This window comes from Tasmannia lanceolata, unplaced genomic scaffold (genome assembly GCF_043159265.1).
Source record: "Tasmannia lanceolata isolate RefF3 unplaced genomic scaffold, GAP_Taslan_0.1 ptg000037l, whole genome shotgun sequence".
NCBI lineage: Eukaryota > Viridiplantae > Streptophyta > Magnoliopsida > Canellales > Winteraceae > Tasmannia > Tasmannia lanceolata.
Window position 1 is genome coordinate 25,721,208 of NW_027518714.1, and position 114,508 is coordinate 25,835,715.

At 38.3% G+C, this 114,508-nt stretch overlaps 2 protein-coding genes across 5 annotated transcripts; one reads left to right on the forward strand and one right to left on the reverse strand.

The window, feature by feature from the left end:
• The first annotated feature begins 25,348 nt into the window (after nucleotides 1–25,348).
• Nucleotides 25,349–80,305, forward strand: LOC143862217 (uncharacterized). Of its 4 annotated transcripts, XR_013240219.1 has the most exons (10): nucleotides 25,350–25,559; nucleotides 37,973–38,109; nucleotides 38,921–39,083; nucleotides 60,187–60,319; nucleotides 60,406–60,563; nucleotides 61,224–62,426; nucleotides 63,539–63,576; nucleotides 63,664–63,874; nucleotides 79,916–80,027; nucleotides 80,135–80,305. XR_013240219.1 is itself a non-coding variant. In XM_077373224.1 (9 exons), exons 3-9 carry the CDS (start codon nucleotides 38,952–38,954, stop codon nucleotides 64,278–64,280), a joined length of 1,953 nt encoding a protein of 650 aa, XP_077229339.1. In that variant the 5' UTR covers nucleotides 25,349–25,559; nucleotides 37,973–38,068; nucleotides 38,921–38,951; the 3' UTR covers nucleotides 64,281–64,360. The 4 variants fall into 4 exon arrangements, 3 of the variants coding, with proteins under 3 accessions (XP_077229339.1, XP_077229337.1, XP_077229338.1); XM_077373224.1 differs by lacking the exons at nucleotides 79,916–80,027; nucleotides 80,135–80,305 and adding an exon at nucleotides 64,203–64,360 and having other exon boundaries at nucleotides 25,349–25,559; nucleotides 37,973–38,068; XM_077373222.1 differs by lacking the exons at nucleotides 79,916–80,027; nucleotides 80,135–80,305 and adding an exon at nucleotides 64,203–64,359 and having other exon boundaries at nucleotides 25,349–25,559.
• LOC143861993 (uncharacterized) lies at nucleotides 67,462–69,066 on the reverse strand. Its single transcript, XM_077372978.1, has 4 exons — nucleotides 68,876–69,066; nucleotides 68,659–68,789; nucleotides 68,475–68,550; nucleotides 67,462–68,371 (listed from the first exon to the last, which is right to left on the reverse strand). Exons 1-4 carry the CDS (start codon nucleotides 69,036–69,038, stop codon nucleotides 67,581–67,583), a joined length of 1,161 nt encoding a protein of 386 aa, XP_077229093.1. The 5' UTR covers nucleotides 69,039–69,066; the 3' UTR covers nucleotides 67,462–67,580.
• Nucleotides 80,306–114,508: the final 34,203 nt, after the last annotated feature.

The following is a 114,508-nucleotide window of genomic DNA, read 5'->3' on the forward strand; positions in this document are numbered from 1 at the left end:
TACTCTCCAGTTATTAAAATCACATCTATCAGAGTCTTAATTGCAGTAGCTGCCATTCATAACCTTGTTATCCATCAAATGGATGTAAAGACTGCATTTCTGAATGGTAGTTTAGAAGAGGAGATCTATATGGATCAACCTGATGGTTTTATTGCCTTTGGTTAAGAAAACAAAGTGTGTAAATTGTTAAAATCACTTTATGGTCTTAAACAAGCACCTAAACAATGGCATGAAAAATTTGATAATGTTAATATATCAAATGGGTTTAAGATTAATGAAAATGATAATGCATTTACTTTAAGTATTTTGATTCATGTTGTATTATCATTTGCTTGTATGTTGATGTTCTTTTGATTTTTGGTTCTAACTTAGAAGTAGTTAATAAAACTAAAAGATTGTTTATGCAAAACTTTAATATGAAAGATTTTGGTGAAGCAAATGTAATTTTGGGAATAAAAATAACTAGAACTGAAAATGGAATACCTCTTAATCAATCCCATTATATTGAGAAAATACTTTAAAAGTGTAAGTATTTTTACTGTAAACCTATTTGTACTCTTTTTTATCAAAGCATTAGATTGTATGCTAATGATGGTGATAGCGTAAATAAAAAAGAGTACGCTAGTATCATTGGTAGTTTAAGATATGCTACAGATTGCACTAGACCTGGTATTGCATATGCTGTTGGTTTATTATATAGATATACTAGTTGTCCTAGTATAGAATATTGGAATGATATATCACGTGTAATGAGATATCTTAAACGTACTATTACTAATGTGATTCATTTTCAGAGATTTCCTGCTGTCTTAGAAGGATTCAGCGATGCAGATTGGAATACTTTGTCAGAAGATTCCAAGGCTACCACAGGTTATGTATTTACCATTGGTGGTGGTACGGTCTCTTGGAGATCCAAGAAACAAACTATAATCGCTTAATCTACTATGGAATCAGAACTAATTGCACTAACCTCTGCTTGTGAAGAAGCTACTTGGTTAAAGAATTTTTTATCTGACATACCTGTTTGGGATAGACCTATGTCTGTAGTTTTGATTCATTGTGACAGCATGACAACCATTGGAAGAGTACATAACAAGTACTATAATGGAAAGTCGTGACAGATACAAAGAAAGTATAGTACTGTGAGAGAGTTGATATCCAACGGCGCAGTCACTGTTGATTTTGTGAGATCAGGTGATAACTTAGCGGATCCCTTAACTAAGACCTATCAAAGGAGAAAATCTGCAATACACCGAGGGGGATGGGGCTTAAACCCATTAATGAGTAATTACCTATGATGGATACCCAATCTAGGGACTCGAGATCCCAAGAACTAGATTTTCAATGGAAAAAATGAGTCATATAGTGTAATTGGTGGACAATCATGCTAAATATGAGTTTATCTCGAAGTCCATCCCTATGGTGTAATCCAGCATGATATCCTGAAGCTTTGTGAGGTTGAGTATTTTACTCTTAATGAGATCTATAACTCATATGAGTAGGATGTCTAGGCTACATGAGCATCCTTGATAGACTCATCTACATGTTTGCTAGGAAGTGGGTCGCTTCCAAAGAGAATGTGGGCTTAATTCTCTTTTGCTTACATGGACATTGGGATTGGCACATGACCGTAATATGCAAGCTTGGAAGAACCAATAGAACACTTTAGCTTCATGTGTGTGGTGTATTTCTTTCTGTCCCCAAGGGTTGTAGTTCAAGACATAATCATAATCACTTCAATTCCTGGCAGTTAGAATACACTTACACTAAGTAAAGGTTCAAGACATAGTCACCTTTATTAGGCTTGTTGCTTCGCCGGTTGCCCAACATAAGTTATATTTTATTTTTAAACATTTTCTATTAAAATAAGTGGGGGATTGTTGGTATTTTAATACAAAAGTGGCCCTTGTTAGTATTTTACAAAGTTGATTTGTTTACAAAAAGAAGCCACTTTGGTTTTGGAAAATGAGTTTGCTGACTTCCTTCACAAAAGCGAATAGTCTCGTATTGAAAAGTGAAGAAAAGCTTCATGGGTTTGTATAGCTTTTCACTTCTTTAGCTTTGTAAATGAGAAGAGGAGAAAGGGGGCCTAGGTGCATGACCCACCAAGTGGACCTGTTGGGCTTTGGGCTATACCACACACGCGCCGCCCAGCCCTGCCCTGCCCAGCCTAGCCTGCCGCGCGTGTGAGTCAAGGTTTTTCCCTTCCCCCTAAATTTTAATTTTTGTCTGTCAAAACGTTGCCTTTACCTTCGCCGTTCTTCAAAAAGAACGCCGATGTTATTAGGTAAGCCGGCTTACTGGAATGTCAAATAACTGGGCTGTTATTTTACGAGTAACTGCACCGTTCCTGAACGTTGTGGTTGTTGGGATGTAACCTTTCGCATCTGTAACGTCTTTTGAACGGCTCTTTTCTTAAAGGGAGTCTTTACTACATTAATGGGTGTGTTGAACGGACACATTTTGGTTTAGAAAAGAGAAGGTTCTCTGTGTTTTCTAAATCAACAAAACAACGAAAACCATTGCAGAAGTTTACTGTTTTTCTTCTAGTTTCTCTTTCTTCCCTCTTTTATTTTACGTATTTTGTTGGGCGATCGGAGTGTTCGGGTGGTTCGAATCTCTTTGATCATGCAGTTCTTGGAGATCGACGGTGCGTCGGGCTGTTGTATCCTAGGAGTGATTGTGGCTAGTAATCTGCTACATCGGAATTAGTTTCTGCAGAGGCGCAAATTCACCTTAAAGAGAGCGACATAGTTTGTGCCTCATCTCACCGCATAGGAAAATGTTTCACTAACATTATTTGTCTGTTTTTTCTGTTCATCAACAGAAATCTGGTAAGCCGTAATATTCCCTAAATCCACAACACACCTTCAGATTAAATTCCCTCCTAGACACCAAGGTAAACGCCAAATATCTTTGCATCAAGTTTACCCCAAAGCCTCCCTGATATGAGGATCATTCACCATTCACAAACATGAGGACCCATTGGAAGTTTACTATGCAGATATGATTCTTAATGAAACAATATAATTCTTAATGAAATAATAATGTTAACAAAACTCCCATGATTAGAAATGGAAGGCAAGGTCAGAAATGACAGAAAATGGAACGGTGGAAGGTTATAGAAATAGTTGATATAGGATAATAAAAAGAGAGCTGTGACAAGAGAAGAAAGAGAACGGGGGTACAGGAGGAGAGTAGGCGGGGGCAATACATCAAGGCGAGAAATATGACAAGAAATGAGATGAAAGAAAAGATATTGAAAGAGGAGGGTAGAGGGTGAAGATGTGTTAAAACAGTGCAGCCCAGGTGGCAACCCAATAAGAGGGAGGGTGTGTTAAAAACTTTTGCCTTTGCAAAATTAATAAACAAATTAACACCAAAAATAACCAAATTAAAAACTAATGAAGATAAAAATAAACATGCACAATAAAGATAGAGAGAGGGAAAGAAATGTGCACCTAGTATTTTTATAGTGGTTTGGTCCAAACCCGAACCTACATCCACTCCACCAAAATGCCTTAGTGGCTTCACTATCTGGACACCTTACAGGCGTAGTCCAAGCCGTTAACAATTCCCCCGAGGTGGCTATGCACATCGTAAACTTGCCAAACTTCACCCGAGGTGGCTAAGCGCCTCGTACACTAGCCATGTTTCTCCCCGAGTTAGCTCCAAGCCTCGTACACTTGCCAATCTTCCTTCCCGAGGTGCCTCTGCGCCTCATACATTTGCCAAACTTTCAAGGGTCTTGTGGGCTTTGTTGTTAAAATCGTATGATTAACGATTACGATTCAAATTGCTATTTCAAAAAAAAAAACGATTATGATTCAAATTGAATCATGGGTTGAATGATTCAAATCAGAAGCAAGAATTGTTTTTCATAAAAATCGTACGATTCGACTTTGAATTGTAGGATTTTTACGATTCTTTTTATAATTTTTACAATTCTGTCAGTTTTGAATTTTGAGAACTGATTGTGATTTCAATATGGAAATCATTTCAATATGCTTTATTTATTGCTGACATTTCTTTGTCTGATGATTGATTGTACGATATTATTATTATAGAATTGAGTATGTGCTTTGTTTACTGATTGTGATTTCAATATGATGAATATAGTTTGTGCTTTGTTTAGTGATTTATTGTATGATGAATATAGTTTGGCTTTGGATTACTAATCACTGAATTTTTTATTTAATTTAATAATTTTGAATAAAAATAGATAACTACTCATTTTATTTTTATTTTTGAATTTTTTATATATTTTCTAATATTTTCTCATTTTTATATATAAATCTGAAAAATCTTTCGATTTACGATCCAATTTATGATTCGAACCCTGTTATGATTTACGATTCGATTCCGATTTTTAGAACCTTGCATGGGAGCGCTCTCTGCCGTTTACAAAGATGAACAACAAAGCCTTCTACAAAGGCAAATTATAACAACAAGCTCAATACAATCACTCGATAAGGTTTACAAATGAAAACATGTTCTATTCCCTTCAAAGATCACCAACCGGAAGCACAAGGGGGTTTAATCACTCAATACTATGCTCAATTAGTGTTTAGGATGGAACCCATTTATATAGAAAACCAAGGCTAAAACTTTGGTTCTCTAACTGCTATTTTTTTAACTAGTCGTTGTGAATATAAAAAAAAAAACAGAAAATGGATCTGCAGTCGAACACACCGACCTTAGGTCGACTGTTGCGGTCGACCGTGCAAGGCTAGGTCGACCAAGCACCCTTGTTTTTTTGCCCTTTTTCATTTTTAACTTTGCTCTTACATTTGGATTTTGGTCCACTTAATTTCATTAATACATTAAACTTATTTTAGCTTCTTTTAGGGTCTTTTGAGTGCCTCTAATTGATCCTAACTTCCTAAGAGAGTGATTAGATTTTACAATCTATTTCACAAAAGACTAGACTCTTTGGTCTTCAACTTGATCCTCCTCTACAAGTCTTCCTATTTCTTCTTCATGGATCTTCTCCTCTAGACTTCCTTGATTCTTCAAGATTGCTTTAGTGCCTTAATTTATGCTTCCTTGACTTCGAACCTTTAGAAGGAATCTTCAACTTAAAACACAAAATTCATTAGTTTAACATAATGAATCAACTTGTGTTTGGAATCATCAAAACAAGATTAGAAGATTGCCAAGGGTAATGGCTTACAATATGAAAGAGTAACAAGAGATGAGAGAAATAAGGAGATCAAGAAGTATCTTCAGCATAAAACAACCATTGTGGGGTGGGGTGGGGGTAGAAAGAGAGAGAGAGAGAGAGAGAGAGAGAGAGAGAGAGAGAGAGAGAGAGAGAGAGAGACCATACATTAAGCTGAGAAATATGACAAGAATGAGATAACAGAAAAGATGTTGAAAGAGGAGGCTGAAGATAAGAAAGAATGACAAGAGACGAGAGATATAAGAAGATCAAGAAGTATCTTTAGCAGAAAACAACTGTGTGGGTGTGGGTGTGGTTTTTTTTTTTAATTTGGGGGGGGGGAGATTCACCTTTGTATTGGTGTTGTGAAAAGATGAAGGATCTTACATCAATAATACAAGAGATCTAGTATCTAGATATATAGAATTGAATGTAAATATATAAAAATGACCTTGACTAAGCTCATTCAAGAGTATATATTATGAAATCCAGAGCTTTAAAGAAATTTAAAGGTTGCAAACTTCCAACACAATTGCAAGTAGCTAAGTGTCATTTATTCATCATCAAATTTCTGAAACGAGAAAAGGGCAGTCGATGGCTCTTCTCGAACACACGATGGGCAGAATGTAAAGCTCCTAGGCGATCCTTGTAGAGGAAGGTTGCAACGAGACAAGAGCGATTGTAGTGTAGGAAGTGAAGGATGTCCCAGTCGCACGTGCCAAATGGAGGCAGAAGCACGAACACCAAGGAGAGCGGTTGGTCGAGCCTTATTAATGTGGGCAGAAGACGCAATAAATGGATAGAGACCATTCTCAAGCAGCCCGTGGAAGAGGATCTTTCCTGAAGTTTTGTCCTGCACATATAAACCAGATGCATCAAATACAAAGTGACAATCATTGTGTTTAGAGAATTGGATGACGGAAAGAAGGTTTGTGGCGATATTAGGGACATGTAAGAGGTTATGTAGTTGAAAGGAATGAGAAGGAGTATGAAGTGAGGTGGAACCAATATGATGAAATTTTAAACCTTGATCGTTACCAACGGCTAAATGATCATTGTCGTTATATCCAGTATGAAGAGAAAGGTTGGCTAGATCAGATGTCACATGATTGGAGGTGCCAATACCTGTGAACTAATGTTGGTCTGTTGGTGGTGGTGCAGCGGCAACCATGGCCTGGAGACGTTGTGGAGGGATACGACCTTGGTATGTGTGATCCATGCGGCGATAGCAATCGAGTGCTTCATGGCCGAGATGACTACAAATTTGACAAATAGGACGACCTTGAGAGCTGGAGTTGTTACGCCATTGACTTGAGTTGTTATCTGTTGTTGGACAATTAAAGGAGATATGGCCTCGGCCACGCCCACGAGAATGATTTGGACCATTTCGGCTAGTTCCACGTCCACGTTGTTGGATATATAATATAACCCATGTATGTTCTAATAGAAGCCCAATAAGATAATGGACCGGTGTAGTGGGCCTATTTGGGCTAGAGCCCACTAACCTATTAAAACCCTAGTGTATCTAATATATATAGGGGCTGGAGGCAATAAACTTGGTATTCCAAATTAGATACCTTGGGTGTAATGCTTCAAGCAACCTCTTACTTGACCTAATTACTCTAACAATCTTGAAGCATGTAAAAAATAAAGCCCTAATTTTTTATCTTTTTTGGACTTGAGACGAGGGTTTCATCTCTAACTCAGACGTGGGTTTCTTCTCTAATCGTGAGACATGGGTTCCTGTGTGGGTTTTCTGCAAATACTCTCTTGTTTGGGCGTTGGAGGAAACGATGGATTCTGCTGCTTATTGTTTGAAAATCAATTTTCTAATTTGGACAACCGTTCCAACAAGAGGAACCTGCTCCAAACACCCAAATCGTTGGAAGAGAAACTGAAACGAGGGCTTGAAGGAGATCTAAAAAAAATCCCAATCAAAAAACAGAATAGAGTGCCAAACTCAAAATGCTGCTCCACTCCATATGAGTTATGGCATAAGCATTCTTGTAGATATGACACTTTTAAGATTTGGGGTTGTATTGCTTCTGTAAAGATACCAGACCCTAGGAGACCTCAAATGGGAACTAGAACAAACACTTGTGTTTATTTTGGAGGTGCAGAAGATAGTGCTGCTGCTCGGTTTTTGGATCTATCAACCAATATGGTTATAGAATCTCGAGATACAGTTTTCTTTGAGAATAAATTTCTCAGAGATCAAGGTTTGACATTACCAGGCGATACAGAGATGGTTACAGAATTGCCGGTTGAGTCTGAACTAGTTACTTCTGACACTTGTCCCAATCTGATTTCTAATTCAGTTCCTGTAAGAGTTTCTACAAGAGATAGAGTACCCAAAATTTTTGGTGAGGACTTTGTGACCTACCATTTAGAGAATGATCCATCATCCTATAAGGAAGCGATGAGATCTATGGCCTCTTTGTTGTGGGCAAAAGCCATTGATGATGAAATGAGCTCTCTGTTGCAAAATCTAACTTCGCGGCTGTAGACACCCAATTGGGGTCCACAGCGGCTAGTCGATTTGCCAAAAGGGGCTAAGACTGTGGGCTGTAGGTGGATATTGAAGAAGAAACTTAATCCTGACTAATCCATAGCTCGATATAAAGCACGTTTAGTAGCTAAGGGCTATACTCAAGTGAGTGGGATAGACTACTTTGATGTCTTTTCACCGGTCTGTCATTTGGCCACGATAAGAATTCTTCTTGCTTTGGCATCTATTGAGCATTTTATTGTGCATCAAATGGATGTAAAGACAGCTTTTCTCAATGGAGAACTGTCAGAAGAAATCTACATGAACCAACCTGAAGGGTTTGTCATTGAAGGTTTCGAGAACAAAGTTTGTAAGTTACACAAATCTTTGTATGGTCTTAAACAAGCACCTAAATTGTGGCATCAAAAATTTGACAAGGTAGTAAAGAGCTTGGGTTTTCTAATCAATTACTCGGATAAATGCCTTTACTATCGTTTTGTGTCGAATAAGGTCATGATTATTTGCTTGTATATAGATGTTTATTCTTGTTTCCAATCTCTCTCTCTGGTGAGTAATGTGAAACTAACCTTGGGTAAAGAATTCAACATGAAAGACCTGGGTGTTGTTGACATCATTCTTGGTATGAGAGTAAGTTTTGACAGGCAAGGGATTTCCTTTAGCCAAGCCTATTATCTTAAAAACTACTTTCTTTATGGAGATGCAGTGAGTGCAAACCGATTGAGACACCATTTGATTATACCAAGAAGCTGATCTCTAATGAAGGAGACAGTGTGAATCAGTTAGCTTATTCTCAACTGATTGGTAGTCTCATGTATGTTATGAGTTGCACTAGGCCAGACATAGCCTTTATAGTTGGCATGCTGAGTCGTTTTACTAGCAATCCTGGCCATGAGCATAGAGATGCCCTTATGAGGCTGATGAGATACCTATCGTGTACTCAAGAGTATGCTCCAAACTATGGTGGCCATCCACTTCTCGTGGAAGAATATTCTGATAAATCATGGGGATCAGAATCAGGGGACAGCAATTCTACTGCTGTTGTGTGGAAGTCGAATTAGAACTTTATGCTCTAGCTTCAATTGCAAATGAAAGCAGAGGAGATAAAGCTTTTGATTATGGTTATGGACATTCCACTGACCGAGTTAAGGATTAGTTCCTTATGTGTGTTGTGTGATAATCAAGCTACAATTACGATTGTGAAGAACTCACTCTTTAATGGTAAGATGAGACATCTTAGGCTGAAACATGCCATGCTGAATTATCTCATTGAACACGGGATTATCACTTTGATTGATGTGAGATCAAAGGGTAATATGGTCGATGCTCTCGCCAAGGGACTGAACAAAGATCGAATATTCAAAACTGTGGGGGAGATGGGGTTAAAGTCTGTATAGACAAGACTTAACCTACATTCATGTTATTTTGAATTTTTGAATCTCCCTCTTGGCCAAGATAGGCACTTGATATGTTTTGATGATGGTTATAGTTGTTGTGTGTCATTCCACATTTGATGACATGTCCTTTTTGGGAAAGGTTGTACATTCCAAACTTGATGATACAGCTTAACTCAAATATGGATAAGATGACTGTAACATTCTAAAAAGAAACATGAACTGGTTCTTTGCAAAAGAAACTATTAGGTCTTGTTCTTTATTGAAACTTGACAATGATGAATGGTTCTTTGCAAAAGAAGCTGTTTAGGTCTTGTTCTTTATTGAAACTTGACAATGATGCTTATGGAGAGAGTGATACTGATACTTTTTCAGCCATTTTGAAATTGTACTAAGTTCTTCTTCAGGTAGAACTAGATACTTTCGTGAATTATGGAATTGCACTAAGTTCTTCTTCAGGTAGAACTAGATACTTTCATGTTTACACTATTGGTTGGATTCATTTTCATGCAATCCATATTTGGTAATTCACAGGGATTGGCGAAAAAGGAGGAGCTTGTCTTGATTTGGACTTTGATGAAGATGACTTACTTAAATCTTCTAAAGTCATAAAGACTATGCTTTTATTTCAGTATGTATAGAGTTCACTTTTTTGTGGAATTTTATTTTGGATCTCGATGAGAATCATACCCCATGAATGAATTCCTCTAAGATTAGTGTGGTTCACTTATATGTGAAACTATCTTTTGGTTGAGTTTAGCTTGTTGTATATCTAGAACTCTTGGTTTGTCATAAAAGGATTCGTGTTTTTAGTTGGATTACAGATCTTTTATGATATAGACCATATGGTGATGTGGATGTTTCAATATTTTGTTTTGAACATTACACTATCTATCTATTGGATTGTGCTATATGTAGAACATAGGAGGAGATTGTTGGGTATATAATATAACCCATGTATGTTCTAATATAAGCTCAATAAGATAATGGACCGGTGTAGTGGGCCTATTTGGGCTAGAGCCCACTAACCTATTAAAACCCTAGTGTATCTAATATATATAGGGGCTGGAGGCAACAAACTTGGTATTCCAAATTAGATACCTTGGGTGTAATGCTTCAAGCAACCTCTTGCTTGACCTAATTAATCTAACACACGTGAGAGAGTAGATGATGAATATGTAGCAGCAAGAGCCTGTAGGTGTTGTTCGGTTGGGAGATTAGTTTGGCTCCTCTCTTCCAAAATTAATTCTTCACATATCAACAGTTATTAGACTTTTTCAAAGGTGGAGGTCGATATTCGAATCGATGCACGGATGGGATCATATTTTGTTGGGAGTCCACATGTGGTGTGATGAATAAGATCTTCATCGTTCACAGCGTGCCTGGCAACGGCAAGGCTATCGGATATTCTTTTGATTTTATCAAGATAGTCTTGCATTGAGAGCCCTCCCTTACGAATGGTCTGCAACTGTGTCTTGAGTTGAGAGATGTAATGAGGCACACCGACGTTCAAGGGAGGACCATATTGCTTGTGATGTGGTTAATCCAATGACTTGAGAAAGTACACCCTCACTAAGTGTGGAAGTGAGCCAGCAGACTAGGCTTTGGTCTTATCGTTGCCATTGCAAATACTTGGGGTCGACAGTAGCGGTCACTGCTCTAGTGCTATCCTTAAGGAACTTATCTGGACAGGGATGTGTGTCGTCTATATAGCTGTATAGATAGTGGCTGGGTAGAAGCGAAACAAACTGGTGTCGCTATAAGAGATAACTTTTTCCATCTAGTTTTACTGAAAATAGCTTAGTGACGTTGGATAGGATGAATGTGGAGTTGCCATTGACAAGGGAGGAGTGTTGGACAGAACTCTTGGATGATAGGTTTGAACCAGCCATGTGATGCAGAATGACGAGGATTAGAGAAAAAAAATGTCATGAGACGAGATGGCTCTGATACTATGAAACAGATGAAAGCTCTCCGGAGTTTTATATGACTTTCTCATGCTGAACATATTACAAGTGTATTGGAATTTAAGCAAGTGAAGTTTCACCATTACAGTGGGTGTAGATAAGGATACACTTGTACAAAGGTAACAAATAAGATAAAGATCAAATTAAACTTGGGTGAGCTAGTTCCTATTAGTTAGGGCTGAGCTTTATCTTTATCCGGTGGAAGATTTGAACTCTTCTCAATAATTTCTACTCAAATCAATCAACTGTAGTCTCTTCCCTTCCAATTCATTAATTCCATTCACCAATTGTAGCCTTCCTGAGTTTGCTTATATGATTCAGTTTCAGTTTGGACAAAAAACTTGAGCTTTGCGCCAGCCCTGTAATTTGTTTCAGCAAATAACAAAGAACTCATACTCCAATGGCAATTCGGAGAAAAAAACTGGTAAATAAGCTTTCAAACAAAGTTAACACACCCTAATGGATGAAAATTCTGCATTCTACAATCAAAATAAACATCAATAACGGCAGTGGAAATAAGAATAAAAATCCCATTTCTAGCAAAATCAATTCATCCTCCAACAACAATATAAGAGACTATCCACAAGCCAAAAAAGCGCCTTTATTAAGAAAATCAACATAAGGGAAATAGAATGTTACAAAAAAAACCCTAAAGTCGGAATTCTCTCCCTAACCCTAGGAATCCTCACAGAGTATCCCAGGGTTTTGTCTCGGGAACATGATAATGTGCCATATGTGCAGTAAAAAATTCCTTTCTTGTTGAATTTCCTAAACTTAAGGCATGCTCACATCACTTGAAATTTTTTGGCGAGAACCCATTTGTTTGGTCCCCTACTTGGTGGTACTCCGTAGCATTACTCATTTATTTAACCAGCCGTTTTTTCCCTAACCAAGAGGTTAGAGGTTCAATCCCAGCTTACCTACCAAATAAAATATCTAGAAGCTGTCGGACGACAATTAGAGGAATGCTAAAGCCAAGGCCACTCTTGCATAAAGAAGATGAAAGGGCCCCTCAATTGGTTGAAAATCATCAGAGTGCACTTATAATATAGGGAATGCTAGATTCACATGTGCTCTTGCAAAAAAGAGAGTAAAGGGCACTCACATTGATCAATTTGCATTTATGACAATTGTGAATGTAATTTTTTGTGCCATCTTAAAAGCAAATTGATCAACGGGGATGCCCTTTACTCCCATTTTCGCAAGAGCGCCAGTGAATCTAGCATTTCTTTTATAATATCAGTAAAAACTATAAAAGTCAGACGGCTATTTGGATATGCCGATTTTAGAATCTCGGATTTCCTCAAAATCGTAGATGGGAGAGGAGAGAAGAAGGAGACCGGCGTCGTTTTCTGATTTCTCACCCTTCTTTCTGTCAGCAAGAGAGTAGATCATCCTATGTTTCCAGGTTTTAGAAATCTCATCATGGGGGTGAGGTTTTTAAAACATGGATTTCTTACTTAAAATCCAAGATTCTAAAGAGAAGCAAAACAGACAGTTTAATTTTTCTCTCGTCTCCCATCCAGGATTTTGAGGAAATCCAATATTCTAAAATCCGCGTATCCAAACAGTCCCTAAATGCACTCCGGTACTTTTAACCAATTCCCTTTCATCTTATTTATCTAAAAGCATATATATATAATACAATAAGCTGGGATGAAAAGAAGAGAGTTTTTTTAATTTTTTTGAAAATTACATGAGAATTACACATCACATTTTTTGACTTTTTTGAACAAATGCACCCATTCAACTCATATAATTTCAATCATGCCCCCTCCTTTATACTTTTAACAAAGGCACCCATTAAATCATATAATTTCAATCCTACCCCCTCCTTTATGCTTTTAACAAAGGCACCCATTAAATCATATAATTTCAATCTTACCCCCCTCCTTTATGGTTTTTTAATAAAAAATCTATAGGGTGATCTTAACCATCCGATTTAAGAGGAATTATGGAAACATCTATAGATTGGAGGGCTAGGATCAGCCTATGGAAATGATTTTTGGGGCACAACCTATTTATGTTGTGTTCCATCACATGGACGGTTTGGATCAACCTATGACGTGGTCCGTACAGTTCTTTGTCGACCCGTGCATCGCACGAGTTTTTTACTAGTATATATATAAAGCGGAATCCTGTAAGCTGGGGTGTTGCCACATGTCAGCCCCTCCTCTATCCCACAATTCATTAAATATCGAGATTTTTTCCTTAACGTTTGGTACTCAACACCTATTTTCGTTTTCCCACCGGTTACATTTAGTAAGTTAATGCGAGCAACATGCCTTACGCATGAAATTATTCATATTGTAATGTCGGCGGTTCCATTCCATTGCCAGCAGCTCTACAAAAAATATTTATAGCAAGCTTAAAGGATTTTACGTTTTGCTCTTACCCATCATAAATAACGCAAGATGTGGGAATTCACCGTTTCCAATCCCATGTAACTGCATACAACCCTTTTGTATTCCATGTGCATCTCTCTCTCTCTCTCTCTCTCTCTCTCTCTCTCTCTCTCAAAGATTTACTCCAATTTATTAAAACCTTTCACAGCGTTCCATACAAAATCATATGATTTGTCTCCATAAAATTTTGGGTGTGTAATCCAATTGTTCTTAGTTTGGGTGTTTTATGATATCGTGGGAATGTATTTTTAGAATTCAGATTTACTGGTTTGGTGAGAAATTCAATTAGTGATTTGAGTTTTTGTTTGCGATTCATCTATGTTCACATTTTTTTCTCACCCCTTTCTCATTCCCGACCTGGTTTCCCTCAAACGGCACCTCCTTCTTCATGCTAAACGAAATCCTGTGATCTCAATAATCCTCTTTTCCTTTTTTTCCTATCTCAATTAATATTTTGCTTTGCAAGAAAATAGATAAAATGTTTTTGATGTTTGTCTTTTTTACCCAGGAATAATTCTCCCCAGGGCATCATCCTCACTCTGATTGCACAAGTAACTTTTTTACCCATTTGCTTAATTGCATTTCTCGTAAAATAGTCCTTAACTTTTTATTTATTCTGTTTAAGAGTACATTTCTCATGAACTATGTTCATTTTCTTACCCATTTGAATGTCATGTACTTTTGAATGTCTTCTACTTCTCATCCTGGTAACCAAATGCAGGGTTTTTTTCTTTTTATGCTCTTTTTTTTTTGTTATGTTCTTGGGCTTGGATTTTTTGAAATTTTGGAGCTCTGATTTAGTCTTTTTGGGTTTTAGATTTGTAGGCATGTCTTTACGCAGTTTTGTTACTGTTATAGTTGTATTAAATTTTGCAATAGTTCTCTTGATGCAGATTTTCATCCATTGTCAACCTTTCATCAGCTTTTACTTGGTTCTAAGATTTTTTTTATATTCTTTTTACACCCCACTTACATTTATATCTCCTACATAATTCTGTCATATGCAGAAGTACAGAATTTTGTATGTGTTTAAAATATTTCTATATAAGATATATACATTGGACCATGACAACTGTTTCCCCATATTCTACAAATTAGAACTCTTGAAGTGCTCTTTTGATAGAAAAAATTCAAATGATCATCCTTCATTAAGGTTCCATCTTTTTATATATATATGTGTGTGTGTGTGTGATAATTTCTCTAGATCTCAATCATGGCGGAGAAAGTTCCGTCTTTTAAAGGAGGTGGAGCATTTTGGTTTGGTCTTCTGCAAATGATCTTAGATAACACTCTCACATCCAGGTTCATTTCTCCTTTTCTTTTTTGGTTTTATTTTTTTACTTTTAGCATTTTAGAAAAGTAAATACATATTTTAATTTTTTATCTGGGTAATCTCACAGACAGTTGTATGCATTCTGCTAATGGATGGCATCCTTTGGTTAACATCACAGAAAGACTCAATTCATTTCCTCTACATATCCCTGTAATTTTTCTTCTCCCACAGCTAATGAAGTCAAGACTGTCAAGCAACTTGGGTCACCTAGCATCTAAAACTAAATCCTCTTGTACATGTTTTACAGTTACATTTTTTTTTTCTTAATGTTATTAATCTGCTGTAATGAGCTGGGTGTGCATATATGGAGAATCCATTTGGAAATAAATCAATAAGGTAAAATCATAAACTAACGAAATAAATTCTAATTACAGTATTTCTTTATTCAATATGTGCTTATTATTTGTTTCTCTAAGATTCTTCATTTTGCAGGAAGTGAAAGTAGAATTGAAGTAGTAGTTCTGAAATGTTTTATAAATCCTTACACTAAAGCCCTTTTTGTATTGCAGGATAAACATTTCAGGTAGAAATTTTTTTCATTTGATTTGTTTTTTCTTCTCATAATGGTTATGGCTTATTTAGATGGATATCGTCATCCATTGAAGGTTCATCTGATTCAAATTGAACAGGGCTGAAGGTCAGGATATGTATGGATGGATTTCATCATACTAAAGGGTTGGTTCATGCTTCGAAGGCTCAACTCTCCCTTGGCCTTATTTTGATGATTCACTTTATTTTTCATCATTCTATTTCCTTTCAATCTATAGTAGATATATCAAATTATTATTTCTTCTAGATTTTGTTGATTGCAGGTTCAAGATGTATCCTTTTTCTTCATAATCTTGATAGATTGTTATAATATAATATTTAGATGGTAGAAAATTGTTTCTTACATTATCCTACCCAAATATATGACTCACACAATTACTCTACCCATTTATTTGTTCTTTAATCAACTTCCCAAAAAAACCATTGATTTCCACCAAAAAAACAGTTTTAAATCCTATGTTTTCACCACAAAAACAGTTTTAAAACCATTTCTCCTAATCCCTCTCTCTCTCTATTACGTGAATAATGAATATAGAGTGTACCCCTACAAAATGAGAATTCCGAGATCTCTTACCAATCTAATTTATTAATCGCCCCGTGCATCGCACGGGTCTGCAACTAGTCTATATATATAAGTAAAGTTGGATGTGGGAAGCTGAGGCTGAGCCACGTGTCACCCCACTGCATTCCGAAATTTAATAACGCATTAAGGGGATGCGGCACACCGTTTCACACGTATTCCTCTATCACACGTAACCTTAATAACGAAATTTAAAAACGTGTTAAGGGGATGTGGCACCCGGAATTTAAAATGCCTAAAATCAAGGAATGGAAAAATCGCCAAAAATCAAGGATTGATTAAAATAACATCTCTCCACAGATTAAATCTCCTAAAATAGTAAAATACGCTTCTTATTTTGGATTTGAAAAAAAGGCTAAAATCAAGGAATGGAAATATCGCCTAAAATTAAGGGTCTATACACAGAACTGGCATGTATATTTTTCCTTCTCTTAAAAGAGATGATACATAGAAGTTGCGTGTATAGATTAGATACACGCTATATTTATGGAGAGTAATGCCTATTGGACTTCTATGAATAGATACACACGAAATTTAAAAAAAATTGCAATTCCGTAGATAGAGAGAGGGTTATAGATAGTTTTTTAGAATACTAGTTTTTCTTCGCACGGGCCTGCAACTAGTTAAATAAGAAAACACAAGTTGAGTTTGTGTAGATATCGAAACATAGTAGTGCCACTACAGTAGACCTAAACAAACAAATTTATGACTTTGGCATGTTAGGAAACCGTTTAAAAAATCCATGGAATATTTATTTACCATGGTATACTAAACTCAAGGGCACCCTGCAGAAATGACCAGGTGAAAGGGTGCCCACATTGGTTCACATCACCAAAGTGCATTTATAAAGGTTGTAAGTCAAAGAGCATTAAATGCACTTTTGTAATGTGCAGCCAATGGGGGCGGGCGCCCTTTCACTTGGTTTTTGCAAGAGTGCCCCTGAGTTTAGCATTCCTCTTGTTTACCGAAAGTGAGAAAAAAGGTAGAGAAGTCTAGTGAGAGGGATTTGAGAACGTCATGAGGGAAGAGAGCATCTGATGGGGTCTGTAAACAAAGAAAAGAAGTTTCGTAGGATTTTTGTTTTCCCTAATCCCATTCACTCCTCCCTCAATACCCCCTCAAATCTCTCTCTCTCTCTCTCTCTCTCTCTCTCTCTCTCTCTCTCTCATGCGCCTCTTTGCCCTCTCTATCACTGGTAACAACAAAAATGCCATTTGGTCATAAGCACTTTCTTACGGTTAGATATGTTAAACCAAATTCTCAACACCAATTAGTAAATTGGGTTAGAGAAAGAAATTGTGGGTTATTTTCTGGAAAAGTTTGGAAAAGAAAAACTTTCCAAAATTTATTGCTTTTCTATTGTTTAATTACAGCTTAAAAACTATTGTAGTTCAATTTTTATCTAAAGAGACCTTCAATTTATTATAAATGACATCTCTCTAAAAAGACAAAACCATATAATTTCCCTCTCAAATGTGGAAACAACAAATTTTCCCAAGAAAATAATTTCCGCAAGAAATGTTTTTTTTCTGTTTTTTCAATCCAAATAGGGCCTTGGTGCATATGATGGTTATCATGTCAAGCTATATTGGAATTTTTTTTTTTATTAGCAAAATTCATGACACTTTAAGACATATAAAAGGGGCTATTTGAGATACCTAAGAAACTCCTGAATTATTGGTCATCAGTTGTTTGGTTGGGTTCATTTCTTTCGACGTAGAATGGGGATAAAACAAATTTTAAATCCATTTTTGCACTTAAAAAATGGGCATAAATTTTGTCTTATGCCCATATTACAACGAAAGAAATTGAGTCGGTTACGAACCTGAATGGGTTCGTAATGCGATTGATCTTCTTAGAGGGAAGATATGCCTCTTGACCCACTTCGAGGGAAGAGTCGGTCCTCCTTTGTGCTCAAAACACAATTCCTAGAATATAATTCTTCATTAATTTTTTTTTAAAAAGCCACTTATATGTGTCAGGGGTGAAATCCGCAGTCACTGTGACAGCACGACATGTGGCACCTAGTTCGAATAGGAAACCGAACTTGTCTCTTTGAATACAAGAGCTAGAAGGATTCTCCATCTTCATGGATTAGTAACACCGAACAAATAAGAATGTGCTCCTAAGGGAAAGTCCCCGGCAAGCACGGTTCCTTTCCTTGAAGTTCGGTCTCCCTACATAGAAATTGTTTCCCATGAGGAAACATTATGCATCTAGATAAACATGGAAACAATCTCCAAGGAAAGTTGACCAATAAGGAAAGACTCCCACAAAAGCAAGTATTCTAAAATTCCTTGGACGACTTCTCTATAAAAAGAACTTCATGCTCAAAGGTATGCAGAACCTCTAATTCACAAGCATTGTTATTTTGATTCTCCTATATTTGAGCGGATTTCTGACTTGAGCGTTGGAGTAGTCTCTTGGAGTCTATACTCCGGGACCCTAACGCATTTTCTTTGAGCACAGGTTGAACACAAATCGGAGCTCTACCGTCGTTATTCTTACTTACTGCTACTTACAAGTTTCAGCAGTAAGTAGGAAATTTTCGTGAATTTTGCCCATTTTTGCTCTCTGGACATGACTTGCGATTGTAAGCTTATGGTCTAATCGTAAGCCTCAGTGACTTCCGATTGGACAAGAATGGTTAAAATTGTAAGTCTGTAACAGAGACAAAAATTGGGGCTCCTGATTTCAACAGTGCATGTTTCAGTTTCTAGCACTTAAACTGTCACGCCCTGAACCCGGCAGCACGAGACGGTGACGTGACATGGACCACATACCTATAGGCTCGGTCTCATAAGCATATAGGGTCTCATATAAGAATACTCTAAATAAAACTAATGAAATTCTCCTAAAAACTCCATTCTTATAAACAAGTTCAGAATCCTTAGCAAATCCATAAATAAAGTACAAGCTTCCAACCAAGTTATAATTCTTACAATGAGTTTTCTACTAACAATCAACGGTAGTACAGACTAAGTCTTTTTGCTTTTGACCAAGTCTTTTAGCTTTCAAAAATCCTCTCTATTGGGTATATTTTCTCCTGCCTCAGAGTAGACTATAGTAGTTGATCTCTGAAATAATATATATATATATATATATATATATATATATATATAGAGAGAGAGAGAGAGAGAGAGAGAATAGAGTTCCTAAGGTGTCACCTCATATAGCTTATATGAGGTGGCGCTCACAAAACATAAGGGGCCCACATTTTTGGGGTGATCCAAACCACTCATTTGAAAGGCCCTTAGATGGATATAGTGCCTACAAAAAATCAGGTCCATAGGATCATCCTAACCTTTCCATTTATGGAGGTTAAAAATAGGCAAATTTATGGAGGTTTATACCCATCCATTTCAACCTCCACAAATGGAAGGATTAGGATGATCCTATGAAGTTCATTTTTTGGGCACACCCTATCTATGTGAGGGCCTATCAAATGAATGCTTTGGATCATCCAAACAAAGTAGGCCCCTTATGTTTTTAAGCGCCACCTCATATAAGCTATATGAGGTGACACCTTAGGAACTCTATTCTCATATATATATATATAGAAGAAAGTGAAGCTACACCACCGGTGTAGCTAACTTAGCTACACCGCCGGCTTAAAATACTATGGGCCCACATTGTTTTGGTGATCCAAAGAATTCATTTGATTGGCCCTCACATAGATAGGGTGTCCACAAAAAATCAGCTCCATAGGATCATCCCAACCCTACGATTTGTGGAGGCAAAAATGAACGTGTAAAAACCTTCACAAATTTGTCCATTTTTGCCTCAACAGTTTGAAGGGTTGGGATGATCCTATTGAGCTGATTTTTGGTGGACACCCTATCTATATGAGGGCCAATCAAATGAATTCTTTGGATCACCAAAACAATGTGGGCCCATTGTATTTTAAGCCGGCGGTGTAGCTTCACTTTCCTCATATATATATATATATATATATATATATATATATATATATATATATATAGAGAGAGAGAGAGAGAGAGAGAGAGTTAAACGGCTCAGTAAGTAATTATCAACCTTAACTAGTTGGATCAAGTATTCGAAATCAAATAGCTCAAAGAAAACTTTATCAAAAAAATCGTTTTCAAGATGTACACATATGTTTTTTTATAAAACGATAAGAATTTCTGAATCCAAGTTTCCAAAGCTCTGCAAACTTCATTTCTATAAAATAATTTCTGAATCTAATCTATGTTCTTTTCAGAAACACTTTTGAAATCTATACTCTTTGAATAGATACTTCTGAAATCTATTTTCTTTGCATAAATACTTGTAAAATCCATATTGTTTGCAGAAACATATTCTTTGCATAAATACTTATAAAATCCATATTCTTTGCAGAAATACTTCTAAAATCTATATTTTTTGCAGAAACACTTCTGAAATCCATATTCTTTGCATAAACACTTATAAAATCCATATTCTTTTGCAGAGACACTTCTAAAATCTATATTATTGGGATAAACACTTACAAAATTCATATTCTTTGCAGAAACACTTAAACAAAATCCACACTTTAACAAAATCCACAACTTTTGCGACTACGGCTACAGTCTCCCTGTGACAAAGCCCGGAAACCACATACACCTGTGGCAGGTTAACAATAACACCACGTGGAACATAAAAACATGATCATGCTACTAGTGTTTAATCTCCCAACTGGTAGGGTCTAGATCATAGCCATGTTGGTTGTCAAAGCTACTACGAAATGGAATATCCATATATTCAAAGTTTACTGAAGTAGTTTTAGAAGATCACAATGTGCAATATTTCAGATTTTAGAGTTAGAGCATTGAACTTCTAAATCAAGCAAATTCCCAACGATACAAAAAAATTTTTTTTGCATACTTGATCCGAGAACTTTTAAAACCAAAATTAATTTTCAAAATAACATCTCACATAAATTATTTCATTAATTTATATAACTAAATACCAAAGATAATTTTCAAAACCACTTTGAAATAGCACTTTAAAATAATCTAGAGATGGTAGAAAATCACTTACTTTCTGCACAAGACCTAAAATGCCTAAAGGCCACTTATGAATCTTTTTTTCTTCCAAATTGTTCCTCCAATCCTTGTCCTTGTATATAGAATTTACAGAATTTCATTATTTACTCTAAAACAATTCAGATCCTAATACCCAAATTATTAAATTCATATGATTTCCCACAATCCAAAAATGAAATTCTCCCACTCGTCAAAACACTAAAATTTACCATTAAAATTCAACCCAGAATTTTTCATTGAGCATGAATAAACTACCCAAAAAATTTTAGATATCTAAGGGTAAGAAATAAACTATACTAAAAGTCTAAAATACAACTTACTCAGGGAAACATGTTGGATTACAAGCGTAGGAATGTACAGTAGAGATGTGTGGTTAAAGTATTGCTAGGGAAGGAAAAGAGGCTGGTTCGGTGCCAAAATAATGGAGAAGAAGGGGTGAGATTGACTTAACGGCTTCAAAACCAACTAATGGAATCTTTAAAAAATAGATAAGGAGTAAAAAAAGAAAAAAAAGAAAAAAAATCCATAATAATAATCAAGGAAGAAGAATAAAAATATAACAAAAATAATAGGATATAAAAACTCTAACAAGTTTATATAAAAACTCTAAATAAAAGTGGGGGATTTTCTTTTTTTATATGTTAATATTTTTTTTTTTTTTTTGAAATGGATTTATATGGTATTCTATTTATTATTTTAGGGTAGTGGGTGTACAATTCGGGAGTATTGTGTGACTTATTGTCCTACAATAAAATCTTGCAATCATAAGGCATTGTCATTCGGATCCACATGTTTCAAAGTAGTTTATGTGTCCTTACAATATAATGTACATTTAAAGGGTACCTTCTTTATAATGGTCAGACGAGAACCTTCATTTATCAAATGACTGTTAATTCTTGTTTTAGGATAATGACAATGTCTTATTACGGAAGTGTGAATGCATGTCATTTTAGTGTATTGTATGACTTAATACCAAATGACAACTCACCTACACATGTATAAATGCTAGTAGCTTCTCTATCGTTGGGTCAAAAAAAATTATATCTATTTAGAACTACTTGACGCGAGATAGCCATTCATAATTGTTGCGTCACATAACTGAATCTTGATTCAACATTGTTTAGTATAAGTTTATGATTAATTTAAGATTTAGGAGTTTCTCTTATTTTTTCCTTTTGTCTTCATCTTCTTCTTTTATGAATTTTAGGGGCTTTTCTGCTATTTTCCTTTTTTTAAAAAAATTTCTCATCCATCTTCTACGATTTTTAGTGATTTTTTCTATTTTTTTTTTTTGTATTCTTTGTCTCATGTTTTTTTCTTTTTTCCTTTCTCACTTTTCTTCTTCTTCCCTTCTCTTTCATCCTCTCTTTCTTCGCTTTCTTCTCTTCTTTTTTCTTCGCGTCCCCCCAATCCCCAAACAATATCCTAAAAATTAGATCGGAACAAGAAGAAAGGGGTGAGATGGAAATGAGAGATACAGGAAGGGAGGAGAGAAAGAGACAGAGAGGTAGGAGGGGTTTTAGGTAGATTGTTTAGAAAAAGTATTTTATTCCTTTTATCCTGAGAGTGCGTTCGGATTATTAGAATCAGGAATCAGTAGGGGTATCACATTCCATTCCTATTCCAATTACTCCGATAAATGGAATAGAAATTTTCGATTCTAATGTTTGCTTAAGCACTGGAATTCATGGAGGAAATCTGTCATGGGGTGGCAGGAATGTGGGTGTGAAAGGGAGAGATTTTCTCAAGAGGTTTTTTAGAGTTATATTTTATGTTTTGTATGAAAAGAGTGGCTTGGGGAGTGGGGGAGAGAGATTTTCTCCAAGAGAAATTTTCTAGGAGATCTTTTGCCTTTCTTTGGTAGGTAAGCTGAGAGTTTTTATTTTTATTTTTCCTTTTGCACGAAGAGAGAGAGAGAGAGAGAGAGAGAGAGAGAGAGAGAGAGAGAGAGAGAGAGAGAGAGAGAGAGAGAGAGAGAGAGAGAGAGAGAGAGAGAGAGAGAGAGAGAGAGAGAGAGATTGAGATTTTTGGGGAGATTTTTTTCCTTTTTTGGTAGGTAAGCTAGGATTTTTTTTTGCCTTTTCATGAAGAGCGTGGAGAGAGATTTTGGGAGATTTTTTTTCCTTTTTGGTAGATAATCTGGGATTTTCTTTCCTTTTTCATAAAGAGGGTGGCGTGGAGAGAGAGAGAGAGAGAGAGAGAGAGAGAGAGAGAGAGAGAGAGAGAGAGAGAGAGAGAGAGAGATTTGGTGAAAGGGCACATGAGAGATAAGAGAGAGATTTTTGGTGAAAGCTTTTATGAGAGAGAGGTTAGGGAATCAACAATACCACCTCCTCGTTGGGTTCCATAATCCACCCTATATCCCTGCTTAAATTATGTCCGGGGTCCATATTTTGATAACCATATGCAATCCAAATACCTGAAATCAATGGGACGCAACATGATACCGATTTTGATTTCCAAATCCCGCGATCAAAACGTGCCATAATAGTTGTAGTATTGATCGTTTCCTTTAAAGATTAGAAACTTGGGGGTTTTGCCAATGTTGCCTTGCAACTTGGTAGTTTGCCCTTGAAAATAAGATAACTAAATTATCCTTGTCGACCTCACTCTACCCCAAATGCCGTCGTGAGAAAAATTACACTTTTAATTGATCATAGTACCCAAAAAACACTCAATTAGAAATTTAACTATACTTGATGATATATTTGTACTAGGAATCTAACATCAATGGTGTTGCCCCGTGCTTAATGGATATTTTAGTGTTTCATATTTAACGTTCCAATATTCTATTTATTGTTTTAGGTTAGTGCTTGTACCGTTCTAAAGTACCATGTATCTGGCTGATGTATAATAAAATCCCGCAATCACAAGACATATGGGATTGTTGTGTGGATCCTAAATTTTCATAGTATTTCCTATATCCATATAGGGTTGTGTAAAGGGTACCTTCATTACAACTCTTAGAGGAGAGATCTCACCATTGGATCATCTTGGTGGTAGATTAGGAAAGTAGGTTAGATAGGGCTAGATAAATTAGGATATTAAATTTGATTTGATTCGGGGGTAAATTGAGGTAGGTAAGTTTATTAGGTAACTAGATTAGATTGGGATCATCTCTTTCCTTTCTTATATTACACTCTTTTTACATTTATCCTTTGATTTTTTTAATTAAACACTTTTGGGGTCTTTGTAAAGCATCCGAGCTTAGTAAAATCCTAATTTTATCATGGTAGCAAAGTAGGTTGATCGGACCTCGTTCTGACCACAAAAGTGTCGATTTCGTTATTAGGTAGCAGTCCGTCCAGTCCCATTTGGTCTCTTGTTTTTTTTTTTTTTTCGTAATCTTCTTCCTTTGATTAGTCTATTGCTTTGTTTCATTGTGGTAGCAACTCTTGGAAAGTCTCTGACTTTGTTTTTTTTTTTTTTTTAGATTCCTTTACTTGTTCTTTATTTTTTTTTGGTAAGCTACAGGGACCCTTACCGGTTTATTAGATAAGAAAAAGATATTACATTTATGGGCACAATATGCCATCCTTAACTCGGGAACACATGAAATAAGGAGATCCAAAAACTCAGGATAGACAAAACGAGACACTAAACCTAAGAGTTTAAACTACTCAATACCCCCGAGTTACATAATCGGCTAATTTGATGGGAGCATGTTGGGAGCGTCGTAGGCAATTCTTCTTTTGATTTGGCCGATGATAGGTCTCATTTCCAGTCTTTTGGGATTTGCTAGCGTCCATCGCAAAAGGCATTTCGCGGATGGTCTGTTGCATATGACAACAACCACACAAGCTCACTTTTCAGTAGATTTTGTCTTCATTCACGAGGTGGCTGCTATCAGATGCGAAATGCCTTATGCAATGGACGCTAGCAAATCCCCATCAGTTTTCTTCTTAATTCTTCTTATCTTTGTTCTCATTCTTCTTAAAAACCAATACAAATCAAGCAACAAGAAAAATAAGACCAAATATGAAAGCTTGGCTGGTGTGCTCATAGCTCTTTAAAAACTTGACTACTTATAGTAGGAAGTATTATATTGACCTCCCTTTTCTTTCCGGGGTCAGCCCCCTCGTGTGTATTTATGACTATCCTTTTACACTATAAGAGGTGGAGTCGGTGGACCAAGGAAGCAAAGAGGGCGAATATATCATTTCCCCCTATAATTTCCCTTATTGTCATCGTTCTACAGTAAAAACAGCCTCTCGGTTAAGGGCAAATTTGTCATTTTATTTTCAGTAACTCTAAAATGGAAATTTTAAGAATATTACGGTCATTCCACGGTCAAACCTTGGCCTTTGTATAGGTTCTGACATACTGACGACATGATAAGGAACGGATGGAAGTGAAATATTTCAACACTATAAGGGCAATTTCGGTATTTTAAAATAACACATGAAATCAATCTTACCCTGTAATACAGTTCAGACATGAAAAAAGAATCTGTCCTGAAATCTTCCCGTTCCTAGTACTTCGGTTTTGGACCTGTGGGGAAATCTTTCTCTTAAAATCTGAATGTCGATAAATAAAGGGTCTCTTTGATGTCTTATTTTCTTAACTTTCTTTGTGGGTTTTTGCATCTAATCTGATGTGAATGAGAAAAAAACCCAGTGCTCTCTGTGATTCTTCAGGTATATGGTTTGATTTTTTTTTCCTTAAAGTTTGTTGCTACTTATGATCGAACCCAGTACCTTTTATAAATTAGTTGAATTTTCCTAATGTTAGATTTATATTATGTTGATTCTTTAGGTAAGTGGTTTGATTTTTTTTTTCCCCCTTGAAGTTTCTTGCTACTTATGATTGAACCCAACACCTTTTGTAAATTTGTTGAATTTTCCTAATGATGGAGTTATATTTTGTTGATTCTTTAGCTATGTGGTTTATTTTTTTCCCTTGAAGTTTGTTGCTGCTTATGATTGAATCCAGTAGCACTTGTAAATTAGTTGAATTTTCGTAATGTTGGATTTATATTTTGTTGGTGAGTGTTTTTTTTTTTTTTTTCCTTTTTTTGTTGTTTTCATGTTTTGAGATGTTTGAAAGAGATTGTTCTGCTTGTTGGGAATTTGACCGAGGGATATGTATTAATCTGTTAATATCCACGAACCCAGTTGTCTTTCATTTTTGTATCTGCCATTCTTGTAAATTTTGTGATTGAAACCTCTGAACCCAGTAGCTGTTACCCTGTAGACGGTTGAGGTTTTGAATATTGCAGCATTATTTCTTTATGGGTTTTTGCTTTTGCCGATTATTTTGAGACGTTTGAAAGGGATTTCTTACATCTTAGGAAGATAGAAATGTTTGCAATTTATTTCCATTGATTTTGAGTTGTTTGAAAGAGATTTATTACCTCTTAGGAAATTTGATATAAATATTTTCAATTTATTTTGTTGTTGAAATGTACAATTCTGCATTGAGATGCCGTTTTTGTAAATCTGTTAAGTGCTTCAAATTTCTCACAAAGCTGGGAACACTACATCGTCTCTTGCACTCACACAAAACGAGTTCACCATAGATCTTCTTCAGCGCACAAATACGCTTGTTAATTATATGGGGCATTTAGGTATTTTCCTTTTTTACTTCAGTTATGTAACTTAAGTGAATTAAGAGCGCCCACCGTGCCATACGACAAAGAGGTGAAGAGGAGCAATTCACGGGTCTTCCTTTAGAATTCTTTGCATACTTGGAAGTTCGTTTATGAGTCTTTGTTTAAGTAAAGTGTATTTAATTATCATGAGTCATATTTCCTTTATTTTGTTCGACCATCAAGATAAGGTCCCAAGTGGACTGCTACAAACCTACAAACTCCTAGTCGTGGGGTGAGATTGAAGTACTACTTGTTAGAAATAAGAAGCTCCCACACAAGGAGAGCTTGTAATAGAACTAGATCATAAGTTTCATCAACGATCTAAGAGATTTAACCTATGATTTGTGGACACGGACACGAGTGTCGCATGATTTGTAGACACAGATTCGTGTGTCGAGTTTCGACATGGATACGAGGTGTCGAAAAAGGAAACTACTAAAAATCTAGAAATGAGGATGCACCTATACACCTACATAGATATAAAATTAATTAGTAACAATATAAACTCGGTATTCATTTAACAAACTGATTAAATCTTAGGATTAATCAACTGTAATCTAAAACAAACATGAGATGATAAAAAAAACAATGCATTTATCAATTTAATATATTCCCTTTAGTCTTTAATATGCAACGATAAAGGTCGACCAATAGTATACAATGAATAAATATTGGAAATAAGAGTTTGTTTAGGGTTTAATTTTAAGAGAGGGGATATAAAAACAGATATTAGTTAAAGAAGAGCTAAAAGAAGAGTTTATACTAAAATAAGAGTTAATAATAGAAAGGTATACACAACATTCAATAATAAAACAAAATGTTACACTTGACACAGTACATAAACATGTCTATACACCCACATTAAGTCTGACACTTCTAGTGCTACATTCAGAAGTGTCCAAAGGTGCGTCGACACGTGTGGACACGTATCTCGTGTTGGACACGATATGACACATGTGTCAGCAATAAATTCAAAGTTTCGGCCAATTATAGTTAAGCTGATTAGCATAGATCTTAGCTATATTCAATTATTAAAAAAAATCACACCGATTCTATATTCTTTCACCCTGAGGTCGGGGATTCGATCCCAGATTACCTATATATATATATATATATATATATATATATATATATATATATATATAAGAATCTATCTAAGCTATATTCGATTATTAATAAATAAAAAATCACACGGAGTCTATGATACAAAACAATAATAAGAATCTAAGCACTCACTTCTTTCACTCATGGTAGAATGATTGGGGCTTGGACCTTCCTTTACCTCACTGGATGATCAAATCTCTGATGGGGTTTGATCTTATAATCTGTAGATGGTCGTGGGGACTAGTCTCCTTATTTGTAGAAATCCCTATTAGAGTTCTTCTCATAATAGAACGCTAACAGTTGTTTGATCTGGTCCAAGCAGATCATGGATCAATTTAATTAACTGCTTATACTTATGTGGTTAAACTAGGCTAGAATAAACACCCAATATTTTTATTAAAACTCTTAAGATGCACTGATTACCCATACGTCCTTATATAATCACTTAAAGAAGGGTTATTCTAGTAATTTTCACATCTAATTCTTCTCTTCAATTAGTACTGTCGTTCCGACTGATCTATGACTGCCCACATTAGGTTTTACATTCTCCCACTCTGGCAAACATTGATCAAAAGATTAAACTTTAATACCTATCTAGATTGGAATATCTTTATGGCCAAAGAAGATTAATGTGATCAATACCTTAAGATCATGGTCTTGCCGTCTTGTCTAACATGATCTCATTAATGAATCATAAAGATCAATATTCCCATCAAATGGTATATGACCTTTTATGGTTACAATTTAGTATTCTCATTCACATGGATCACCGACAAACGTGGAATGTTTAGTATTGAAATAACTTACTTTATGTGATCATTTACGTTAAGTCCAATATTGGTCCTTCTATATGGTTTCTCATGAAACCCTTTACTCTTCAAAATTGACGCCCTTATGTATCAAATGAGACTTTATGTCTTTTAACACATTATCCCAATGGATATTCAAAGACATAATCCCTTATAGCTATTAACCGTCACACTTCAAAATTGATGCCCTTATGTATCAAATGAGACTTTATTTCTTTTAACACATTATCCCAATGGATATTCAAAGACATAATCCCTCATAGCTATTAACCGTCACGCTTAAGATCCGCTTCATTTTTTGCTTTGTTTCCTTAATAAAAAAATATTTACATGATTATTAAATGATAATGCTTGTTTCAAGATCAATATTAAGTTTCATTTTTCACTTTGCTTCACTCTATTTTAGTCCGGAAAGAGCCCTTTTCAATCTACAAACTTGATCGTCTGCATCTGAGAACTTAATCCCTGGTGGCATCAGCATGTAAACTTCTTCTTGCAAGTTTCCTGGAAGATTTTTTTAACATCCATTTGGTGTAGTTCTCACAACTGATTTGTTTCAAGGAGATGATCACTTTGATGGAGTTCAATTTAGCAAAATGGGAAAACAGTTTTTGATACCATATGTCTGTGTGTATTCTTTAGCAACTTATCTGGCCTTGTTTCTTTCCATGTCCCGTCGAACATGTGCTTCATTTTAAAGAGCCACTTCATCGTACTGGTTTCTTTTCTTTAGGAACATGTTTTAGTTTCCAAGTCCCATTTTTTCCCAATGCCTTCATCTCTTCGTCTATAGTCTATCTCTCTACTTTGGATGACTTATAGCTTCTTCAGTGCTTGATGGAATGAAAGCAGAGGACAGAAAATTTACAAAGGAACTGTAAGAGGAGGACAAACACTTATACGAGACAGAGTTAGAAGAGAATGAATAGTCTATGAATGTTGACCATTTTGAACTACAATAGGAAGATCAAGATCATTAACCGAAACCGAAAGAGCAATAATTGAAACATGTATGGACCTGGTTCTGAGGCTAATCTGTCATTGTGAGTACACTTGCAACTCCTTTACATTTGGGGCAACACCATCATCCATTTATAGTGTAGGATCAAACTTAGCGATAGGTAACAGATGCAATGCCAATGGAGCTAAAGTTGGTTTCAAGTTGTTGGTCCACTCTCTTTCACACCAAGAAACCATGCCCCTTGAGTAGATACTGGGCCAGTATTAAAACAGAAGATCCTCAAAGAAGGATATGTCCATTGTCATAAACCTCTATTTTGTAGATAGATGATAACATTCATATCCATTCTGACTGCTATTATATCCTAGAATAATGCACTTAAAGATTTGAGATCCAAGAATATAAGCATACCATGTACAACCAAACACTTCCGGTGGTAGAAGGAAAAGAGATCGATCAAGACAAAGTTCCTAATATGGAGTTTTCAAGGGCAAGAACATGATATGGAATACAATTGATAAGGTAGCATTTTGTGGAGAGCTTTATACCGTATAGCAAAAACTTTTTTGAGCGCTTATACCAATTAAGAGAGATCTCCCCATTTCCAACAAGTGTCTATTCTTTCTTTCTGCAACTTCATTTTGTTGAGGAATTTGAACATAGGATGTTTGGTGTTTTATTTCATGTTCAGCACAAAAAATTTCAAACCACAAACACAGTACTCGCCTCCGTTGTCAGAATAGTGGGCTTGATCTTCCCGTCAAACTGGGTAAGGATCATAACATGAAAAGTTAAAAAAATGGAATCTACCTCATCTTTGTGACACATCAAATAAAGCCACGTACATCTAGTGCAATCATCCATAAATGTAACAAAATAGTTATATCACAGTCCATAAACAATAGGACTAGGAACCCCACACATCAGAGTGCACAAGAGAAAAAAAGACTTGAACTTTTATTATGATCACTTGAGGGAAAAGAAGATCGATAACCTTTTCCCTACTAGAAGACCTTGCAATTCAATTCAGAAACACACTGGGACAAAAATAAAGACGGAAACAAATGCTTTAACTACTATAAAGAAACATGACCCGACACTACATTATCCGATTTATTAACATCACTACGACTATGACTGGATGTAAGTGACTTCAAATGATCTATAGTTGTGTCCAAGAGATAGAAGTCATTCCTTCACGTCCGTCGCGAATCATCTGCCTCATCATCAATCTTGAAACACACTTATAACAGAAGCTAGGGTGTGTTTGGCAACGTTCTAGAGAAATGATTTTCATGTTTTTTTGGATATAAAATCAAAAAATCATGTTTGGCATGTAAGGCAGAATCATTTTCTTGTTTTTTATTTACGTTCCAGAAGCAAGCGGTAAAAAAGAAACAAAAAAATGTAGTTTCCCGTATGGAATGGAAACGAGGAATCGTTTTGTCGGGACTCGGGAGGAGGGGGCCTCTCTAGTCTCCAACTCATATCTCACGTTCTGTAAAAATAAAACCACAACCCTCCACCAGCAACCGTCGTCCGTCGCTCTCCGCCGATCATCCCACAGGACAGTTAAGCTGTCATCTCTCTCCCTCTCACCTCCTTTCTCTCTGAATACCCCATTTCCTCGATGTGTATGAAGTTAGGTTCCGATCTTAGAGATTATGTGAAAATTCTGCCTCTCCTCCCATTTGTGGCATTGATGTAGGAAATTGAATCTTGCAATGTTAGGCCAATTGATGTAGGCTCTGAAATCGAATATTGCAAAGTAGGGTTCTGAATTGATTGACTTGTGAGGGATTGTTAGGTCTCTTTTTCTGTAATTTTGCTTCCTTTTTCATCTATAGTGCTCAAATAATAGATTTGCTACAGGAAGTTGGGTCAGAATGTGTTGCATTGATAATTAACCCTGGATATCGGCCGATTCTCCAAGATGCAATACCTGCAAGTTCGTCTCCAGAGCTTTGCAATCTCACAAAATTGATTACTCTGGATATTGTGGATGTTATTTCAGATGAACGTAATCTGTTTGATGGATTTTCTCACAGAAGTTGTTAGAACATCTTATTCTGAAACTTGTAATATTACCAAACACGATTCTGATTCTTCAGAATAAAAAAACAAAATTGAAATTTAAAATCAAAAGCGAGAAACTGAATTAGAATAGTTGCCTAACACGCCCTAAATTAGTAGGAACTTGAAGGATGAGAGCCAACACATGCGATTCCTTTACTAGCATTGAATGATAAAGAACCATTAGCAAGCTTAATTTTATCTCTACCAAAACAAATGGAATATGATTGGAACAGAGAATACATACCATTCATATTATCTGAAGCTCATGAATCAACGATCCAAGAAGGATTGCAAGATGGGAGTCAATCTCGTTGACATTGTGAGTGAAAGCCTAAGTACCTAAATACCATTCAAAAAAAGAAAGAAAGCGTAAGTACCTAAATTTGCAAAGGTGTAAGTGGAGGTGGCTGAGAGGAAGCGACAATTTTTCTCAATTTCTTCCAGTGAAGCAGCCATCACTTTCTTAGAATGGTGACCAATATGAGAGTTAGTGGTAGGGATGGAGTGCGTATCCGTATCACTGTGTAGCAACAATTTTACCCCGAGTACACTTCGCTGGTTGACCCACCAAATCCCAACACGTATCACAAGCGTGTCTAGTTCTCTCATAGTGGTCACTCTCGACATTATTTTTGTCATCCATCACTTGGTTCCCCTTGAATTGTTTCTTTCCTCCAAGCTTTTTTTTGTTGAGAAAAGTTTCTTTCCTCCAAGCTAACCATCACTCTGATTAACAGTCATAAGAGCCCTATCATGACTCACATGGTGTTGTTCAGTAGCACTTCTACAATTCAGTTCACTTTGAATATAAGAGAATATGGTAGATAAAAGGAGAAGATCATCTCTACTAAGGATCTTGACTGTTCAAGTTCAAACACTGAATTCAGTCCTGCTAAAATTGAAATATACGCTGATGCTCAACATGCCACTAGAACTGTGGGCATCATTAGCATTTTCCCACTCAAAGGGCTGATAATGTTCAAGCTCCTCCCACATGCTTCGCAAGTTTGTAAAATATTTAACAAGCGTCTTCTTCCCTGGAGTCAAATGTGAGATACTTTGATTGATACATGCGAGCAATATTTTTTTTGCTATTAATACGTCTGAGTAGTGAAATTCCAAATTTGTTTTGCTGTTTTCAAGAATAGGTAGCCCATACTGATGTGGGGTTGCATAGAATGCAATAACCAGGCCATGTCAATGGAGTTCGTTGCCTCCCACCTATCATACGACACGTGTGAATTGTCTAATTGTGTATATCTTATGACACGTCTGAACTGTTTGGTTGTGTAACTTTGCTAGTTCTGGACTAACAATATGCAACTTAGCTGATTGAGCCCATTATAGATAGTTGGTCCCATTAGCTTTACAGTACTGATTTGTAGAATTGGGTTATCACTGTGGGTGCCCATAACTGATCAAACCACTAGGATTACTTGTACTTGCAGATATATCCGTGCTGTGAATGGTTACAAGCATCTATCTGTAATGCCGCAATAACCTTGACCATGACCCTAGAGATGTTCCACTTAGGAGAATAGTCTCCAAAGACTAAGCATAGATGGCAACCGAATGTAGTCGTGACTCATGAAACCATCCAACATCAACAACCATCATTGTTCAAACCCCCCAAAATATTCCAAATCCATCCAACACGTGTAGAATGGGTATAGGATAAACATATAGTACAAAAAGTTTCTGCTTGGGGTGTGTGTGTTAAAAATAGGGAAGGGTAAACTCCTAAACTTGTTGGAATCTTTAGGGAACACCACGTGACAATTTTTATGCCATCTAAAAAATTGAATGGAAGTAGATCATGTTGTGCAATGTCACCACAAACAGATTTTTTTAGGAATGTTTCACCTCAATGAATCGTCTCATGCAACCATATATCCTCCATATAGTAGTAGGAAGAAATCACACTCGTCATCTCGTCATATGAATAAGAGTCAGAAGTATTGGCAGTCGCCTCCTTGTGTCCGTTGTCTTGCAGACCCTCACGCATTCCCGCCACAACGTAACCGTCCTGAACCTTTCTTGACCGATTAAAATAAATATTTGATCATATATGATCAAAAGGTTCTCCATATAGATGGAAAAGAGACAAGTAAATCTCTTTAATCATCTTCTTCCATGTTATATACACGCTTTATGGGTTGTGGGATCTGACCGTACAACTGTTTAGGGGGGAGATAGAGATAATGGTTGAGAAATGAATAGGGAAGAGAGGAGTGATAGAGGATAAGACACGAATAGGAGAAGAGGTGTGGGAGTTTAGAGGAGAAAGAGAGATTTGTAAGGGAGTAATGCCTCGCGATCCCTAATATGGGTTTTAATTAACAAAGATAAAGACTAAAATATCTTTATAGTTGTTAGGAGATGAGCATGAGAGGAGAAGAAGAAGGAGAAGAGTGAGGGAGAAGGTGAGGATTCTCCGCTATGGAGTCCTCCCATTTAAATGATGTATATATAGACCCAAAGTAGGGCAACCTTGGACAAAGACTACAATACCCTCCACACATACACATAATACCTAAACTACCCTTACATACTCTTCAACACTCCCCATCAAGCTGGAGTGTATATACTATGGAACGCCAGCTTGGTACAAAGAAAACTACAATACCCATACAAACAACTATAAAACCCATATAACAAAAAGGATAATCATCTCATACACACAACCAGCTTGGTACAACACTCCCTCCCAAGTTGGTGTGGTTAATACGTAGTGAAATACATAACAGAAAAGGGACAACGGTCATAACGAGTACTACAATGAGATCAATCCCCACCAAAACAGTATGCTCCTCCTGAATCAGCACTACTGTTAGAGCGATTACCACAGAGCCTCCCCTTGAATCAGAGCACTGGTATCAAATCTGCACACCAATAATGATTGAACGGAGGGTCCTCGACAGGGAAATATCAATGAAGCACAAATAAAACACGCACACCAAAGGCGCGCACAACGGACAATGGCGAAGCACCACGAGTAGACATCAGCGGAACAACACATCGCCAATAGAAGAATTCCAACCACCAGAAAGGTGAGAAGAGCCAACAACCAACCAACATAAAGGGTGTTTAAAAATTTGCCCATCACAACAAATCGCCTAGGAGAAACAACCAACCAACGAAGGCCAAATAGCACGTCGCTCGGACAACAGCAAGGCTGAAAGCAACACCAACGACCGGACACCACCAACAACAAGGCCGAATGCAACACAAACGATCGGGCATATAGCCACCACTAACAACAAGACCGATTGCAACTCTAACGACTGGTTATATAACCACTAACAACGACAAGGCCGATAGCAACGCTAACTATCGGGCATATACCCATTAACAACAACATGGCCGAATGCAATGCAAACGACCGGGTATATACGCACGAGCAAAGTGGATTGCAGCGCAAACCACTACAACGACAATGAATGCATAAAACTACACAAGGCAACTACACATGTGTAGAAGCACCAACAAGGTGGATTGCGATGCAAACCACTATAACAAGAAAGGCGTAAGACTACGCCAAGCAACTACACTCACCATGTAGAAGCATCAACAACTCAAGCGGAAGGAACCAACCAAGAACCACCCACAACCAACCAACCAACAATCCAACCAAACAATCGTCCAACCCAACCAACAAACTAACAACCACCCAGCCAACAACCAACCAACCAACAACCCATAGGGCGCACAAACCACTAACCAAGCGAGAATAATCCACCAACCGACCAACAAATCACCTACAACGAAGGGTGAACAACATAAAAGGAATCACACCAAGAACCAACCAACAACAAGTAGAAGAAGCAACTAACCAAGAACACGAAGAATGGTGAAAGAACATCAACTGGAGTCACCAACAACACACCAACAAATACCAAGCGAAAGGAAACAACTAACAACATGAAGAACCAACAACTAACAATGCGAAGAAGCAACTAATAATGCGAAGAAGAAACTAACAACCAACCAATGAACCAACGAGGGAAACCTCACACAAGACTCCAACAAGGAGGACGATAGTGCACCAACCCGAAGACGACGGCAAAACATAATAGGAAGAACAACCACCAACAAAGGAGGAACTATAAAGGTAACCAAACCAACAAGGAAGATAAAACTACATCATGCGGAAACGACAACAATACAACACGACAACAACGAGAGAACAACAAGATAACACTAGTCCAACGAAGAGGAACAAGACAACAAGACAACACCAACAACAAGACAACACTAAGACAACACTCCATCCTTGGAACTACATGAGGCCTTCAACACTCTCCCTCAAGTTGAGGCCAAAGGTTGGCCTTAACTTGCAACGAAAAGAATACTCTCAAGGCGCCACAGCTCTCTCGGATATTTTACCAAACCCTTGGTGTGCACCTTGAAAAACAACACAAAGGCCATGAAACACAACGAATAGGGAGAAGGAAAACAAAGAGTAGGACGGAGTGGATGGGGGAGGTTTCTAAAAGAGAAAGAAAGGGAGAGTTTAAACCATAAAGAAAGAGGAGAGGAAACTAGAAAGAACCCAAGAAGGGTATGGATTTAGAGAAGAAGAATATTTAGGGATTTAGAACAAAAAAGACAAGAAAGGAACAAGAAAGAACCATTTAAAAAAAAAGGAACAAGAAAGAATAAAACGAATGGATTTAGGAGAAGAAATAACAAGATCTATGGAGAAAGAACCAAAAAGAAAAAGAAAAGAAAGATTTGGATGGAGAAAAGAGGGAAAAGATGTACAAGAATGGATCTTTTGGGGTTTTCTTGTTTTTTGTTTTGTTTTGGAGGATGGATGGATCTACAAATGGTATTTACAAGAAAAGATTTGGGGTTTAGGGACCCAAAAGAAAGAGTTTAGAGTTTGGATGGATGGATTTGGGGATGCCAAAAAGGGATTTGGGAAAAGATTTCTTCCCAAATGGGAATTCAAAGAAGAAAGAAAGGAAAGATTTAGGTTTTGGGATTAGAGATTGGGAATTTTGGGTTGAGATTTAGGATTTGGGAATGGATTTGGGTTTACAGAAAGGTTAAGGGAGGGATTGGATTTACGGTAATAGTGGAGGAGGGTTTACGGCAACCCAAAAATGGGTGAGGGAGGTGCTGCAGCCATTGTTTTAAATTTCGACCGAAATCCGAAATTTCGGGTTTCTGTCAACCTTGAAATCGAAATCTGTGATGCCCGAAACGTTACATTATTTCGACTGAAATTTCAAAATTTCGATTTCCTAAAATTTTTGGTCCAAAATTTAAAGAATTTCACCACAAAATCCGGTTTTATTCATTCTTTAAATTTTTGCGGAAATTTGTATGGGATAAAATATTAGTTTTTTTTTATTATTTCATCCCATTTCGACCAAAATTTTGAAATTTCGGTTCCGGTGTGGATCAAAACGCATTCCGAAACCGAAATTTGAAACCTTGGTTACGGCAACCCAAAAATGGATTTGAGAGGTTTACGGTGGGGTGAAAAAACGTAATGCAAGAGGGAGATACCGAGGAGAGAATGAGAGAGAAATGAGAGAAAAGAGGAAAGAAAGTCTAGGGGGAGAGATTTTAGGGTTTGGAGTTGAGGCAGAAAAAAAAAAGAAAAGAAAAGGAAATAAGGTGATGGATGGAGAGTTACACGCGAGAGAGATGGGAACAGGTGTGGATATGAGAGAACTCTTCTTCTTTTCCTTCCCTAGGATCTTAGCTCTGATACCATGTTAGGAGATGAGCATGAGAGGAGGAGAAGAAGGAGAAGAGTGAGGGAGAGGATGAGGATTCTCCACCAAGGAATCCTCCCATGTAAATGATGTATATATAGGCCCAAAGTAGGCCAACCTTGTACAAAGACTACAATACCCTCCACGCATACACATAATACCTAAACTACCCTTACATACTCTTCAACAATAGTAATGGGGTTATTGCTTCATTGTATCTCAACAGAAACAAGCAACCTAGAACTCTAATGAATGAAAAAACATGATCCCCTTGAGTTTGAAGATGAACTCGATGAGTAAAACATTATATTCCTTAAATTAGCAATAAGATACTCGCATTGTTCAAAACCTCGGATAAGGGTAAGGTATATGCCTCAGATACTCCTAACTCGTATCATATTTTATTGATTCTCTTTCATTTTTTGGTTGTTCAAACAAGGCCTTCTTCATAGCACATTTACCAAATCCCTGTAATTATCGTATAGGATGAGACACACCAAATCCGTATCTCTTTTTGAAAGAACTCTAGAAATTGCAAGTTTATTTAGTCTCATAATAGTTTTGACTTTTGATGACACTGCTTCTACCAAAACAAATTATGTTCCAGTGACATAAACCGGTGAGTGGATAGCTAAGTCAACCTTACCAGTTGGACTGCAACCTCACTTTTGCCTTAGGCGGACAACTTGCCCTATAAAAAAACAAATTATAAAATTAAATAATATAAAATATATATCAATTTATTTATCTTTTTATTTATTATTCTTCTATTTTCTTATAGGGTGAGGGCGAGCCTTGGCGCAACGGTAAGGTTTCTCCATTGTGACCTGGTGGTCACGGGTTCGAGTCACAGAAACAGCCTCTCTGCAAAGAAGGGGTAAGGTTGCGTACATCTAGCCCTCCCCAGACCCCGCAATGGTAGGAGCCTCTTGCACTGGGCCGCCCTTTTTATTTCCTTATAGGGTCCTGTAGTCATATTACTTGAGGATCCTTGTCCATATGCAGAAAAAGCACATCAGATCCTAATGCTATCATGTCTTTGTTCACAAAAAAACTCCTAAATTACCATTTCAAAACAATAAAAATGAAAAATTCCGAAATATCAAGCTTAGTTTTCACCAACAGTGATTCCACCATTGAACTGCAGACTGCCGATTCGCTGTGGGCTCTCAGTGTTTTGATCATAAATCATTCTTAGAACTTAATATTCAGTGCTCTTAAATTAGTAGGTTCAATGTTCATAGGTTGGAATAAGACTTTTTACTGTTATTCCGAGACCAGTTATCAGAAACCTTATTTGTTTAGTCTATTTGATTAAAATATTGATGCGCGGGATAGTATTCTTTTGAAGAAATAATAGAATGAAGAAGTAATATATTCCTTCTAGGCTTTTACCATAAAAAAAAGAAAATAGAAGATAATATTCTTTTGAACCCGCATTTGTTAAGAATGCTAATAATAATGGCTCACAATATGTTTCTAAAACCACCTGCTATACATTGATTAGTTATCTCATAAAAGGAAAAGAAACCACACCCAGTTTTGACTCCTAAACTATAGCAATGACAAATCAAGTAACAGTTGCCTGCTGCCTCTCCCCTAAATTTGTTGCTTGCTTATCATGAATAATGATCCGAAGAAAATCATTTGGCATATTACTATTTCAATCAAATATTTTTAATATGTTCAAATTGACAATTCAGATGTTTGTAATGATTTACTTTTTCAGGTCTAAGTTTTTACTACTTGAGACCAGTCTGATGGGGAATCAGGTTGAAGACTTTTATCTCAACCTTTCACGCAAAGAGCTTCAAGGGTTGTGCAAAAAACATGGTCTTCCTGCCAACCGATCAAAATCTCATTTGGTGAATTTGCTGGTCTCATTTTTCAAGGTAATTTCATTTGTTTATGTAATGGTTGAGAGAATTTATACAAGTATTACACTCCATATGAACTTATTGGGCTATCATATGTGCAATGTAGCCTAAGTTGATCTAGTCCAAAGCATAGAAGTCAGTGAAAAAGGTTCACAACTTAAACAGGGAGGCAGACTTTTCTGCTATTTACCATGCTAACAAGGGTTGTTAGAAATGGAGTTAAGGTTAGAGAGGGGAAGAAGAGGAGGAGTGAAGAGGATGGAGAGTTTCCACTAGGGAGATCCTTATGTATATGATGTATATATAGGCCCAAATAGGGAAATAATGTACAATGACTACAATACCCTCTAACTTACATGCTAAACTAACCTAATACATTATTCAACACTCCCCCTCAAGCTGGAGTGCATTTACTATGGAACCCCAGCTTGCTACAAAGGAGACTACAACAACCAACTAAAAATAACAAAAAAGTACAAGAAGCTCATACACACATCCAGCTTGGTATAACACTCCTTAAGCTAGTGTGGTGAATACATAATGAAAGCATAATAAAAGATAACGGCCACCATGAGAGTACAATCGTCGAGATCATGGGAGGAGCAAGCAGGGAGGCAAGTTTTCGGCTTGAGGAGGAGGAAGCAGGGATATAAGTTTGTTCACAAGGATCAGTTCCCTTGGCAAGAGCAGAAGAACAAAAGAAAGAAAAGGATTGTGAGCGCATGGGGGATAAGAGAAACCATGAAAACCTCTGTGATTGGAAGTGTTGCTGCTGCAGTTTTCACAACTTCAGAAAACGAGTCGAGTGTTGGGGTTGCGGCAAAATATGGTCTTCCCAGGATAAGAATTTTGAAAGATCGAGCGTGGAACCATCTGTGGAAAGCCAAAATAAGCAATGTGATTCGGATCCTTCATCACAGCTTTTTGCTATGGGAGATCCTGATACCCGGGATGCGGTGTCTTTGGCCTCTATCAAAGGTGCCCTTGGAAGTTTGTGGGGCAAGATCCAAACAAGTTGGTCAGGCGACATCTCGGCCCTAGAAGAGTGGCTTCGGAGAAGAAATGGATCGGACAGTTTTGTTACGGTCTACAAAGTCGATTTATTAGAAACGTTCTTGGTGGAAACAAATGTGAGTGAAACAAATAAGTGGTTGTAGGAGTAAAGTGTTGATATAATTCGAAGAAGCAAGCGGCAAGTTCACGGCAATCAAATAAGAAAAAAATAAGTACGTATTTTTCACATTTATAGGATTAAACAAAAGGATTCGCAAATAAAAGCACTAATGCCACGACCAGTCCGTTAATCACGACCCGAATCCGAATTTTTTGATTATTTACATGAAAATTTTCAGAATTCTTGCTAAATCGATTCCAAAAGGAAGAATCGAAGATTCAGTGATCAAATCATTTACTCCAGAGTCTGAAAGATCTTTTGAAGAACTGATTAATCAGACGAGAATAAAGATAGAGTCCCATTCTACATGAAATTTTCTAATCGTTCCAAATTATTATTAGTAGCATTAGTCAAATTCTCTTTTTCTCGTTCTATCTCAGAGTATCCATTCACTCTAAACTCATCTGCTTCCATTTCCACTTTCCGTAAGTGAGCCCGGGCGTTTTCGAGCTGCTCAATGGCTCTTCCACATAGTTCTTCTGAATTTCGAATAGTACTCAAGATCCTCTGTTTTCGATTATTTAATAAATCACTTAATGAAAGTAGATTATCTTCGCCTATTACCAGTTCTTCCTCCGGAGTTGAGACCAATCATTCAGATAGATGGGGGTAACCAATGAGTTCGGGTATTAATGAACTCTATCGAAGAGTTATCTATCGGAACAATACTCTTACCGATCCATTAACAACAAGTGGATCTATGCTAGGGGAGTCAGTAATGTGTCAGGAGAAATTGGTACAAGAAGTCGTAGATACACTTCTTGAAAATGGCATCTGCGAGCAACCAATGAGGGATGGTCATACCACGTGGTAGAATCTAAAATGGCTTGGGCGTCAGCGACTAATTCTTCGTTTGTGGAGATTTGTGCCTGGTCGAAGAAGTTCGCTTGCATGGAGTCAGAGGAATGGTGGAGCATTTCAGGGATCCCTCCACAAGTCTGGTGTGTTGAAAACTTTACCAAAATTGGTAAGAAGATTGGCCGGGTGGTAGAGACGGATCTTTCGTGCAAGTCGTAGGGGTTACTCAAAGGCTAAGATCCGGATCGTTACAAGTGGAAATTGCCTGGTGGTAGTGGCTATTCCGGTGTGCTAGGAAGCACGGGTACTCTCCTGGGCCTCCCGTACCCGTACCCGACACGTATGGGGTGCGGGTACGTTTGGGTATGCCTTGGGTACGTCCCAGGTACGCACCCCCATAATTAAAATAATAAAAAGCATTTTTCTTGTACTGGGTGCGTGTCGGGTGCGTGGGTGCGCACTCGACACGTCCTGCTTCTCTAATCTGGTTTGTAAACCCTTCCTACTTCTCTTTCCTTTCCTGTACTTAGTATCCAGTATGCTAGGAAGCACGGGTACTCTCCCGGGTCTCCTGTACCCATACCCGACACGTATGGGGTGCGGGTACGTTCGAGTACGCCCTGGGTACGTCCCGGGTACGCACCCCCATAGTTAAAATAATAAAAAGCATTTTTCTTGTACTGGGTGCGTGTCGGGTGCGTGGGTGCACACCCGACACGTCCTGCTTCTCTAATCTGGTTTTTTTTTTTTTGAAATGGCAATATATTGAAAGAATGGAACCGAGATGATCCACGAAAATACAAAGTAAAGAAAAATTACATCAAAGCAGACTAAAAATACATTTCACGGAGGGAGATGATCAAACCATTCCAAACCCTCTTTATGAACATCCGCTCTCGCAAGAGAATCAGCTTCACCATTGGTTGATCTTCTAACAAATTTAAACACTATGGATGAACCTGAAACAAGATCAGCGACTTTGAGCGAAGAAAGCGCCACGGAGGTGTAATCTTCCCAAATAGCCAACTGATTACGTTAGAAGAATCACCTTCCACAATCACCTTATCGAACATATCCCTACTCAAACGTTTTATTCCTTGAAAAGCCGCTTTAACTTCCGCTTCAGATGAGTCGCTTCTACTAATTGGGCCAGCAAAAGCCCAAGACACCACCTCTGCAGAACTCCTAGCAAGGCCACCAATACCTGCCGGACCCGGATTACCCAAACTAGACCCGTCAAAGTTTATTTTCAAGTACCCTTCAGGAGGAGCCTCCCATCTTTGAACTACCTTCTCTCTCCTCACCCCTTCCCAACACACAGTTCTCCAACCTTCTCTTAGATCAAAAGCTAAAACAAATTGAAACTGAGGAAGACTCTTCGCCCAAACAATCACCAAAGCAATAATTTTCATAAATAACTAGTAAGTTGACTTAGCCACTCCATTAAAAACTCGCGAATTTCTTTCTTTCCAAATAACCCACCACAAAGCTATCAAACACAGCTTCCAGAGCAATTTCCCTTTCTTCTTCCAAGGCACAAAATCCCAACTCAACACTAGTTCTGGTATAGAGTTTGGGAAGATCCAACAGATACCAAACCTATCCAAAATGAGGCCCCAGATCTCCCTTGCAACCTTGCAATGAATAAACAGATGATCAATAGATTCACCATCTTTCATACAAAGCGAACAATAATCTATCAACCACATTCCCCTTCTTCTAAGAAATTCAATGGTATGAATCCTCCACCAGCAGACTGCCCAACCAAAAAAGGAAATTGATGGAGGCCCAAGGAATTTCCAAACGACAGCTGCAAGAGGGTAGCCTGAAGCATGCACCAACCTAGAGTAAAATGACTTCACAGAGAAGAAGCCTGATGAGTCTCAGATCCAAATTCTTTTATCCACCCCACTTCTTTTTATATAGCAATTCTCAATCAAAAGAAGTAACCGAGAAATGGAATTTAACTCCCTGTCAAAAAAATTCCTTCTGAAGCTAGGCTTCCAAACCACCTTGGTGTCCACCCTCTCAAAACAATCACACACCAACACTTCAAAGCCGCTGAGAACAAATTAGGAAAAAGAGTCTTCAAGGGTTCCTCAGAGCACCAAGCATCCACCCAAAATTTTATACGATCCCCTTTATAAACTTTAAACTGAATACCCTCCTCAAATCTGTGCTTGAACCTCAAAATGTTTCGCCAAACAGTCCCCCCTTTCTTGCTATATGAATCATCTGAGCACCAATTCCCATTTAAGAAGCCATATTTGCTACCAATCACCTTTACCCACAAAGAAGATTGTTCCATACCAAAACGCCAAAGCCACTTTCCCAACAATGCACAGTTGAACTCTCTCAACTTTCTTATCCCCAAACCACCATTCTTTAACGGCATACAAACGTTTTCCCACTTCACTAAGGGTATACCACCCTTACTATCGGCACCTCCCCAAAGAAATCTTCTTTGAATTGTTCTATTCTCAACACTACACTAACCGGACAATTGAACAAAGATAAATAATACACTAGAATATTAGCTAGCACTGCTTTGACCAAGATGAGTCTCCCACCCTTAGAAACAAGATTCCTCTTCCAAGTTTTCAACCTTCTTTCTATCCTTTCCACCATAGGAGTTCAGAGTTCTTTTCCAGGTTTTCCCACCCCCAATGGAAGCCCTAAATACAAGGAACGCAGGGAATCCAACCTACACCCCATCACCTTAGCAAACTCAGCAGCTTCAGTAGGGGGAAGATTAATAGCAAACAAGCTAGACTTCCTAAAATTTGATCTTTGACCAGTAACCAATTCATAGCATCTTAGAGTAGCCTTCAAGTTTAATATCATCTTCCTATCAGGGGCACAGAAAAGAATGGTGTCGTCAGCAAATTGCAGAAGAGAAACTTCCACTATATCACATCCAATAACAAAACCTTCAAGCAGACCCAAGCAACAACCTTTACTCATCAACCTACTAAGAGTTTTCGCAATGATGACAAAAAGAAAAGGAGAAAGGGGATCCCCTTGCCGTAAATCCCGAGAAGACTTGAAAAAACCTTTTGGAAAACCATTTACCAAGATGGAAAACCACGCAGAGGAAATACACTTTCTCATCCAACCTCTCCAGCGATTTCCAAAACCCATTCTTCCAAGCAAAAAATCTAAGCAATCCCAATCCACTCTATCATAAGCTTTCTCCATGTCTAACTTACATAGCACACCTCCGGCTCCACTTTTCGAGTAAGATTCGATAACTTCATTCTCAATTAAAGAACAATCCAAAATTTGCCTCTTACTGACAAACACACTCTGATTATCCGAGATAATATGAGGTAAGACCACCTTAATTCTATCAGCTAACACCTTAGCCAATAGCTTGTACAAGCACCCCACCAAGCTTATTGGACGAAAATCAGTCACCTTAGTAGCACCTTTGATCATGGGTATTAAAGTTATAAAAGTAGCCCCTGTGCCTCGGTCAAGAGTCAACCCTTCATAGAATTCTGTAAAGAATCTTAGAATATCACATTTCACAACCGGCCAGCAAGCTTGGAAGAAAGCTAGGCAAAAACTGTCGGAACCAGGAGCTTTATCTTTAGGCATCGAAAAAAGACCTCTTTCAACTTCCTCTTCTGCAAAAGGTTGTTCCAGATTTGAGCTAACCTCCAGATTCAAACTCTTAAACTCCACTTATTCAGGAATGGGGCGAAGAACTCCTTCTGAAGCATACAGAGCAGAATAAAAGTCTACTATGGCTGAAGATACCTCTTCCTTAGAGCTAATTACAGCACCATTTACTGAAATAGACTCAATTCTGTTCGACCTCCTTCGAGCACTAGCCATCACGTAAAAATAAGCAGTTTTCTTATCACCCTCCACCAGCCATTTTACCCTTTATTTTTGCCTCCAAGATATTTCTTCCTGCAACAATAGCCCTTTGTGTTCCTGCTTAACTTTCCCTAACTCATGCCAATCTTCCTCAGAACTTAAACCACACTCCTCCAAAGCTAGTAATTCTTGTAACCTATTATCCAACCAAAACTTTCTACTATTTACCTGCTGATTTTGCTCCTTAGACCATTCTTTTAACTTTATTTTAACAAATCTGAGTTTGTTCCCTATCCCCACATCCGCCAGGCCCTCAAAACGGCATGAAGACCACCAACTCCCCAATTTATCCTCCATGTGGGGGAAACTAAGCCAAGCGAACTCAAATCTAAAAGGGGGAGGACCCCACGACTCAAGATGAGGGTCAAGAAGAAGGGGACAGTGATCCGAAACCGAGTGCACCAATGCTTTCTGAGAGCTGTCAGAAACTAAATTCAGCCACCCTGAGCACATAAGAAATCTATCCAAACGACTCCGACTAGGACCTCTGGACCACGTGAAGGAAGCACCAGCTAAAGGAAGATTGATTAGCTCAAACTTTGCCACAAAATCAGCAAAGGCTTTGATCTGAGAATTGGTTCTTACACATCCTAATCTTTCCCCTACTTTCATAATCTCATTAAAATCACCTCCAATGCACCACGGCAGAGAACAAGCATCTCTGACCTTCTCCACTTCCTCCCAAAACAGAGCCTTTTCCACTCGAAGAACCGGACCATAAACACCGGAGAACAACCACATCGAATTATCTGCCTCCTTTTTCAAAGCAATCGACAAAGAATACTTTCCTATCCATTCCTCCTGCTTTTTCCAAACGTTCTCATTCCAAGCTGCTAGAATACCACCTGAGGCACCATTAGATCCTACAAAGGAAAACTCCCACTCAGCCTGAACCCCCAACCCTCTAAGATCTCCCCTATTAACCGACTCCATTTTGGTTTCTTGCAAGCAGATAAGATCCGGCTTAATCTTCTTAACCAGCTCCTTAACTTGAATTCTTTTGTCCTGATGGTTCAGGCCATTGACATTCCAAGATACAATCTTCATTATAAATCTAACTTGGCAGACGGCTTCCCCTTCCTCCCGCTAGGTTTTCTTTTTTTTATATCACTAGAAACCCCGTCCCCTTCCAAATCTTGACCAAAGTTAATGTCCATCCTCAGCTTTTGAATTTCCCTGAGCTTCCTCCTTGAAGGCTTGATAGAAGCCTTGCGCAAAGACTCTTGTTCCTTTGAATCCCTTAACTCAGTGCATTTAATTTCAGATATGAGATCCTCCTCCGAGCCAGCGAAAACCAATCCTAGAATCTTGCTAACTCCCAGAGTATGAGACACCAAACCATCAATGTCCTCCATAATAACGGCGTCTCCGACTTCATCCCCAGATAGCCCTTCTACCGACTCCGAAAGAGCCTTCCGAGGCTTCATTTGAATATCATATGGGACACTCTGATTCCACATCCATTTTTTCAGTGCTACTTGCTACTTCACCCCCAAAAACCACCACAAATGAAGAATCTCCAATAGGATCCCCAATTGGAACTTCGTCTATCTCTAAAATGGGCTTCAGAGGCTGCTTTGGAGAAACATGCATGACACCGTCTGTAACCTTTTCCAGATTTGCAGATAAAATTATTCCTTTCTCTCAACAAGATCTCTTCTTTCTGCAGTAGCTTAGCCCCAACTTTGGCATAGGACTGCCCTCGATCCTTCCTAGCTCCCTAGCCTCTGATGGATAATTATACCGCACCATAATTCCCTTAAAATTATTTACCACTTCCGAAGGGCACAAATGCTCCACCGATTTGTCTAAGAAAATACTTCCAAGATTCAAAGAGACCAACCCTACTTGCTTAAAAACCCAAGGATCGATACATTCTCTTACCACCTCAGGCCTGGACCCAGAGCACACACTAAAAACGAAAAAATTCCAGGGACTCCGAGGCACCCTCAATGAGCAGAACAGCATCCCTCTGTATTCTATCCACCTCGACAGAGATATCATCTTCTGAAACTAATTCAAAATCTAGATGCTTAACCACATCCGTCAATTCTGCAGAAAGATCTTCAAGCTCAGTGCTACAACCTTTAGATAAGGTCTTTGATCTTAAAGACTTTACCTCAGGCGAGAACGAAAGACAAGTACAGAATAAGGGCATCCCATTCCACTCCTAAAGAGTAATTGATTAGACAGTAATGGAATTGAGATCCCAATTCTCGAGTAACACTCAGGGGATTCCAAAGCACCCCATACTCCACAACGGCCCACAGGCCCAAAAAAGATGAAGAGGGCCCACTGCTAATACTCTCCTGAAGGTGGGCCACCTCCCTTCTTCCGGAAACCACTAAGGGCGATTGGGAGCCCACCATCCCAGGCCCATCATCACCAAGCTCCTGATCCACTACCCGAAAAGGAATTAAGGATTTCTTCGATAGAGCCCACCTCCCGAAGCCCATTCAGACTTATACTTGGATCCATCTCTAGATGAGACGTATCAATGTCCTCTGAAGTAGATCTTGGAGAAAGCGCTTCATAAATATCACAATAGCTGTTAATACGGCAAGTGGGGCCCACCAGATCTGATAAGACAGGCCGAAAGTCGCACACACTCCGCCACCTGTACTCTAAGGGAGACAAGCTATTTTGAAATTCAAAATTTCCGCCAGATGTTAGAGGACTATCCTGCGCCCCATGCAGAGCAGGGTAGCATACCATGCTATCGTAAGCTTCTTCTTCCACTTGGGGCACCACTGCAACCTAATAATTATCATCATTCAATAACCCCTCCTCCAACCCACCACCCAGACCCTCGCTACTATGACCTCCTTCCGAAGTTCCCACCTCAGAAAAATCTTCATCGACCAAACCCTTGCCCGACAAACTGTCCCCATCGACAACCACATTCCCCACCTCCTCCACCATCCTAACTCTCACCCATCTAACCGTGCCATCCAGAGAGACTTGGAGAGGTACCTCCTGATTTATCAACCCAACTGTGGAAATACGCACTTTTGCAAGAGAGTACCCCTCCCCCGCCTGGCACGACTGGTCCAACTCCACCACTCTTCCAATTTTCTTCCCAATTCTACTAAAATTTTCCTCACACCAAGCCTGAGGCACACCTTCAACGGTCCACCAATGTTCACTCCCTTCCGGACTAAATTTCTCTCCCCAAAGTAGAAGTTTAATAAAAGGAGAATTAATTGCCTCTGTCCAGACACTAATTAGATGTAGTCTGTCAGCTCCTATCTGGGCAGAGATCAGAACCTCCATTGTAGATATTTTGTGTACAATAACTTCACAATTAATATCCTTCCCGCTACTCAACCAATTTTCCAACGCTTTTAAATCACCTGACCACCCTTGTTTGATCCTTCCCCAAAAACTTAAATCAACATTACTTATAGACTTCAGAGGAACAACTTCCAGGTTATAAGATACCTCCTCCGATGAAAAAGGATCCACTCGATCTACACCCAGATTTTGAGAAGGCTCTTCCCTCTCTACTCCCATCCCAACGATGTTTTCAGCCACCTGAGTTACCCTTCCTTGGTGAGGGGGAAAATTAAAATCAAAACCTGACCATATTTTTTTACACTCCCAACAGACCTTTCTTCTTTGGAAGTTCCTGAAACCACATCTACAACATCTCCAGTCCCCAAAGGCTTCTTGCATTCTTCGCCTCGCTACCCTTTCAATTCTTTTAGTTCTCTTGTCCTTCACCGAAGACCAGTTGTTCGCAGTGGGGGTTCTGTAGACAAGATTCCCCCTAAAGGGACCGAATTTTCTCCAGTGGCCCTTTGGACAGGATTTCCTCCCAAAGGGATCAAATTTGCACCAGTGGCCACCCCTACGGGAACCCAGCCTTCTACTCGAGACCCTCCCGGACCAGCAAAAGATCTATCTCCACCTCTCCTCATAAAGGACAAGCCTCACAACCACTCCTCGAATCAGAAAGAATGTGCAGATCACTAGACAGGAGAAATCCACCAGACTCCGACTCCGACTCCGATAGTCACGATCACGATGACACCGAGACGGAAAATGAAACCGAAGAAGAAGCGGAAGATACGGAGGTAGAAGAGGCAGAGGAAACAGAAGAAGATTACGATGAGCCCTACGTGTACAACGTAGAAACCTCTACATCAGAAACTTCAGCAACAGGGTCTGAGAGGGAAGAAATCGAGGCTGAAATGGAGAGAACTAGGGAAAGTGACCAAACCACAGCGAGTAGAACTCGCCTGAGAAGAACCCCCTCCCCAATTCCACGCAACTCTGAATCTCTCCGATCTGCTTACCAGCCACCCATCAATCACCAGAGAAGAAGATCACCACGCCCTCTAAGCCCCATGGCATTCATCGATCTATCTACAGATTCTTCTTCAGATTAATCTTATCCCGAAACTACAACTTGATTTCTCCGGAGAAGGAACTCACAACCTCGTAGCCACCACTTGACCAAGCCATAACAAGTAGAACTCGCCGGAGAAGGAACTCGCCGGAGACCTTTTCTATCGCTCTCTACGCTTCATTGTTCTCCTTGATGCAGGGGGCTAGAAGTCCGGCGAGGATACTGTTGCCGCCGGGAATCTCCAATTGCCGGGAAAATCCAGGCGGGATACATAGAAAAAATGATAATAGAGGGAGGGAAAGTGAGAGAGGTGTTCGAAATCAAGAATTCAAGATAGAGGATTTGGGAAATGAGTGGTGGCATTATCAAAACAACCGAGAGTAAGTCATTATGCCCGATGAGTATTTCGAGACTCCCTTCCTCTAATCTGGTTTGTAAACCCTTCCTAAATGTCTTTACAATTTTATTGTCCATTTACTTAAGAGTTACATGTAAATAACGGAATACCCCCCATTTGGATTTATTAAAATAATTTCAAGACCCAAATTTAAAAGAAAAAAAAGTCAACTCTCCTGTTCTAGTACAAAATTCGCAGAAAAAGGGTTGGGTCAAAATTTTAACTTTCTTAACTTTCAAACGGTGGGGTATTTTTCAAATTTTAAAAATTGATAAAATCTATCATATCCAAATATTATTAAATCCCAAAAGTCCGGTATAAAAAATCTCATAATTTGGTCTCTAAAAATTATTCATCTTGTCAGGCACTGGGGTCAACACACTGGCGACATACTTTTTTTCAAGTGAATGATGTATTGATGCCTCATGTTATGAAATATGGAACTTAATCACTTATGAAATGAAGAGTAATATTAGAATTTTCCATTTTGGTGATGTTATTGTTATTTGATTGCTCTCCAATTTTTTATAAATTTTTTATAAATATATAATAAAATATTAAAACATATTATTATATTCGGCGTACCCGAACGTACCCGCACAAGTTTTTTTTGGAAAATTACGTACCCATGTCGTGTCGTACCCGCACCCCGCACCCGTACCCGTGCTTCATAGCCGGTGTGCATTGAGGGTGCCATTTTGTGGGCCAAGTGCAAGAAATGTGAATCCTTGACTGTCGGATCACTTGTGGCTGGCCAGACGAATGTCTCCATTGAATCTGAGCTCTCAGAGGATGATATGGAAGATGATGGCTTCTCTTAGAGTACCGATGGGCTTTTGGATCCGCGACCGGAGATGACGACCGTGCACGATAGAATTTTTGATGCCGGTGCATCCTTAGAGGTCCACGATAGAAACCTGGTGCAATCTAGTAACACATTTGATTTTCAAAATCTTGATCCACTTGTCGTCCTACCTTTGGCCGTAGATCGGTGGTCTCTCCCCTGTCAGGCGAACTTTCAGCATGTGGCTACCCTCTCTTTTGACGCGTTCGCAACTAATGCAAATGACCGGTTATACCAAGCCGATGTTAATGCTTTACCGTGTATCCCCAGTGATATTCATTCTATGGATCATGCTGCTGGGTCGCTTGATGGGCTGAGGGGTCAGTTGCTTTATTTGGTTAACAACATCGTGGGCTTGATTGAGAGGGCCTCTACGCGCCATGTTGGGCCCAATACTCCCAACTGCAATAATCAAAGGAGGTTTTCTACCCGTGTACACCTTCCGTCCCTTCTCGAATTCCCTCCATCTCCGAGGAACGACACATTTCTTTCTGGCGAGCTAGACTACCACCAGGAATCACCCGTGCGGGTCTCCTCCGATCAGATATCAAGTGAGGCGGCTGCTGAGATCCATGGTTGTGACTTGAATCTGGAAAACGGGGATGAGACAGAGAGGCGAGAAGATGTCCCAAACGCAAGAGAACCTGATTAACCCCGTGGAGGCTCATAAGCTTCTATCGGCATCGATTGTCGAAGAATCCTGATCTACTCGACAGTCGGAGATCCCTGCAGAAATCATTTTTCAAAGAATAGGGGAATCATTATCTGGCTATTCGTCAAAGAACCATCGATCTCCTGGAAATCGGGCTGGAAATTTTCATGGCGGGAGCCCTACTATCATTGGCCAAGGACCAGGTATCTTTAATTCATCTATTTATAAATCTCCAACTGGATCGTATCTTTCCTCTGCTGCTTTGCAGGTTGCAGATACATGTCTTCCAAATGATGAGTTACCCTCTATCATCCCCTCTATCGAGTTTCCAGATCCTATGATTTGTCTCGACCTGAGTATTCGAAATAATGACAGTCAGGGTGAAAATTGCTGTACTGAGAATGAGTCCACAGAGGAAGAGGTAGTAATGCCAATGACTGATATTCAGAATACTCTGGAATTGGTTGTTCATGATGCTGAATCAGTGGAGCCGTGAGTCAGTATTGGGCTGATGAAGCAACCCTGGAGACTTTTGTTAGTCTTCTCATGGAATCGAGCAAAGTTCTGGGTTTAACATATGCAGGGTTAGTCTGCAGGCTTGAAAATATGTTTCGGGAGGCTGAATTAACAGAATTGACCATTCGCGACGCATGTGATTCGTCTGCGAGGGAGGTCTCAAAGAAGGTAATGAGGGAACTTGCAAGGCTGAAATCTGATGCTTCTTCAGGGAGTGCTGCCAGGGGAAAAGCAATGTGTGGAGACGGAAAGTGCTCTGCCAAGGGGTTAGGTAAAGGCCATTACCGATCTCCATTAAGATTCTCTCTTGGAACTGCAATGGGTTGGGCACCCTTGAGAAGCAGGCCCAAGTTAAAGAGCTATTAAAAAAGCATAAACCTAACATTCTTAGCATTCAAGAATCGAAGTGGTCCAATGTTTGTAGAGCAGCCATCAATGGGTTGGGGGTTCCGAGTCATTGGGATTTTATGTCTAGAGATGCAGTGGGTGCGTCAGGGGGGATTATTGTTGCATGGGACGCAGCCCTCTTGGAGTTGGTTGATTCGTGGTGTGGGAGGTTCTCCATGTCTGTTGTCCTAAAGGACTTAAGCAAGAACTTATGTTGGACTTTCTCCGGCATATATGGTCCGGTCTCAAGAGCGGAAAAATATTTGTTATGGGAGGAATTGGAAGGGATCAGAGAAAAATGGTCTCATCCATGGTGCCTAGGTGGGGATTTTAATGAAACCAGGCTGGTGGAGGAAAAAAGGGGATGCACCAGACCTTCTCGAAATATGAGAGCCTTCTTGACTTTCTTTGCTAGACATGAATTGATTGATATTCCGTTGATGGGGGCACAATTTACATTGTCCAGAAATGAAAGCTAAAGCAGGCTAGATAGATTTCTTATATGCTCATCATGGATCGGTCGTTTTTCTGAAATATGCCCGAGTGCACTCCAACATACAATTTCTGACCATTGCCCGATTCTGTTGGATCCAAGACTTGATTCTTGGGGTCCTTCACCTTTCATATTTGAATTAGCTCGGTTGGAAGTTCCTAAGATGACAGAGAAGATGGGTCAATGGTGGATGGAGCATTCAGTTTATGGTAAGGCAGATGTGGTTATCGGATCAGAACTTAGATTCGTCAAGCAAAAACTCAAGGTGTGGACCAAGGATGATGCGAAGGTGAAAAATGAAAGGAAAGTATGGCTATCATCCCGTATACATGAGATTATTGCTAATGATGAGACGGGTCTGGCCAGTGAGGAGGAGATAGAAGAAAGTGGAGAGTTAAAGGAAGAGCTCAATCAAATAATGTTGCAAGACGAAATCTCATGGCGTCAAAAATCTAGAGTAAAGTGGCTCAAAGAAGGGGATAAGAACACGGCATATTTCCATGCCATGGCTAGTGTAAGAAGAAGAAGGAATCAAATCCAGATGCTGGAAGTTGATGGGGTGTTAACGGATAATAAGGGTGCCATCACGAAAGTGATTGTGGATTTCTATAAAAATCTTTACTCTTCGGAAGCACTCCTGCGTCCTCTACCCGATGGAGTGGATTTTGGCTCCTTGAGCAACATGATAGTGAAGCATTGGAGTCTCCTTTTTCTGAGGAAGAGATTCAGATGGGAGTTTTCACGTTGCGTAAGGACAAAGCTCCAGGTCCCAATGGCTTTTGTCTTGCTTTCTTTCAAAGATGCTGGAAGTATGTGAAGGGAGAGGTGATTACTTTCTTTCATCAGTTTTATGAAGGGATGGAGTTGGATAAAGGGACGGGGGCCACTTTCATTGCACTCATTCCTAAAGTGAAGGGTGGGAATCGTGTAAAAGATTTCCGTCCTATTTGCTTGGTTGGTTGGCTATACAAAGTATTAGCTAAAGTGCTTGCCGATCGTATTAAGAGAGTTCTGCATAAGATCATTTCCCCTAACCAATGCACTTTTGTTAGCAAGAGACAGATCCTTGACTGCTCCCTTATTGCGAATGAGGTGATTGACTTTCAAGCTAAAATGGGTTATAAGGGCATTGTATGCAAACTTGATATGGAGAAAGCATATGACCAGGTGGAATGGGACTCTTTGCTCGGAAGAATGGGGTTTGGGGAGTAATGGCGTTCTTGGATTTCGAAATGCATTTCTTCGGCTTGGTTTTATGTCCTTATCAATGGCTCTACCTATGGCTTCTTCAAATCCTCTAGGGGCCTAAGGGAAGGAGATCCGTTATCTCCCTTCCTTTTTGTGGTGGTGGCAGAGACTCTTAGTAGGCTTTTGAAAAAAGGAAAAGAAAAAGGTCTTGTTAAAGGATTTATGGTAGGAGAAAAGAAGTTAGAGATCTCGCATTTACGGTTTGCTGATGATACCCTATTGTTTAGTTCTCCTGATATGTTGAAAACCGCAAATCTAAAAGCCATTTTGCGGTGCTATGAAGTGATTTCGGGTCAAAGGTCTACTTTCCATAAATCAAAGGTGTTTGGCATCAACATGAATCATGAAGCAATCACTGACTTGGCACTTGGCAGGCATTTTGGGTTGTGTGGTAGACTCCCTACCCTCGACTTGTTTAGGCCTCCCACTTGGTATGGGTTGTCCTAAGAAAGAATGCTGGGAGCCAATCGTCGAAAGGGTGGAGAGAAGACTGGATACTTGGAAAAGAAATCTTGTATCTAGAGGAGGGAGAATTACTTTGATGATTAAAGCTGTCCTAGCAAATATTCCTATATATTAATTATCTATGGTCAAATGTCCTGTTAGTGTGGCGCTAAGATTGGAAAAAATCCAAAGACTATTCCTTTGGGGTGGAACGAATGAAAAGAACGGCATTCCTTTACTAAAATGGGATAAAGTATGCACACAGAATTCGTAGAATCAGAGAAACTAATCTAGCTTTGTTAGGTGAGTGGTTATGGAGGTTTGGAGAGGAAAGTGGTCAGCTCTCATTCCGTCGATAGGTTGCTTGCCATGTTGGAGAAAATCTACATCAAACGCTCTCGTAGAGACAAAAGAATATGGGTCTGGAACTCGGGAGGGGTTTTCTCAGTTAAATCTTTTTATCATTATTTGTTGCCATGTGCTGCACCCTCTAAGGTAGCTAAGGTTTGGAGCATCCAGGCTCCTCCAAGGGTTCTAGCATTCACATGGGCGGCTATTCTTCGAAGAATTCAGACTGTGGATTTCTTAAGGAAAAGAAACATATTGATTATTGATCATTGTCCTTTGTGCATCGAGGAGAGGGGAGCAGTTGATCATTTGCTACTGCAATGCAGGGTCAGTAGAGTAGAGAGGTATGGAATAGATTTGTATCTAGGTTTGGTGTTGCTTAGGTTCTCCCAGCAAAACTAGAAGATTTGTTTGACCATTGGGATTTGGTTCCATGGAATGGTAAAGGGAAAATTCTTTAGAAGGTATCCTTTCTTGCCACAATATGAGTACTTTGGAAAGAAAGAAATGGAAGGGTGTTTAAAGGATTCTCTAGGAGACCTGCCTTTCTCTTTAATAAGGTTATTGCTCTCATTGTTTCGTGGGTGAGGATCATTCCCAGTTTTGTATTTGTGTCGGCATATGATCTTAGGTATGGGTGGACTGTGATTTGCAATGGGGCTAGGGAAGCCACATCGGCGGATCAGGTTTGGGAACCTCCGATGAAAGGATTGTTGAAATTAAATTTTGATGGTTCTAGTTTGGGAAATCCGGGACCGTCCGGTATCGGAAGCATGCTAAGAGATAATCTTGGAAAAGTCATATGGGCTTACTCGGGCCCTATTGGGATTTCAGATGCAAATGAGGCTGAGGTACGAGCCATTCATTATGGTATAAAGCTATTAGCAAATGATGACATTGCTAAAGTTGAAATCGAAGGTGGCTCGAAGAATGTAATTAGATGGATAAGTGGATCTCACTCAATTCCATGGAGATTTTCTGCATGGTTTGATGAAATTCAAGATATCATCGGTGACTCATATTCAAGCCTATCTTGTGAGAAGATCTGCTAATGGTATTGCCAACAAATTAGCCAAGGATGGGGTATCGAAGGATAGTATTGAGAAATTTGATTTCCTTCTTGATTTTTTGTTCTTTTGAGTTTGTAATTCCCTCTTGTACTCTTTCTTGGGCCCCTGGCCCCCTTTTATATATATTATACTTACCTTCCAAAAAAAAAAAAAAAAACAAACGTCGAGATCAGTGGCCACAAAAAAGGAACAACTTCCCCCTGAAGCAGCACTAGGCGAGAGCGATTAGAACTAACCTCCCCTTGAATGAGAGCCCGGCAAATTAGTCTGCAAACCACGAAGGATCGAACGGAAGCACCTCGGCAGGGAAATAGCAACAATCCATCGAGCAAAAAAAGGCACACCAAAGGTGCGCACATGAGCAACGATGAAGCACCATGAGCGGGAAGACTAGCTAAGCAGCACAACGCCAACAGAAGAAGAACAACAACGATGGGGAAACAATCGGAGACAAGGTCGACGGGGAAACTGTCGCCTGGAGATGAGAAGAGGAGGAAAAAGAAGATAACGCACCAACGATGGGGACACCATCGTCTGGAGACAAGGTCGACGACTTGAAGTGAGATCGACGGGGAAACCATTGACTGAAGAGAGCCAACCAACGATGGGGACACCAACATTTGGAAAGAAGGTCGACGGCATGAACATCGTTGCTTGAGGAGAGGTCGACGGGGAAAGCATCCCTGAAGAGAGCCAACCAACGATGGGGACACCATCGTCTGGAAAGAAGGTCGATGGCATGAACATCGTCGCCTGTGAACCAACCAACGATGGGGAAACCATCGCCTGGTGAAGATAAGGCATAAAGGAGGAAAAATAAGATGAATGCGTAAAAGCTACACCAAAAACGCGGAGAGAAGAAACAGCTGAAGAATGAAACTGAGACTTGAAGAGTGGTGAAATACATCAAGGAGAAGACAACGTGAAGAATACGAAGAATAAAATCACCAACAAAACTCTCCCTCGGGTGAGACTACATGAGCCCAGAGACAAGAAGACGAGAGGACAACAAGGAAGACACACAAAGATAAAAATCCTACACTCCTAATGAGATTAAGACTTCAAGAGAGTTTAGGGCTTGCGCCGAAAACTGAAAGAACACTTAACAACTAACCTTGGGCTGAATTAATGTCTAATTAATCTATGGACAACAGCAATAATGAGACCTCAATATCATAAATAATTGTAAAGATCATAATTAAGCATGAACTAAACCTTATACAAATCAATCAAAGCGATAAAGATTTGTAAGATGAATTGATAATAGAAGGATTAGTCTGAAGCTAGGCCTACACATGCAACCAATTAAAATAACTAAAAGATAATGTAAGACACCTGCCAATTAGATGTAACAAAAGCGTGAGAAATTAATAATAATCAATGAAGAAAAACAAAAAAAATGTCCAGCAGCAAGAGTTGGGTCAAAAGTCAAAACAGTTCAGATATAGGCCGTGGGGGTATTTTGGTAATTTCTGTAAATCTGGAAATTGAAGGAAATTGTTGTCGAGATCTCAAGTAAGGGTTTAGATAGGTAAAAGAAAGGTAAGTCTAGGTTTAGGTTCTGATTTGATGTTAGGTTTAGGCTATGAATCTTTAAAAAGGGTTTCCGGGCTCGAAAATGGTAAGAACTTGCAATAAGGTTAAAAAAGGTTTGATAGTTGAGATTCTTGTGAGTTTTAGGTGAGGTTTAATCACTAAAACAATCTCTTAAAATCTCAAGACAAGATCTTGAAGAAAAACGGAGACTTATGGATTTTTGGTTTTTCTAGTTTTAGGGTTAAAGAACAAAGAAAATGTAAAATCTGATTGACTAACATTGTTTGTGCTGATTTGATTGAAGAAATAGAAGAGAATAAATTAGAGGAGATGAGAGAAGATGGTTCCAAACCACAAGAAGAGAGAAGAAAAACCAAATTTCTTGCTTCAAGCAAAACATCAATTCTATTCAATATTCAAAGGGAGATGATATTTTCACTCCCCCTACATTACGCATGTGCCCCCCTTATAATGTGATGTGAGGTGAAAAGTGGGCAATTTTAACGCTTTTTGACGTCAAATCACGTTATAAGAGGGGCGCGGGGGGGGGGGGGGGGGGGGGGGGCATGCGTAGACCTATACCACTTCCTAAAAATACTCACAACTTGCTCAAATCACATCTAAATCATGTGATCTTGGGCTCATTAGATAGGTAATTGAAAAAATGTAATAATACCAAAAACACGCCAAACGGATGAGATTTGATGCCTAAAAAGTAGGCTAGAAATAAAATGACGAAAATATAAAATAAATAATAAAAAAGACACCCATGTTTGTGGCCCATGCTAGAGTCTCCACCATCAGTCTCGTCCATGTTTGCATTTTTGTGACCCTCCTTTTTTGAAAAAAAAAAATTCTTAAAAGAAAAAAGAAAGAATATGAAAAGAACATTTAAGTGCAATCAGTATGTAGAGTATGATTTGACGTTTATTGAAAATTTTGACGTACGAATGTTGTAGTTGTTAAACACTTATGTAATATCTACTCAATTTTTCATTGTATACATTGACATCTTTGAGATTTTATTATGATGTTGAACATTTTGATACATTTAGAATCATATGTAACAATGAAAGATTGTTCGCAGACTAAGTACAAATAATACAAGATCATCAGCCAATTCATGACTATGTCTTGTATGCAAGTCTCTGACTACAGGCCCAATGATTCAAGGATCAAGATTCAAGCATTACTCTTCATCAAGTAGAAACCGTTTGTTTTATTGATCTTCAAAAGGGATCTGGTTACACTTACACCCTCAAAAAACCTTCCTAGAAGTTTAAAATTCCAAAAACGGCAAACTAACAAAAAAAGGGGAAACGAGAGAGGAAATGCTTCTATTAGTTATGGTTCTGTGAAATATTGGGCAATACAAATTTTGTATCAGACACAAATGAAATGCTCGTTTATGTTGGAATGTTATCATTTTATGATGCAAGGCATATTTCCATATTGCCTCAGGCCAAATCCAAACCATATATCAATTACTGCGATAAAACGTTCTGCAAGCCTTTTGTTGTTTCCTTCTCCAAATCCTGGACGAGCCCCTCCCTGACGTACTTACGGTTTTGGCTCCCTTCTCTGCGAGTCTCCGCTGGCTTTTTGACCCGGTGATTCTATGCTGGTTATCCAGGGACAGAAAGTCACTTCGATAGCTGAACCAGTCACTTTCAGAAAAATCTTTCCATCCAAACCAATTGATTTCTGATGTTGGAGTATGCTCTCCTTATACACACGCGCGCACGTGCGCGCCCGCACACACACAGGGATTTGCTAGGCAATTTCGCGGAAAGCCATTTCACGGCTGACTTTTGCATGAGGGCAGCCACCTCAGATGAATTAAAATCTGCCAAAAAGTGAGCCTTTATGGCTGCTCTCTTATGTAAAAGTCAGCCGCAAAATGGCTTTCCGTAAAATTGCCTTACAAATCCTATATATATAATGAGACTGAAATTCATGACTGGAAGCCTTTACAACAAATGGCTTTTCAATAAACTGTTTTTGGCAGCCCAAATCAAGTACCAGAGGAGAAGCTGTTTTCTATTTTTTTTTTTTTTTTTTTGAAATAGCAATATATTAAAATAAAGGAGGACCGAGAAGGACCTCAAATGAACAACAAAGAGAAAAAACAGAACATAAATAAGAAAAAAGAAAAACCGTCCAAGGTGTCACGGAGGAAGGAAATCAAACCACTCCAAGACCTCCCTCGACACCCCAGACCTAGCTAGGAAGTTTGCTTCAGAATTAGCAGACCTCCTTACACGATTAAAAATAATAGAAGCACCAAAAGTCAAATCGGCAATCTCCTCAAAATAAAACCAAAACCTCCATGGGGGGGCCGCCGAACCCAACAACCATCTAATCACATTTTTTGAGTCCCCCTCCACTATGGTCTTGTTATAGAGATCCTTATCAATTCTTTTTATCCCTATATACATCGCCCTAACTTCCGCCTCATTTGAGTCACAAACCCCAATTGGCTCAGAAAATGACCACAAAACCTCTCCAATAGAATCCCGGCAAAGACCTCCAATACTAGCTGGCCCCGGATTCCCTAAGCTAGATCCGTTTAAATTGACTTTGAGCAGATCCAAAGCTGTTTTCTATTTCTATTTATACCTCTTGTTGGCTTTCACTGCTGGAATGCTGTTACTGAAAGCTTTCCGTCACAAAGGCTTTTGATAGCGAAAATCCTTCTCAACCTGCTAAGCGATTTTCCTTGGCAGCCAAATCACATCTCCACCCCTCCTCCCCTAACAATACACACAATTAAATGTTGCAAGGGGTTTCTAACTCTGAAAATTCATTACTGTTTGACCACCTAGTAGGGATAAACATTGTCTAACTTAATGTTATATTCATGGTCTAACTTAATGTTATATATTTGTTAACTTACATTATGTTGCAAGTTAATAGATAAAATATACATTACACATGGATACTGAGCAGTGGTGACATTCTTAACAAATGTGCAGGGAAAGAATGCGAGTCCAGCAACCTCAGGGGAGGAGAGACCCAGTGATTTTGTGGAGGGTTCTCCTCTGGCATCATGTATGTCTGACTTGAAACCTAAAGCAACAATGAACTCTTCGGGAGAAACCATCAAAGGTATGCACCATCAGTGCATTTCAATATGATTTCTCTGAACTCAGCTACCAAAAAATGTTTTCCTTATTTTGTAAGCATTCTTAAAGATATTGTAGTGCATAAAAGAAATGTGGAAGCTTCCGATGTTGATAGCTATGGACCATCCCGTCGTTCCAAAGAAAAGGTGGGTTATGATAAGGTTCAATCTCGAACTGGTAACCGGGTAGAAACTAGTAGTCAGATGGAAGCTGAAACATCAGATAAGGTATAATTTCTCATCCGACTTGGGCTTCTACAAAATCTTATATTGCTCTAAGTGCACACATCATTGAATTTTCTCATTTCAAAGTATATCCTGTCATAGTTGTCAAACTCTTACAACTTGTACGAGTCAACTCTCGAGTTGAGTCGCTGGGATTTTGAGGCGAGTATGTTGAAAACTTGTCCGGGTCGTCTGGTGACTCGAACGAGTCGCTGGGAGTCTACTCGAAAAAAATAAGACTCTTACGAGTCGAGTCCCTGAGCCTAGGCTTTCTTGTTTCGATGGTTGAAAACTTTGAAGTTGGAACTTAGAACTTAATTATTTCTGTGGATGCAACTTACAAGCATATAGGTTTTTATATTTTTGGCTTATTGCTTTATCTATGTGCTGTTGGGTTATGTTTTTTTACATGATGCTTCATCTTTTGATATATAATGATATTTTTTCAATTAAATTTTTTTAAATCTTACGAATCACGAGTCGAGTCGAGTCACGAGTCATAAAATTAAGAAATTGAGTCACGGGTTGACAACTATGTATCCTGCTATAATTAAATTGCTTCCATGCTTGTGATTTCTTGGTTTTTAGAATATTTCCTTGTTATTTTCTCACTTATTGCAATTCTGTGGAACTAAAAGTTGTATTTTGCTTGTTTCATTGCAGGTTTCAGATGGTTCTGCAGATGTGGTTTGTAATCCTGCTAATAATGGAACTACAGAAGGCTTTGGATGTTCTACCTCTGATCCCAGAACTGTAGACATGCAACATGTGGCTCCTACACATCCCCGAGATATTACTGCACGCCTGCAAGTTGGTTGTGATGAGAATGGTGTTAATTATAGAAAATATAACCCCTTGAATTGTAATAGCAACAGTGAAATTGACAATTTACAACAAATTCATTCTAGAAACATAAAAGTTGGTTCCTCTAATGACAACCGCATGGAAGTGCCTCCTTCTTTCCAATTCTTTGTCAGGTCGGACGAGGGTATTAACCTTTGCGTCGATTTAAGCTCGAGCCCATCAAACTGGGTTAAGAGTTTGAAGGATGAAGTTTGTATGCAGCAGAGAATGAACCCTAGCAAGTCTCGGGTTCTTCATCAGGAGCTTAGACTTTTAGGAGATAATGTTGAACACATGAAAATTTTAGTTAAGTATCCAGAGACAAGCTTACAAACTAAAGAGTCTGAGTGCAACATTGATTCAAGAGCTATCAAATCCCCAGTGAGATCAACTGTGATTCAGGACTGTAATTCTGGGGCCTATCATCTAGAATCAGCTAATGAACCTTTAAGGTCCTCTGCCATAACATCAAATGGCTTTCCAGTTGAAAATTTAAGGCATTTAGAGGAGGATAAGCGTGTGATGCCATCCGCATGCATACCTAATTCAGATATACAAAATAAAAATACATCTAACTTGGATGTGAATATGATTAGCGATGGACCTTATTTTCCCAACTCATTGGAGTGTCAGCTATCAAAAATTGCTAGTAATCCTGAAAAGTCCGAAGCTCACATTGTAAGCTTTTCTAATGTTGTTAGTGGTGTTTCTGAGAAAGTAAATCCTCCTTTATGCGGTGAAATCCATGAGGATTTTTCCTCGTCTAATATTATCAGTCATGAGAAACATAGTGGATACTCAGCTAGTGGTTCTTTGGAAATGCAATTAGCAAGAGTTACATTCGATTATGAAGGCACATCAGCTCCGCCTTGTCATTTTGGCGACCAACAAGGATTAGACTGTCCGAAGAACAACCTGCAATTAGAAAAGGGAGGATTGGCAGATCATCAGCTTGAAAAAGAGGCATGCTGTAAACTTGGGAGTCCTGTTGTGGACCCCACATCTGTACTTCCTGAAGAAGAGGTATGCCCTTTTTTTATCATATTTTACTTTAACCGACAGCAATTGTTTCAAGAATGCTTGAAAAACTGAATGATGGAAGTAGATGCTCGAAACGAATGGACTCATTTTCCAAGTGCTTATTTTGCTAAATTCAGAAACAATTGTAAGGCTAGAAGTTTTGCCTTGATGGTCTAAAAACATTTTGAAATATGTATATGTTGCCCTTGTACCTCTATTGTATTATTTTGTGGGTGTGCTATGGTGCTGAGAGTACATTATTTGGCACATTGATTTAAGACTTGGAAAAATGGTATTTATCAAACACATAGATATGTATCATCCCATACCAACTGATAAAGCCATGGTATCAAGTAATATATAATGTTTTCTAAATGGAACAATGTATGTTTTGGACAATGGGTACATTTTTTTGTGTAGTGTACAAATGAAAGAACAGGATGCATCTCTTATACGGAATAAGGCTACAGATATCCGTGTGACCATGTTTTGATAATGGGACTACTCACTTTGTTTTACACTTCTCTGATTGGCTGATGAGAGTTTTTTGGGAATTGTAATAGCATTTGACAGCTGGTTAAAACATTTAAAACAAGGTGAGTCCGCCCCATTATCAAAACTTGGTCGCGCAAATATCAGTCCCCAACTTAAATCCTGGTTATCCCTTTTTTAAAATCAATTTATACACGTACTTTCTTTTTCTACATAGGTTTGGTTCAAGAATCAACAGTTTTTTTCTCTTATCTAAGCAACCATTTAGCTTGTTGGAATATTACTTTGTAGGAATTACTGCTGGTATTGCAAAATGTGCACATATTGTTTTTTTCTCTTATCTAAGTAACCATTTAGCTTGTTGGAATATTTCTTTGTAGGAATTACTACTGGTATTGCAAAATGCACATATTTTCATAAATTCTTTTATTTTTCTTATACATCTTGCCCTGTGTTTGTGCTTCTAGTGTTGCATCCTAGCGGCCTATTTGTTGTCTGAAGAACTCTCATTTAGAAACATTATTTTGCATTTATATTCTAGTTTTCAGTTTCTGCAGAGTTAAATAAATGATTTTTTTTTCACATTTTTTATCCTGTCATGCTGGAATGGTTCATGCATGCAGGGTAGGAGCGCACTAATAAACGAGAAAGAGAGCTCTGAGTAATCTCTTTTCCAACTCTATTTTTTAGAACAGTATTATGTTTTTATATTGTTATGAATGTTAAAGTTATCTTCTTGTTCTTTCAGATGTTCGCAATTTGACAACTTGTTGGACATGACTAGTAAAAGAACCCACAGCTCAGAATTTCAAGAGGAATCTCCAAGTAGAAGGCTACGCAACAAGAGTGAAAATCCTCACAACGCCCATGCTAAATCCATATTGATGAATTTAAGAAGTTCAAAAAATCTGGGACAAGAACAGTTACTTCCTAGGAGATCCAAGCGGCTTGTGTCTAAGGTTTAATCTTCTCTTCTTTGAAAGTTTGCCCGGTCATGCAATTATATTCTGGTCACTTTCTGTTAGTAAATCAATAAATTTTAAAAAATTTCAACCACTGGTAGTGCCAAATGGATACTCAAGCTTTCAGGAATGTTTATTAACTCATTCCAATATTTTTTAAGGCATTTGCTTAGGGGAAAATAATGATTTTTAAGTGGTCAACTTGTCATGAATTTGTTATTGGACTAAAAGGAAATCGCATGTTGGGTACTGGTTACATAGTCTTGTTTAAGTGGTCAACTTGTGCGCTCATGGAAGACTGTATTGGTTGCAATGTGTATTGCAGCTTTGTTATCACAATACAATTGTGAAGGTGAAGATGAAACAATACCAATCTCAGACAAAAGTGAGTGCATCCAAATAAGCTCTGTACTCGTGTGTGACATTGCTCTATACTCGGCTTCAACACTTGACTTTGCAATGACATCTTGCTTCTTGCTTCTCCATGACACTAGGTTATCTCCTACAAAGGTACAATACCCAGTGGTTGATCTCCTATCTGCTGGAGATCCAGCCCAATCCAAGATTTTAAATCTCGGTTTCGGTTTCGGTACGAAATTTCTAATGAAATCTTGTAAAAATTTCACCTAAATTTCGAGTGAAATTTTGTACTTCACCGAAACGTCTCACCGAATTTTCTTGAAATTTCACCGAAACGAAACGTTTAGGCCGAAATTTCAGAAACGTTTCGGCCTAAATTTTGTACTTTTCTGAAACTATGTGCATTCTGTTTCGTTTTTCGCCGAAACCGAAATATTTCGGCCCAAACGAAACGTTTCGGCTGAAATTTAAAACCATGGCCCAATCACCATAAAAAAAACCTTCAACTTGCATATGACCATGCCTTCTGAATAACAGACCTCTTCTTGGCGCACCCTTCAAGTACTTGAGAATCTGGACTACTGTAACCCAGTGTGAGGTACATGGGGAGCTCATTTACTGACTACCCTACAGCTTATGATATGTTTGGACGAGTAACTGTAAGATATATGAGCTTGCCCACCAGTCTTCTGTATCTGCCAGGGTCTTCCAACAAGTCCCCTTCTTCCGAAACAAGTTTCACATTAGGATCCACAGGTCGAGCTTGGAGTGGTTTGATCATCTCCCGCCATAATTGTATTTTTTGTTTTTGTTCCTTGTCTTTCTTCTTTGTAACTGTTATGGACCATCTCGGTTCCTTTATTCAATATATCACTATTTCAAAAAAAAAAAAGGATCCCCAGGTACAGATGCAGGCTTCACTCCAAGGCTCCCTGTCTTATCCAATAAATCTGAAACTTACTTCCTGTTAAAGTATAAAAGATAAATAACACCTTTCTCCAACAGCTTAAGCTGTTGGAGAAGTTGGTAAGTTAACATGGTATCAGAGCCAAAGGTCTCGAGTTCAAACCTCCCGGATAGCAAAAATCGACATGTGATGGTCAGCCCAAAGTGGGACCACATGTGCCACGTGTTTGCCAAGTGGGTCACACGTGCAGGGGAGTGTTAAAGTATAAAAGATAAATAATGCCTTTCTCTAACAGCTTAAGCTATTGGAGAAGTTGGTAAGTTAACACTTTCTTTGTGATAGAGATAGGCTTCGAGAAGAGTATGCTACCTTTACCCTAAGAAAGTATCTGAGGCGACCCAAATCCTTAGTGGAGAATTCTTTCTATAAGAAGCTCTTCAACTTTTGTATACCCCCTGAATTACTAATGTGATGATAATGTCATTAACATACACAATCAACAAAATGCAACTAGCTGAGGACTGATGACTGATGACTGAATAGCTGTAAAGACTCGGCCCCACACAGGCTTAGAAAGTTAATAACCTTAATTAAATCTGGACCGTAGATCTCCAGACCAAAAATCACTAGTGTATTTTCGTTTTTTTAGTATAACCAATTTTTTGGGACATCAAATCTTGTCCTTTCGACATGATTTTGGTCCCGGTAAATGGGTATTTCGAATATCTATCCAACGGATCCAAGATTTAGCGATTCAGACGTGATTTGAGCAAGTTATGACCTTTTTTCTGTTAGGGTTAGGCATAGTTACGAGTTTTGTCTTATTAGGCAACTTTTGGGTTTTTATTATTATTTAAAACTTTAGTTTAGTTGTTAAATTTGATAAGTACACCCTTAGGGAGTTTTAATAAAGATGGACTCTTGCTAATTATGGAATACTTAGATTATGAAACTAACTTTTAACATTAAATCTAATTGGGAAACCCACTTTAAGCACAAAACTCATTAGCTATTAAAAATCCAAAACATGGGCTTTTGCAACCCTACTTGTGCACACCAAGAGAGAGAGAAGAAAAAAAAAAGAAAAGAAAAGGAAAAGAGAAGAAAAGGAGAAGAAAAATTGGAGTGTTTCGTCGTTTTTTATTTTCGTCTACGAGTTCCTTTCCGATTGGTACATAGAGCTTCACGTCTCATTCTACACTCAAATTATAAGGCAAGTGATGACTGACTCTTGTAATAATGGTTACATTAATGATTTTGTTATTGTAGTTTTGTTTCAATGACTATTCTCATATCTTAGAACATCTATCCTTGAACTGTTGACAAAATCTGCGGTTACAAGTGCCTACTTAGGATTTTTATTTTTAGGCCACATGAGATATACGCGGGAACCTTTGTTGCCTCATATTAAGATATGAGATGTCTGTATATGTATATGATTTTAGATAGCCACAGACTACGGTTTGTGATGATGTTCACCGAGTATATACATATGATGCATTAGATGAGACTTTTATATCTTTATAAAAGATGATTTATTGGTAGTAATATCTTTATCCTTGTGTCTCTTTTACTTGTTGTTACGTGTTGTCGTCATATTTAGTTATCAGTTGATACTCATATATTTCACGTTATTCCGTATCCTGGTCATTTATCTTGAGATTTTTGTTGTTTCCTTCTTATCATGTGAATACCATAAGAATCATTACTATAATGCAATTTATATTTTTGTCACTCTTATTGCTTGAGTCAGCCACATGACCTTGCTATTAACTTAGTCTATTTTCCAGACTTTGTGGGTGAGAAAGTTGTAGGTGAGGAAGGTGAAGGAGCCTTCGTCGATGAGCAAATCTAGGTGGCACATGGGATGGGAGAGAGCACTCATAGGATTTCTTTTGGGGTTGAGATAAATCATGTAATTGACATTCTATTAATGGAATAGAATTTTTTTTGTTGTTGTTTCCCTTTTTGGGGTAGCGATTTGGATGTTGGGATTTAAAAAAAAAAATCATGTTTGTCGTTACAATCAGTGTTTAAAAACGCGGTTTCGACGCGGAATGCGGCCGAAGGAAATCCTTGTCGACTCGACGCGGACGCGGTCAAGAACGCGGTTGACGCGGTTGACGTGGCCAAGTCAAATGAGCCGTAATTTTTTATAAAAGTAAATAAATAATTCAAAAAATAGAAATAATGTAAAAATAAGTATTAAAGTATCATTAGTAACTAAATCATTAGTGAAATGGATCATATTTTTCTACAAAAAATGAATACATTATATTTAACAAAAATGCAAAGAGTCGATCGATATGGTGACAAAAAGGAAAAGAGCCTAAGATAGCCCATGATCAATACATGCATTGTGTTACATTAAATTCAAAATTTTACAAGGGCTTCCGCTCAGACAATTTCTTCTCGATGAATATAAGAGTAGGCACATCAGTAGTGTGGATCATAGCCACTCTCGTAGTGGCTATATGGAAATTGATGGATTCTTTGGTCGGTGTAATTATGGTTATCAATCGAGTTACTCTCAGAATATTCAAGAAATATGCCAAATGTGTTTATATTATGCTGCCATGTATAGCCAATATTCGGATCCATCTCTAGAGCACCATGCAAATCATAAGCGTCAACGTCCCCAGTGTAGTGTTGATACGGATCACGGTCATCATAATCATGTTGATCATCAGATCCAACAAAATATTCATGACCCGCAGCGTCTCCATGCGCATCAGGGTTGGGCTCATCAACACCTTCATTATAAACTGCAAAGTCACCTCCGTCGTCTCCATCACCATCATCATTATCACTAGGCTCATCATTTATGCAATGCTGATGTCTATCAGAACTGTCACTTGACCCACCTTCATTTGTCGGTGACTCCTCACATTCCATCTCTTTTCGTCTACTTGCCTGAACATCTAAAAGTGGTGGTTCCTTCTCAACTAACCATTCCTCAGCATTTTCTTCAGCAAAAATTATATCCAAATCGATTGGACCTTTGGGACCACTTCTGACATTTCGTTCTCGCAATCTCAAATTGTAATGGACATACACTAGTTTTTCCATCTTATTCACTGCAAGCCTGTTTCTCTTCTTTGTATGAATGTGAGCAAATGTACTCCAATTGCGCTCACATCCTGAAGATGAGCAAGTTTGGCTTAACACAATCACAGCAATCCTTTGCAATTCAGGATGCTTAGTACCATGTAAACTCCACCACTCCGCTGTATTTAATAAAAACGTAAAAAATAATTATTCATATAAATTTGATAGAATCATGTCAAATAGCAATCATATGTTATTTACAATTACATCGTAATAAATTACCTGGGTCCATTGCTGATTTGGATCTCAATGCATCTTCACTCCCAAAATTACCAATAACATCGCGAAACTCCGCAATCTTATAAATAAAAAGAGAATGCATCAGTAATACTACATAAGATACTATTGAATCTAATGAAAGGAATTTATAATGAATAAATTATGTTTGATTGGTAAATATTTATACTTGAATTGATGCGTTCATTTGCTTTGAGGAACTTGGCTCCAAGCGGTTGATGCACTTTAATAACCCTTCCATAATTTCCGGGTGATTGGACATTCTACCACCATACTGAAATATTGGATTTAAATAGTAGCCTGCAAAAGTTAAGTTAATCAGAATTTTCAGATGTTTTTACCAACAAAATTCTCAACATTACATTAGAAAAAACTAGCTTTTATACCTGCTGCATGAAGAGGGTGATGGAGTTGCGCTGCCCATCGCTTGTCAATGATATCCCACAACTTTTTGCATAAGTTTTTCGTTAGTTTTTGTATCTCCTCCTTTGAACGATCGATAGCTTCATATATAAACCCCATAGCAGGTCTTTCTTCCGAATCCACCATTCTTAGCACGGTAACAAGTGGCTGTGTGACTTTGATGATTTGCTGAATATTTTCCCAAAACTTTCGATCTGTTATAATTTGTTCAACCTCTCTTCCATCTGCCAGTTTTGCATAGCGGGATCCATTCCATTCTCTCGAAGCCAACAAGCTTTTCAACCCTGCTTGACACTCATTTATGCTAGAAAGTGATAGGTATGCGGTAGCAAATCGTGTGACAGCGGGCCTAATAATATCTTTTTGACCAGTATGATGTTTCATCCAATTTAGGACTTGTGAATGATTATAAATAAATTTTGTTATCTTTCTTCCTTTCTCAATCCACTCTTTTAATTCTGGCAAGTCTCCTATCTCCTCCAGCATTAAGTCAATGCAATGTACCGCACAAGGGGCCCAAAAAAGATTTTTTCTTTTCTCCATCAATAGTCTTCCAGCTGCTTTATAGTTCGCTGCATTATCAGTTACAAACTGAACAACATATTTTTCTCCAACTTCTTCAACCACTTTGTCAAATAGTTTGAATAAATATTTTGCGTTCTTCTGCTCACTTGAAGCATCAATGCATTTAAGGAACACTGTCCCTCGAGGACAATATGCCAAAAAGTTTATCAGTGTCCTTCCATTGATGTCTTTCCAGCCATCGGCCATAATTGTACATCTCGATCTGTCCCATATTCTTTTAAAGTCATTAACATATTGTCTGACATCTTCAACCTCTGCATCTAATATGGGTCCTCCAAGTTCGTATGGAGTTGGTGGATTAACTCCAGGTCCTACTTGTTGCGCTGTTTCTATGGCCGCCCTATAGTATGGATTGGAAGCCGCATGAAATGGCAGTCCGGCAAAATACCATAGTCTTCCCACCACCCTGCCCAACTTCTTCTTCAAGTCTTTCCCCCATGCTGCTCTTAAAGTAGGTTGTCGTGATGGGGGTACAAACGTAAGTGGGTCTAAAGTTCCAGTCCTTGTAGGAACCTCGTGATAAGAGGCTGAACGAAAACCTCTGCCCGTACCTGTGGGCCCTATCGCCGATGGGCCAACATCAGAACTTCGTGCTGCCACAAATGGACCAGCATCAGACCTACGTCTAGGTGCAAATGACGGGTCTGCATCTGACCTACGTGAAGGTCCTGATGATGGGCCAGCTCCATCTCGTGCGATGCGTTGTGCTTCCATTTCCATAAAGAATGTACGTTGCACGCATATCTCTATCTAGCATGTCTTCTTCTTGTGTGCCTCGTTCTTCAGCAATCTGTTCGTTCACGTTCTTTACTGCTTGTTTCTCCTCTTTATAATTTTCGAGGGCAGCTCTCATTTCTTTCATTACTTGTTCAGGCACGCTTGGACACCCGGCAACGTTGCCATGTAACTTAGCAAGATGATGTTTAAAGCGATTAATCCCACCAGTAGTGATTTTGTTACAATAAATACAACGCACCATTTTTCTCGATGGTGGATTCGACATCGTCCCATGCTCCCATGCAGGATCAAGCGGCATTGAGTGTCACTATATCTAGAAAAGTGTAAAAATAGGAGATGACTGTCATTACTAAAATAAGGGATTAGATTATATGAGTTTCTATATGGTGTAATCCCCTATGGCTTAAAATATAACATGATCCCAACTGTCCATTGGATGAGCCACAATGTAAATGCATTGTGGCCCAAAAATTATTTACATAGGATGATCCCAACCCTCTGATCTATAGAACTTTCCATAATATGTAGTTATCAATAGATTTAGGATCATCTTGTGGCAATCATTTTTTTGGGCACAACCTATTGATGTTTTGACCCAACAAATAGATGGTTTGGATCATCCTATGCGTGAGCCATACAAAAAATATACCAGATTTATTATATTTCAAGAAGTATTGTAAGACTCACATTTAGACTTGGGAAACGGGTGGGTCGGGCCGGGTCAACCCGCGGGTGATGCGGGTGCCCTCTAATATGCCGCAGATATAGGGATTGTAATAATTATTCTGCCGCAGATATAGGGATTGTAATAATTATTCTGATTTTATAGCATCTGTTTTTTCCGTAATTGTCATAACCTTCTATATTATATTGGTATTTTTTTTGTAATTTTACAATTTTACAACCATTTTTAGGTAATTTTTCATTTAAAACTTTATAATTTAGCTATTTTACTTTTTTCTGTGTAATGATTACTTTTTTTCGTTTTTTTTCGTTTGCTAGCAACAGGTGCGTATCTTTGCACCACGATGGCCACTTGCCGAGAAATTGCCATAGGAGAAGCTTGGTAGCAAATTCTTATAAAATAAAAAACAGATGGAAATATTATCAACAATTCAACACTACTGTTTCTTAGCGCACTCTCACTTTATTAAAAGTATGGTATGGCCCACACCATAGGATGATCCAAACCGTCCATTAGATGGGCCATAGCCTAAATAGGTTATACTCCAAAAATCATTTCCATAGGATGATCCTAACCCTCCAATCTGAATGTTAGAGGGTTGATCCTAACCCTCTATGGATCGGAGGGTTAGAATCAACAATAAGTATTGAAATGAATTTTTGAGCGTAACCTACTTACGTTGTCACCTATCAAATGGACGGCTCAGATGATCAAACCAATTAAAATAGATCTGACAGGGGATTATCCAACGGTTTGGATTATCCAACATTAAAAGTTTAATTGCAGCTAACTTTTTCATAGAAAAATGGGTAGCCGCTAACTTTTTCATAGAAAAATGGGTAGCCGCCCAGTACACCTATGCTATGCTATGCTATGCCTGTGTTTAATAAATGGCATTAAATGGGTATGGCTGTAAAAGCAATTTTGAATTTTTTTTCCTTTTTTTTTAGGGAAATGTTATCAGCACTATTGTATTTTGATTCGGGCACTCCTCACTTTATTAAAAGTTTAAAACTATATGTACTCCATTTTTTACTCGGGACAGCCACCTCAAGTGTGTTTGTAGTACTTTGTAGCATTTCTTTAACTTAAAGGGGCTGTCCCAAGTAAGAACAAGGGCCCTCATTTAATGCACTGTACCCCATTTTTCTTTCTTGGGACAGCCACCTTCATGTGTTTATGTCTGTTCTTTACAAAGATCGGGGGCTGTCCCAGGTAAGACAGGGCCGGATGTATAATTTCCCTAATAAATACTATATTGTTGGGTTTCATAATTTCATTACCTTACCAGATAAGAACTAGAAAAGAACCTTTCTTCTTCCTCAGTTCCTCCTAACAGAGAAATGCACGAAAACCAGAGAATTTTTCTTCTTCTGCCGAAAATTGAAAGCCCAACAACTAGTTGGAAACCCCGCAAGGAGGGTTTATCATAGGCTTTAGATGTGGGTGTGCTTCCACAAAAAGAAAACAGTGGATGAAGGCAATGGCAAAAGGTTTTTGCACAAGAAACTAAGGGAGATTGAGCTTTTCTTTGGATGAATAGAAATGTGAGACATTCAACACAGATTTATAGGTATGAATCGTATCATTTTTGTTGAATAAATCAAGCACGGATCTTTCTTTTTTTTGTCTTTTTACGCCTTAGATTCAGAAATATGTTTTGGGAAGATCAACCAGTGGGAGAAGTCACGGATCGCCAAGATTCTCCTGCTAGTTGATCCCATCCAAGAGAAAAGTAATATTCGTGTTTGACTCGGCCCGGACTCGCCGAGTCTGCTACTCCAAAATGCGGTCTTCACGAAACCGAGTCGACTCGGCCGAGTTCCGTGCCGAGTCAACGAGTTTTTAAACACTGGTTACAATACCGAATGATCTACAACGCACTGTTTCATGCCAAATCGCATGACGGCCTCGCTGAACCTCCCAAAGCGAATGATCCACGTGCGTGGAGATTGCTTCAAACCATAGTGATTTCCTCATGCGACACACAGAGGAAGACATCTCCCCCTGAGCAATATACCCTGGAGTTTTTCCTTTTTTTGCTGTGCGGGGGGGGGGGTTCGGGAGAGAGAGAGAGGCCAAGTGTAGGTCTCGCGGCAGCGTGGAGGAGCATGGATGGGGGTTTTACGACGGGTAGGGTTAAGGTTAGGGTTTGGAGAAGGAGAGATCAATGGTGGTCCCTAGGGGATCAAAACCCTAGGGCTCTGATACCATATTAGATTAGAATGAGGGAAGAGAATTGTGAGTTTGGGAGAACTCCCCCCACTTATATATTTATATTAAAGCAAATAAAGTACATAGACAATTATACCCCTAATAGAACTATCTATGCTAACAGCTTTGGTGTGCATATGTCTTGTATTATGGCAGTGTTTCATCACCCGGGTGGACTAATGTGCGCGACACACATGCGGGTTGACCTACGGGGTCAGCTCGAGCAGGGGTAGCGCTCTGCAAGGAAAATTTAATTTTGTGGTTTTCAAAATAAGGTTGTTTTGGTAATTTCTTGATGTACTGTCATTAATATCTAAGCCACATATGAGGGACATATTAGGGTTACGAAGGTGATGTTTTTTGTGCGTTTCTTGCCCTAGAGGAAAGAAATGAAGTTTTGTAACCCTAATCGAAATAGTTAAACTCTCTTCTCCCGTGGTAGGCACACTGCCAAACCACGTAAATCTCGTTTTATTGTTTTTGTGTGTGTGTTTCTCTCATCTCATCTTGTTGTTTGTTGCACGTCATGTTTGATCCTATTTTGAGAGATTAGAGTTCTTTCGGTTTTCTACACGCTTGATGTTGGTGATATCATTGTTGAAGCTTACCATGTGTTTTTTCTAGTTTAGTGAATTATCAATGGCTTTTATTAGGCAGGAATTCTTTAGTAAACTCTGGAGGTCTGGATGTCTGTGTGGCATCGTCTGTTAGTGTGGGGGGTATTTTAGTCATGTATATAATCTGAATTATGTAAAATAGTTAAACAAAAGTTAAATGGTGATAATTATCTTCTGTGGGCTCATGGTGTGGAGTATATTTTGGTTGAAGGAGAATGTGGGGTTATGTTGATGGTACAATCCTTTGTCCATTATGTAATGGTACTCAAAGTCTGATCTAATTGAGAGGAAATGATGACTTAGTCATGTTGTGGCTTTTGAATTTTGTTGAGACCATTTGATATTTGAGTCAACTGTGAATGAGTTAAGGGACCACCTTTCCTAGTATCAGTGGCTATCACAATCATAGTTTTAAATTTTGGCCAAAATATTTCGGCCGAAATCCGAAATTTCGGCCAAAATATTTCGGTTTCGGTTTGGACCGAAACCGAAATTACATTGAATTGGATTTTTACATGATTAATTTCGCCGAAATCCGAAATTTCTTTTTTCACCCTTATTTACAAAAATTTCTACTGAAATATAAAAGATTTCCACCGAAATTACTGAAATTTCCACCGAAATGGTGTACTTTTTGGTGGAAATTTTAAGAAAACCAAAATTTTTGTCAATTTTTTACATGATTGCGGCCGAAATTTCCACCGAAACCGAAAATTTCGGTTTTGGTGGTGTCCGAAACCGACATTTAAAACCTTGATCACAATAAGCGAAGATGTCTGTCGGGAGAGAGAGCTTATTGTTCCTGTGTTTCTGATCAGATGTCTGTGGCACATTAGAAGAGTTTGGGTTACATTTGCAATCGACCGTTTTTTAGTTTCTTGTTGGGTTGAGACTGTATTGGAAGTTATTATCATCAATGTCTTGGAATGGAACTCTTGAGGGCTTCAGATTATCAAAGGAGTGCTACCAATTTTCCAGTTGTCCCATATGTCCCCCCCCCTTCGGATGCCCGATTAGCGTGATTGATAGGCCTGATCAGTTGCAGAAGAAGATCATTTTGAACGGTATGGAGGAAAAATGGAAATATCACTTATGAGAAAGGATATTGTCTTCAGACCTCGGGGGGGGGGGAGTGGTTTGGGATCCATACTCTTATAGAGATGAACTTTCCGTTACTCGGCATATGAATTTGGCAATTCAGAGAGGGGAGGGATCAATTGTGGTGCACGATGATTGCAAAGAAGTATGGGATTGTCTTTTGTGCGTGGGCAAGGGTGGATCTCTGTCATCCTCCGGGAATCATTGCATGGAGGTATATCATGAGGAACATACAGGCTTTCCGTTCCAGCTCGTGAGCAGGTTCAGATTCAGTGATGGTTATCAGGTTCTTTCTTTTGGCATGACATTGGTGTGGTGTTCGTGAGGCAAGTGTTGGGGATTCTTACAAGCTCCAAGAGGATGCCGGTGTTGAGTGGAAGGTTGGATTTTGTAGAAACTTCTTTGATTAGGAGGTGCATATTATGGTTGCATTTATGGGGAGGCAAGATTCGGTGTTCATCAGGACTGGAGACTCTGAGGGGTAGCCAAAATGAATAGGTACAAGGACTGGACAATATGGAGGCATGGATTCTGACACTGAGATGTAGAGCATGGAGCTTGTAGTCCAAAGATTTCACGGGAAAAAAACTGGTTATTGATGGAGTGAGAATCTTCTTGCTGAGATTTAAGCCCTCAATCTAATGAGGATCAAGATTACGTCAATTCGTGCTTCGTCTAAAGAGTGATTACTCTAATTTGAAAAAGGAACCTAACTAGTTGCATGATTGAAAGCAAAAAACTAGAAATTGAAATTAGCCTAAGCATGCATGAGGACTCACCTTTCAAAGTATAAGCCGGAGCGCGGAATTCTCAGTTTTTCTAATTTGCACCCTTTGGCTCATACTTCACTGATTGTCTAACAGATCAAACTCGTGCAGAGGCTGGACAGGGAAAAGGGCATGGTGTTTGCTGAATCCCCTCCTTTAGAATTCAGCTTCTGAACTCTCTCGGTCTGTTCAAACTTTTATTCTTACAAACCATTCATTCAGGGTATTCAACTCATTTGGTTGAAGTCTGTTTTTAGAATTCTGTGTTTTTTGTGATGAATTTTCAGGTTTTAGACTCAAATTCTTAATTGTGTGAGTTGTCTGTGTGCTTGAAGATGGTTACCTAATGTCAGATTCGGATCCTGAGAATCAAGTTTTTCGAATGTTGGACTAAAGAAATTTCGGATATATATTTTTTTATCAGAAGAAATTTCGAATATAAAGCTTGATTCTGTTCATGAGGGTGGTCTGGATTGATTTTGTTTTAAGGACGTGTTTTTGGGCAAAAATCAAGTCTGGTATTAAAAACAAGGTGTTGAGACAATAAACTTCTCTTGAGGGGCATTCTTATCCCGTTCCTAGTCTCTTGAACCACCTCATATGAAGAGAAATCGAATTGAACTTGGGGTTTCAACATTAAATTTGGACTTCTCATCCAAATCCTAATTTTTAGGAGGTTGATCGGAGCTTTCACTGGTCAATCGGTTGGTGCATGGTGCTGATCGGTTAGGTGAGCCGGAACTTAGGGTATTCTAAGGGTTTCCTAGAAAAGTTTTGAAGACCTTGGGTGTTTTGAAACACCGGTAGTTTTCGAAATCCATACTCTTATAGAGATGAACTTTCCCTACTCCTATAGAGATGGTGCTGATCGGTTAGGTGAGCCGGAACTTAGGGTATTCTAAGGGTTTCCTAGAAAAGTTTTGAAGACCTTGGGTGTTTTGAAACACTGGTAGTTTTCGAAATCCTTTTTCCTCTTTCAGACATATACCCTTTCATGTTTCCAGCTCTTAGCACACTTTTCAAACTCATTCATCATCAGGCCTCAATCCAGGGCTACATGTCAGGCGTGGTTTTAAATTTTCACTGAAACAGACACAAAACGACTGAAATATTTCTATTTCCATCGCCAATGAAATCGAAACTGAAATGACTGAAATGCATAGAACAAAAGCTTTAGTGTAATAATAGTATAATATATTTAGTATGTATTATATAATTATATTTATATGAACTTCATGCAAAATGTAGTGCATGCATTATGTATCAATATTTATATGAATTACATGTGAAATTTGGTATATGCTGAATTATCTGAGATGCGTGATAGTGTCAGGCATGGTTTTAAATATTTAAACTGAATTATCTGAAATATTTTCATTTCAGAGTCATACCCTTTCATGTTTCCAGCTCCTAGCACATTTCAAACTCATTCAACATCAGGCGTCGCTTATGGGTGACAAGTGTTGGGCATACTTATAAATTTGTACTAAAACAGACACAAAATGACTGAAATATTTCCATCTGAAATGACTGAAATGCATAAACCAAAATTGTATGTGTAATAGTGGTATCCCATATTTAGTATTTATTATCTAATTATATTTATATGAATTTCATGCAAAATGCTGTGCATGTATTATTTATAAATATTTATATAATTACATGTGAAATTTGGTATATACTGAATTATATGAGATCATGACAGTGCATGCTACAAGTTGTTTCAACATTTCTAACCATTATGGATGGTTTGACTTTCTTATGTGATGGTTTCTAAGTGTGTGTTTGTGATTATTCTAGCATTTCGTGAAGTTTCATCTTTAAATTCTTTCATTTGCATATATTTCCATATTTTTCTTGATTTTACAGGATTTCCACCTAAATTTCCAATTGAAACTGAAATGTTTCCATTTCTGTGGTGATCAAAACTGGAATCAAAACCGAAATTGAAAACCTCGGTGTTAGGTCAGTCAGACAAAATGAAGTTTCTACAATATGTAATCCATTTGTTAGGTCTGCTGACCACTAGGGGGATATTTTCACCAAATTTCTCAGCACAAATGTTCGAACGGCGGGCTGGGCATGGTTGGTTGATTTAAGGATATTACTGCCTTTTTATGTTAACTTTTAGTTCTATGTTTCAACCCTAGTTAGTTAACTAATTAGGGGTAGGTGATGTATTGAGGTTAATGGTCGCTATTTGAATGAAACCATTTCTTGATTTTCTCAATCCTTTTCAAATGAAAGCAAAGATACATGAATTCATCTTCCACTCATCTCTCTCCTTGCCTTATACCCATTTCACCCTTCCTGCTGCCAATCTTTCCTTCCCATTTTCTCCTTGCCCGCGTCATCATTCATCTGCTCATTTCTCACTTTCATGCTACTTGAAGTAATATAGATCAGATGGTTCTATGAACGCTTATGTTATGTGAGCCTTAGTATCTCTTGGTGAGTGCATATTGGAAGACAATTAAAAGAGTGTTTGTTTAGAAATTTCTTAGCTTTAGTGCCAAACCTTGGGTGAAATGGTACCTTTACCGGACAAATACTGCAAAGCTGGCTAGATTATGTGGAACGATCAAATTATCTATGAAATACAGCAAAGCTGGCTAGATGTGCCAGCACTTCATCTGAATCTGGAGGGTGGAGTCAACCTTAATGCTAAAAATTAAGTTTCTTACCTGTGTAGGGTACCAAGGAAGGTGCCTTTTTTGGGAGGTTCAGCTATCTGGAAATAAGGCCAGATAAGCTGAGGGTGTTTTAGATGCTCTGTAGAGACCAGTAAATTTGTTAAGGCCTGATTGGGTAACATAACCCTATCTTTCTAGGAGAGATTGGTTTTAGATATCTTGGGTGTGGAAAGTAGTTATTGTTTATATGTGTGCATATACACTTGTATGGTGTATACAAGTAGGATCGTGGATACATAATATATGAGTGAGTGTAAGTCATAGAAGTGGAATTACATTTATATTGTCTCGTAATTATGTACAGCCAAAGGTCAATGAAGTAATCTGCCATTCACTAATTATATAATGGAGAGGAGACAAGTCATGAGGTTTGACTTGAACTTTTTCCGCACAACAGTTCTTGTTGCTGCTCTCTTTTCTCTTCTACTCTTTCTTGTTTAATCTAATCTACTTTAACTTTGGGTGCCAAAACTAGGCCAGGTAAGGCTCCAAAATTTATACATTTGTTCTCGGAATGACTACCTACATTGTTAAACTGCACAATAATTGAATGTGTAAAGGAATTCCCATTTCAGGGGTGGCAGCAGACCCCGCAATGGCGGGAGCCTCGTGCACTGGGCCGCCCTTTTATAGAGAATACACGATAGCCGATTCATTTGTGCCTAATGCTCGCAATTTGTTCCATAATTGCGTTTTCCCCTCACATGGCATTTCCACTTTGAACAATTGATGCATTATGCATAGATCAGTTGGGTTTGTCTTATGTCTAATTATTCTTATTTTTTCATTTTCACTGGGGAACCCCCAATAAACATGTATTGTGTTGCCTCTATCTACTCTATTTCATTTAGCAAGAAAGTCTTATCTTGTATCTTACAGGTTCATGTCAAACTATTAGGTGTGCATCCACAACCAGATTCACTTGATTTTTATTTTTATTTTTGAATTATAACCAGATTCACTTGATATAATGATAATCTCAACACCGTCAGCTTCTAGAAAAACCTTAACAGAACAAATGCCTTCTCTTTAAGTCAAAAGTATGTGTTGAGACTTGAGGTGCCATAATTCAAGTTTGTGAACTTCCCTATAACAATGTCCGACATTCTAGTGTGCAGTCAACATGCACCGACTCATCTTTTCTGCACATTTAGGGGCCGTTTGGATACGCGGATTTTAGAATCCAGGTTTTTAGTTTGAAAACAGTGTAAAAGAGGGTTCATGATCAAGCTGCTGCATGCTGTTCTGGCAGCGTTTCTTGGATTTTAATTAAGAAAACCAGGTTTTAGAAATCTCAGGATTGGGGGAGAGGTTCCTAAAACCTGGTTTTCTTACTTAAAATCCAAAAAATGCTGTCAGGACAGCATACAGCAGCTTGATCATGAACCATCTTTTACACTGTTTTCAAACTAAAAACCTGGATTCTAAAATCCGCGTATCCAAATGGCCCCTTAATGTTTGACACATGGAGCTTGGTGATAATCTTGCATGGGCTTGTCCCATATATAAACAAATTGCAGTATGCCTTGTACCTTGACTGTATATTTTTTCGTCCTTATGTATTGAATTTATTATTCTTGTAAAGTGGGTTTTTTTTTTTTTTCAGTGAGGTATTGGATGTATGCTCAAACATTAGAATCGAAAGATGATCGGAATAGTCTTTTATCTGTTGTGCCAACTAGAAGCAAGGCAGGCGTGTTCTATCAATCAATGCTATGGTAATATGGCTTTTTGATCATTGGTAACGAATTTTAGACTATGGGGCTTATTCATATGATCTTTTCTGACATGGCATGCTGATAGTTTTTCATTTTATGGTTACCAGGGCACAATGGGAGGGGTTATTATGATCAACTTGCAACCAGAAGGTGCCAAACTGGTCAATCATACCGTTAATCCCTATATTTATAAACCAATTAAGGTAAATTGATACCTCGCTGAAACTTCAGCGTACTGATAACAATTTTATAAACCAATTAAGGTAAATTTCTATTCAAAACATGTAATCAGTCTATTATTTGCTGAAACTTCTGTATACCGATAACATATAAATTCCCTTCCCTCTCTCCTTTGGGACCGAAGTTCATTATCTGGAGAGTGGTGTATTGATTTGTGTTTAAATTAACAGTCCCCTCACTGGCACGCATTCGTGACTGGTGGGGACATGATTACCCATTTATCTATGTAGAATTTGCTCTTTTGGTGATGACCCTTTTTACAAATAGGTGGAAAAAACTTGTTTTGATCCTTGACAAAGATTTATTGTCCTTAATGGAGTGCAAATTAAGCAAAGGACTCTGCAAACATTTAAAGTTTACATCTTGCACTCACAATCTGGGCAGTGTAAGGAGTTTCAGGTAGCCATTGTCTGAACCTTTCACTTTCATCCTTTGGTTAATTGGATGTGTCTCCTTGTCTTCATCCTCTCTGCACTTTCCTCCTTGAGTGTTGAGTCTTTTAGTTGCTGAAGAAAGAGAACTCTTTCAATGTTTATTATTTAATGCTGCATATCTAAGTTGGCTGTTAGTCTCCATCTATCATTTGCCCACTACACTCTGAACTAATACTAGAAAGCAGACAAGGGGGAATTTAGGGGGGCTCTCTCTTTCCCAAAGGTATTCTTAGTAGAAAACGTCAAAAATATCTTCTAGCTTATTTTGCTATTTTTCTTTGGGTTTGAGAATGACCTAAGTTTTTATGATTCAACTAACTTTCAAGACCAAAAAAAATTGGAGCCTAGCCTCAATCCCTAAGGCCTTTGTTTGGATTGCAGGAATTTTCTGGAAAAGTTTGGAAAGGAAAAATATTTTTAAAATTTCCTACCTTTACACATGAAAAAGATTTCTTGAACCAACCCAATTAATTTTTTGTTTATACAGACCTTCAATTTATGAAGATATCCCTTTAAATTTACCATAATTTTTTTTTTCCCTCTAAATTGTGGAAAGAAAAAATTTTCTCGAAAAAAAATTGTCAGAAATGTTTTTCTGGCTATACAAACTGGGCCTGAGTAGTTTTTTTTCTTGGGATTTTACCCATAAATCCATAATTTGTAAATTATCTATAGATCAGTCATCATTAAGATTTATTAAATTTCTATTGACAAAAGTGCCCTTCGAACCACTCTAAAGGCGTGAGTTTTTTGTCTGAAACTTTTTGTTTTTGTATATCTATGAAATAGCAATCGTTTTCAAGGCAACTTTTTTAAGTAAAAAAGAAAAAAAAAAAAATATTTTATAAGGGGATTTGCTAGGGTCCATCGCAAAAGGCATTTCGCGGCTAGTATGGTCTGGCGCATGTCAGACCAGCCACCTCGTGAATGGAGACAACAGCATTTGTCTCCATTCACGAGGTGGCTGGCTTGACGTGCAACATATCAGCCGCGAAATGCCTTCTGCGATGGACGCTAGCAATTCCCTTTTATAAGTGGTCGAATGGCATTTTTGTAAAAAGTAAAATGGTGTGTGGAATTGCTGGAACTTTCTGAAAAAGTTTGGAAAGGAAAGATATTTCTAAAATTTCCTACTTTTTTTACACAACAAAAAAATAAAGATTGCATGAACCAACTCTATTCAATGTTTACACATACAAGGACCTTCAATTTATAATAATATCTCTCTAAATTAACCATATTCATATCATTTCCTTCTAAATCCTCCAACAGTCATGTGTTTCTGGCAATTCTAACAGGACCTAAGTTAGCTTATTGTACTCACACATGATGCCAGTATTATGTGAACAGTTCACATCTAGCGGCCTGGATAAGATTTATAAAGTATAATGTATTTAATAAGCTCTAAGGAATCTACAATTCTAAGGTTTCAAATTATCTAGGGCTTGTCATGGGCTCCATGGCTAATCAAGCTTTCCCATTTTATATATTGCACGATCGATGTGATTATTTTTCCAAGGAAAAATGTGAGGGGCAAAAGTACAATTAGGACCACTTGTTCATTGCTCCACACTATTTAGGGTAATTATATATTCGCCTCATTTTCTCCCATGGGCCACCTCAATAGAGTATTTATATCACTTCCCATTTTATTTATGTGCGATGCACGGGCCGACAAAGAACTATACGGACCACAGCATAGATTGATCCAAACTGTCCATGTGATGGAGCACAACATCAATAGGTTGTGCCCCGAAAATAATTTCCATAGGCTGATCCTAGCCCTCCAATCTATAGAGATTTCCATAATATGTTGTCCCTCTTAAATCTGATGGTTAAGATCACCCTATATATATTTTTTTATTAAAAAAGCATAAAGGAGGGGGGTAGGATCTAAATTATGTGGCTTTAATAAGTGCCTCTGTTAAAAAGCATAAAGGAGGAGGCAAGATTGAAAATATGTGGGTTGGATGGGTGCCTTTGTTTGAAAAAGTAAAAAAAAGTGATGTGTAATTCTCAAAGAATTTTCAAATGATTAAAAAAATCCTTGCCTTTTCTCTCCTGTTGCCACCTCAGCAGTGAATAGTAAACCCCCCTCCCTTTTTATGATATTAGATTAGATAGATTAGATTAGAAGATTAGATAGATAGAAGCCTCCCTCTAGATGGGCTATGGAGCAAAATCATCCCATTGGACGATTTTAACCCTTAAATGGATAGTAAGAAAATAAAAAAGCTACAATCTGTATTCATTAAATAAAAGCCTCTAAAAATTGACTGGAGGGGTAGACTAGTCCATGGGGTGAGTTTGCTCCATGGCCCATCCCCTAGAAAATAAATGGTAGGGTCATTGAGAAAGTAGCATCCACTTTCACTAGTCCCACGGTGGGTCGAAAATATGTATTAGGTAGATTTATGGCCCAATTTATGACAACTTTTACTAGTCCCGGTCTTAGCCTAGAGATATATTTTTAAATCCACATGTATAGGTAGATTTACATTTATAAGTTATTTAATAGCTCTTACGAAATTGTGTGTACAAGGTTTTAAATAATGTGGGGTTTGTCATGCCCAACATGTTTTCCCATTGTAGATAAATTGCAGTAGGTAGATAAATTTGTATGTCTACATCGCATTTAGGGGCTGTTTGGATGCATGGCAAAAAATTTGCAGAATTTGTTTTCATGGAAAATCAATTTTCGAGCGTTTAGTAAGCTCATTTTCTATAGAATTTTTTCCCAAAATAATTCTTTTTGTTGTTCTCATGGAAAATTACAAACCTACTAGACACTGGAATTTTTTCCCTTGGAATTATATTTTTCATAGAATTTGTTTTCCATCATTTCCCCCCTAGATCCAAAGACCCCCCCCTAGGGATTCCTTTATAAGTGTTTGGATTACTTCATTGTGGACAATGTAACTTGTAATTTTTTCAGAAATATAGGAACGCACATAGATGTGTTTATTTTATTTTTTTGAAGGTTATGATGTGTTTATGGGCAGTAGAAACCATAAATGCTAAATATAAGTCTGCATTAATGTGTTGTATCTAATCAAAGCATATCAAGATTATTCAAATTCACCCATGCAAATAGAGAAAATGAGGAATTCTCAATAGGCATATTGGATCCTACGTTTTTTTTTCTTTTTTTTATGACATAGGGTATCCCCACCCAAAATTTTAGGGCAGGACTATTCCCTACGGATGCGCGCAATCACCCATAAACCACGCCCATCGGGTAAGCCCTGGGGATTCGAACTCGTGTCAATGGGGAGCATACCCATGACTTTAAGCCAAAGAGCCACACCCATACGGGTTTGGATAGTACTTTTGATTGATCTGAACCGACTCCTTATAGCCTTGCTTTGGATCCCATGTTCTGAAAATCAGGCCAATCATCTAATTTTATGATGCAATAATTTGCATTTTATTTTCTGCTGAACATGGATGGTTACAAACTACATATAATCAACGGTTCAAATTTTGGGTACATATTTCATCCATGTTGGACGTAAAATGAGAAATATGTACAGTGTGAGATAGAGAAATATGTCATCCCTTTGTACATATTTCATCCCAAATCAGTGTGAGACCCCTGAGGCAACCCAAATCAGTGTGAGACCCCTGAGGCAACCCAAATCAGTATAAGACCCCTGGGGCAGCCCAAATCAATATAAGTCCCATGAGGCATCCCAATCAGTATAAATCCCCTAAGACAGCCTAAACCAATGTAAGACCCCTAAGGCATCCCAACCGGAGTGAGTCCCCTGAGGCATCCCAAACAAACCAAAGTCTCCCTGAGAGCATCCTGCCTAGAATTTTCAAGCTATAAAAACTCGCTCAGGCAATCCAAATCAGGGTAAGTCCGTTTCTATGCGGTAATCCCGCAAATCAAAACAAAGCCCGAGTAAGTCCGTTTGTATACGATAACTCGTCATAATCAAATACTGTTGAAACACAGTATCACATCGAAATCAGCGTATGATCCGTCGTATCAATTAACGGCTGTCTCTTCGACATTTCTGTTATCAGTGTCCATACTGGATGTCATAAACGACATCCCTTAGGTCCCTCCCTAAGTCAGGTGTCCTGAACCTGACTTCCGATGACCCAAAGGTCCCTCCCCAAGTCAGGTGTCCTGATCCTGACTCCCGATGACCCTCCCGGCTGTTAGTAGCGACGTCCGCCCAAGACTCGTTCTAACAGTCGTATTTTCAAAAGCCCAAAAACCGTCGGTGGGAGATTTCCACTCAATGACCTGACAGTAAGATTCCTTGGTGAGGGCTGCACGCCTTAGGATCCGATGTGAGTCTCGAAGCTCCAGTCTTAGTCTTCATTTTTCAGCGGAGAATAGAAATAGAGATTTTTTTTTATTTGTAAGAAAAAAATCCAGCGGAATGAGTTATCATTCTAATGAGTTATAGAATGAGTTATAGGTATAAAATTGAACATTTGTTCATTAGAATGAAAATGCATTATGATGATTAAGTAATCGTTGTTCCCCTACCTTCTCTTATCCATTCACCACGTGCAATTTCTTTTCCGTCGATACGCCCTGCAATTTGCACTTGAATTCCTTTTGTTATCAGATTGTTCAGTTAAAAGATAAAATCTTTGATGATTCTATCATACATGATTGAGTTGCAAAAATGTATGGATAGGTATCCTACATCTGAACTGAATTCTTTCTAGAGTTATTGATGTGAGATGGATCCAGAAAGGGGGGTTCCAGTTATAATCCAGAAATGATTCGTGTATATATTTCACAGAAGCAAACCTATCATTAGTCTCCAGTGACAAAATTTTGTCGTCTCCGCCTTGCACCCTCTACCAAAGAGGGGCATCTGTAGACACCCAATTTCGTCAAGATGGTACTAATGATAGGTGTCGCGAGAAAGAACCTCATGACGAGTCCCAGAGCACCAGTTCGGTTTCTCTCAATCTCTCTTTAGGGTATTTGCAAAATGAAACGATTTCTGAAAACCGTCTTATCCCAGAGAAATAACCGGAAAGCCTGTTTTTACACAACACCCGCCTTTTTACGGAAACCCAAATGACACTTTGTTTCCCGGAAGCAAGCTATATTATGTTTATTGGAAAGTCCCCGAAACGAGGAATCCAGCACACCTGGCCGCGTGTAAATCGGACTTCAAACGAAGAAGTTATGGGCGTTTTTAAAACGAATAATATAAGAGACAAAAGCCACCAGGGCGAAATTTGGCCGACATTACCAAAAAAATCCCCCCTAAACCCTATAAAAAGGAGGGGGGGGGGGGTAAGTGTTTTTCACATCTCTTCTCTCCCTCTCTCCCTCCCTTTGTTTTTATTTTCCCACTCCCCTTTGGTGATATTTTCACACTCCCTTTTCCTGTTATCCCGGACTCCCTGCTGAATTTCATGAAAAACCCTAGTTTCTTTGTTTTCTAGAAGAGAGAAAGTAGAGAAATCTCTAGGTAGCTCACATCGGGCGTTGGCACTCCGCCGAAATTCTAAAGGTTCATAGCGATATCCTCTTTTTATGCCGTTGTTTTGCTGAATTTCGCAGAACTACGAGCTACTTTTCAATAGTAACGTCGTTGTTCTGCCGAAATTTCGACAACTTTGGAGCTCTTTCAACCGCATAGCGCCATTACGTCGCTGAAATCTCGGCTGGTTCAGAGCTCCTCGTCCCCAAACAGCGCAGATACGCTGCCCAATTCTCTCAGTAAAATTACATTAATTTACCGGCTTTCTGCAGTTTCATTTCCCAAGTAAGGTATGAGGTGGTGAGATCATAAGATCTCGGGTGCTCAAATTGCCACCTGAACTTATGATATAAATCCCTCTACCTTTCTTTTACTATTCTGTCATTTCTTTTATAAAGTACGATATGAGGTGGTGACATCATAAGATCGTGGGTGCTCAAATTGCCCCCTGAACTTATGATATAAATCCCTCTACATTTCTTTTACTTTCTGTCATTTCTTTTACAAAGTAAGATATGAGGTGGTGACATCATAAGATCGTGGGTGCTCAAATTGCCCCCTGAACTTATGATATAAATCCCTCTACATTTCTTTTACTCTGTCATTTCTTTTACAAAGTAAGATATGAGATGGTGACATAATAAGATCGCGGGTGCTCAAATTGCCGCTGAACTTATGATATAAATCCCTCTACCTTTCTTTTACTTTCTGCACTGTCTTTTTTCATTTGTTTTAAGTTAACCTAATCATGAGTAATTACGAGTTCTTTCGAGAGCCGTACACAACTTACAACATCGATCAGGATAACTATCGCTTATTTTTTATCTTTTTTGTAAATTCATCTTTATTTACATCCTGAAATTAAGCATAACCTAAATAAAGGATAAAAAGATAAGTTAATCCTGGTTCAAATTCTTCAAAAAATACCAATTTAAGTTAAGAGATCGGATTCGTCCGGGCAAGAGGGGTGCTTAACACCTTCCCGGATTATCACCATAACCCTTACCCAGATATCTGTAAGGACCATGCCTTAAACAAACAGAGCAAAATATAAGTTTCAAAGGCTCGGAGCAAAAGAACCTCTTTGGTTACTGTTCTTCCAACGAAATTCAAGTCGTTACTCATTTTCATTGGAAGAACAGGCACGGGTCCTAGGCCCTAACCTTGGTGGTGACTCTGAGTTTCTCTATCTTGCGAAGTTAGAATTTCGGTCCCGAGTTCGTAAGTAACGCATATCAAACTAACACTCCCAGAGAATCTGATGCAGTGATCTCCTGCCATCCTATGCAGCACGGAAAAAAACCGGCTCCCACACTAACCTCTTGGGAAGACTGACTTGGTTTGAGCAGAGCTCAGGTATAATGACCATAATAATGGTCGTGTAAGGGATATCTTCGTACAAGAAGATAGGTTTATTGGGCAAAGCTCCGCCGCTTTTGACCGTAACCGGGGTCTAGATAAGTCTATCTTTACGTGAAAAGACAGATTCAAAGAGGATTTGATCGGGATGTCAGGACAAGTCTATGAACATATAGATTTATCCAAGCAGAGCTTCACTGTCTTGATCATAATGATGGTCAGGACGGATCTACACTTGCTAAACAGTAGAGCCTGATGAGGCTGGGACGAAGATCGTCTAGACATATCTACCTTGTATGGAAGGATAGATTTGGGCAGAGCTTCGCCGTTTTGACCATAACAACGGTCAGGACAGGTCTAACTCAACAAGATTGTAGGGCCTAATGAGGCTCTGACCAAGATGGTCAAGACAAATCTATCTTTTTACAAGGATGGATTTGGGCAGAGCTTCGCTGTTTTGACCATAATAGATGGTCAAGATAGGAGATGGATGAGGGGTTAAGATTTCAAATAGAAATAATAACCTTTATTTCTGACAGATGGAACCAGAATGAAGGTCTTTTGGTTAAGCGTGTTAACCGCAAGACTGACAATCCGTCAGGGTACAATAGTTGCTTTTCCAAGGAATGTGATGGTATGGGTTTGCAACTATGACTCTGAACAAAAAGAAATGTTTGGGAGAACCTCTATTTTTGGGTAAAAATGAGCTGCGACTAGCGCGCATCGGGCTAGGGTAATGACATCCCTAGTAAGAATTAAGGCAATCCGGGGACACCTTTCTAGACTTGCTCGACATGCCCTATGTGGGCCAGAGGTTTAGTGTATTCACATTTTGGGAATATGCTCACAACTCTCGAGAGTAACTGGTTTTGGCTTTGCTTAACTCTAAGCTCAGCATGCCTTATGTGGGCATGGTATACATCTACGTGCGTATGCTGGGCTTATGCATTGTGATGAAGGCTTGAAGGTCCCTCTAGCCGAAGTGATCAAACAACCCTTGCCAGGTGGTCCCCAGCGCGGCGGGAAGTTCAATACATCATCGTTTTAACGGCACCACAAGGGCAACGTGCAAAGAGGTGGTGCTTTCACATCAAATGGAGCCGTGACAAACAGCAATCCGTGTAATGACATCCCAAACCCCACCCATCCGTCCCAAGTGCTAGTTACTCCTGAGGGTAATAGGTATGCAAAATATGGTGTGTGCAGTGCTTGCATAAAATAAAATGGGTAAGCCTAGGTGCCTCTCGGGGCATTTTTACACAATTTGGCGGCAATTGTGACCATTGGCTTAGGCAATCCCTTCATAACAAGCGTATGGTACTGAAAATTAAATCTAACACTTGTTTTATTTCGCTAGTGAGGAGTATCCGCAACTTGCGAAGTGTTCGCAACTTGTGGGTACCCCTGAAAGCTACATCGGGTTAAGGATAACCCTAATAAAGGCGAAAAAAGCCAAGTTATTTGATTAGATTTTTTGAAAATGCCAAGTCAAGTCAATATAGAGCTATAACCTTTTGATTTTCAATAAACAAGTCTGCTGAAAGAACAATTTCTCCCCAATAGAGTCGTCAGTCTGTGGGAGCTGGTTTTTTCCCGTGCGCGTGAGGCGGCAGGGGATCACCACATCATCGGGTTCTTTGGGAGTGTTAGTTTATCTGTGTTTCTTACGAACTCGGGACCGTAATCCGGACTTCGCAAGAAAGAGAAACTCAGAGTCGCCACCTAGGTCAGGGCCTATGACCCGTGCCTGTTCTTCTGATTAAAAGGGGAGTGTTACCCGTGTTTCATTGAGAGAACAGTAACCAAAGGATTTCTTTTGCTCTGGGCCTGGAACCTTATAATTTTGCTCTGTTTGTTAGGGGGCATGGTCCTTACAAATATCTGGGTAAGGGTTATGGTTACAATCGGGGAAGGTGTTAGGCACCCCTCTTGCCTGGATGAATCCGATCTCTTGACTTGATTTGGTATTTTTGAAAGAATTTAATCAGGATAACTTATCTTTTTATCCTTTATTTGGATTATGCTTAATTTCAGAATGTAAATAGAATGAATTTACAAAAAGACCGAAAATAAGCGGTAGTTATCCTGATTGAGATCGTATGCTGCTTATGAGTCCCGGAAGATCTCACAGCTGACCGCAATCATGTTAACTTAAATCAAACGAAAAAGACAGTACAAGAAGGAAAAGAAACTCTGGGTTTATGATTCCCTCCGTTTGTCCAACACCATGGAGCGTTAGGGCTCTCATCTCTGTCTCGTCTGTTTGTGGTAGGACCAGAGACAGAGTGGTGGGATAAGGAAAGGGAACATAGCCCTATTTACAGAGAGTAGAGGGGTTTATGTTATAGGATTTAGGGCAAAAGAAGCCCTAAAACCCGTAACTACCCTGCACCGAGTTTTGTAAAGTAAATACGGAAAATCGGGAAATAAATGTAAATTTACCAGTGATGCGAGAAGGCTTGTCGAGGAACCGGTGGAGTAACGGTGCTAATTAGACGAGGAGACTTTGGTTGTGCCGAGATTTCGGCAGAACAACGATGCTTCTTGGAGGAAGAAGCTTTGGGTTTGCCAAGATTTCGGCAGAACAACGATGCTATTTAGATAATAGGGCCTTGTGTTCTCCGACATTCGGCAGTGCAATGGTGCTCTGTTGAAGAAGGGGGATTGGGTTTGCCGAGATTTAGGTAGAACAATGGCGCTATTTAGATAATAGGGCCTTGCATTCTCCGAAATTCGGCAGCACAACGGCGTTATGTTGACGAAGGGGCTTTGGGTTTGTCGAGATTTCGGCAGAACAACAACACTATTATAGAAAAATAGCCAGTAGTTCTGTGAAATTCAGCAGAGTAACAATGCTATTTTGAAAATGTCACTCCGAGTCTTCAGAAATTCAGCTGAGTGCCGACGCCCAGTGTGAGCTACCTAAGTATGTCTCTACTTTCTCTCTTCTAAAGCAAAGAAACTAGGATTTTCTTATTTTCAGAAGGGTTTTTAAACTTAAAAACCAATAGAGGGGTGAAACTAGGGGTTAAAAACTAACCAGAGAGATAAAAAACCAAGTTTTTAATCTTTTATCAAGATTAAATCTGATTTTAACACTAAGCCCCTATTTATAGGGTTCGGTCCAGCAAATTCGCAAGGTGCGAAATTTTTCGCATCCTACGAATTTGAAAAAAATCCAAATTCGCACCCTGTGAATTTGGCAAACACTGACATCTATTAGGTCAGCAAGGTTTCGAAAAAAATATGATTTTTTGTCTCTTTTGACGGGTTTTCAGGAAGTTTTGGCGGACCGTAACTCCTCTGTTTGGACTCCGAATCGCACGCGGTCAGATCCGTTGGTTTCCTTGTTCCAAGGAGATTCCAATAAACCTAATATCGATGGTTTTCGAAGTACGAAGTATTTTTGGGTAAAGAAGATCGTTTGCCCCAAAGTAAACTTCTCGGTCGAAAAGCCGTGTGGAAACAGACTTTTTGGCCGTACCGTGAAAGGTGGGATACCGTGTAAAGACGGGCTTTGGTTTCACCTCAGGGGTAAAGTTCATTTTCAAAATAATCCTAGTTTCATAACCTAGAGAGAGATTGAGAGAAATACAACAAGTGTTCTGGGACTCGTCATAAGACTCGCCTTGACAAAATTGGATGTCTACAATACCAAATGTTACCAATACGCCAAAAGCTCCAAACCTAATGGAACACGTTAGGCAAGGCCCTTTAAACATGTCTCATACCAGGCTGGGTCCCACCTAGTCCCATACCTAGGCAGGCCCCCACTCATAACTGTAACATACCACCACGCTTCCACATCTGCCGTCCTCGGCAGCCCATTCTGTGGCGGCTTTCACTCTGGCCTTTTTTCCATGTAGCCCTTTCCACAGGTCACCCCTTCCGTGACTTGAACACTGGACGTGGTGGTTGCTCTGATACCAGATGATAGAGCATTGCTCTATAAAATAAAAATAAAGAGAAAAAAGAAGAGGGATTGAAGAAGAATACAGGTTAATTCGAGGAAACCCAAACCTCCAATTGATATTGATAACTTTTCAATGATCTTCTCTTACAGCCAAGTCTTTCTTTATAATAATTCTACTCTAATCAACTCCCTAAATCAAACAATTACAACAATATAATTATTCCCTAAATCAAGCAATTACAACAGTGATCTTTTATTTGGAAACTAATGAGATATGGAATAAAAATAATTCAAGAAGGTTTCTAACAGTTTTGGTAGATAAAACCCTAGTTAATCACCCCTGGATGTTTTGAATCACTGGTAGAGCAGAATGTAAGCAGACTTTTCACCTCTGGAGAAAAGGCCTGCAAGAAAGGGAGAAATGATATCCAAAATCCTGATTTTGATAATGCTCCTGTCTTTTGACCTTTAGGTCGTAGTTTCGAGGACCAAAAAAGAACCCTTCATTAAACACTTAAATGATTGACTTTTTTTGGGGGCTTGTCGGGATTCTAGTGGGCTTTAACATTTGATTAAGTGTAAGACACAATGACAGATGCCATTATTAGGACAAGGGAGTGTATATTATATCTATGAGATAACAAAATTGGAAATTAAGATTTTCATCAATGTTTTACGAAGGCTATTGGCACTACCACGTTTTGATAACTGAACTAACTCATCTGGTCTGATTACGACTCATCTTTTCTGCACATTTAATTTTTGTCACTTGTAGCTTGCTATCATCTTTATGGGCATGTCCCATATATAAACAAATTACAGGATGCCTTATTGCCTCGAATGTATATTTTTCGTCCTTATTTTATTGAATTTATTATTCTTCTAAAGAGGGGTTTTTTTTTCCGGTGAAGTATTGGATGTATGCTCAAACAATAGAATCGAAAGATGATCGAATAGTCATTTATCTGTTTTGCCAACTAGAAGCAAGGCAGGCATGTTCTATCAAGTGTTTAAAAACTCCTTGACTCGACAAGGAACTCGCCCGAGTCTACTCCTTGTTACCTTGGCCGCATTCCGCATTGCACCACATCCTCATTTCGAGTTTTGCCCTACAAAGTCAATAAATTCCTTTGCTCTCCCAAGTTATGACTGTGTCAACCGCGTTTTTCGCTGCGTCCGCACCAAGTTGACAAGGATTTTCCTTGGCAGCGTTCCGCGTCACATCAGCGTTTCTAAACACTGGTTCTATCAATCAATTCTATGGTATTATGGCTTTTTGACCATTGGTAATGAATTTAGATTATAGGGCTCATTCATATGATCTTTTCTAACATCGCATGCTGATAATTTTTCATTTTATGGTTACCAGGGCACAATGGGAGGGGTTATTACGATCAACTTGCAACCAGAAGGTGCCAAACTGGTCAATCATACCGTTAATCCCTTTATTTATAAACCAATTAAGGTAAATACCTCACTGAAACTTCAGTATACCGATAACAATTTTATAAACCAATTAAGGTAAATTTCTATTCAAAACATGTAATCAGTTTATTATTTGCTGGAACTTCAGTATACCGATAACATATAAATTCCTTCCCTCTCTCCTTTTGGGACCGAAGTTCATTATCTGGACAGTGGTGTATTGATTTGTGTTTTAATTAATGGTCCCCTTACTGCCACGCATTCGTGACTGGTGGGGACATGATTACCCATTTATCTATGTAGAATTTGCTCTTTCGGCGATGACCATTTTTACAAATAGGTGAAAAAAACTTGTTTTTTTCTTTAAAAAAGATTTATTGTCCTTAATGGAGTGCAAAGGACTGCGGACATTTAGGGGCCGTTTGGATATGCAGATTTTAGAATCCAGGTTTTTAGTTTGAAAACAGTGAAAAAGAGGGTTCATGATCAGGCTGTTGCCGCGGTCCTCGCAGCGTTTCTTGGATTTTAAGTGAGAAATTCAGGTTTTAAGAATCTCTCCTGCATTCTAAGATTTCTAAAACCTAGAAAAATGAGAGGATCGGCTACTCTCTTGCTGATGGAAAGAAGGGCGAGAAGTCAAAAACGACGGCTGGTCCGCTTCTTCTCTTGTCTCTTAGCTACAATTTTGAAGAAATCCCAGATTCTAAAATTCGCGTATCCAAACGGCCCCTTAAAGTTTACATCTTGCACTCACAATCTGGGCAGTGTAAGGAGTTTCAGGTAGCCATTGTCTGAACCTTTCACTTTCATCCTCTCTGCACTTTCCTCCTTGAGGGTTGAATCTTTTAGTTGCTGACGAAAAAGAACTCTTTCAATGTTTATTATTAGTGCTACATATCCAAGTTTGGCTGTTAGTCTCCATCTGTCATTTGCCCACTACACTTTGAACTAATATTAGAAAACAGACAAGGGGGAATCTAGGTGGGCAGTGGGATCTCTCTTTCCCAAAGGTATTCTTAGTAGAAAACATCAAAATATCTTCTAGCTTATTTTGCTATTTTTTTGTTTGTTTGAGAATGGCCTAACTTTTTATGTTTCAACTAACTTTCAAGACCAAAGAAGATTGGAGCCTAACCTCAATCCCTAAGCCCTTGTTTGCATTGCAGGAATTTTCTGGAAAAGTTTGGAAAGTAAAAATATTTTTAAAATTTCCTACTTTTACACATGAAAAAGATATCTCGAACCAACCCAATTAATTTTTAGTTTATATAGACCTTCAATTTATGATGATATCCCTCTAAATTAACCATAATTATATTTTTTTCCCTCTAAATTGTGGAAAGAAAAACTTTTCTCTAAAAAAATTCTGGGTGTTTTTCTGGCTATCCAAATAGGGCCAGAGGAGTTTTTTTTTCCTTGGGATTTTACTCATAAATCCATAATTTGTAAAATATCTATAGATCAGTCATCATTAAGATTTAGCCACACAGATTAACTTTTAAAAAAATCAGTGAGTCCCTAAATCCTACTTATAATAACATACATTTTTTAAATTTCTATTGACAAAAGTGCCCTTCGAACCGCTCTAAAAGCATGATTTTTTTGCCCGATATTTTTGTTTTTGCACGTCTATGAAATTGCAGTCGTTTTCAATACAAAAAGTGCCAAGGGAACTTTTTTAAGCAAAAAAGGAAAAAAAAACAATGATTTTATAAGTGGTTGAAGGGCATTTTTGTAAAAAAATAAAATGGTGTGTATTAAGACACTGTTTGAATTGCTGGAATTTTCTGGAAAAGTTTGGAAAGGAAAAATATTTCTAAAATTTCCTACTTTTTTTACACACACACAGGGAAAAAAAAAAAGATATCATGAACCAACTGTATTCAATGTTTACATGCAAGGACCTTCAATTTATAATAATATCCCTCTAAATTAACCATAATCATATCATTTCCTTCTAAATCCTCCAAAGAAAAAAAATTCCATATTTTTTTTTCCAACAGACAATGTTTTTCTGGCAATTCTAACAGGGCATAAGTTAACTTATTGTACCCACACATGATGCCAGCATAAGTTAACATAGCCTGAATAAGATTTATGAAGTATAATGTATTTAATAAGCTTTAAGGAATGTACAATTATAAGGTTTCAAATTATCTAGTGCTTGTCATGGGCTCCATGGCTAAAAAAGCTGCAATCTGTATTCATAAAAAAAAAAAAAACCCTAAAAATTGAGTGGAGGGTTAGAATAGTCCATGGGATGAGTTTTGCTCCATGGCCCATCTACATAGTAAGGCCTAGGAAATAAATGGTTGTGTCATTGAGAAAGTAGCACCCACGTTTACTAGTCCCACTGTGGGTCGAAAATATGTATTAGGTAGATTTATGGCCCAATTTATGACAAATTTTACTGGTCCCGGTCTTAGCCTAGCAGAAATATTTTTAAATCTACATGTATAGGTAGATTTGCATTTATAAGTTATTTAATAGCTCCTACAAAATTGTTTGTATAAGGTTTTAAATAATGTGGGGTTTGTCATGCCCAACATGTTTTCCCATTGTAGATAAATTGCTGTAGGTAGATACATTTGTATGTCTAGATCACATTTAAGGGCTGTTTGGATGCATGGAAAAAAAAATTTGTTGATTTTTTCCATGGAAAATGAATTTTCCAGCACTTAGTAAGCTCATTTTATATAGAATTTTTTCCCATCTAGATCACATTTAAGGGCTGTTTGGATGCATGGAAAAAAAAATTTGTTGATTTTTTCCATGGAAAATGAATTTTCCAGCATTTAGTAAGCTCATTTTATATAGAATTTTTTCCCAAAATAATTCTTTTTGTTGTTCTCATGAAAAATTACAAACCTACTAGGCACTGGAGTTTTTTCCCTTGGAATTATATTTTTCATAGAATTTGTATCCATCATTTTCCCCCTAGATCCAAAGACCCCCCTAAGGATTCCCTTTTAAGTGTTTGGGGATTACTTCATTGTGTACAATGTAACTTGTAATATTTTCAGAAATATAGGAACGCACATAAATGTGTTTATTTATTTTTTTGATGGGCCTAAATGTGTTTATGGGCAGTAGAAACCATAAATGCTAAATATAAGTCTACATTAATGTGTTGTATCTAATCAAAACTTATCAAGATTATTCAAATTTCAATTTCTCAAACACTACACCCATGCATTTAGGGCAAATGAGGAATTCTCAATAGGCATATTGGATCCTCCTTTTTTTAAAATGACATAGGGTATCCCCATCCCAATTTTTAGGGCGGGACTATCCCCTACGCGCAATCACCCATAAACCACTCGCATCCGGGGGATTCTACCTCGTGTCAATGGGGAGCATGCCCATGACTTTAACCCAAGGAGCCACACCCGTACGGGTTTGGATCCTACTTTTGATTGATCTGAACTGTCTACGCTTTGGATCTCATGTTCTGAAAATCAGGCCAATCCATGATGCAATAATTTGCATTTTATTTTCTGCTGAACATGGTTGGTTACAAAACTAGATATAATCAACGGTTCACATTCAATGATAGTAAATACACATTATTAGATGTTCGGATTGCATGATTGATGTGATTTTTGGGTCATAATACAGGGGATATATTCGCCCCCTTTTCTTTCCCAAGCCACTCTAGTATTGTATAAAGAGTAGTCATAAATACACTAGAGTGGGTGGCTCAAGGAAGAAAAGGGGGTGGATATATCCCTTCCTAGCCCATAAGATATCCAAAGCAAGACCTATCAAATGGATGGTTAAATATGGAACCTATAATACTACAGTGGCTGTGCCTCATTGTGTAAAAAAGGGTTCGCTCTAATGAAGCATATATTGAGTGAAAGTGGAGAAGATCTGCCTGAATAAAAGAAAATTGGTAAAAATGACTCGAGTTCTCTCTTGAATTCGAGCGTACCTCAAGCTTGAATCGGGTTGTGAGCGTTGAACGTATGAAGATTGGGTTAAAGGATTTGTGATTATCTCTTTATAATCACTCTTGTTTTTTTATCTCACTCATAGTAGAATATACTTCTATGGATGCAGCAATCTTGCTGAACTACGTAAACTCCGCGTCTTCATAGGCCGTGGCATGTTGTATTTTCAATTTTCATTGTTTAGGCAGTGAACAGCTGGCATTGGTCTGACACACTTTTTTTTTCTTAATAATGTGTTATTAGAGCGATTGCCGGCGAAGAACGATCAAGAACGATAGAGTTTTGAATGTTTAAACAAGGCAACATTCGTTTCCGATTTCTCAATGGTTTAGTTTTGATATTGTATTAATAGAAATTAAGATTGCTAGGTTAATCTGCCTCTTGTTAATTAAGGCTTGCATTAAATAAACAATGGAAGGATTATACTCAAAGTCAAAATACACAACCGTAGGAGATAGATGTTGGGTATATAATATAACCCATATATGTTCTAATATAAGCCCAATAAGACAATGGACCGGTGTAGCGGGCCTACATGGGGCTAGAGTTCATTAACCAGTCATTAACCCTAGTGTATCTCTATATATAGGGGCTAGAGGCAACAAACTTGGTATTCCAAACTAGATACCTTAGGTGTAATGCTTCAAGCAACCTGTAAGCCCAAGGGTCTACTCTCCTATCTTGTTTTGATGATTCTAAACATAATTGATTGTGTTTTTGAATACTAATCAATTTGCTTTGAAGTGTTGTGTTTGAGATAGGATTGATCATTGAAGAAACCAACACACAACATGGTCATGCTTGGAGATATCCCATACAAGAGTCAAAGGAGCTAAGTGAAGCTCACCTCATCTCTCAAGCAAGCATACACAAGATGGAAGATCAATTGAAGACCAAGACTAAAGAGAAGTTGAAAGCTACATAGGTATCATTGTACATCCTTTCTCTTTAGATTTCCAAGTCAAGGCAAAGTGTTTTCAAAATGTTTTCCAAAGAACACTTAAGAACTTAAAATGGATTAGTGAATGGTTATGTGGTGGACCAACATGTTGGGACCCTCATAAACATTCCAAAATAATCATAGGAGTTGAGTTCCAAAAGCTAAAAATCAAATAAGCAATAAAAATCAAAATCTGTGGATTTTTAGGCTTCTCGGAACTCCGAGAAATGGTCCAGTAGAAATTTTATTTCTTCTGGCCGTTGTCTCGGAACTCCGAGAATATTTCTCGGAACTCCGAGAATTCTCGAAACTCCGAGAATGGTTCTCGGAACTCCGAGAACCTTGCGACAGCTCAAAAAAGAGCCGTTGGGTTTTGAATTAAAATTTGTTTTTTGTTATCTACACCCCCAAACGGTCATATTTTGAGGAGAGACTATTTATACAATATCTAGAGGATTATTTCCTCTCTCTTGATCTTTGAAAAACATCCTTAAGCATCAAAAACATTTGCAATCCATTTTAGCTTGAGTTTTTTGTTTTTCATCCCAAACTTGCCTTTCACTTGTGAATCTTTTGAGTTTGGATATAGTAGTGCTTTCACTTGCAAATCACCATCTTTGAAGAGCAATCAAGGGTCTACAAAGAGCATCAAGCTTTCAAGAAGAAGCCAAGCTATTCTCTTTCAAATCTTGTATAGGTGGCTAGGGCATTCCCTTTTTAATTCCCTAGAGAGCAACCGCTTAGAACTCGGCGGAGAAGGAGAGTCTTTGTAAAGGTGTAAGGGCATCCTTGTTTAATATCCCTTGGATTTGTAACCGCCTCGGAGCCGGGCATCGTGGAGGTCTCCAATAGTGGAATCCCTCAAGTGCGACCTTGAGTAGAGTGGAGTAGGCCGTTGGCCGAACCACTATATATCGGTGTGTCACTTCTCACTCTTGCATTTCCATTGTTGTTTTGGTTTGGCTTTTCACTTTGTTCTTTCAATTATATTTGCACTAACCAAATATTTAATTAAGTGAAGAAAAATTCCAATTAGGGTTTATAGATAATTTCAAAATGCCTAATATTGAGTTAAATTCAATTCACCCCCCCTCTTGAGTATTTCAATTGGTATCAGAGCCTCGTCTCTATTTTATTTTTTTTGAAAACCCTAACCGGTTTAGAGTAAAGATTCAAAAATGGCAAACTACCCTCAACATCATGAAGGTTATTCAAACACTAGGCCACCCTATTTTGATGGTACAAATTATGGTTTTTGGAAAACTAAAATGAAAATCTTTTTAACTCAAGACTATCAAATGTGGAGAGCAATCAATAATGAATATATCCTACCCACAAGAAATTTAAATGATTGGACCGAAGCCGAACAACAAGCTTCGAATTATAATGCCAAAGCCATGAATTCTCTCATTTGTGCTCTATCTCCCGGAGAATTCAATAGAGTATCAAATTTGAATTCGGCTAAGGAAATTTGGGACACTCTAGAAGTCACCCATGAAGGAACCAATCAAGTTAAAGAATCTAAAATGAACCATCTTTTTCGGCAATACGAACTTTTTCAAATGACACCCGATGAAACAATTGCCGACATGTACACTAGATTCACCAATCTTGTAAATGGATTAAGGGGACTTGGAAAACAATTTTCCAATAGAGATTTAGTAACTAAAATTCTTAGGTCCCTACCTTTGTCTTGGGAATCCAAAACCTCCGCAATCACCGAAGCCAAGGACATGAACACTTTGAACCTAGATGAACTTATAGGGTCCTTGATCACACATGAAATGATTTTCAAAACAAAAGCACCCGAAATCGAAACTAAAATCGAAAAAGGAAAAGGAATTGCTTTTGCTTGTAATGTAGGTGAAAGTGAAGATGCAAAGGAAGACATCGAGGATGAAGTAGCTCTCCTAACAAGAAGGATCAAATTCTTGCAAAGAAACATGGGAGGCATGAGAAATAGAAGGACCAATCCTCCATTCAAGAAGAAAGAAGAAGTTGGTGATGGATCTTCTCAACCCCGATGTTACGGTTGCAAGAAGCTTGGACACATTCGCCCGGATTGTCCACTCAACAATGAACCTACTTCAAACAACCGCTTCAAGAGAAGAGAAGGCAAGAAAGGAATGTCCGCCACATGGGATGAGGAGATTGAAAGCGAAGGCGAACAAAATGATGGGGAAGATTGCCTATTAGCAAGAAATGTGTGCTTCATGGCCTCAACAAACGACAACAATGAGGTAAACACTTTAAATGATGTCATTATCTTACAAGAAGTTTTAGATTCCTTACAAAGTGCAAATGATGAACTTGAAATTCAATTTGATAAAATTGCATCACTTGAAAATTCTCTTGCTAACATGACAAAAGAATTTGGTTGGTTAAAAAAGGATCATGAATTCTTAGATGATGAAAATGAAAAATGCAAAGTAGAGATTCATGAGCTAAATGCCACCATTAAGACTTTGAATGAAAATCGACAAAATCTTTCTATTGAAAATAACAAACTAAAGCATGAAAACGGTAAACTATCTTTTGAATATGATGAACTCAAGAAATTCTTTGAAAAATTTGAAAATAGTTCATTAAAATTGGATAAACTTGTAAATCTTCAAAGAATGTCAAGTGACAAAAGTGGACTTGGACATAGATGGAATACCACAATATCTAACTATAAAAACAAACTTGAAAAGACTTCTTCTAGTAGTACCAAAATTTGCTTTTATTGTGGATTGTTAGGTCATTATAAAGTTGCTTGCTTGCATGCTAAACAAGATAAGATCAAATTGAACTCTAAAGTGAAAACAAATGAACATAGCAAGATTAGGAAGATTTGGGTACCTAAGGGATCTCACTTGCCTATTCCTATGTAGGTATGCCTTAAAAGCCACAACAAGAGGAACACATGGTACCTTGATAGTGGATGCTCTAGACACATGACCGGAGATCTCACTCAATTCGCATCCCTATCACTCAAGGATGGTGGAGAAGTTACCTTTGGAGATGATAAGAAAGGAAAAGTCAAAGGTGAAGGCACCATAGGTAACTCTACCTCTCCCATACATGATGTACTCTTTGTTGATGGCTTGTCCCATAATCTTATTAGCATTAGTCAATTATGTGATAATGGTTTTGAAGTTGTCTTCAATCCCGATAAATGCATTGTTAAAAATAAGATAAATGGAGAAGTCAAATTCATAGGTTTAAGAGACAATAACATTTACACAATCGGATTAGATGATCTTAGACTTCAAAATGTAACTTGTCTAAATGCCATAAGTGAGGATTCTTGGCTATGGCATAGGAGGTTGGGTCATGCCGGAATAGATCTCATTTCGACCCTCTCCTCAAAAGAAAGTGTTAGAGGATTGCCTAAGTTCAAATTCATCAAGGATCACATTTGTAGAACTTGTCAATTGAAAAGCTCTTTTGCACCTAAAAATATGATTTCAACTTCCTACCCCTTGGAGCTACTTCATATGGATCTTTTTGGACCAATGAAGACTAGTAGCCTAGGTGGAAAGAGGTACGTGTTTGTAGTTGTTGATGACTACTCACGATTCACATGGGTCATATTTCTAGGACATAAAGATGAAACTTATGAAAACTTTCTTACATTGTGCAATCAAATTCAAAATGAAAAAGGTATTGCCATCTCCCACATTAGAAGTGATCATGGAACTGAATTTGAAAATGTACATTTTGACACTTATTGTAATGAACATGGCATAAAACATAATTTTTCCGCACCTAGAACACCTCAACAAAATGGAGTAGTAGAAAGAAAGAATCGAACTCTCCAAGAAATGGCTAGAACTATGTTGCATGAAAATGATCTCCCTAGATATTTTTGGGCGGAAGCGGTTAGCACCGCTTGCTATATCATAAACAGGGTATATCTAAGGCCAATTTCTAAGAAAACACCTTATGAGCTTTGGAAAAACTTGAAACCAAATATAAGCTACTTTAGAGTGTTTGGATGTAAATGCTTTATTTTAAACATCAAAGATAATCTACACAAATTTGATAGGAAATCGGATGATGGAATATTCTTAGGGTATTCTTCTCATAGCAAGGCATATAGAGTATTTAATAGGAGAACCCTAGTAGTAGAAGAATCCATGCATGTGACATTTGATGAAAGAGAGCCAACACCACAAGAAATGCCACATGATGAGGATGAACCCATTGAACATCTTTTTCCAAAATTGAGTGCTCCTCCTCATGCATCAACAAGTCAGACATTACCTAGTGAGGAAGTAGAAAATGAAAATGATGACTCATTGCCTAGGGATAGGAGAACATTGGTAGATCATCCTGAATCCCAAATTTTAGGTGATGCCACATTGCCAGTAAGAACTAGATCATACTATCGTAGTATGAGTAACAATTTGGCGTTCCTATCCGAATTAGAACCAAAATCCATCAAGGAAGCTGAAAAAGATGAATATTGGTTGATGGCTATGCAAGAAGAGCTAAGTCAATTCGAAAGGAACAAAGTGTGGAGGCTAGTACCTAGACCTAGTGATCATCCAGTCATTGGCACGAGATGGGTGTATAGAAATAAATTGGATGAAAATGGAATTATCACTAGGAATAAAGCTAGGCTTGTAGCCCAAGGGTACAATCAGGAGGAAGGGATAGATTATGATGAGACATTTGCTCCTGTTGCCCGTATGGAGGCTATTAGGATACTGCTGGCATATGCATCTCATAAAGGATTTAAACTATATCAAATGGATGTCAAAAGTGCATTCCTAAATGGCTATATCCAAAAGGAAGTGTATGTTGAGCAACCTCCAGGTTTTGAAGACTTCAAACATCCAAATCATGTCTTCAGGCTTGATAAAGCTTTATATGGATTAAAGCAAGCTCCTAGAGCTTGGTATGAGAGGCTTTGCACTTTCTTAGTTGAAAAGGGATTCGAGATGGGAAAGGTGGATAAAACCTTATTTATCAAAAGAGAAAATCATGATATCCTCCTTGTCCAAATCTATGTGGATGATACCATCTGTGGCTCAACTAATCAAAAATTGTGTGATGAATTTGCAACCTTAATGAAAAATGAATTTGAAATGAGCATGATGGGAGAGTTAACCTACTTCTTAGGACTCCAAATTAAACAATACAAAAATGGAATATTTTTAAATCAAGAAAAATATACAAAGGAGTTATTAAAGAAGTATGGCATGGATAGCAGTAAGACATCAAGAATTCCCATGAGTACTACTGCTAAGCTAGAAAAAGATGAATTTGGCAAATCTGTGGATCAGAAATTGTATAGGGGTATGATAGGTAGTTTGCTCTATTTGACAGCCAGCAGACCAGACATTATGTTTACTGTCTGTCTCTGTGCTCGATTTCAATCGGATCCTAAAGAATCCCACCTATCAGCCGTTAAGAAGATCTTCAAGTACTTAAGAGGAACCCAAAGTCTAGGACTGTGGTATGAAAGATCATCTTCCTTCACTCTCATCGGATATTCAGATGCAGACTTTGCTGGATGTAGAGTAGATAGGAAAAGCACTAGTGGAACTTGCCAATTCTTGGGTAAATCACTTGTTTCATGGTTTAGCAAGAAGCAAAATTCAGTAGCTCTGTCCACAACAGAAGCAGAATATGTGGCAGCTGGAGCTTGCTGTGCTCAAGTCCTATGGATGAAAAGCACATTGATGGACTATGCAATCAAAATGGAAAATATTCTCATCCAATGTGACAATACTAGTGCTATAAGCTTAACAAAGAACCCCATACAACACTCAAGAACAAAACACATTGAGATTAGGCACCACTTCATCAGAGATCACTCACAAAAAGGGGATATTTGCTTAAAATATATCAACACTGAAGAACAATTAGCGGATATCTTTACAAAACCCCTTAGTGATGATAGAATTTGCTATATCCGAAGTGCCTTAAACATATGGAGTGCGGATCAAATCAAAGAAATTGCCAAATAAATACTTTGTGTCTTTAACCAGCTTATCTATATAGTTATATATATAATCTTTGTTTGGTAGTATCTGCATGAATGAGATGTCAAATTTTTAATCTTAAAAATCACTCAATTGATATTCTTAGCCTTCTTAGTTTTTCTAAGTTGGAGAGGTATCTTCACTTTAATTAAAATACCTAACATCTTGACATATGTCAACATCTCGATCATGAACAGGTATATGTACATTACTTGGTTATATATTTTTATACCATAAGCATTGATTTAGGGGGAGTTATCCACTCCTAAATTTTTTTTTTACACCCTTTCTGTCGATGACAAAAGGGGGAGAAGTTTGAAATTGATTATCTATTCAATTGACTATATGCACCACTTGCTTATAACTTATATCATTTATATGTGTGCATATATTGAGGGGGAGTTCTAGTATTCACTTGCCTACTATGTCACTCCACACACACCTCATAATCAATTTTGTTTGTCATCATCAAAAAGGGGGAGATTGTAAGCCCAAGGGTCTACTCTCCTATCTTGTTTTGATGATTCTAAACATAATTGATTGTGTTTTTGAATACTAATCAATTTGCTTTGAAGTGTTGTGTTTGAGATAGGATTGATCATTGAAGAAACCAACACACAATATGGTCATGCTTGGAGATATCCCATACAAGAGTCAAAGGAGCTAAGTGAAGCTCACCTCATCTCTCAAGCAAGCATACACAAGATGGAAGATCAATTGAAGACCAAGACTAAAGAGAAGTTGAAAGCTACATAGGTATCATTGTACATCCTTTCTCTTTAGATTTCCAAGTCAAGGCAAAGTGTTTTCAAAATGTTTTTCAAAGAACACTTAAGAACTTAAAATGGATTAGTGAATGGTTATGTGGTGGACCAACATGTTGGGACCCTCATAAACATTCCAAAATAATCATAGGAGTTGAGTTCCAAAAGCTACAAATCAAATAAGCAATAAAAATCAAAATCTGTGGATTTTTAGGCTTCTCGGAGCTCCGAGCTCGGAACTCCGAGAGTTCCCTCGGAACTCCGAGAAAAGGTCCAGTAGCATCTGGACATTTTCTCGGAACTCCGAGAAAATTTCTCGGAACTCCGAGAAATGGTCCAGTAGAAATTTTATTTCTTCTGGCCGTTGTCTCGGAACTCCGAGAATATTTCTCGGAACTCCGAGAATTCTCGGAACTCCGAGAACCTTGCGATAGCTCAAAAAAGAGCCGTTGGGTTTTGAATTAAAATTTGTTTTTTGTTATCTACACCCCCAAACGGTCATATTTTGAGGAGAGACTATTTATACAATATCTAGAGGATTATTTCCTCTCTCTTGATCTTTGAAAAACATCCTTAAGCATCAAAAACATTTGCAATCCATTTTAGCTTGAGTTTTTTGTTTTTCATCCCAAACTTGCCTTTCACTTGTGAATCTTTTGAGTTTGGATATAGTAGTGCTTTCACTTGCAAATCACCATCTTTGAAGAGCAATCAAGGGTCTACAAAGAGCATCAAGCTTTCAAGAAGAAGCCAAGCTATTCTCTTTCAAATCTTGTATAGGTGGCTAGGGCATTCCCTTTTTAATTCCCTAGAGAGCAACCGCTTAGAACTCGGCGGAGAAGGAGAGTCTTTGTAAAGGTGTAAGGGCATCCTTGTTTAATATCCCTTGGATTTGTAACCGCCTCGGAGCCGGGCATCGTGGAGGTCTCCAATAGTGGAATCCCTCAAGTGCGACCTTGAGTAGAGTGGAGTAGGCCGTTGGCCGAACCACTATATATCGGTGTGTCACTTCTCACTCTTGCATTTCCATTGTTGTTTTGGTTTGGCTTTTCACTTTGTTCTTTCAATTATATTTGCACTAACCAAATATTTAATTAAGTGAAGAAAAATTCCAATTAGGGTTTATAGATAATTTCAAAAGGCCTAATATTGAGTTAAATTCAATTCACCCCCCCTCTTGAGTATTTCACAACCTCTTGCTTGACCTAATTCCAAATCCTAAGAAATTTCCTCAGAAATCCAAGTCTACTAAAAGTGAACATCCCAAGTTGGAGGCCAAAAAGACAAAGTGCTACAACTGTGGAAAATGTGGTCACTTTGCTGCAGATTGTAGGCAACCTAAGAAGGTTAAATCTGACACACCACAGAAGGCAGCTCATATGATGGTGGGCAGTGCTGAGCCTAATGGTTTTGTTGCTATGTTGGACAACGGTAAGGCCAGTACTTCTTCAGACTGGTAGCTAGATACAGGAGCCACTTGCCATGTTTGCAACTTTAAGAAACTACTTATGGATGCTGTTGGCGTGAAAGAGACCGTTACAGTGGCTAGTGGAGCCGAGAGAGAGGTAACTCACACTGGTACTGCGAACTTGGTCATTTCTTCAGGTAAAATACTAACTTCAAAAAATGTTAAAGTAGTTCCTGCTATTCAAAAGAATTTAATTTCTATTAGTATTTTAGACAATGCTAGCATGTGTTCATCCTTTCTGGGTGGTAGGGTAACTTTAACTACTAACTCTTACTATTTTGGCTGTGCTTTCTTAATCGATGGTATGCATCGATTGAGTTTAGCAAATGAAACTGTTGTCAGGTTAGTTCCACTTTAATTGATCCTAAGTTGTTACACACTAGATTGGGACATGTGAACTATAGGAAAATGGTCACACTTGCTAAAACTTATAATATACATTTAGATACATTGATTAGATTTGACAGATGTGAAGTGTGTGCACAAACCAAGATCACTAGAAACCTTTTCGTTCGGTTTCTAGGAGCACACAACTTCTTGAGTTAATACATTCTGTCCTCTGTGACTTTAAAAGTTTCACTACTAGAGGTGGTCGGAAGTATTTAATCACTTTTATAGACGATTTTTCTAGATATTGTCATATTTATCTCCTAAAATCGAAAGATGAAGCTTTTGATAAATTTAAAATTTTCAAGATTCATTTTGAAAATCAATTGAACTTGAAAATTAAGAAATTTAAGAGTGACAAAGGAGGATAATACACTTTGAAAGAGTTCAAGGAATTCTGTGCCTCTCAGGACATAATACTTGAAACTACTGCTCCTTACTCACCTCAATCTAATGGCACGGTTGAACGTAAGAACATGACGTTAACTGAAATGTTAAAATCTATGTTATTGACAGCTGGCATGCCTACTAGCTATTGGGGAGAAACAGGTTTAACTGCAAATCACATTCTGAATAGAGTACCACACTCTAAGTTGACATCTACTCCTTATGAGTTATGGTATAAACATCCATGTAGATATGACACTCTTAAGACTTGGGGCAGTCTTGCTTATGTGAGGATACAAGACCCTAGGAGACCTAAGGTAGGACCTAGGACCTAGAACCAACACTTGTGTTTATCTATGTGGTGCAGAAAATAGTGTTGTTGATCGGTTTTTGGATCTATCGACCAATATAGTTATAAAATCTAGAGATGCGGTATTCCTTGAGAATAAATTTCTCAGAGATCAGGGTTTGACCATACCAGGTTATACATAATTGCTGGTTGAGTCTGAACCAATTACTTCTGACACTAGTCCAATCTAATTTCTGAATCAGTTCATGTAAGAGTTTCTACAAGAGATAGAGTACCCAAAAATTTTGGTGAGGACTTTGTGACCTAGCATTTAGAGAATGATCCATCATCCTATAAGGAAGCGATGAGATCTATGGACTATTTATTGTGGGCAGAAGCCATTGATGATGAAATGAGGTCTCTGTTGAAAATCTAACTTGGCAGCTACTTGATTTGCCAAAAGGGGCTAAGACTGTGGGATGTAGGTGGATATTGAAGAAGAAACTTAATCCTGATGGATCCATAACTCGGTATAAAGCACGTTTAGCAGCTAAGGGCTATACTTAAGTGAGTGGGATAGACTACTTTGATGTCTACTCACCGATCTGTCATTTTGGCTACGATAAGAATTCTTCTTGCTTTGGCATCTATTGAGCATTTTGTTGTGCATCAAATAGATGTAAAGATAGCTTTTCTCAAAGGAGAACTGTCAGAGGAAATCTACATGAATCAACCTGAATAGTTTGTTATGAAAGGTTTTGAGAATAAAGTTTGTAAATTAAATAAATCTTTATATGGTCTTAAACAAGCACCTAAATTGTGGCATCAGAAATTTGACAAAGTAGTAAAGAGCTTTGGGTTTCTGACGAGTTACACAGATAAATGCCTTTATTATCGTTCTGTGTAGAATAAGGTCGCAATTATTTGCTTGTATGTGGATGACACGTTGATTCTTGGTTCCGATCTCTTTGTAGTGAGTGACGTGAAATTAACCTTGGGTAAAGAATTCGACATGAAAGACCTGGGTGTTGTTGACACCATTCTTGGTATGAAAGTAAGTTTTGACATGCAAGGAATTTTCCTTAGCCAAGCCCATTATATTGAAAAACTACTTTCCTTATGGGGATGCAGTGAGTGCAAACTGATTGAGACACCATTTGATAATACCAAGAAGTTGATCTCCAATGAAAGAGACAGTGTGAATCAGTTAGCTTATTCTAAACTGATTGGTAGTCTCATGTATGTTATGAGTTGCACTAGGCCAGACATAGCCTTTAAAGTTAGCATGCTGAGTCATTTTACTAGTAATCATGGCCATGAGCACTGCGATGCCCTTATGAGGCTGATGAGATACCTTAAGGGTACTCAAAATTATGCTTTTTGTTATGGTGGCCATCCTCTTGTACTGGAAGGATATTCTGATACATCATGGGGCTCAGAATTAAAAGACAGTAAGTCTACCAGTGGTTATGTGTTTACCCTGGGTGGAGCTGCTGTTGCGTGGAAGTCGAAGAGATAGACTTGCATTGCTCTGTCATCTCTAGAATCATAACTTTATGCTCTAGCTTCTGCAGGGGATGAAGTAGAGTGGATAAAGAATCTGATTATGGACATTCCACTAACTCGGTTAAGGAATAATTCCTTAAGTGTGTTCTGTGATAATCAAGCTACAATTACGATTGTCAAGAACTCACTCTCTAATGGTAAGATGAGACATCTTATGCTGAAACATGCCATGCTAAATTATCTCATTGAACACGGGATTATCACTTTGATTGATGTGAGATCGAAGGATAATATGGCCGATGCTCTCGCAAAGGGACTGAACAAAGATCGAATGTTCAAAATTGTGGGGGAGATGGGGGTTAAAGTCTGTATAGACAGGACTTAACCTACATCCATGTTATTTTGAATCTTCGAATCTCCCTTTTGGCCAAGATAGGCACTTGATATGTTTTGATGATGTTTACAGTTGTTGTGTCATTCCACATTTAATGACATGTCCTTTTTGAGAAATGCTGTACATTCCAAACTTGATGATACAGCTTAACTCAAATATAGATAAGATGACTGTAACATCCCAAAAAGAAACATGAAATGGTTCTTTGCAAAAGAAACTATTTGGTCTTGTTCTTTATTGAAACTTGACAATTATGAATGGTTCTTTGCAAAAGAAGTTATTTAGGTCTTGTTCTTTACTGAAACTTGACAATGATGCTTATGGAGAGTTATATTATCAGTCATTATGGAATTGTACTCAGTTCTTCTTCAGGTAGAACTAGATACTTTCGTATTTTGCACAAATGATTGCATTCATGTTTCATGAAATTCATATTTGGTAATTTAGAGGGATTGGTAAAAATGGAGGAGCTTGCCTCAATTTGAATTTTGATAAGGATGACTTACTTGATGAGTGAATCATTATAGAGCTGTGAGGGACTATTATATTCTTTTTAGTTGAATAAATAGTTCACTTACATGTGAAACCTCTTTGTTTGAGTTTAGATTATTTCTAAAACTCTAGGTTATTTTTAGAAGTATTCGTATTTTCAGTTGGATTACAGATCTTCTTTGATATGGTAATTGGATGATTCAATATTTTGTTTAGACATCACATCATCTATCTACTGGATTGTGCTATATGTAGAACATAGGAGGAGATTGTTGGGTATATAATATAACCCATGTATGTTCTAATAGAAGCCCAATAAGATAATGGACCGGTTTAGCGGGCCTACATGGGCTAGAGTCCATTAACCAGTCATTAACCCTAGTGTTTCTCTATATATAGGGGCTGGAGGCAACAAACTTGGTATTCCAAACTAGATACCTTGGGTGTAATGCTTCAAGCAATCTCTTGCTTGACATAATTCCTCTAACAAGATATTGCACCCATTTAGGTTGGGTTAAAACAAACTATCTAGAAACTTCATTTCCTAATATACAGACCATACAGTGAGAATATGGGGAATATGTAGCAAGTATCCTAAGTTAGGATCCTAACTTCAGTGAGTTCCTAATTCGTGGTGCTCTTCAAGTTCAATTTATATGAATTGCACATCAATTGGCCAATCTACTAACAAAGGGACTTCCTTCATCTCGCTTTACGACTATGCGTTCCAAACTCATGGTCGTTGAAATGACCCTGTGTTTGAGGGGGCAGGGGTGATAACATATTGGATGGAACATGCAATCACAAATCAATTGAAACCGATGGAAAACCAACTTGAGCCAGTCAACCATTCAATTTTTGAAGAATTCATGTTGTATCTACTTGTGCATCACAATTTTCCCCACCTTTAGGTAACATACAATCACATTGGAATTGAATCACATGGAAAACACACTTAAACCAGTCAACCATTCATTCTTGAATTTTGAATTCATGTTGTATCAACATGTGCATAGTTGTTTTCTCCACATTTAGGTAGTTTGTAACTAACCTAAGTGGATGCAACCTCTCCACACTCATTTAGTTTGAATTTGAATGTCCATCATTAGGATGGAATCTCTCTCCTAGGGTTGTGTATTTTGAGTGTAATCATTCCATTGTTTATTTAATGCAAGCCTTAAAAAGAAGTAGATTAACAGAGCAATCTTAATTTCCATTATGGTACTAGAGGGTTTTCCTGCAAACACCACCGATCATCAAATGGGCTACGCATCCTCCCTTGTTTCTTCATCCTCCCCTTTTCCTCAAGCCAACCTCCATTACACATTTGATCTCCATCAAGCTCTTTCGAACCAATTATCTTCTTTGGCGCAGTCAATGACTTTCGATCCTCCATAGTGAAGATCTCCTCAAGTACATTGATGGATCATATCCTAAATCTTCTTCCATCTCAACCACCAATGAAATGGTGTACCCAAGATTATTCCCAATCTGACTACGTTACTTGGTCTCGTATTGGCCAAATGTTGCTTAGTAGGCTAAATATGACGTTAACTGAGGATGTGCTCTCTCAAATGGTTAGCTTTCATGTTTTGTGCTCGCTCAAATGATTAGAAAGAGAAGAAGAAGAAGAATCAACATCGAATTTGTAGAATAAGTTAGAGAAGCTTTAAATTTCAAAAATTTTTACCAACCGATTGTATCTGAAGAGGCACTTGAATGGGCTAAAGATATAGGTAGGCAACAATCTTCTATAAGACAAGACAATATTCAATGGGCTTGTGTATAAGCTCAATAAGGTTAATGAAAGGATAAAGGAAGAAGACAAGGCCTTACGGCTTCTAACTCTTCTTCTTGATTCTTACTACAATATGATATATGCACTACATACTATTTGAAAAACATACAGCGAAGCTAGAAGAAGTCATGACGATGCTCTCAAAAGAGATCAGGAGATCTAATTGAGATATTTGTCAAGAGCATAGATTGGTTGTTCGTAGTGAGAAATGAAATAGAAGATAATTTGACACGGGATTCAAAAATAGTCAATCAATATCTAGAGTCAATGAGAAAGACATGAAATGTTATTGCAAGGCATGGTCACATTAAGTAGAATTATTCGAAGCAAGTCGGATAATGATGTTGATAATACAGTAGTGGTGGGACAACAAATGGGCAGAGCAAGATGGTTAGAGATTTCTTCTTGATCTCCATAGATATATTCACTTCTCGATATGATGATATTCTATATTTTGGTTTCCTTGCTTACATATGCTCCATGAGAGAGTAATTTGATACGTTCCAACAAAGAATGTTCGATGGAATATTGAACACTTTTGGTAACATGTTTCAAAGATGTGGAAGAATCTCGTGTCGCCTGACTAATTGGACTTTCGAGTTGCCGGTATTCAATTGTCGATGAAGCTAAGAAAATCACATGCAATTATATGATTCTTGAAATCCCAATAGGAAAACCAAGAGGGGGGTGAATTGGGTCTAATTAAAAATCTCTACAATTTTCAATTTGTTTGAGCCCTAGAAATTTAATGTGCAACTAGCCCTTGTTGATTAATGAATAAACAAGTAAAAGATACTACCACAATCTTGCACAAAGGAGAGAAGAGAGAAAGAGACAATGTACACGAGATTTATAGTGGTTCGGTCTATCACAAGACCTACTCCACTCTTCACGTCCACGTGCGAGTTCCACTATCTTGATCCTCCTTCAAATGGTCGGATCAATGAGCCAATTATAATGATCAAGCTTCGACTTTCGTGGGCCGAAGCGTAGAACCCTTTACAACCAAGCTTCTCCTTTCTCAAGGGCCGAAGCGTAAAACCCCTCCCACAAGCTTCTCCTTTCTCAAGGGCCGAAGCGTGAAACCCTCTCCTCAAACAAGTTTCTTCTTATATAGGGTTGAAGCGTAGAAACCCTCTTTACAAAAATGAAAGGAAGAAAGAAATAAAAGCTCTCAAGCCTCTTAAAGGCAAATACAACTCTCAAGCTCACTAAATCTCCAAATGATAGAAATTGATGCTCTTGGAGATCCTCTTGACAAGTAATGGATACAAGTTCAAATGCACAAGAGGTAGAAGATGATTCCTTTTGATTTTCAAAGTTAAAGCTCTAGGATTTTGATAAGTGATATTTTAAAAGGTTAGAATAAAGGTATTTAATGGTGTTTAAATAACCCTAAAAGATTTATGACCGTTTGGGGACAATACTGTAATTTCTGGGTTAGGTACACCTACCCAGCGCAGGCCACAACACCTCTTTTGCCAGACCGTGGCGGTCGACCGGGCTACGGTGGTCGCCCGCCCTTATCGGGCGCTCTTTTTATTTTTGAATTTCAAACATCCGAGGTCGACCGGGGTAGCCGTGGTTACCCGCCGAGGGCTACCTGTTCGATAAAACATTTTGGCTCAAAACATGGCGCGGTCGACCAAGCTCACGATGTCGCCCGCCAAGGGCTTTCTGATTTAAAAATTATTTGGCTTGAAAATCATTCCGTAGTCGACCAGGTCATCTCGGTCGCCTGCCAAGACCTTCCTGGATGGTTTCTGACTTTTTAGAAACTATATCCGCGGTCGACCGACATGGCCCGGTCGACCGGCCCGCTTAAATTTGGTTGATCCTAGAATTCCAGGTATTATCCCGCGGTCGCCCGGCCTAGCCCGGTCGACCGGCCCTGTCTTAAAACTTGATTTTAAAAGGTTATTCGAAGGGATTTTTTACCATGGTCTTTGGGCTTTAAATATGTGTTTTCAAATACTTTTTGTGAGTTGTAAAGATAGGTCTAAATGAGTTTTAAAAACACTAAGTCATGCAAACACCAAATGCCAAGAGGACTCCAATGCATTCTAAAAACTAAAGAACCTTGAGTCTTCTCTTGCATTGATCTTCTCGATTGCTTGCATGGCTTTCTTCTTGTCTTGAGATAGTCTTCAAACTTGATCTCGCACTTGTGGTTCCCTTGAATCTTTGATAGACAATACGGCTTGAAGGATGACCATCAAGACTAGCCCTTGTTCTTCTTGCTTCAAGTGTTGATATGAATGTAACATGTCTAAATCACAACATTAGCAAAAACATTAGCATCATATAATCAATTTGAGTTTGTAGATCATCAAAACATAGGTAGGGTTGAACCCTTGGGCTTACAATTCTGATGAAATGAGATAAGTGTGATGGTTTGTATTGTATGGTATGGAATGTGACATGTGGTGTTCTTAGTTCCTCGATGGATGATTGGTAACAAAGTGGTGTTTTAGTGTAGAGATGAGTTTCCAAGCTGCAAACGGTGGTGAGGAGGTGTTAGTTGGCTGATGAGTGGGGGTCTCTCTCCATAGTTGATTAGGTGAGTTGACTCGGGGCAAGCAACACATGTGCATTGACCGTGTTGGTAGACAGTCATAATTAAGTTTCAATAATATGTGTAGCTAGTTGTTTTCAGAAGACTAATTAATTTGTAGTGGTGACAAATAAGTGGATACAGTTAACAAAAAACATCTTTAAGGTGGTTAGAAAACAAGCCAATGTGGAGATTGTTGAGATTGGTGTCTTGTGTCCTTATGGAGGGAAAGATGTTTACCAAACCTATTTTTTATAAGCTATTGCTATACCTTATGCAACTTCGTACGGAGAAGGGAGATGGCTATGTTTTTCTCTTGGTCATGGGGGTAGGTCGGGTTTACTCTTTTGCGTTTGGAAGCGCTGAGCGTGTAAGGATTGGACTAAGGGATTGGTGATTATCTCTTTATAATCTCTCATGCTTATTGCTCATAGTGGAAGATGGATTCTCCTTGTGAACCACGTAATTGTGTCTACATTGTCTTTAGCTCATGGAGTTTTCTATTTCAATTGTGTAAGCCCTTAAATCATGTTAGGATTGACAATTTATTCACAACTTGGTTTTTCACAACTTGGTTTTTGTAATCCTTTTTCTTATGGATGAGATATATAGTCCATTCCTCACCGCATCAAGATCATATGGATTGCATTGCATCATGATGCTTTACAACATCAATGGTCTGGATTGCACATACATTATTCTTTGAGGGACCCAAAAATTGACCTTTCCGATTGATCT

What these genes read in the sequence shown, in the direction of transcription:
- LOC143862217 (XM_077373224.1), top strand. Translation starts at nt 38,952, where the DNA reads ATGGGGAATCAGGTTGAAGACTTTTATCTCAACCTTTCACGCAAAGAG. An exon ending in CTGTACTTCCTGAAGAAGAG is followed by an intron (nt 62,427 to 63,538) that starts GTATGCCCTTTT and finishes TCATGCATGCAG; the next exon opens with GGTAGGAGCGCACTAATAAA. An exon ending in AACGAGAAAGAGAGCTCTGA is followed by an intron (nt 63,577 to 63,663) that starts GTAATCTCTTTT and finishes TTGTTCTTTCAG; the next exon opens with ATGTTCGCAATTTGACAACT.
- LOC143861993 (XM_077372978.1), bottom strand. Translation starts at nt 69,038, where the DNA reads ATGGTGGATTCGGAAGAAAGACCTGCTATGGGGTTTATATATGAAGCT. An exon ending in TCACCCTCTTCATGCAGCAG is followed by an intron (nt 68,790 to 68,875) that starts GTATAAAAGCTA and finishes TAACTTTTGCAG; the next exon opens with GCTACTATTTAAATCCAATA. An exon ending in AAATGAACGCATCAATTCAA is followed by an intron (nt 68,551 to 68,658) that starts GTATAAATATTT and finishes TTTATTTATAAG; the next exon opens with ATTGCGGAGTTTCGCGATGT.